Source organism: Urocitellus parryii, chromosome 7 (assembly GCF_045843805.1).
Source record: "Urocitellus parryii isolate mUroPar1 chromosome 7, mUroPar1.hap1, whole genome shotgun sequence".
Taxonomy (NCBI): domain Eukaryota; kingdom Metazoa; phylum Chordata; class Mammalia; order Rodentia; family Sciuridae; genus Urocitellus; species Urocitellus parryii.
In genome coordinates, this window is record NC_135537.1 from 129,379,547 (window position 1) to 129,501,727 (window position 122,181).

General features: G+C 43.5%; 5 protein-coding genes, 1 long non-coding RNA gene and 2 other non-coding genes across 17 annotated transcripts; 5 read left to right on the forward strand and 3 right to left on the reverse strand.

The window, feature by feature from the left end:
• Positions 1-43,691: 43,691 nt before the first annotated feature.
• On the reverse strand, positions 43,692-60,044 carry Cntrob (centrobin, centriole duplication and spindle assembly protein). 4 transcript variants are annotated; one of them, XM_026390509.2, is made up of 20 exons: positions 59,987-60,044; positions 58,970-59,108; positions 57,648-57,732; positions 57,310-57,391; positions 56,681-56,837; positions 56,013-56,129; positions 55,678-55,794; positions 55,248-55,346; positions 53,886-54,122; positions 53,393-53,539; positions 50,116-50,249; positions 49,292-49,417; positions 48,834-48,996; positions 47,470-47,728; positions 46,255-46,409; positions 45,925-45,988; positions 45,606-45,776; positions 45,365-45,497; positions 44,343-44,415; positions 43,692-44,081 (listed from the first exon to the last, which is right to left on the reverse strand). In XM_026390509.2, the coding sequence occupies exons 3-20, from the start codon at positions 57,706-57,708 to the stop codon at positions 43,977-43,979; spliced, it is 2,400 nt and encodes a 799-aa protein (XP_026246294.1). In that variant the 5' UTR covers positions 57,709-57,732; positions 58,970-59,108; positions 59,987-60,044; the 3' UTR covers positions 43,692-43,976. The 4 variants fall into 4 exon arrangements, with proteins under 4 accessions (XP_026246294.1, XP_026246292.1, XP_026246291.1 ...); XM_026390507.1 differs by having other exon boundaries at positions 57,310-57,373; positions 58,970-60,028; XM_026390506.2 differs by having other exon boundaries at positions 58,970-60,028.
• Positions 60,045-60,280: 236 nt separating this feature from the next.
• Positions 60,281-61,872, forward strand: Trappc1 (trafficking protein particle complex subunit 1). 2 transcript variants are annotated; one of them, XM_026390562.2, is made up of 4 exons: positions 60,281-60,519; positions 60,675-60,745; positions 61,066-61,204; positions 61,504-61,872. In XM_026390562.2, the coding sequence occupies exons 1-4, from the start codon at positions 60,421-60,423 to the stop codon at positions 61,630-61,632; spliced, it is 438 nt and encodes a 145-aa protein (XP_026246347.1). In that variant the 5' UTR covers positions 60,281-60,420; the 3' UTR covers positions 61,633-61,872. The 2 variants fall into 2 exon arrangements, with proteins under 2 accessions (XP_026246347.1, XP_077657055.1); XM_077800929.1 differs by lacking the exon at positions 60,675-60,745.
• An 882-nt stretch (positions 61,873-62,754) lies between these two features.
• On the forward strand, positions 62,755-69,412 carry Kcnab3 (potassium voltage-gated channel subfamily A regulatory beta subunit 3). Of its 4 annotated transcripts, none has more exons than XM_026390560.2 (15): positions 62,755-62,859; positions 62,911-62,996; positions 64,238-64,281; positions 64,368-64,405; positions 64,637-64,716; positions 66,934-66,978; positions 67,064-67,108; positions 67,291-67,334; positions 67,510-67,596; positions 67,867-67,952; positions 68,098-68,218; positions 68,307-68,401; positions 68,487-68,607; positions 68,780-68,868; positions 69,146-69,412. In XM_026390560.2, the coding sequence occupies exons 1-15, from the start codon at positions 62,755-62,757 to the stop codon at positions 69,221-69,223; spliced, it is 1,164 nt and encodes a 387-aa protein (XP_026246345.1). In that variant the 3' UTR covers positions 69,224-69,412. The 4 variants fall into 4 exon arrangements, with proteins under 4 accessions (XP_026246345.1, XP_026246344.1, XP_026246343.1 ...); XM_026390559.2 differs by having other exon boundaries at positions 62,755-62,818; positions 62,861-62,996; XM_026390558.2 differs by having other exon boundaries at positions 62,755-62,996.
• LOC113184078 (small nucleolar RNA SNORA54) lies at positions 66,053-66,171 on the forward strand. Its single transcript, XR_003300946.1, has one exon. It is a non-coding gene; the product is annotated as a small nucleolar RNA SNORA54 (small nucleolar RNA).
• A 6,732-nt stretch (positions 69,413-76,144) lies between the features above and the next one.
• On the forward strand, positions 76,145-78,839 carry Rnf227 (ring finger protein 227). The gene is made up of 2 exons (XM_026390670.2): positions 76,145-76,658; positions 76,730-78,839. Exons 1-2 carry the CDS (start codon positions 76,145-76,147, stop codon positions 76,783-76,785), a joined length of 570 nt encoding a protein of 189 aa, XP_026246455.1. The 3' UTR covers positions 76,786-78,839.
• Positions 78,840-79,523: 684 nt separating this feature from the next.
• On the reverse strand, positions 79,524-105,737 carry Chd3 (chromodomain helicase DNA binding protein 3). Of its 3 annotated transcripts, none has more exons than XM_077800455.1 (40): positions 105,467-105,737; positions 100,829-100,941; positions 100,195-100,365; positions 99,843-99,967; positions 98,305-98,588; positions 97,964-98,094; positions 97,668-97,818; positions 97,245-97,438; positions 96,708-96,941; positions 96,331-96,534; positions 95,549-95,760; positions 94,732-94,863; positions 94,276-94,375; positions 93,674-93,865; positions 93,321-93,521; positions 92,879-93,016; positions 92,475-92,596; positions 92,142-92,315; positions 91,873-92,014; positions 91,521-91,652; positions 90,484-90,601; positions 90,144-90,268; positions 89,723-89,954; positions 89,229-89,395; positions 88,053-88,230; positions 87,565-87,630; positions 86,861-86,946; positions 86,571-86,704; positions 85,884-86,028; positions 85,549-85,711; positions 84,938-85,059; positions 84,680-84,812; positions 84,468-84,569; positions 84,146-84,268; positions 83,676-83,784; positions 83,352-83,484; positions 82,794-83,035; positions 81,603-81,766; positions 81,231-81,357; positions 79,524-80,757 (listed from the first exon to the last, which is right to left on the reverse strand). In XM_077800455.1, the coding sequence occupies exons 1-40, from the start codon at positions 105,735-105,737 to the stop codon at positions 80,517-80,519; spliced, it is 6,333 nt and encodes a 2,110-aa protein (XP_077656581.1). In that variant the 3' UTR covers positions 79,524-80,516. The 3 variants fall into 3 exon arrangements, with proteins under 3 accessions (XP_077656581.1, XP_077656582.1, XP_026246277.1); XM_077800456.1 differs by having other exon boundaries at positions 80,546-80,757; positions 82,840-83,035; positions 97,668-97,806; XM_026390492.2 differs by having other exon boundaries at positions 80,546-80,757; positions 82,840-83,035.
• On the reverse strand, positions 86,300-86,438 carry LOC113184073 (small Cajal body-specific RNA 21). Its single transcript, XR_003300941.1, has one exon.
• Positions 105,278-120,160, forward strand: LOC113183960 (uncharacterized). Its single transcript, XR_003300934.2, has 5 exons — positions 105,278-105,381; positions 107,214-107,299; positions 114,222-114,257; positions 119,186-119,281; positions 119,362-120,160. It is a non-coding gene; the product is annotated as an uncharacterized LOC113183960 (long non-coding RNA).
• The last annotated feature ends 2,021 nt before the right edge of the window (positions 120,161-122,181 follow it).

The following is a 122,181-nucleotide window of genomic DNA, read 5'->3' on the forward strand; positions in this document are numbered from 1 at the left end:
GGCAAGGATATGAGTAGCAGATCAAAGAAAAATCCTAAGGAAAATGCTAGGCCTTGCTATTAAACAAGGAGATGCAAAATAAAACAACAAAACAATGAAATAACATTCACACCCATCAAATTGGCAAGAGCAAGGCAGTGTGATAATATCAAACTGTGGAAACACAAACTTAGATATTAGTGGTGATAATGTAAATTGGTGGGCAGTTTGGCAATACTTAGCAGAGGAGAAGCAACTCCACTTGTAGGAATCCACCCAGGAGAAACTAACATTTGCATATGAGAAGAATTGTTCAAGGAATCATTAATTCATTCATTCAAAAAATGTATTGAGAGCTGAGGTTGTAGTTCAGTTGTAGAGCATTTGCCTAGCACACATAGTACTGGGTTCAATCCTCAGTACCACTCAAAAATAAATAAATCAAATAAAGGTATTAAAAATGTATTAAATTTCTCATTTGTGACAGATGATATTCTAGGCTATAGGATACAGCAATGAAATAAAGAGTTAAAAATCTCTGTTCTAGTGAGGATCAATGATAATAAGCAAGATCTGGGCTGGGGTTGTGTCTCAGTGGCAGAGCCCTTGTCTCTCACATGTGAATCACTGGGTTTAATCCTCAGCACCACATAAAAATAAATAAACAAAATAAAGATATTGTGTCCATGTATATCTAAAAAATTTAAAAAGATATCTAAAGATAATAATCAAGATCAAAAGATAAAATATATAGTGTGTATGATAAAGCATGAAAACGTTAAGTTTTGATAGACAAATAATTGCTATAATTGGGGATTTTCTGTATATTCAAAATATTTTATCATTTAAATTTTTAATATTTATTTTGGTACCAGGGATTGAACCCAGGAGTGCTTAACCTCTGAGCTATATCCCCAACCCCTTTTTATTTTTTATTTTGAAACAGTGTATTACTAAGTTGCTTAGGGCCTTACTACAGTTACTGAGGCTGGCTTTGAACTTGAAATCCTCCTGCCTCAGCCCTCTGAGCTGCTGGGATTAGCCACCAAGCCTGTCTAAAAATTTTTAATTATTTAAAAATAAAAAGTAAATGTCTAAATTGTAATGGAGCCAATGTTCATTTATAGAGTTCTGTGATTTTTACCTTCCACAGGATTATTTCCCCACATCTGCCCTCTCCTACAATGCCTCTTGGAATCATGAAAACTCCACCATATCTTCCATTTCTCAGATGAGAATGAGGCTCAGAGGCTGATTTGGCTAAATCAGTAATCAACCAATTTTCCTCTAGAGTGTATGCACTGACAGATAACGTAGATAAGGATGAAGAGCAGATTTTTAGACATTTTTATAGTAAAATATATTTAACATGAAATGTGCCATCATTACTATTTTTAAGTGTCCAGTTCTGTGGCATTCAGTACATTCACTTTTTTGTGCCCCCAGAACCATCATCTGTCTCCAGAACTTTTTCATCTTCCCCATCTGCAATTCTGCAACCATGAAACATTAACTCCCTGCTTTCCCTTCTCCTCATACACTGGTGACCACCACTTTTATGTCTTTATGAATTTGACTATTTTAGATATATTATGTAAGTAAAATCAGACAATATTTTCCTTTGCTATCTGGCTTATTTCACTTGGCATAATGTTTTCAAGGTTCATACCACATTGTAATGTGTCAGAGTTTCATTGCTTTTCAAAGCTGAAGAATATTCCATTGTGTATGTATATCACATTTTATTCATCCATTCATCCACCACTGGGGTTACTTCCACCTTTGGCTATTGTGACTAATAGTGCTATGAACCAACAGATCTCTGAGTCTCTCCTTTTTTGTTCTTTGGCGCATAAATACCCAGAAGCAGAATTGCCAAATCATATGATTTTTTTTTTTCTTGCAGTGCTGAGGATCAAACTATGATTCAAACCATGGTCATGCTGGACAAGCACCCTACCACTTGAACTACATCCATAGCCAAATAATTCTATATTTGATTGTTTGAAGAGCTGACCTATGGCTTTCTACAATGGCTGCAAAGTACAATCTGTCAAATCCTGGTCCTCAGGCCAAGGTTACACTGACAGCTTCCACATACTATGCGGCCCCTCCCTTCCAGGGTTGCTTATCAGAGTTTGCATACTTCTTGTCCGGTTGCCTGCTAATTTGTATTCCATCTGTAATGTACTGAAACAAAACAAGCCCTCTTACATAAAGGGCGGCACCAAATCTTAAAGTAGCAGTCACTAGAGTTATCAGAGGGCAGAATTATATTTAAATCCAACTTCTATAAATAACCTTAGCTCCAGCAGAGTTTCCTACTCAGGAAGCTCCTGTTTTCTCTCTTTCTTTAGATGCAAAAAGAAAATGTCTGTCTCTCTGGGATTCTCAGTCTCTCCCCTGGCTCAAGAAAAATCATGAAATTTGGAGGCGTTGACAGAAGGGGTAAGAAGTTTCGGTTTGTAAAATCAGTGCAGCAACATATAAGGAAAAGTTATTTTTTAAGTTTCATGAGGTGAAACAACGTTTGGAAGAAACCAGTTTGTCCTGAATCTCAAGAGTAGCAGACAATTCCTGAAGAGTGGGGACAGGGAGGGTCTGATTCTAAAATAAACAAATAAATAAATATGGTTCAAGTTAAATTAGAAAGGGGTACTGAAGCAAAAATATTGGGTGAAAGCCAGGATTCTACTAAAGTGCCGTTGGTAATTATTGAATGATGAGGAAGGAAGCTGTGGTTGTAGCTCAGTGGTAATGCGCTCGCCTAGCACGTTTGAGGCACTGGGTTTGATCCTTAGCACCACATTAAAATAAAGAAATAAAAATAAAGGTATTGTGTCTATCTACAACTAAAAATATGTTTTAAAGAAAGAATATTGAGGAGGAAAGATATGTCATTTCTCCATTAAATTAAAAATGCCCAGCATGTCCAAGGCCCTGTAAATAAATAAATAAAGTTGTTTTCATTTATGATTATAGAAACAACTATATCTTGTACTAAAACATATAAAATTTGTAAGTGAAAAAAAAAAGAAGAAAGACCCTTCAAGGTCACCAGCATTAGCAGCTTTTTTGAAGGCACATATGAAGCCTGGACTGGTGGCAGGCTCTGTAGTCCCAGCTACTTGGGAGGCTAAGGCAGGAGGATCACTTGAACCCAGAAGCCTGAGGGTAGCCTGGATAACAATGGGGAGATCTTGTATCAAAAATCAAATAAAACACACACATGAGAAAATACCTCACTATATGTACTGCTTTACAAATTTTTTCCTTCCTTAAAAATGTTTTATATTTGTTTTACGAAAATAAAAAATATAGTGAAAAGTTCCTCCCTCCCTGTCATCTCAGTTTCCCTGTGAGGAAACCACCTAAATTTGCTTCTGTGTATCTTTTGGAGGCTCTTCTGGATGCACAAGAAAATGAGGGTGCATTTTTTTATAGTTTCCTTTTTACATTAAAGGTAACATCATTCTGTACCTTGCTATTTTATTTTACCAATACCTTGAAAGTTTTGCTTCTTGTTTCATAGAGAGCTGATCATATGTGCATAGTATTCCATTGAATAGAAACATTATAATGTGGTTAGCCAATTAATCTTTGTTATTAGCAATAGTGCTCCAGTAAATAAACTTATACAGACTTCATTTTGCATGCATGCCATTCATTTGTAAGGCAAAGTGCCAGGGTAAATACACTGAAATTTGCAGAGATAAAGTTAAGTTGTCCCCAGTAGGGATTATAACAATATATACCCCAAAAGCAATAACTAAATTATTACTTTGGCCACAGACTGGTTACACAATGCATTTTATAATTTTTTTCAATCTGATATCTAGGGGGTGGGGAAAGACATATCCAAAACACTAGTTATCATTATCATACTCTTGAGTTTTTTACTCTTGCATTTTTTTTTGCATGAATGAGTCTGAACATGTTTTCATGTTTGCAGTCTATTCACATATCATGTTCTGAGAACAGCCTATTTGTACCTTTTGCTCACTTTTTCTTTGGGTTTTTGGTCTTAACGTTTAAAAGTTTTTTGGGGGGAGGACTGAGAATTGAATTCATGGCTTTGCACAGGCTATGTGAGTGCTCTGCCAACTGAGCTATATCCCTAGTTCTCTTTTAGAGCTCTTTGTATGATCAGAGAATACACACTTGCTGGTATGATCCACATTTTTTTTTTTTTTTTTTGGATGGTGCTTGGGATCGAACCCAGGGCCTTGTGCATGCAAGGCAAGCATTCTACCAACTGAGCTATATCCCTAGCCATGATCAACAATTTTTTTCTAGTTTGTATATATTGTTTGTTTAAAATGTGGGTATGTTTTTCCAAGCTTGTTTTTAAATGCAGTCTTTTAAAATTCTTAATTGCTTTTTTGTATTTTAAGACATTAAAAATTTGAGGTTATAAACCAATTCATCCTGAATGTTTCCTTCAAGGGCTTCTAGTTTCTTTGGCCTTTACTTAAATCATGAGCCCTTTGGAATTTATCCTGAAGTGAGACCTCAGGTATGAACTCAACTTTGTTTACTTCTGGCTGGCTTCCAGTTATCCTACAATTGTTCATTGAATTAACTATTTTTAGTTAACAAAGAGAATTAGCCCCTGCCCACCTCATTGTCTCCTTGCTCCTCCTTCCCAGATCTTTCTTGCTATTCTTTTTTTAAAACTAAAAAAAAAAATTGTTTTTAGTTGTTGATGGACCTTTATTTTATTTTATATGTGGTGCTGAGAATCAAACCCAGTGCCTCACACATGCTAGGCAAGTGCTCTACCACTGAACCACAACCCCAGCCCCTTTCTTGTTATTCTTGTGTGTTAACTTTTTCCTTTTCTGGTGGTACTGGGGATTGAATGTAAGACCTCAGACATGCTAGGAAATTTCTCTACCACTGAGCTACATCACTAGTCCCTTGTGTGTTAATTTTTATTTTGCATCATCTTTATGATCAATTTCCCTAGTTTTTTAAAAAAATATCACTAGTAATTTGTTATTATGTTAAATTTAAATTTAAAAATTCTTATAGTTGTAGATAAACAACATACCTTTATTTTATGTGCTTATTTTTGTATGCAGTGCTAAGGATCAAACCCAGTGCCTCACACATGCTAGGCAAGTGTTCTGCCACTGAGCCACGGCCACAGCCCCTAAATTTAAAATTAATGGAAAATTTTTTATGATAATAAATCTTTCTATGCAGGTATATAGCATACGCTTTTCATTTATTTACCTATTTTTCTATCCTTCTGCAATGTTTCAAGTGTTTCTTTAAATTGGTTTAAGTTTCTTGTTATTAGAAGGTATTTTATCTTTTATAGTACTCTCATAGGTTCTTTTTTCTGTTATATTTTCTAAATATCTATTAATTGTTAATTTGTATTTTTCATTTTACAGTATGTTTTGGATATTGCCTATGTTCTTAGCTATAGATTTACTATATTTCTTTTTTTTATTTATGTATTTTTGAGTTGTAGGTGGACACAATATCTTTATTCATTTTCATGTGGGGCTGAGGTTTGAACCCAGTGCCTCATGTGTGCTAGGCGAGCACTCTACCACTGAGCCACAATCCCAGCCCCTGACTTCATTTCTTAAATAGCATTTCCCCACTTGAATGCATATAAAGCATGGAATATAGCTATGTGATGAGAAAGTTGAAGGATCTTGAGATGGGGAGATTATCCCAGATTACCTGAGTGGGTCCTAAATGTAATCACAAGTGTCCTTATAAGAAGGAGGCAAAGGGAGGGCTGACACAGGAGAAGAAGGCCATGTGACACGGAAACAAAATGCTCGGCTGCTAGAGAAAGAACTGCAAGCTAAGGAATACGAGGAACACAGCTCTAGGAGCTGGAAAGGGCCAGCCAATGCATTCCCCGTAGAGCTTCCAGAAAGGGCACCTTTTGGACCTTTGGCTTCCAGAACTGTAAGAGAATAAGCTGTGTTGTTTTAAGCCACCAAATTTATAGCAATTTGTTATAAAAGTCATAGAAAATTAAATGCAGGTCTTTTTTTAGTTTGTGCTGCATGTCACACCTGAAAATATGAACTAAAATCTAAAGTGACAAAGTTGGACTTACAGGCCATCAGGAAGGTTCTCATCCTAAAAAATGTCAATATACCAAATAATCTGACATCAAGTCCCCAATAATGGGGCACATAATTTTGTTTGGTACTGGGGATTGAACCTGGGGCCTTGTGTGTGCAAAGCAAGCATCTTATCAACTAAGCTATATCCCCAGCCCTAATGTAGCACATTTGAGACTCAGTCTTCAATGTTGCATTTCCAGAATTTTGTATATTTTGTTCGCTTCCTTGACAACTGAACACACAGTCTACAGGATCCCTCAGCTTAATCTAGCAAACACCCTGCTATTGGGAAACATTTTTACCTTTGACTCAATTATATAACGTTTAGGAGAATTTTGCTCTCAGTATTCCCATTTCCCATAAGATAACTATTTTTGAATAACAGCAAAACAGGCACTGCTACATACTTTCCAAAATGGAAAATGAGGTTGATTGACAGAACCACTGTGGGAACCTTCCAAATATTTATCAGCTAGTGTCCAAAACCCTGAATTCAGCATGAATTGGATGCTCTAAAGTTAATGAACCTGAAGGAAGTTCCACAATTAGAGATGGCATCCAAGTAGAGGAACCAGCTCATACAGTGGCAGCCATGGAGGGAAAATCTCCATCAAAAGCTTGTGTTGGCAGATTCTGGGTCTTTCTTATTGGTCCAGATTTTCCATAGCCAGGTATGCAGAAGGTGTTCAGAAAGTGCTGGCAGAATGTTACCAGGCTACCTTGCAGGGGGAGCTTTTGTCCAGACCACAGGGCTGGGGTGACCTCATACTTAACTCAGGACGAACCACATCTATGAAGCCTCATCTGTATCTGGACCTGAATTGGTTGCTGAAATCCTAGACTTTGAGTTGATGCCATAATAGGCTGAGACTTGTATTTTCTTGTGGGAGGAATGTGGATCGTTGTGACCAGAGGGCAGGCTGTGGCAGATTATATTTTCTAAAGCTGGCCACAACACTATCCCTCATGTCACACATATGTCCCACAATGTGACCTTGGCCCTCTTCCTTGGGAAGCAATATCTATGTCCCATTCCTTTGAATCTAGGCGGGCCTTGTGGTAATGGCAAATGTGATGTCATGTGAATTTTAAGGCTAAGTCATAAATGCCACCATGCAAAGCAGTCTGAAGACCCTGAGGTTGCTGTGCTGCAAGGGAGCTCAAATTAGACAGAAGAAAGAGGGAGGGAAAGAGAGAAGAGGGGCACTCTGCAAGTTATTATTTTGTTTTGTTAGTTTTGGGGTACTGGGGATTGAACCCAGGGTCTTTACCACTGAACTACATCCCCAGCCCTTTTTATTTTTTATTTGATACAGGGTCTCTCTAAGTTGCTTAGGGCCTTGCCTCAGTTGCTGAGGCTGGCTTTGAACTTGCAATCCTCCTGCCTGGGCCTCCCAAGCCACTGGAAAGTTGCATTAAGTTTTTCAAACATTTAGCTACAAAAAAAAAAAAAAAAAAAAAAAAAAAAAAGATTTAACCAGCACACTCAGATGGACAGACAATGAAGACTCCTTATCCCTACAACTAATCTTTTCTTCCTTACTTTCTCATAGTGACAAGCAGAAGAAAATATATTAACTTGATAATCTGCCTCCTCCAGATTAGATGCTCTCTTTGATGCTCTTCTGGTTTGAAACTTCCATGAGCTCCCACAATACCCACTTGATGGTTTCACCATATCAGGAGTTCCCAATTCTAAACCAAGAAGGGAACATAACATAGGGGCCTGATCTCTCTGACCTGCTTCTTTCTTTTCCCCTGTGTTTATCAGCTTTCTCTTGCTATGATAAAAATATTTGAGAAAATCAACTTAAAGAAGGAAAGATTTCCTTTGACCTATGGTTGAGGTTTCAGGACATGGTTAGCCCTGTGGTAAGGCAGCACATCATGACCCAGGAGCGTGTGGCAGGGAAGGCTGCAATGAGAAAGCAAACAAAGAGAGACAAGAAGGAGCTGGGTAAGGGCCTGTCCCCAATGACCTAACTTCCTCCTACTAGGCTCCACCTTCTAAAGTTGCCACCACCTCCCAATGGCACAATAGGCTGCTGACTAAGCCTTCAACCCATGGCCATTGGGTTGAAAAATCTAAACCGTAACACCCCTTCCTATGGCCTCCAGGACCTGAGGGGTTGGGCTTTGCTCCCTGAAGAAGCAGACTTCAACTCTTCCTCTCAGCTGGCATTCCCCCCCCCCATCTTACCCTTCTCTTAGGGGCTCCATCATTGCCCTTCAGCCCTGAGAAAAACTGGAAGGGATATTTTCTTTACATTTTGCAATAAACACTGTGCTTTGGAGTTGATGCCTGATTTATCACACTGGGGCCGTAGACGGTTTGGAAATAAGACTTACTAAAGATGGAAATAATTATAAATCAAAATAGGGTTCTCAAAATTTTTCTAAGAGAGTTCTTGGCTGGTTGGTTGGTTTGTTTGGTACTGAGGATTGAACCCCCCGGGCCTTTAGCACTGAACCAAATCCTTTTATTTTTTATTCTGAGGCAAGGTCTTGCTAAGGTGCCAAGGATCTCCTTAAGTTGCCCAGGCTGGCCTCAAACTTGGGATCCTGGGTGCTGACTCCTAGGCTGGTATTCTAAATCATGATGTATTTAGAGTAGATTCCATTTCATTATTCTCTGCTTCTATTTAGTTTTTCTCTATAGTCTTTCTCTTTCTTTCTTTCTTTCTTTTCTTTTCTTTTTTTTTCCTTTTTATCATTAGGTTCTGAATTCCCAAGAATTCTTTCTTGTTCTTTGCTCCTTTTTGGGGGGGGGAGAGGGCTGTGGTAAAATACACATAAAATTTACCATTTAACCATTTAAAATGTTTTTTAGTTGCAGATGGACACAATACCTTTATTTTATTTATTTATTTTTATGTGGTGCTGAGAATCAAACCCAGCACTTTGCATGTGCTAGGTGAGTGCTCTACCACTGAGCCACAACCCCAGCCCCCATTTAACCATTTTTCAGTGTACAATTCAATGGCATTAAGTCACAATTTTGTGTAATCATCCCCACTATCTATACCTGAAACTTTTTCATTATCCCCAAGAAAATCTCCATATCATTAAACAACAACTTCAGCATCCCCCCAACTCTCCAGCCTGGTAACTTTTATGCCACTTTCCTCACTATATGTTTGCCTCCTCTAAGTTCCTCATATAACTAGAATCGTGCACTATTTGTTCTGTGTCTGGCTTATTTCACTTAGCATAAGGTTATCAGGGTTCATCAGTGTTGTAACATGTTAGACTCTCATTCATTTTCATGCTAAATAGTACTCTGTTACATGGATGTACCACATTTTGTGCCCTAAGTTGTTTTTTTATTAATGTAAGGTGCTCCATTAATATTAATGAGAATATGAATTTGCATATCTTGCATAAATTTCCCTGGAGATTGTTTTTGAGCGATCGTTCTTCCTTTTCCATTTTTCCAGAATGTTTGATGGTCCTTACTTCTGGCGTGGTTCTCCACTGACTGTTCCCAGTTGGCGGTGGAGGTGGAGGCTAATGGTGTTAGAAACTTTGTATAGATTTATTTGCTTTCTCCATCCGGCCCTCTCCTCCCATGGGGTACCACAGCGAAGGGCTTGGTATCTGGGCTGTCAGTCCTCTGGATTCTGGGAGAGCACTGATAAACTCAGTTTTTCTGCAGAGACCAGATCAGCCATCAGGGGGCGCCCCGAGGACAAGGCGAGGATCGGCCTGGGCTCCAGTTGCATTTAGACTTAAGGGCATCTGGGACTAATCTGCCTACTGCTTTGTGGAGGACAGGGTGGTATAGGGTCACTCTCGCCCACCTCCCCTCCTCTGACCACAGTGGGTGGGCTTCAGACTGGTCTGGTACCGCAGGTTCCGGAAGTAGGGGTTGGGATGGATGACTGGAATTTACAAGGTGCTGTGCCCTTTCTTCTCTGGCTTCTGCACCAGCCTCCGCAACCTTCTTCCCATGACTTGGTGAAGGAATGCCAGTGCGATGGCTCCATCACTAAGCAAGCACCAGTGCAGCTCAGAAACCCTGCTGCCTGGGGTACTTGGACCCCACTCCCAGACCCGCTTCTCTGCTAGGGAGACATTTCCACCTTCTTCCCGGGAGTCCCTCGGGTGAGCGCTCAGCCTACAATTGCTTGACTTTGCTGTCAACGAAAACCAATAAATTTCTAGTTATGAAAATTATTTCTTAATATTCTAGTGCATTCAAAACCCACTGTATGATTCTGGTATATATTTCATTTGGGATTATACTTCTGAACTACAAAATATCTAAGAATGGGCTGTGTTCAGGATTATAAATAAAAGCAATTACGGTTTTTTAACTAGGAAAGATGTTCTAAATTGACCTAGATCTACTACATAATAGACTACAGGGACCACACGCTGGATTAAAATTAAGGCCTGTTATCTAGATTCTTTAGAAAAAAAATCCACTAGGGGGAGCTGTAGACTATGTCTGGAGCTTTTTCCTTCCCTACCCACCCATTTCTTTGTGGTGTGAGTGTGTGTGTGTGTGTGTGTGTGTGTGTGTGTGTGTGTGTGTGTGTGTGTATACCTGAGCAAATTGAACCCAGGGAACTCAACCACTGAGCTATATCCCCAGCCCTTTTTATTTTTTATTTTGAGACAGGGTCATGCTAAATTGCTCTGGGTGACCTTGAACTTGTCTTCCTGCCTCAGCCTCCCAAATTGCTGAGATTAATAGGTGTAAACCATCAGGCCCAGCTGTTTCTTTTCTTTTCTTTTCTTTTCTTTTCTTTTCTTTTCTTTTCTTTTCTTTCTTTCCACTTTAAAATGATCTGATAAATTCACTGAGAGCCACAAGACCAACTAGACTTAAGGTAGAAAGCTTGAATGGGTAATGGTAACTGAAAACTTAAGTTAACCAGATTCAGGCATTGACAACCGCAGGTCTGTTAGGGTTTTACCCTCCTCTGTTATCAGATTTAAAAGGCCCTCCTCTCAGTGGCAAATTGGCTGCTGCAGCTTTGGCCTCCCAGCCTTTCAGACTTAAATCCAAGAGGCTCCAGTTATCTAATGGCTTTAACAAAAATATAAGAATTGAGTGTCTTGATTCTGTTTGGCCTGACTTTGGTTAAGCCCATCTGTCAATGGGCAAGGGATGGATTGACAATGTCTGGGTCTCATGGGGCTGAGGGTGGATCCAGTTTAATCCAGATGACAAGGGATGAGACAAAACTTACAGACAAAACCAGGCTCTTCTACTAGAAGCTGGAGGAATAGTGCTAGGCAGTCCTTTGGAAACAGGTGAAAGAGAAGAAAAAGACCCAAAGTAGACGGGGATTGTGGGGTGGGGGGAGAACGAGGGGGACGAACCGATTTCAGGATTAGTTTCAGATAGGAGAGACCTCTCACTAAGCCCTTGTGATGAGCAGCAGCCAGCCTGAACTAATAATAATAACTTCAGAGGTGGGGCAGTTCCAGGAGATGGCACAGTTGGGGGCTGGTCCTTAGACGGGGTGACTGATGGAAGTGGAGGAGAAGGCAACCTAAAGTGGCTGGTTGATCATGGGGATATTGAAGTCACAAGAATGAGAAGCTCTTTATGAAATCTAAATACAGATCAAGTATTCCTGATAAAAAGTTTTGCATTAGTGTTGACATATAAGTATAAAATTCACCCTGGGTTTCAAAGACTTGGTATGAAACAAATGTAAAATGTAAACAAAATATAGTTAAAATCAGTCTCAAAAAAAAAAAAAGAAGAAATAGAATGAGAAGCTCAGCGGGTGTGGTATCCCATGTCTATAATCCCAGCAGCTCAGGAGGCTGAGGGAGGAGTAATCATGAGTTCAAAGCCAGCCTTAGCAAAAGCGAGGTGCTAAGCAACTCAGTGAGACCCCATCTCTAAATAAAATATAAAATAAGGCTGGGGATGTGGCTCAGTGGTGGAGTGCCCCTGAATTCAATCTCCCATAACAACAGCAACAAGAAAAAGAATGAGAAGCTCAAAAGCTGATGAAGAGGATGTGCACAGCTGGGTGTGGTCGCACACACCAGTAGTCCCAGCCACTTGGGAGGTTAAAAAAGGAGTATCACTTGAACCCAGAAGCTGGAGGCCAAATCCTTAAAAAAAAAAAAAAAAGGCCTGATGGTTTAGCTAAATGGTAGAATGCTTGCTAAGCATGTGCAAGGCCTTGGGTTCCATCCCCAGCACAAAATTAAATAAAATAATAAAAAAAAGAGGAGGGAGGAGGGTGTGCTGTTCAGTCAGTGGGCAATGGATGGTCGTGGTCCCCAAGGATGGTTGACAGGGGGAAGAGATGAATGGCATGCCCCTCAAAGAAGTACTGGAGGATGAAGAGGACACTGAGCCCAAATCTCCCCAGTCTGGGGTTTGTGGAGTCTGAGAGTTGTCTCTGAACAGAGTCAGATCAGCAATAAAGAAGAAGTAGAGGGAATATGTTGTGAGTAAGAACACAGGAGAAACTTTTAATAGAACAGATTAAATAGACCTATTTATCTCCTGTCTCCCCAAACCCCACTAAAAGCACAACAGAGGGATAAAAATTAGGCATAAACCCACAAAGATAAGAAGAATGAGGGAGGAAATAAGAACAGACCAAAGGAGTGAGCATTCTGGAAAGTGGGGAGAGGGTGGATGGCAGAATCCCATGTTTTGTTTATTTATTTCTAGTAAATAAAATACCACAATATTGAGTGGCTTTAAGCATTTCATGATTCTGTAAATGTGCTTGTGGTCACCTGGGCAGTTCTGCTCCACATGGTGCTGACGGCGACTTCTAGGATGGCTCACGGACATGACAGTCAACTGGTGCTGCTGTTCCCTGACAGCTTAGCTGGGACAGTGATTTAAAGACTTCTCTACTTCTCTGTGTAGGTGTTTCCATGTGGCTTGGGCTTCTTGAAGCATAGTAGCATAGAAATTAGCCAATGGTTAGCCAAATCCATTTCTTTCTCCAGGCCAATCATTTTCCCAATACATTTGATTATCCATATCAGTATTATCACAAGATCTGTTCACATAAGATATTTGAATCTTAGCAACAAGGTTAACATTAACACAAAATGAAACTGACAGTAGATATAACCTGGAAAATCATTGCTGAGTAAGGGCTTGCTGCCCAAGCCATGAAGATCTTATTGTGGCATAATTTTTTGATCATATTGTGGTGTCACTTTTTGCAGAAAGAGTTTTGTTGTAAGTCGACTAAAAAGAAGATAGGAGGCATGCTCAGATCTACCTCCTGATCAGCTGTTTGGCCAGTGGTAAAAGGAATTTATTTCCAGACTTCCATATGGTTCCAACAGGTTCTAAAAGCAGCACCGATCTTGGCTTTACCCCTTCAGGCCTCTGTATAGTTAAGCTAAGAGACAATGACATCACACGCTCTGAGCCTTTTGCGAGGTGTTGTTGGAGCATTGGATGTCCCTAATTTCATGCCCATTTTTTTAAATTCTTTTACAACCATTCTTCTCTCCATTTATATCCTACCTTTTCCACTTTTGAAGGAGATGGTAAGTTTATCTGCTATGCAGGTCCAGAATGCTATTGGCTATATTATTCTAGCAAGTGTCCCTCTCAGTCCACTCCCATCCCTTCAGTATAATTAATGCAGGTACAGAAATAGATAATCACCTTGAATAGAGGATGTTAGCTATATTCACTGTTAACCCCCAATTTTTCCAGATGGATAAAGACACAATCCACCACTGGGCTCAGTGGAGAACACCTGTAATTCCAGCAATGTGGGAGGCTGAAGCAGGAGACCCTGTCTCAAAAAAAAAAAAAAAAAAAAAAAAAAAAAAAAAAAAGAAAGAAAGAAAAGAAAAGACAAGAAAAGGATTGGGATGTGGTTCAGTGATAAAGCATTTCTAGGTTCAATCCCCAGTATCTTTCCCCCACAAAAGACACAATTAACCTCATTTAGCCCTTGGAATTCTGAATTTTAAAACTTTATGGTTTAAAGAATAATTGCAAATCTCGCCTTGGAATCATCCCTGTTTCTGGTACCCACAGTTGCAGCCCCAGTCTAAAAACCACTTCATCTGGTTCAAAAAAAGAAAGTAAGGTGAGGTGGGAAAGCATTGGGTAATTGTGTGAGCACCCCACCACGCCCTTCCCCCAGGTCCCCCAGAGAAGTGGAGGGATCCATTCCTTGGCCTCATATTGAGGGTGAGCACATACTCACAAATATGTATCAGACTTCCATGCTCTTATCTCCTCTTATTTTAGACAACAAATGCTTCAATTTTTTATTCTAATTCCTATCAAGCAGAGCACAGTGATGGACACCTGTAATCCCAGCTGCTTGGGAGGCGGAGGCAGGAAGAGCATGAGTTCAAAGCCAGCTTCAGCAACTTAATGAGACCCTGTCTCAAAATAAAATATAGGGCTGGGGATATGGTTCAATCCTAGCATGCGCGTGCCTGGGTTCAATCCTAGCATGTGTGCGCGCGTGCGCACACACCCACATGCACACAATCCTATCAAAACCTTACTCTGAAGATGAAAGTGTTTTCCATGGTCTGAAGAAATATGACTTGGCAGTCTAAATTAGTGTGGTAGTCTCTATTCCAGTCCTTTAGTGGTATTTTAAGCATTTGCATTTACCACTAGGCATGCAAAGCCTGGTCCAGAGTGAGTGTCTATTCTGTTCAGGACCCGTTTATAACCTTCCTGAGCTACTGGAATCATCCAATTTGCCAGTTATATGCAGGCTTCCCCCAGAGTTCTCTACCGTCTCTGTCTCTTATTGGTAGACAGACTGTTTTTATTGACATTTTGTGCCTGAGAGAGTGCACAAGGCTGTTCAGATTCATCCCATCTCTGTGTTGCTCTAGCTCTCCCTTGGCCATTCATTTTGTGGACCCAGGTGGCCATCTCAAGCAAGTATAGCAGAAAATACACTGCATATTCCAATTACCTTCTAGTCCTGGATGGACTTTCTTCTGATGAACATTTACATGTCCTACTTTAGTATTGCTCTTAAATTTCCATAGTAATTTTCCTTGTGCCTTGCTTCTCATGAGGATCCCCTTTCATAGTCCACTTCCCATTGCCCTTCTGCCTGACCTTATGGCCAGACCATTAACTACTACCCAAGAGTTGGTAAAAGCTCAAATCCAAACATAGGGCCAGACAGTATGCAATTTGGCCCACAGAGCTGATTTGTTTTTACATTCTTTCTTTTTTTTAATATTTAGTTTTTAGTTTTAGGTGGACCCAATATCTATATTTTATTTTTACGAAGTGCTGAGGATCGAACCCCATGCCTCATGCATGCTAGATGAGCACTCTACCTCTGAGCCACAACCCCAGCCCCTGTTTTTGCATTCTTTAATCAAAGTGATGATCTTCCAAATAGAATGCTGTCTGTCCACCTTGGAACTCCCATCCATAAATCAAGTAGCTTTTTGATGGCCAACAAAGAGTTGTTCATAGGGCATCGCTTAAGTGGACTAAGTGGCTATTAGATCCAGCAGAATCTCAGATGGCTCTAAAGTTAGCCCTCAGGGGAAAGAGCATAACTGCTCTTGAGCAACTCCTTGCACTCCCATGGTGGTGTGTTCCTCTGTAAAACGTTTCCATTTTGTGGTGGAACTATTCTGGGCACTTTCCTTCCTGTTATAACATTTCCCTAACAGCACCCAAGACATGGGTATTTCAAGTTTTGAAATTATGTCCTTCAATTATACAGGCAGTTTCAATCCATGCCCAATAGCAAGCTTGTAACTGTCTCTCCAATGGAAAGTTTCTGGTTTAAAATCCCAGTGGTCAGGGCTGCAGATGTGGCTCAGTGGTGGAGCGCTTGCCTAGCATGTGTGGAGGCACTGGGTTCAATTCTCAGCACTGCATATAAATAAATAAGAAAAAAAAAGGCTCATTGACAACTAAAAATATTAAAACAAAACCAAAAAAATCCCAGTGGTCATTGCTGGTTGGTGCTTTTGCCATAGCCCAAGTCTGATACTGGTTCAGATTAACAATCTGTGTAGGCTTGGAAAATTTTTATAGGTCATGCCATTTAGTATGATCAATCAATATTGGCAAAAGGGCCTTCTGTTTTACAATGCTAGGTAGGGAAAGTATATCCCAGTCAGGCACTTCCAGCTCCATAATACCATCAAGTAAAGGAGACAAAACCACTTCATATAAAGTCTGTCTAAACATTTCAATTTTCATCAAACTTTCACCTTAATCCCATCAAATATTATATTTCCATATCCTCCAAATCTATCTACAGCCCCCATTAGGACTCCCCAACAGGTTGGAACCATAGTATGTGGATTTCCATGTTCAAGAGCCCCAGAAATCTCTCTTCTCCATTTTCTGACCATTTTACCTGTTTGTGTATATGGTCTTGGGTCCCCATCTAGGGTCAGGCTAAGGGACTGAGGCTCTTCAAAAGTCCTTTGCTTGATTAGAATGTGGGGTCATGTCTCAGGCAATTCAAGGTCAAGTTTCTCATAATCTTTATCTTCTGGCTTTCCAAAATGCTTGAGACTAGGATAAATTAGGCAGATTTGTTTAGGGCCCCTCAAAGTTGGGAGACCAGCAGGGACTCCCATTGGTCCACCAAACTTCCGAGAGTACTTCACTAAGACCTTTGTTGTGACCCCATCAAGATCTGCAAGCTTGCTTGCTTGCTTTATTTTTTTATTTTGATGGTATTAGGAATTGAACCATTGGCCTTTGTACATACTAGGCAAGTGTTCTCCCAGAGAGTTATACTCCTAGCCCTGCTTTCTTTCTTTATTTTGCTACTGGAAATTGAACCCAGGGGTGCTTATCTGCTGAGCCACATCCCCAGTCCTTTTTAATTTTTATTTTGAGACAGGTTGTCACTAAGTTGCTTAGGGCATTGCTAAGTTTCTGAGGCTGGCCTTGAACTTTAATGCTCCTGCCTCAGCCTCCCTACTGTCTGGGATTCAGGTGTGCACCACCATGCCCAGCAATGTCTTCTTTATTCATACCACTTCTTAAGAACCATTTAATGAGTCCATTGACTCTCCATTTTCTCTTTCCTCATCCTCTTACAAATCATTCTTTCTTTCCTACCTGTTATTTCAGCATAATTTCACTATCTGTAGCAACTCCAAGATTAGCAATTATAACTCAGACTAGCTAGAATCCAACCTTGGCTCAGTAAGATCTGCCCCAACACTCTCCCTTCATTTTAACTATTTACAGAAAACAATAACCAAAAGATTATATATTTGCTTGTTTCTTGTTACTTTTCATTTTCATATATACTCAGTATGCCAACTACTCAGTGTTTTAGATCCATCATTTCTAAATTCTATTACTTTTACCTCCAATTGCTGACCACAGTGAAGTTACATGCAGTTCTATAACATGGGCAGCTAACAATAAAAAAATTTAACAACCCTCACCCTCTCATCTTTTCTCTTTTTCCAAACCACATGTTATAGTGAGTTAGAATCAATCCCACTTCCGATGCCAACTGCAAACATTTAAGCCAACTGTACGGTTAGAGGAAATAGTCCCCACACAAAACTGCTCTCACCTCTGACACTGCTTGCAAGTTTGGGGACTTCTCAAAACCAGTGTGTGTGTGTGTGTGTGTGTGTGTGTGTGTGTGTGTGTGTGTTTGGAAAAAATAGTTTATGCTATTTGTATTAGAAAGTCAACAGATAATTTCTAAAATGGAAAAATGAGAAAAAAGAGAAGTATCTGCATATTATTTAAAATTAAGAAAATAAATACTAGTAGCAGCTACTAACAAAGACTTTCCTCTGTGTAGCAGGCCTAGGCAGGAGGAAAGGACAGGATGGACTACTCTTGCTTTCACCATGAACCTTTTTTTAAAAAAATTTTAAAGAATTTATTTTTATTTTAAAATATTTTTTAGATGTTGATGTTGTTATTTTATTTGTTTATTTATATGTGGTGCAGAGAATCGAACCCAGTGCCTCACACTTGCTAGGCAAGCACTCTACCACTGAGCCCCAGCCCCAACTCATGAACCTTTTGTTGTTGTTGTTCTCCTTAGTTATATATGACAGTAGAATGCATTTTGATACATCGTACATAAATGGAGTATAACTTCTCCTTTTTCCCATTGTACACCATGAGCCTGTTAATAGTTTGATGATTTGACTAAGTGAATGCCTGACCTAACCAAACCCAGAAGTAATTTTTTAAATCTATGTTGAGAAGTTTGTTTACCATGTTCAGTATTCTAAAGGCCATATCATGAAGATTTGGTGATGGGTGAGTGATGGGTAAGAGATGGATGCAGTGGAAGGCTGTACAGGGAGCAAGGAACAAAGACCAAAAAAGGAGAGGGAAGTTGGTGAGAGGAGCCACAGCTCAACTGGATTTCCATTTGCCCTGAGCAAGTCATGATGGCGGCCAAGCATGGGAGTCATGATTTTTGACCAGGGGGAATAGAAAGAATTTATGGAGGCTAGGACTCAGAAAGGCCCTAAAGAACAGCTTTTTCATAGATAAGGGGCTTCCAAAGATTTTCCAAATCTTTTCAGTTAGACTCAGGTGTTGCCAGGCTAGGGAGATGGCAGCTGAAACAAAGGACAGACAAGCTACAAAAATCAAACGCAAGAGCTTAAAAAGAAAAATCTATTAGCAATGAGGAGGAAAGACTCACTTGCATACTGTGGGAATCCCTGGTAACCATCCTTTGTCATAATCCAGCATAATTTTTTTTTTGAGGGGGTACAGGAGATTGGACCCAGGGACACTTTATCACTGAGCTATTTTTCATTCATTTTATTTATTTTTTGTTTTGTTTTGTTACAGAGTCTCATTAAGCTGCTGAGGCCGGCCTCGAACTTGCAATACTCATGCCTCAGTCTCCCAAGTTGCTGGAACTATAGGCATGCAATATCGCTCTTGGTTCAGGGTAATTTATTTTTATAATCATGGTATCGAGTCATTGGGAAAGTTGATCTATGTTCAGTGGGCTCTGCTTTTAGGACAGGAAGTGTTTTAGAACTATGTCCATTGAAAACGGCTTAAATTATTTACAATGTGTTATCCTCATTTGTCTGGACAATCTGCCTTTTTTTAATATTTATTTTTTAGTTTTCTGCGGACATAACATCCTTGTTTGTATGTGGTGCTGAGGATCGAACCCGGGCTGCACGCATGCCAAGCGCTACCGCTTGAGCCACATCCCCAGCCCCTGCCTTTTTTTTAATATTTATTTTTTTAGGTGTAGATGGACCCAACACAATGCCTTTATTTTTATGTGGTGCTGAGGATGGAACAAGGTCCCGCCCGTGCTAGGCAAGCACTCTACCGCTGAGCCTCAATCCCAGCCCCCAATCTGTCTTTTTTTCCTCCTAGTTCCCTTAGGAATTTCCCTTGCCCCTTTGCCCCTGAGTGCAAGAATTGCTCCTCCATCTCCATGGGTCTCCCTAGCCTTGCCAGGACTGAACAAATCAGTCCCATGTTCTGTCACCTTGATATAAAGCCATTCAGTAAGGGCCACTCTCTGGCCTTGCTGGTCCTAAATGACCAAGATGCTGGAGCTAAATACCATGCAGAACCTGTAACCCACTCAGCTATAGGGTGATCAACTTTCTGGATAGCACCAGGCCTCACCTGATGTATACTACCTGGTCAATGATAAAGACTTATTGCTGAAGAGCTACTTTCCTTAGAAATCAAATCCAGAGATTATTTCACACTATTCACTATGAATCATTAGACAAGTGAATTCATTCTCTGCTCAGGTATTAGGTGCCCTCATTTTTCTGAAAAATAAGAATCCAGAATTACAGGGCTAGCGATGTGGCTTACCAGAGCACTTGGCCAGCATGCATGAGGCCCTGGGTTTGGTCCCCAGAAACACAAAAACAAACAAACAAACAAAAAAAAAAAAAAACAAGACACAAAATGAGATGATTCTTAAGGTTGCTTTCTTCCCTAATATTGTCAGACTCAACTATTCCAGCCATAGACCCCTGAGTTCCTGTGCTCATCTGCCTTCCCCACGGATGAGGGATGAGATTCTTCTGCCCTTCTCTGTGGACCATCTCTAAATTTGAGAATCTTTTTTTTTTTTTTTTAAATTTTGACAGGGTTTTGCTCAGTTACCCAGGCTGGCCTTGAAGTTGCAATCCTCCCACTTCAGTACTCGAGTAGTTGGGATCACAGGTGTGTACCACTACTATGTGGCACACATATTTAGCCCACTATGTGAGTGGACTGTAATCTGTTCAACTGCTCCCTCATTATTGGACACTTGGATTGTTTCCTCCCTTTTACTATGACAGTGAATGAATGAATATCTCTGTACTTATGTCATTTTCTGCATGGATCTGTATCTTCTGCACAAAACTTAGAGATGCTGTCTTTCAGGCTGCACCAAAGGGAATAGGCAGAGAGCATTTCCCTAAAGCCTCACCAATGGAAAAAAGTTGTTAGGAAAAAAAATGTGTCTCACTAGAGCTTCAGTTTGCATTTCACTTCTACTCATGTACTAAAGTGTGTGTGTGTGTGTGTGTGGTGTGTGTGGGGGGTTTCATTGAATGATTGGCATTCTCCTTCTTGTGATTGGAAGAGGCTCTGTCTGTGACCTCCTCCATATTGCCCCATCCTCAGTAGCAGAATGTGTCTTCAGTTGTAGGCGTGCCTTCCTGCAGCCCCAGGGGTCCAATTACTCTCACCTGTCCTTGTAAACCTGCCCCTTCTGACCTTTTTTGGATGGAACTTTCTAAGAATGAGGGTCCCCCCAATAAAAGCTCACTTCCAAATGTGCTAGCTCTCTCGCCAGCCTCTCGTGACTTTCTTCGCTCTCCCATTTGGGGAGCTTGAGGCCGAGAGTGGAAGAGCCGTCCTGAAGCTTGATTTAAAGGTAAAGTGTGTGTCTGCGTTTTAATTGGCGTCCCAGGAAATTCACGCGAGCAACCTTAAGTTCAGCTGCCTGCGCTGGTCAGGGGCGGCACTTAAGATGTATATTGAGGTTGTGGTTGTGGCTCAGTAGTAGAGCACTTGCCTAGCACGTATGAGGCACTGGGTTCAGTCTTCAGCACCGCGTAAAAATAAATAAAGGTATTGCATTCATCTACATCTAAAATGCAGATAGATAGAGAGATATTGTATTATCTCATCATGACCTTTACTTGTTTTATTTGAGCTAATATTTTTTCTTAATTTCTTGAAGCTCTTTGTATTTTATAAAGTAAGCCCTTGGTCTTTGTTATGAGTTGTAGATGTTTACCCTCAGATTATTGTATGTCTTTTGACCTTAAGTGTAGATCCACATTAACAATTGTTCAGAAATATGGCACATCTTATGTCTCCTTTGCCCAAATCCCCCAATGGTAACATGCTACAAAATGATAATACAGTATATTTTTGCCACACAGAAAAAAAATTGTTGCTGTTAATTTAGTGGAATTAATCAGTCCTTTCAATTGTAGCTTCTGGATTGACAGTTACTGACTCCCTTGCAATACTGACTCCCTTGTCACCAGTAGAGGGAGCCATCACTTCTGTCACTCAGTTTAGTAGGGAAATACCTAGAGATGTCCTTTTCCCTGAGAGGGATCTCTCCCTCCAGCTTGACTTTTGCTCTCCCCCACTCTTTGTAGCTCCATGCCCTGGACTTGGCCCTGGCCTGGGTGGTGCAGTTTCTGGTGACACAGACAGCTCAACTCAGCTGAAGATGGCAGTGCTGAGAGCTCTTGGGAAGGCCTCATGTGCCTGCCTCTAAGTCCCTCTGGCCCATCAACTACCCAGTCAGGGCCAGTTAACTGGGTAGGCAGGTGTGGGCAGCAGTGACATTGCAGTGCCCTGTCTGTCCAGAATCTCCTGGGCTTGGGGCAAACCTCTCATGGATGGTTCTTCAACTCCACAAACCTTGTTTTCCTTCTCGGTCTTGCTTTTTCTTCTCACTCTAGAGTCAGGGGCTGTGAAGTCAAACTCATCCCCAGGCTTCTATTGACCACCTGTCATTTCTGCTGCTTAAGCCACAATTACCGGGCTTCCTACACTTGACCTGTAATTGAATTTCCTTGGGAACTCAATGACAAGATTGATTCAGCCTAATTGAGTCAAAGATCAACTCTCCAAGCCATTCATCTAGTCCTTGTTTCTGCCTGGGGCTCTCTGGGCCAGGGCTGTGAATTTCACAGTGTTTGTTTAAATAGTGAAGAACCCAACTGACACCTTTTAAACACCTTCAAAGGATCCTATGAACACTGACCTTGTTTTTCCCCCCTTTCCCTCTTCCTGGCAGCTGAGGGCAAAGGAAACTTCTGCTGTTAAATTTGTATTCTCTTCACATGAACGTTCAAATGCAATTCTAAGAAGAAGAAAAAAAAATCTAGACTTCAAAAACAAGTTTGGAAATGAGTAAAAACATCAGCTTCTAGGAAGTTAGCAGCTTGTTCTTTTTAAAATGTTTCTCTATATGACTCAATAATTAAAAGACAAATGGGAGAGGGAGGGATGGGGAAATGTTGATCAATGGGTACTAAATTACAATTAGTGGAAGTAAGACGCTCTGGTGTGACTTTAGATAACGACAGTGAGTACCGTATATTTCAAAAAGAGAGATGAAAGGACGTTTAATGTTTCCACCATAAATGATAAGTGTTTGAGAAAATAGATATGTTTAACCTTATTTAAATATTATGCAGCATATGTAGGTATTAAAACATCACAGGGTATCCCATATATATGTGCATATATATATGATTTTTATGTTTTTATGTATCACTTAAAAATAAATTTGAGGGCTGGGGTTGTGGCTCAGGGGTACAGAGCTTGCCTAGCATGTGTGAGGACCTGGGTTTGATCCTCAGCAGCACATAAAAATAAAATAAATATATTTTTAAAAAATAAATAAATAAATTTGAAGTCAGGCATGGTGGTACACTCCTATAATCCCAGCTACTTGTGAAGCTAAGGCAAGAAAATTGCAAGAATAAGGCCAGCCTCAGCATAGTAAGACCCTCAGCAACTTAGCAAGATCATATCTCAAAATAACAAGAATTAGGATGTAGCTCAGTGGTAGAACAAGCCTGGCTAGTCTGTGTGAGGCCCTGTATTCAATCCCTAATACCTAACAAATATATACATTCAATTAAAAATTAAAAATATAAATGACCCAATTTTAAAATGAGCAAAGAAGCCTGATGGATTGTTGCATGCCTGTAGTCTCAGATACTCTGGAGGCAGAGATGAGAGGATCACCCGAGTCCAGGAGCTGGAGACCCATCTGGGTAATATAGTGAGACACTGTCTCAAAAATAAACAAATAATAATAAAATGAGCAAAGAATCTGAATAGTCTTCTAAAGAAGGTATTTTTAAAAATGGCCAAAAATCACAGGAAAAGATGCTCAACATTATTAGCAACCAGGAAATAAGAACAGGTTAGAGCAAAGTTATTGAGAAATTGTGACCCTTATATGCTGCTGGTAGAAATGCAGAATGGCATAAGCCCTTTGGAAACAGTACAGCAGTTCTTTAAAAGGCCAAATGCAGTTACCATATGACCCAGGTATTGTATGCAAGGTATGTGTATATACACAAGAGAAATGAAAACATACTCCACATAAAATACATACTTATATTTAAAGTAGCCTTATTTATAATAATAGCCCCAAAGTGGAAACAACCCCAAAGTCCATCAACTGATGAATGATAAACCAAGTTTGAATTTCATTCATCATAAAAGATAATGAAGATACAGGCTACAAGATGACCTTGAAAATATAATGTTATGTGAAAGAAACCAGACATAGAAGACACACATTGTATGATTCCATTTACATGAAGCATCCAGAATAGAGAGACAAAGTAGATTCTAGGAAAGCCTGAGGAAGTCATGGGGATGATGGATAAAGGGTATGGGGTTTCTTTTAGAAAGTGTGAAAGTGTTCTAAAACACATTCTAGTGATGGTTGTGCAACTCTTTGAGTATATTAAGAAACTTTGAAGATGGATGTGGTGGCGCACGCCTGTAATCCCAGCAACTCAAAAGTCTGGGACAGGAGAATTGCAAGTTCAAGGCCAGCTTCAGCAATTTAGCAAGATACTGTCTCAAAAAATAATAAAAATAAAAAGGGCTGGGGATGGGTCTCAGTGGTTAAGTGCTCCTGGGCTCAATCCCTACTATGCCCCCCACTAAAAAAAAAATTAATTGTACACCTTAAATAGATAAATTATATGGTGTATGAATCACGTTGCAAGATGGCTGTTAGGGGGAAAATAGTTAATGCCAAGGGAGGACCTTTCCCAGGAAAAATCTCAAAACAGAAAAACAAAACAAAAAATGATGAATAACAGGTACTGAAGACTCAGGCCCCTCCCAGACCAAGGATTCAGAGTCTGCTTTTGAACAAGAGCCACAGGCAATGTATTCACAGTGAAGTTTGAGAAGCACTGGATTAGACAACATTCTACTGTGGAAATTTTAAAACTACCCCTTGTTCTGTCTTGAGTATTTTTGCAACTTATATGAGTGCAGTAGACAGTCTCCAAAAATAAGGCAGTTTGGGGGGCTGGGGATGTGGCTCAAGCGGTAGCTCGCTCGCCTGAGGCCCAGGTTCGATCCTCAGCACCACATACAAACAAAGATGTTGTGTCTGCCGAGAACTAAAAAATAAACATTAAAAAAGAAATTCTCTCTCTCTCTCTCTCTCTCTCTCTCTCTCTCTCTCTCTCTCTCTCTCTTGGATGGTGGTAAGTTCAAGGCCAGCCTATGCCCTAATCAATTTGGTGAGACCCTGTCTCAAAACAACAACAACAACAAAAACCAGGGCTGTAGCTCAGTGGTAAAGCACCTCTGGGTTCAGTCACCAGTAATAAACCAACAAAACAGAAATAATATATAACCAGAATGACTGTACTATTCTGAGGCTGGACATCTGAATTTGGAGGCCATGCTTAGTAAGTTCTGTAACCAAGTAGTAATTGTGTTGTATGCCAAGAACCAGCGACTTGTTTTACTGCCTAAATTTAAAACCCCGGGTCTGGGGATGTGGCTCAAGCGGTAGCGCGCTCGCCTGGCATGCGTGCGGCCCGGGTTCGATCCTCAGCTCCACATTTGTTGTGACCACCAAATACTAAAAAATAAATATTAAAAATTCTCTTAAAAAATAAAATAAATAAAACCCCTTACTGTGTCTTTTCAGCAATTATCCAGTTCAAGATATCACCAAAGAGGCTGGGAGTGTAGCTCAGGAGTAGAGCCCTTGCCTTGCATGTGTGAGGCCCTGGCCTCAATCTCCAGCTCCTTCATAAATAAAATGAGAATAGTATAAAAGATAAAAGAGAAAAGGGACAGCAGAGGAATGGGAACAGCATAACAACCTAAGTTCCAGAAAAATAAGTGTTCAAACCATATATATATATTTGGTACCAGGGATTGAAACCAGGGGCACTTACGCACTAAGCCACATTCTCAGCCTTTTTTTCTATGTTATTTACAGTCAGAGTCTCGCTGACTTGCTTAGGGCCTCCCTGAGTTGCTGAGGCTAGCCTTAAACTCATGATCCTCCTGCCTCAGCCTCCTGAGCGGCTGGAATTACAGGCATGTGCCATGATGCCCAGCCGTTTTCAAACTTTCTTAAACAAGATGTTAATACTATCCACATTTGATGAACCTCTATCAGCAGTGCTTGTAAATAACTGATGAGTAGAAAATAGAAATGAAAGACAATTATGAATGGAAAATATAAATGAAAGACAATTCCAAATAAGTTCCAAATAACCAGGGAGGTCTGGTTTTTCTGCCACCAGATGAAGCCAAGACTCAGGAGACAGAAAGATGAGACTTAGAAGGAGTTTTAATGGCAACAAACCAGCAGATAGAAGATGGAGGGCCTTGATAGGAGTGCATTAGCCAGGGTCACAGGTGCACAAGCTTATGTGGGAAGCCCAATTTTAGCCATAGCCTGGTGGGTGCAGAAAGCAATGGTCCTTAATTCCTGCAGTGATCATTTCTCTTGACTGTAGGTTTTCACGTTGGTCCTAGGTCACTAGGTGTCCTTATAAACCTAAAGAAAGATGACTGATAGGGAAATCATATGATGGTGGTGTTCTCTGATGTTTTCCTTTATTCTTCTTTCCAGGCAAAGCATCAGGCTTAATTGGTTAATTATTTGGGGGAGTGAAGTAAAACAGAAACCATGGAAAAGCAGTCTTACTAGACCTAGAAGCTACTTAAGTCATTCACTGGCTTCAAAATCAAAACACTAATCAGTGCCTTATTTTATTTTTTAAAATATTTTTTTACTTGTCAATGGACCTTTATTTATTTATTTACTTGCAGTGCTGACGATGGTACCCAGGACCTCACACATGCCAGGCAAGCACTCTACTACTGAGCCACAACCCCAGTCCTTAAGGCCTTATTTTAAATATTTGAGAACCAAAAAGGTCAATGAACTGTCAAAAAATATTCCATTTCTGATCACAATAAAAACCTTTAAATACGTGTAGAAAAAATAATTAGAAGTGTCCAGGACCCATAGCAGTAAAATTATGAAGCTTTACTAAAGAAAAAGAATTTTAAAAGTGGGGTGAAATAACAAAGATGAGAGAAGCATCATTGTGAAAATAAAAATTCTCCCAAATTAATTGGTATTACATCTTATTTTTTCCTGATGCTTTCAGTTGTTATCTCTAGTAATTGCAAAGTGATTTTCACTTCATTTACAAAATATGATAGTTTTACTTCTTCCCTTTCTTTGTGTATCTCTTTCTCGGATAACTTTGTCAGAATTTCTAGAGCTGAGATAAATACGGAAGACAATATGGCCTTGTTTTATTCCTGTTTTACAGAGGAATAATTCACACTTCTCCATTAAGTGTAATTTTGACTTTTGGTTTTCAATAGAGTCCTTTTGTCATGTTAAAGAGGCAATCTTTTATTGCTTTTAGGAAGAATTTCAATGAAGAATCCCCTTTGGGCATTTATGGAAAAATCAGAGGCATTTTTATAATTTTTCCAATAATATTATTGGAAATATCATTATGCTGACACTTGAGCTTTGGTGGTGAAGAAACTAAAAATGGTTAAAGCATATGTTCCTTTTAAAATCACATTCTATTCTGATTGCTCAAATCTTATCTCAATTTTTTACATGTAAGGTAATTCATGACATTACCACTTAAAACTACTTTTATAATGTAGATATTCTTACTAGATATGATAATCAAAATCTGCTTCATCTGGGCTGAGGGGTTGTGGCTCAGCGGTAGAGTGCTCACCTGGCATGTGCGAGGCCCTGGGTTTGATCCTCAGCAACACATATAAATAAAATAAAGGTATTGTGTCAACTACAACTAAAAAGTATTTTTTAAAAAACTCTGCTTCATCAAAGAAACTGAAACAATTTAGAAAGAAAGGTAATATCAATAGCAACAAAAAATTTAGACAGACCCACCTTGCTAGGAAAAAAGAAAAGAAATGCTAAATAAAACCATAATGAGATACCCAAATTGACAGCAAGTTTTAAAATAATTCCAGTTCAGAAAAAAAGGATACTTTCCTTGCACAGAAGTATAAATCAGTACAACCTTAATATTTTATGTACATAGCCCAAATCCAATAAACTCAGGAAGGGGAAAAAAGATGGTCAGATATGAATACTTCTTGATTTCTTCTTTCTTATACTTTCCAGATTTTCTACATATATAAAATATTTTCCTTTCATAATTAAAATGATGCATAGTCAGATTACAAACACAGCGAGGCACTTTTGCACATCCACCAGAATGGATAAAACCAAAAGAAATGATATTAATGTTGGTAATGATGGGGGACCCCTGAACTTATTTGTTTTTGGTAATGGGGATTTAATCCAGGGGTCTTTCACCACTGGGCTATATCCCCAGTCCCCCTTTTTTTTACTTTACTTATTTTTTTAAATTTTGAGACAGAGTCTCACTAATTTATTTAGGGCCTTGTTATATTGCTATATTGCTGAGTTTGGCCTTGAACTTGTTGTTGTCCTGTCTCAGTCTCCCGAGTCACTAGGATTATAGGCATGTGCCACTATGCCAACCGCCCCTAGAATTCTTTTTTTTTTTTTAATATTTACTTTTTACTTATAGGTGGACACACGTCTTTATTTTCATGTGGTGCTGAGGATCAAACCCAGGGCCTCACACACGGTAGGCGAGCAATCTACCTCTGAGCCAGAACCCCAGCCCTTAGAATTCTTGACCATTAGTTATAGGTGTATAAATTGGTTCAACTACTTTGGAAACCCCTCTGATAGTTATTTACTAAACTAAACCTAGACCTACCAGCAATTTCATTTCTAAGTCTATACTCAGCAGAAATAAGTGCACACATCCACCAAAAGACTTGTGCAAGAATGCTCACCACATGCTCACACAGGTTTATTTGTGATAAAAACTTTAAACAATTCAAATGTCTGATGAAAAGAATAGATAAGTCTGGTACATTCAGTCAAACACAATCCTGCAAAACAGAAGAAGGAATTCTGAATATGTGTAACAAAAGGAATGAGTTTCACAAATATGTTACAACAAAGAAGCCAAAGGCAAGAGTGCATATCGGGGGGACTGGGGTTGTGGCTCAGTGGTAGAGCCTTACCTAGCATGTGTGAGGCACTGGGCTCGATTCTCAGCACCACATAAAAATATATAAAATAAAGGTCCATTGACAACAACAACAACAAAAAAATTAAAACAACAACAACAACAAAAAAGAGTACATACTAGTGGTTCTTATAAATTAAGTTCAAGAACAGACAAAAGGGAGCTGGGGTTGTGGCTCAGTGGTAGAGCACTTACCTGGTGTGTCAAAGCACTGGGTTTGATCCTCAGCATCACGTAAAAATAAATAAACAAAATAAAGGTATTGTGTCCATCTACAACTAAAAACATTAAAAAAAAAATACCAACAGAAGTATTCATTAGGGAAGGTGATGGTGGTCATCGCTGAGGGGTGCGTGAGCCTTAAGTGAGAGGAGAGAGCAGGGGACTCTGGTTGCAGTGTTAGAAATGTTCTGTTTTGGTTCAGACTGGCTACTTGGGCGTTCACATTTGCCAAAGTTTATTAACTTTATTTTAAATGTATGCACTTCATGAAAGTTATTCCTCAGCAGAAAGAGGAATTAGGAGACGTATTTACTCCCCCCACACATCCTGGAGATTGAGTCCTGCCCGTGTGCATGTGATAGGCAAGAGCTCTATCACTGAACTACACCTTCAGCCATTTTTAAATTCATTCATTCTTCTAAGAATTCTGTATTCGATGCTTCAGGGAAAAGGGGGCACATCTGAACACACACAAAAAAAGATAAAAATCTTGCTGGCTTAGATACTTTCAAAGTCTAGGCCCTGTGGAAAACAGGAAGGAGTTTGGCAATCAGTGGGCCAGGGCAGGGCTCTCCATTCCCCACACGGAGGACAGAGGGGAGGGGAATGTGTGCAGAGTGCCCTTCACCCTCACACCAACATCTGGCTGCTCAGGGACAGAATCAGAAATCCCAGATACGTTTGGGGGAATTGTTGGGGTGAAGGGCAAGAATTGCAGAGAAAAATTGGTTGGTGATGTGTTCAGACCAGGAGCCCAGTACAGAGGCCCCAGGGGGTCTAGCCTGTGAGAAATCCAAAAGGGCTTAAGGAGCCCCATAGAGTTTCCTCAGCACAGAGGGCAGCTCAGAGGGCCACAGGAGCAACAGACGGTTTTCCCAGAGGATGTGGAGGTTTGGAGAAGAGTCACCAGCCTTGAAGAAGGCTCTGGGATGGGAACACAGCACAAGCTGTAGCAGCACCTGGGGCTCCAGCGGGGATGGTGACTGGAGTGTGATATGACAGCAGGCACACTGGGACAAGCTGGGAGTGTTACCAGAATAAGGTCTGTGCTGCTGGCTGTTCAAACAAGAGTTGGTAGGAAAGAATCAGGTTTATGGAAGGGCCAGCCCTGAAGAAGATGGTGGAGCTATTGTTCTCAAAGCTTCATCTTCCAGAACTCAAGGGCACAGAGGGTTTTTCTTTAGAGGGAGAGGAGGTACATGGAGACAAGGGGCAGGATGGTACATGTTGAGCATGGTCTTCATCATCCAGAGCATGTCTCTCCTTTGTTTTTTTGTGTGTTTTTCTCTGACCTGAGCACCACATCACAGTGGACCTTGACCTCCTGCGGACTAGTTCCTGCATTTTCTTAAAATAGACATGATTTTTCTACAAGGTAAAGCTCACAGCAATGTACTTACTTTGGTGTGTGTGGTGCTGGGGATGGACTCAGGGGCCCATGGATGCTGGGCAAGCGCTCTGCCACTAAGCACATCCTCAGCCCCGTGGCGTTCCTGCTTTGTGTTAGTTGATGCGTGAAGACTGAGAAGGGGTGGTACAAAGGTCGCCAGATGTCTGGGATCTATGAAAACTAAAGAAAGTTTATATAGCACTTATCTTAACCATTGGGATGCAGCTTCTCTTTTGAATGTAGAATCCTGGCCAAAGGGTTGGGGTATAAACCTGTGAAAAGATTAGAGAAGCCTGGCCTGGTAACGGTCACACACCTGTAATCCCAGCTACTCCAGAGGCTGAGGCAGGAGGATCGAAAGTTCAAGGCCAGCCTGGGTATTAATAAAACCCTGTCTCAAAATAAAAAAGATGAAGGGGTGAGGGTGTAGCTCAGTGGTAAAACATCCCCGGTTCAATCCCCAGTACCAAATAACAAAAACAAAACAAAAACCCTGTCTTAAAAAGCACTGGAGGTGTTACTCTGTGGTAGGGTGCCTATGTAGCATGCTAGAGGCCCTGGGTTCAATTCCCAGTACTGTGGTGGGGGGAAGTAATGAGATACAATTATAGGGAAAATGTATGATGAGAACTACATACACAGAATAATTACATGTGTGCATGCATTAAAAACTGGAAGATTGTCATTCTGACTGGAGAGAGATGGAATCTCAATGTAGTTTTGATTAAAAGCAACAATAAATGTTGGCAAGGATGTGGGGGAAAAAGTACACTTATACATTGCTGGTGGGACTACAGATTGGTACAACCACTATGGAAAACAGTATGGAGATTCCTAATAAAACTTGTAATAAAATCACCATTTGACCCAGTTACCCCACTCCTCATCATATACCCAAAGGACTTAAAATCAGCATACTAGAGTGATGCAGCCACATCAATGCTTATAGCAGCTCAATTTGTAAACTATGGAACCAACCTAGATGCCCTTCAGTAGATGAATGGATAAACTTTAGTATATATAAACAATGGAATATTACTCAGCCTTAAAGAAGAATGAAATTATGGCATTTGCTGGTAAATAAATGGAACTGGAGAATATTAAGCTAAAAAAAGTAAAATAAGCCAATCCCAAAGAACCAAAGGCTGGATGTTTTCTCTGATATGCAGATGCTAATTCACAATGGGGGTGGGTAAGAATAGAGGAATTTTGGACTAGACAGAGGGGAATAAAGGTTGGGGTATGGGGGTAGGAATGATAGTGGAATGAATTGGACATTATTACCCTTTGTGCATATATGAGTATGTGACCTGTGTAACTCTACATCATGTAAAACCAGACAAATGAGAAGTTATATTCCATTTATGTATGATGTGTCAAAATTCATTCTACTGCCAGGTGCAGTGGTGCACACCTGTAATCCCAGTGGCTTAGTGAGGCTAAGTGAGGCAGGAGGATCTTGAGTTCAAAGCCAGCCTCAGCAATGGCGAGGCATTAAGCAACTCGGTGAGACCCTGACTCTAAATAAAATACAAAATAGGGCTGGGTATGTGGCTCAGTGGTTGGGTGTCCCTGAGTTCAATCCCAGTACCCCCCCCCAAAAAAAATGCATTCTACTGACATGTATAACTAATTAGAACAAATAAATATATTTTAAGGGGCTGGGGTTGTGGCTTAGTGGTAAAGCACTTGACTAGCACATGCAAGGCCCTGGGTTCGATCCTCAGCACCACATGAAAATAAAAAAATAGAATAAAGGTATTGTGTCCAACTACAACTAAGAAAATATTTTATTTATTCACTTTTTTTAATGTGGTGCTGAGGATCAAACCCAGGGTCTCCCACATCGGGGGGGCGAGCACTCTACCGCTGAGCCACATCCCCAGCCCTAAAAAAATATTTAAAAAAATATATATATATATATTTAAAACTGGAAGAAAATATGAATCATCTATAATAAATAAGCTTTGTAGGAGAAAAATCAAGTTTTAAAAAATCCAGTTAATAATGATCAATTGAGCTGCTAGGCTGCATACTTAAAGCCTGTAACACAAAGCTAAAGAATACAGCCCTGTTGTAATCCTAGCGGCTCATCCAGAACATACATGATACTTAATTTTACATCAACTTGTGTGGGCCAAGGTACCTATTTGATCAAACATTATTCTAGATGTTTCTGTAAGCATCTATGAATTTCTTGCTTAGACTTGGGTCCCATATCCAAGATATCTCATTATTTGTGTGCAAATATTCCAAAATCTGAAAAACATTCTGAAATCTGAAACACTTCTCAAGCATTTTGGATAAAAAATTCTCAACTTATATGCATGTATGTATGTACATATTTACATGCACATTTGAGATTAACATTGAAATCAGCAGACTCTGAGTAAAGCAGATGATGCTCCATAGTGTAGGGGGGCTTTGTCCAATTGGTTGAAGGTCTTCCTATGTAAAATATGGACTTTTCCAAGCAAGAAAGAATTCTGCCAGCAGACAGCTTTTGGTCAAACTGCAACTCTCTGTTCATATACAGATACACACAAACATACACAAGACACACATACATAATATGTATACACATAGAAGATAAGAATTCCTTATCCAGAAGTGTTTCCAATTTCAGATCTTTTTTTTTTCAGATTTTGGGATATTTGCATACATGTAACACAATCTTGGGTATGGGACCCAAGTCTAAACCTGAAATTCATTTATGTTTCATATGCATTTCTTTTTTTTTTTTTTAATTCATATGTGGTGCTGAGGATCGAACACAGCGCCTCACATGCACTAGGTGGGTGTTTTACTGCTGAGCCACAACCCCAGTCCCTCATATGCATCTTATACACATAGGCTGAAGGTAATTTTGTGCAAAATTTTATGCATGAAACAAAATTTCACGATGTAGAATTTTCCGCTTATGGAGTTATGTCAGAGCTCAAAAACTTTCAGATTTTGGAGCATTTTGGATTTCAAATTTTAAGAGTAAGGGTATGCACACATGTGCACACGTGTGCATGCACACACACACACAAACACACTCACACCTGTTGGTTCTGCTTCTCTGGACAACTCTGATTAATACACCCTACAAATACTCATCTCCCCTATTTATCCTCACTGAAGACCCTCCAGGTTAAAAGAAACCTTAACAAATTGCTGCACACACTTAGTTTGTAGCTGTTGTGAGTTCTTCCAAGAGAGCACAGACAGCCTACTCTGAAGAGGTAACAGTATAGCTACCGGTGCTGAGGCCTAACCAGCTTGTTGGAAATCCTGGCATTAGAGCCTAGAACCTGCCTTAAATCATTTCCAAAAGGAGACAGTAAGATATATTCACTAAATCTTCCCTATCCAACATGATTATTGATTTGTTGTTGCTGCTGCTGCTGGACATGGAACCCAGGGCCTCTCAAATGCCACCCAAGTGCTCTGTCGTGGAGCTATATCCCCAGCCCTTACATTGTAATTTTTAAAGAAAATCCCAGTGCATGGTAAGAGTCAAATTTAAACAGTGAAAAGCAATATCAAATGAAAAAAGAAAAAATCCTAGTGAAAACTGATCAGAAGACAAAGGAGGCCCAAGACAATGCCTTTTTTTTTGACTCCTGAAATGTCAAAAATAAATTTAAATAAATAAATACAAAGAGAATAATAAAAATCAAACTTTAGATGAATTTAAAAAAATTTTTTGTAGTTATAAATGAACGGATGCCTTTATTTGTTTCATTTTTATGTGGTGCTAAAGATCAAACCCAGTGCCTCACACATGCTAAGCAAGTGCTCTGCCACTGAGCTATAAAAGACCCAGCCCTAGATGAATTTTTTGATAAAAATTTTTGATGAAAATTTCAAACTTTTACATTAAGAAACAAACAAACAAGGATTGAACTCAGAGGCACTTGACCACTGAGCCACATCCCCAGCCCTATTTTGTATTTTATTTAGAGACAGGGTCTTACTGAGTTGTTTAGTGTCTCACTTTTGCTGAGGCTGGCTTTGAACTCTCAATCCTCCTGCCTCAGCCTCCTGAGTCACTAGGATTATAGGCTTATGCCACCGCTTCTGGCTTCACCCTGACTTTTAAAAACACACCCACAACTTAAGGTGCTACTTGTGAGAGAATTTGAAGACTTATAGGAGATGCAAAGTATCAGATATTGCAGGTGTTTTTTTGACTGTCAGACATCCTCGTCTTCCATCTCTGCACTTTTGGCCTGGCCTTCCTATTCCGTCCTAGGTTCTCTAAGCTGCTGCCCAACCCCACTCTGGCTATTTCCCATAGTCCCACAGTTCCCAGTTTCCACAGAGTGGCCCTACTAGTTTCCTTCTCATCTTTCCTAGTCAGTAATCCATAAAATGTGACCTTTGAACAATACACATTTGCATAAGATGGTCTGTTCATGTTAGTGGGTATCTTCCTGGTCCTTCTCCTTGCAGTTTATTAGTAGGCATATATATAGTTTTACATCATTATATGTACACATATAATTCATTTTTCTAGCAGAATTGCAATAACGTGTATTTTTCTTCCTTACTATGAAATATTTGATATACAAGAAGAAGTAGACTAGGGGCTGGGGATATAGCTCAGTTGGTAGAGTGTCTGCCTCACATGCACAAGGCCCTGGGTTCAATCCCCAGCACCACATGCAAGAAAATTAGCCTTAATAGATAGATATAAAGTATAAAATTCACTAACAACTTTGTAATCAGCTAGTGGAAGGAATGAAACCTTATCAGCTCTCCAAAGTCCCCAGTGAGTTCTCATCATATCACTTTTTCCTGCCCAGGAGTGACCGTGATCCTGAATTTGGTGTATATTGCTTCTGCACTTTCTTCTTATTAGTTGTATCAGGCAACCCATATATTCCTAAACCAAATAACATTTATTCCTGTCTAGATTTGTATTTTCCTCCAAAGAAGTACTGCTTATATTTTATTGTATGTTTCCTTGCATATTGGATGCAGTATAAATAGTATTTTGAAATTTTAACTTGCTGGGTATGAACATGTTGGTTTTGAAAAAATCGATTTTGGGTGTTGGGGACATTGCTCAGTGATAGAGCTCAGGAGGCCCTGGGTTCTAGTTCCAATACCACCAAAAACAACAACAAATTAACTTTTGAGTCAGAAGCACCGAAAAGCAAATCAAAATCAGAAAACTGGCATTATTCCCTCATCCCTGTCTCTAATCCTCAGATTTGTTCATTTTACCGGTTGTCCCTGTGGAGTTAGTTCTCCATAGCAAAATGGTTCTGTTCAGGATCATGGACCACATTTACTTTTCACACTTCTTTTGTCAGTTTTGGTCTGGAACATTTCCTTTGTCTTTTCTTGACTTTCACCACCTTGACAATTTAGAAAATTAAAGGCCAATAGTTTTGAAGACTGTCCCACAATTTTTGTGTGTCTCATGTTTCTTCATCACTGAATTCATATTATGGGCCTTAGACAGGAATATTGAAGAGATTCTGTCCATTGCCTCAGCACCCTATCATAGCCCATAATTTAGATTTGACCCATTAATGATGAGGTTCACTTAGATCACTTGACCAAGCTGGTTCAGACAGAGTTCTCCACTGTAAGGTTACTCTCTCCCCATCATAATTAGTAAGTACTTTGTGTACATGGTAGGGGGCTTTATTTTTATTTGATTGTGTACATGGTAGGGGGCTTTATTTTTTATTTGTTTGTTGATTGATTACAGCACAAGGAAGGGGACCCAGGTCTTTGCACACGTTAGGCAAATGCTCTTTCACTGAGCTACATCCCTACTGTTCACCCCAAGGGTACTGTAAAACCACGAAAATACCCTGTACTTTATCAAACCATGAATTTATTAACATTTATATTCATAGGAACTCCTGATTTCTTATTTTTTTCAATGGAGTAATGCCTCGCTATCACGATTTATTTTGAAATTCAAGTTGTAGAGCTGGCTTCTGTGATATTTTGCCAAGTCCCTATCTTTCCTTGAGCATATCTTTATTTTCCACCTTGACATGATTTTCCAGGCTTATCTTATATTTTCCCTAATGGGAAGTAAGTCAGCCATTTTCCCAAGGAGGCCTGCTTATTATTATTATTTTTTTTTTGTAGAGAATGATATTTAGTTCTGGATGCTAGGAGTCTTCATTATTAATGGTGTTATTATGAGTTGAATTATGTCCCCCTGAAACATGTTGAGATTCTAACTCCCATTCCCCCTCATGTGACATTATGGTAGTCCCCCCGTTGTCCACAGGGGATGTCTGAAACTACAGTCATAAACCCTGTACAGACTATGTCTTTCTTTCCCTATGCATATCTAACAAAGTTTAATTCCTAAGTTAGGCACAGTAAGAGATTAATAACAATAATAATAACAAAACACTTATAATAATATATGATATTATAATAAAAACTGTGCAAAGTTTCTTTCTTTCTCTCAAAATACCTTTGTGTGTGTGTGTGTGTGTGTGTGTGTGTGTGTGTGTGTGTGTGTAACTGGAGATTGAACCCAGGGCCTCACAAACACTCCACCACCGAGTTACATCCCCAACCCCTCAAAATATCTTACTATACTATACTCAGCCCTTTTTTTCTTGTGATGATGTGAGACGACGATCTTATGCCTTTTCGAGGAGATGAAATGAGGCAGTGTTACCCTACTACCTGAGTCACTTGAAGCTAGGTGTGGTGGGGGTGCACCTGTAGTCCCAGCTACTTGGGAGGCTGAGGCAGAAGGGTCACTTGAGCCCAGAGGTTTGGGGCCCGCCTGGGGAAACTTAGTGAGATCCTGTCTCTAAACAACAATAACAAAGAGTTACTTATATTATTTATTTCTAGAATTTCCCTTTTAATATTTTGGACTGTGGTTAGCCAAGGATAACAGAATGCAGAAAGTCACACTGCTGCCAGGTGTGGTGGCATATGTCTGTAATCCCAGCAGCTCAGGGGGCTGAGTCAGAACAATTGTGAGTTCAAAGCCACTTAGTGAGGCCCTAAGCAATTTGGTGAGACTCTGTCTCTAAAGAAAGTATTAAAAAGGGCTGTGGATGTGGCTCAGTGGTTAGGCACACCTGTATTCAATCCCCTATGCCAGAAAGGAAGAAAGCAAGCCAGCCAGCCACACTGCTTATAGGAGGGTTTACTGTATTTGGAAATAGTGTTTTGTAATCAAGTAAAGATGAGGTCATACTGGATTAGGGTCAGCTGTAAATCCAGTGGATGGATCTCCTTATGAGAAGGTCATGGGAGGATACAGCGACATGAAACATCCGGTGATGGAGGCAGAGATAGGAGTGATGCTGCTACAAGCCAAGAAACATCAAGGATTCTGGCAACACCAAAAGAAGCCAAGAAGACACAAGGAACATCATTCCCTAGAGCCTTCAGAGAGGGCATAGCCCCTGCCAGCACCTCAATTTCAGACTTAAGTCCTCCAGGACAATAAGAAAATAAATTTACTCAGGTTTTAAGCCACCCATGATACAGTGGCCGGGCGGCGGGGGAACATGGAGGGATATTACTAAAGATTATGTGAATGTATGCACACCAACTCATTTTACCAGTATTTCTATCTCTATATACATTACCTCTATCTCTATACATTGAAGACCCTAAGTCTACATAGATGTGTTCACTTCTAATGCAACACCAGAGTTCATTATAGTTTTTACCTTTCCATATCTGTAAATTCTATATCCCATAATGAGAAACCTGGCTCCCATCATTTGCCATCCATGTGTCCATGTATTTGATCCATCTTTCATGGGTGACAATCTCCATCACATCCTCCTTCACACAGCTGCTCTGTCTCACTCTGCCCATGCTCGGACCCTGGCCAGGTCATTCTGCCAGAGGGACATTCTCCTCAGAGCCTGGCCATCCCCATGTAGGTTCCCCTCTTTACACTGCTCTGGTTCTCACACCCCAGGCCACACTGGACTGCTACATCCTGGTTTTTTAAAAATATTATCTAAATAATACACTGTGGAATTTTCTTCTGCAATCTGCATTTTCCACTCAAAATTATTCTTTTTTTTAATTGGTTCTTTTTAGTTTCACTCAACACTGTTTTAGCAAACTTCATACATGTTGATGAAAAGAAGTTTAATTCATCTACGAGTTCAGTCGTGGGATACTTCATTATGGACATTCCATTGTTTGCAGGTTTTTGCTATGACATCTCTATCTGAATAATTGTCCCTTGGTGCACACACAGGCAGGAATTTTTCTAGGGCACATCCCTGGGGATGAATTCACTGCATTATAGGGTGTGTGCTTCATCACATATACTAGGTAATGCCAAAATGTTTCCCAAAATGGTCTGATTCTCTCACCAGCTGAGCTCAAGTAGAACTTCTATTGCTCAGCATCCTCAGCAAGACTTGATACACTTAGATTCTAAAAATGTTGCATGGTGTGAAGTGACAGTTCCCTTTGATTTCCATTGCCCTTGTTCTCCTTCCTGAGCATCTTTCCCCGTGTTTCTAGGACATGAAATACCTGTTGATGTCTCTCCCTTTTAAATCTTTTGTTAAGCCAATACCTTTTTATTGAGATTAATTATACTAAAAGTGACCTATTTTCCATGAATTTTAATATACCATTTAAATTTCAATGTGTCGCTTATCCTAACAGTTAACATAGCATTATGTTAATTTATCGTTTGAAAATACCCATAAATTCAGTGTCACTTAAATATATTTTAAATATATCATTTAATAATCATTTGCATTAATATACTGCCATGAAAATGATTATGTTATCTGTGAATATTGGTACTATCATTTCATGTTTTCCAAGTTTGCATTATATTGCACAAGCAAGGATCTTACCATATATTAATAAATGCAATAGTGAAGAGTATCTTTACCCTAGAAACGTTACAGAGAATGCTTCCAACATTCCCCATTAAGAATGATGTTTGAAGCCCAGCATGATGGTGCACTCCTGTAATCCCAGCGACTCAGGAGGCTGAGGCAGGAGAATCACATGTTCAGGGTCAGCCTTAGCAACTTAGTGAGGACCTAAATAACTTAGTGAGACCCTGTTCTCAAGAAAAACGTGGGGGGGGGGCACTGGGGAGGTAGCTTAGTGATAGAGTGTGCTGGGTTCAATCCCCAGTACCAAAAAAAAAAAATAAATAAATAAATTAAAAAAATATTCTTTCTATTTCTCCTGGCTAGAAGTTTTTGTTTGTTTTGAGATACTGTGGAGTTAGGCCAGGGCCTCATGCATGCTAAGCAAATGCTCTACCACTAAGCTACATCCCCAGCTCTTTTTAATTTTTACTTTGAGATAAGTCCTCACTAAGGAGTCTGGTCTCAAACTTGTAATCCTCCTGCCTCAGGCTCCTGAGCAGCTGGGATTCCAGGTGTGCACCACCACTCCCAGTGTGAGAAGGGTCTGGGGTTTGCTTTTGTTTTATAGTCATAAGTAGTCGCTGAGTTGTATCAAAGGGTCTTTCTGCAGCTCAGATGATCATATATTTTTCTCCTTTAATCTGTTAGTGAGGTAAATGTGGTAAATAATTATAACTGTAGGCTTTCCAAAATTAAACTACCTCATATTTCTGGGATAAATACAATTCACTCACACATGCTCACAGGCACACACACCACTGAGGGACCAAGTTCTACAAATACCCTTTATCTGAAAAGGAAGTGTCCCGTTTAAATTCTCATGTTCCTGCATTTATTTGAGGCATCAATTTTGCTGATTTATCAACATATTTAAGATTTTAAAAAAGTAATTTTTAATCTTTTATTTTTTTTACATTATTTCAGCAGGAAGGTCAGTTGGATTTTGTAGATTCAACTTATTGTGAGAAAAGTGCAAATTCAATTTCCCTTATTTTCTAGAAGCACAGCCATGCATTAAAAAGTCTGTCTTAATAATGATAGGATATAGGCCTAGTATGTGAGGCACTGGGTTCAATCCTCAGCATCACATAAAAATAAAAAACGTATAGTGCCCATCTACAACTAAAACTTAAAAAAAAAATAACAATGAGATATAGATATAATTTAGGAGGGGACTTTGAATTATCCATTCAACCATATTTTCAGAATCAAAATTTTCTAATATTTATCATTTCTAGATATTTATTGTCTAGTAATTTTATTTATCATTACTAGATATATATTTATTGAAAACTATTCTTTTTAACTTTTTTTATTAACATATTTTTTTAGTTGTAGGTGGACACAATGCCTTTATTTTTTTTAAAGAGAGAGAGAGAATTTTTTTTTAATATTTATTTTTTTTTAGTTTTCGGCGGACACAACATCTTTGTTTGTATGTGGTGCTGAGGATGGAACCCGGGCCGCACGCATGCCAGGCGAGCGCGCTACTGCTTGAGCCAAATCCCCAGCTCCTTTATTTTTATTTATTTTTATGTAGTTCTGAGGACTGAACCCAGTGCCTCACACATACCAGGCAAGCTTTTTTACCACTAAGCCACAACCCCAGCCCCTAAAACTTTCTTTTTTATTGTTTCTCTAATAATTTATATACTTTTCCCTTCTAAACCCCAAATCTTTGTGCTACAATTTCTTCTTTTTCATACCAATTTTCTCTTCTCCTTGAGAATACTGGTTAAAATTGAAGTTTTTTGCTTTTTCCTGCACTAATCCTGTTGTGTAGGGGCTAGTTAGTTCAATCCTACATCTTGTGCTAATTTGTCTGTCTATAATGAATTTTTTCATTAGTCACTCCCAACAACTGGCATGGATTATCTCAGCAATTATTAATTTTCAATTTCTCTAAAGGAGGTCCCCACCTTCAATAGGACAGACTCCTATTGTCCACCAAGGTCTAGATTCTGAGGAAGGCAAGGCCCCTTTAATTTGACCCTGAATTATTTAATTAGATTCATAACAGGCATAATAGGATATGGACTCATAGTGTTTCATATCGATAAACGTTCAGGTTTTATTTCCTTCCACCTAAACCCGAGGGAAGGGGAAAAGGAAGAAAAGATGAAGGACCTAAATAACTTAGTGAGACCCTGTCTTTGTTCTCATATAGTAATAGCTATAGGTGCATACAAAAAGACACATTTGTGAGTCTTTTGCAATCAGATGTGACCAGGTGACCAAGGTTTTGCCAATGAAATACAAGAAAAATGGATGTGTGGCATTTCCAATGGTGGGCTTTAAGACATTGGACATAGCTCCTTTTCCCTGCTTATCAGATGAGAGTTCCACATGATAGCTTTGCTTCAACTAAACAAATGACAGTGATCTAGGCAGAGAAACAACATGGAAGGAAACAGGTCTGACCTGACCATGTGGAGAGTGGCTTCCCCACTATTCTGAACCGTAATCAGGGAAATATACCTTTTCCAAAAGCCGATGTGCCTCTGGGTTTGTTATAGAGATCAGGCTTCACTCTAATAGATTACACTCTTTTGTATGCCTTCAACTCCAGCCCAGACATGCCAGTGAGAGTTTTCAGGTGACAAAAATCCTGTATCAACACCATATCTACTCTGAGAGAAACCTGAGCATTGAGACTACACCCATTTCCTCTGCATGTTGAGTTTTTTCTCTTGAAAAACATTATTCATTTTCTTATTTATGTTTGCCCTTCTCAGAATATTCCTAAAATGATTATGGAGCTAAAACCTGGTGGACTTCTTGGCTATGGGTTTTCTCTTCTTACCCAGACTCCAGGAAGTTATTCAGTGAATAAAACAAACAGTTAATACGAGTGCAATATATACATTAAAAAATCAGTTGGATGCAGTGGTGCACACCTGTAATCCCAGTAGCTTGGGATGCTGAAGCAGGAGGATCACAAGTTAAAAGCCAGCCTCAGCAACTTAGGAAGGCCCTAAGCAACTTAGCGAGACCTTGTCTCAAAATAAAATATAAAAGGGGATGGGAATGTGGCTCAGTGGTTAAGCATCCTTGGGCTCAAATCCCTGGTACCAATAAAATAAAATAAAATAGAAGTTGTCTGGTTATAATGACCTCACAAAATAGCCAAGTCAGCACTGTGCTCTTTTCCAATTTTTTTTTTTTAAGAGTTGTTTTAGGAAATATTCTCCAGATTGTGCTTCACATCAAGAAAAATGTAGGGCATGTTGACAATGGTGGCAGGCTAGAATCCAGGACATAATAAAAATGAACTGGATGCTCATTTTACCAATTTAAAAAAAATGGTAGAAAGCCATCTTTTACCAATGACAGGGTGCCACAAACCAGCACACTAGTATGTACGAAATACCATTAAGTTGATCAAACCAATTGAATGCACTTGTGGCAAAGAAATGGAAATGCAAAAATTGTCATAGACGGGTATGCAGTCAAGCTCAAAAAGCCCCCCAAGCCTGTGCCACTCCTGTTCCCATTTGCATTTTATTTCATTGCTTGTATGTGTCAGAGAACACAGTCCAGAGTAAGGCTGAGGACCCAGCTGTCCTGGACACGGGTGAGCAGAAGCCATGTGATGGCAGATCTTCTATCTTGATCTTTTCTTCCTTTTTCTCTTCCCTCGGGTTTAGGTGGAAGGAAATAAAACCTGAATGTTTGTTGATACGAAACACTATGTGAGTCTATATCTTATTATGTCTGTTCTGAATCTAATAAAATAATTCAGGGTCAAAATGAAGGGCCTTGCCTTCTCAGAATCTGTGCCTTCTCAGAATCTGTGTCAACCCTATACTTCAAATACCCTTTGGATTTGCACACTTCTCATCACCACCACCCACACCATGATCCAGAGCAGAAATGCTGCCATGTCCTGAGGCTTCATCTTTCAGTTTAATTGAAACTGGACTACGTGCTTTTCAGTGTTTGTTCCTTGAAGTTGGGGCTCTTAGTTTCATGTAGATGTTATCTTCTTCTGTAATGTTATTTTACTTTGTTCATTTTGGTAAGTGTTAGAATGGTTTTAGAAACATGGCTTTTTTTTTTTTTTTCCTTCATGCCAGCATTCTAGTCTTTTAGACATGTTTTAAAGCAATTGAGTGAAAACTTGCCTGATGGCTGGAGCAGAATCTGCCAAACTGAATCCAACTATTGTCACCTGGAAGACTTACCTGCTGTTAAGACACCTCCCCTGGCTGAGCGCAGAGGCCCATGCTTATAATCCCAGTGGCTTGGGAGGCTGAGGCAGGAGGTTATGAGTTCAAGGCCAGAGTCAGCAAAAGTGAGGCACTAAGCAACTCAGTGGGACCCTGTCTCTAAATAAAATACAAAATTGGGCTGGGGGTGTGGCTCAGAGGTCAAGTGCCCCTGAGTTCAATCCCCTATACCAAAAAAAAAAAGAAAAAAGACAGCTCCCCTATCCCCTGCAACAACCACATTTTTACTCAAACTTTTTATACCATAATTTACTCTTTTATTAAAAATTAGGGTTTTTTATGATATTAAAATAACACATAGTTGTTTTAGAAAACTTGGAAAATACAAATATATATAAAAAAGAATAATCCATAATTCCACTACCAACCAGAATTAATCATGCCATAAATTTTAAACACTGAAATTTATAGTTCACTCAAACTTCTAAAATCTAGTCATGGACTGTCTTCTTCCAAAGCATAAATATCTTTTCCCATAGGAAATAAAATATAAATATATGACATAAAAAAAAACATACTCAGAATAAGGTCTCTTTACAAAAGTAGTTTCCTACAAAATCTCCATTTTCCAAATTCCTCTGAGTTAGACTCTAATACAGACTACTGCACATTTATTAAAATAACGAGAACAAAACAGAGGAAGAAAGGCAGGAGCTCATCTCCAGACTCCCCCCCGACTCCTCATGCTACCACTTTTCTTCCGTGCAGGTTTTTCAGTCTTAGGGACTGTAAGGCGGCGAGGGACAGCCTGGGAAGGAATCTGAGAGTTGGGGAAAAGAGAAGGAAAAGTCAGTGTGATATACTCCCAATCCCCCCACCCCACAGAGGAAAGGCATGGTGCACAGAGAGGACCAGAAGCAATCACCAAAGGGAAAAGAAAATCTATGCTCTAGCAAGTGGGAACTGGGATTGGAGGGGCCAGGCAAGGGGGAACTGGAGCCAGCCAGGGAGTATCAAGAGCTGAAGAAACTGGGCAGTGAGATATCTGCTCTCCCCTGGTCCCTGCTGGACTTGCCCTCACCTCTTTCCGGGGGATCTCACCCAAGCGGGAGTCTGTGTTTCTTCTGGGGATATTCTCCCCTCGGCCATCAGTCCTGCCACACACATCAACAATATGAAGATGCAGGAGTTATCCCCCCAACTCTACCCAACAATGGATGGAAGAAATACTCCCCAGTCTGTCTCTCAAGAAGAAATATCAGGCCAGGTATGGTGGTACACACCTATAATCCCAGTGATTCAGGAGGCTGAGACAGGAGGATTACAAGTTTGGGGCCAGACTCAGCAATTTGGTGAGGATCTAAGCAACTTAGTGAGATCCTGTCTCAAAATTTTAAAAAAAGGGGGTGGGGTGGGGTCGGGGGAGGGATGTGGCTCAGTGGTTAAGTACCACTGGGTTCAAAGAAGAAATGCCAGATGTGGTAATGCACACCTGTATTCCCAGTGACTTGGCAGGCTGAGGCAGGAGGATCACAAGTTCAAGGCCAGCCTCAGTATCTTACTTAGTGAGACCCTAAGCAACTTAGCAAGACAAATGTCTCAAAATTATATGTGTGTGTGTGTGTGTGTGTGTGTGTGTATTTATGAGACTGGGGATGTATCTCAGTGGTAGAGTATCCCTGGATTCAATCCCCAGTACCAAAAAATGAAATAAAATGAGAACAAATGCAATGAAGCTGGGAATCAAATTGGAGGAGATATTAGTGGAATCAAATAATAAATTATATTAGATAAGTAAAAAATCCTAGGATTCTGAGATTTGAGCTGCAGGGGAAAGAACAGAAAAAAACTAAAGTGCAGAGACATGGGGAACAGGGTTTTGTTTTTGTCCTGTTTTCAGTAAAGAAAAATGTAGTAGAAAGGAAGAGGTAAAATAGAGGTGGGAATAGTGAGAGAAGATTTGTGTGCCTTTGTCTCATCCCTCACTTTCCTCCCCAGAAAGGAACGGAAGACTCTACTCAATAAACAATATCCCCCTGCCTGATCCATCTTCCTAGTGCATATTCCACCCCCAAATCCCTCCTCCTCCCTCCCAGGCTGTACCCGCTGTTTTCCAGCCTCTTCAGATAGAGCAGCAGGTCCTCAGCAGGCAGAGCCCCCCAGCCCCGAGCCTGATACAGTCGTAATAGCTGAGACACCTCCATCAGCTGGCCTGACGAGCTGAGACCATCCATACCTGTGAGACATGTCAGTGATTGTCATAACCCTAGGATACTTCTTCTAGGATCTCCCTAAGAATCCAAATCTGGGACTTTCTTTCTCTGACAAAACATGAACAGCTTACCTCTCTCTGGGGAACCAGTGCTGGGACCATTGCCTTGTGAATGGGATGAGGGAAGCTCCTGGACCCGGAAAAGACTAGATGCTGTGGCTAAGGGGACTTTAGTTTTATGGACAGGGGGTGGAAGGCGTGGCCCTTGAGGAGCTTCCTCCCAAGATTGGACAGTCGGAGGACCTAGCAACAGAAAAGAGATCCATAAATAGAGAATGGAGCCAAGAGCCAAAGGAGTTCTACCACCTAGTAGCTCCTCAACATCCATCCTAAATCACTAACACCCACCTGTCCAGGTCTAGCCCCAACCTCCTTGAGGGCTGGAACTTACCAGACTTAGGGAGCAACGGGTCAACAGAGGGGTTCTCACTGCTCTGGGGTACTGTCTCCAGCAGCTGGAGGGATAAGACAGTAAGGTTCCCTAGGGGACTGATAAAAGAGGGAGATACCTAGGTATTGAGAGGAGGGGAAGCTGCTGAAGTAAGGGTTAAGGCTTAAATTCTAGAAGAGAATTATGCACTGGGGATGAGAAAGACTGAGAGAATATAAAGATGGGACAAAGAATTAGCCGTAAAAACTGAAGGAAGCCAGAGTACTGGATTCCCAGAGTGGGAAAGGAAAGGGAACAAATAAATAAGGTGGTCTGGGTGGAATCTTTTACCTGCTGCAAAAAATTCTTGAGGCCCTCCAGCTGAGGAGGAGGTGGTAGCCCTTGCTTTGCGAAGCCATCCCCATTGGATCCAGGATCTTCCTCAGGAAATGGCCGTTCTGCTGTGTGATCGGGATGGAAGGCCCCAAGGGCAGAGAAGGTCCCAGCTGTAAAATGAAATAGGCATGCATGGGTGCATGTGTGTGGTAAGGGGAAGGGGCCGCTCCACAAATCAACTCACCAAATGCTCAGAAGAAAAGGGCTTATTAAACATAAGAAGTACATCACAGCAAGGAGATAGACAATAGAAATTTAAAAGAGCTGGAGTAAAAAGGGTCAGAGGGACCTGGGAGATAGTACAACTGTATTCTAAGACACAAGTGTAGACAGAAGAAGAAAGCAGTGTGGCTCAACTTTAGATAAAAACACCATAAACTCCTTAAAGAACAGAAAGACTTAATTCTGTTGCTTCACCAGAACATGTCCCTAATCTTTTGTTACTATTATTATTATTGATACATAATTTAAAAATTATAAATTCATACCTCATTCTTCTGTTTCTTATATTTTTAGTTGTAGATGGACACAATACTTTTATTTTATGTGGTGCTGAGTATCGAATCCAGTGCCTCGCATGTGTTAGGCAAACATTCTACCACTGAGCTATAACCCTAGTTGTCCTGTTTATATAACCCAGGACACCTCTAACCACAGATAACCAAACCTGGGGTGGACACCCACATCCAAGGTCAGCCAATACAATGGAGGGCTACCAACCCATCCCATGGCCTCTGTAAATAGGACTTAGGAAGCTGATGCTAGTGTCTCTGTAAATGTCTAGAGCCTGGCTAGAGTCAGTGTCAAGGCTGGCCAACCCATGTGGAGGCCAAGGGTAAGAGGAATGAGAACCTTGAGTAATTTACAAGACATTGTTGGTCTAGCAGGAGAAGGAGCAAGTGTGCAGGATGAAGCAGAGTCAAGAGACTATAATAGGGAGAGCACCCCTATTCCCAATACTAGTTCTCTTTCAGTCTAGCTACATCAAATTCCCATGAGATTGCCCTCTCTTTATCTAATCAATGTGAATGGGTTTCTGCTCCTTATACTTAATGATTATTAGGTTGTCTGGGAAACCAAATGTTCAAGTCCCAGCCAGAAAGAAAGCTAGGTAAAGAAGGCCATTCTGTGCATGAAAGGGGAACCCCAGTGACTTCTGTCCTCAGTTACCTGTGGGTGGAGTGAGATCTGGTTTGGGCTCCAGGGGCTGGAAGGAATGCTGGCTCTGGAAAGGGGGGCCCAGCAGGAGGCTAAGATCCGGGGAGGGGGTGCAGAGAACAGGAGGCACTCCAGACAGTTCATCCCTCGTTTCCCTGCTCTGCTGCAACACTGGCTTCAGGGCCACAGCTACAGAAGGCATGGTCCACATCCTCCTCTCTCTCTTCTCTGACTCGGGAAGGCCAGGACTACAGGGTCTGGCAGAAGGAACCTGGCCAGGAGAGAGGCAGAAACAAGAATCAAAGCCCAGTGGGTTCAGGGATGAGACATGGTACAGACACTTGAACAAAATTATAAACTACTTCCTTAAAAGAAGATTGAGTAACATCTATTCACTTTCTATCAGAGTTTAAACTGTTTATTTTGGATCTTATAATTATTTCTACAGATCTTATGTAGTTAACAAAGACATTTACTGTATTTTAATGATATTTACTATATACAGTTTATAGATGTAAAATATAGAAAACAACTTTATGGTCATCAATAAGCATTTGGTTGAATAAAAAGTTATGTCTACAGCTGTAGACATAAGGCAACCATTTGGGATGTGGGGCAAGCACAGTGGGTACAAGGAAGGATGGGAGATGCTCAAAACACCAGTTCAGTGGTTGCTTCTTTGGAGGGGACTTGAGAACCTGAGGCACAAGGTTAGGATGGAGATTACTTTTCATCATCATATATCATTTTTTTTTTAAAGATAGAGAGAGAGAATTTTTTTTTAATATTTATTTTTTAGTTTTTGGTGGACACAACATCTTTGTATGTGGTGCTGAGGATCGAACCCGGGCTGCACGCATGCCAGGCGAGCGCACTACCGCTTGAGCCACATCCCCAGCCCTCATATACCATTTTATTGGGTTTTTATTTTTATCATGTGCATATGATTACCTATTCCAAAAAACATTTTAGCTAATAACAAAAATTTCATAATTAAGAAAAGGAAGTAGGTGCCCACATAAGAAGGGCTAAGGGGAAGACTCCCTACTCTACTGTAGGGTAGGACTTAGCAACAATTTTTAGTCCTTACTCCCATAATTCATTCAGCTATCATTCCATCATATGAGTATTGCATATTATTCATCACCTCTTGGTACTAGGAGAAGACAGTTACGTTCAATGGAATGGGTTTAGTTCTGGGTGAGCTATGGCCATAGCAAAAAGGTTTGTTTTGATAAGACTTTTGGAAAAGTTCACAGATTTTTTCCCCTCTGATGTAGACCTTTCTTATGATTTCCCTTGGGGGGAAGCTAGACTTCCATAAATGGAATCTAGAACACAACCCTGAGAAGCTTAGCTCACAGGGCAATGCCTACCGGAGGGTTAGGAGGTGGGAGGGTAGTGCCGAGCAGTTGGTTGGCCTCCTCCCAGTGGGCCTGCAGCATGGCATGGAGCCGTTCCACCAACTCCACCCTTTGCTCCTCCAGCTGTTGGTTCCCACTCTGCAAGTCCCGCACTCGTGCTTGCTCCCGTGCGAGTCTGAAGAAAAGAAGAGAGGGTGACTCAGGGCTTCAAGGATGCACACACCTCATAACCCAGGTCTACCTTCCATTCTACAAAAATGTTTCCCTCTGTTTCCAAATGCCACCCTCTCCTTATTCTATCTGAATGAAGAGCTGGAATAAAATGTCAGACATATGAAATTCTGAAAGGTGTTATGCCAATTTAGAAGACAGCAAATCTACTGAGGGACAGCTCTTTATCAATTCCCAGCCTGGGCTTTACTAACTAGGAAGGGGCTCAGGCCTAAAAGGGACATTCCAGGGACCAGTACCTGAGTTCATAGTCCTGAGCCACCTGCTGCTGCCGTTCTTCTCGTTCTGCCATTTCCACCTTGAACTGAGCCAATTGAGTAGCCAGTTCCTGCTGGTGCTGTCCATTAAGGTCCTGCAGCTGCTTCCTAGGAGAGCCAGGGTGAGAAAAGGAGGGATGAAACTGGAGACAGAATAAATGATCATGGGCTGGGGACGTGGCTCAAGCAGCAGCGCGCTCGCCTGGCATGCGTGCGGCCTGGGTTTGATCCTCAGCACCACATACAAAGATGTTATGTCTGCCGAAAAACTAAAAAATAAATATTAAAAATTCTCTCTCTTTAAAAAAAAAAAGAAGAAATGATCCATGAGAAAAAGACAAAATATGTGCAAGAGAGGGAGAGGTGAACAGCCACAGTCAGCCAGCCTGGCCACAGCACAGAAGAGATATAGAAAAGCTGGAGATCTGAAGATGGGCTCCCCAGAAACAGACACTGCAGTGAGGATTTATGGAGAATGATTTATTTAAGAAGTGTTCCCAGAAAAAACTGGTAGGAGAATGAGGTGCAATCCCATGGAACAGCTCTAGATATAGCACAGGTCATATCTCAGCATTGTCCCAACAAGGGAGCTGAACACTTTCTAGTCTGGCACCCTGGATGAAAGTCCCAGAACTTCTGATTCTCCCTGAACATCTGATGCAGTACTCCAAAGAGTACTGAGGTCCTGATTGAAGGGAGCAAAAGTACACTGGGGCCAATGTTTGGAAAATGGCAAAGACCTCTGAGAGAACATATGGGCACAGCACTAACAACACCTGCTGTAGCATACAGTAAGTCCCAAGTACCTGTGATGCTCCCTGAGGGAGGCTGCTTGCCGTAGGTTGCTCTCCTGAGCCTGAGCCAGCCGCTCAGTCACCCGCTGCTCCAGCTGCACAGCCAGATCTGACTCCATCTGGATCCGCTGGCTCTCATACCGGGCCTGTGATTCAGTAAAATAAGGTGGGATAATAACTCAATTCTGTTGAGCTTAGAAGAGAATCTAGATATTATGTAGACAAAATCTAAGACCAACTCTCCCCTCACCTGCATAAGGGATGAAGAACAAGAATTTTGCATTAGGAGTAAGAGGCTTTCTTAATAAACTATGCATAGCAAAAAAAAAAAAAGCAAAAATGACTTTGGACAAAAGAAACATATTTTATTAACCCAAGGCAATGTTTGACAGAACAAATAAATCTATGATATACATCTGAGATAACGTATACAGTACCCCTAGTACAGTACCTGAAACTCAGTAGGCACTCAAAGTCAGCATCTCTTTCTCCATAAGCAGTCAGTTTATAATTGCTATCTCCATTTTCTCATAACACATTCCTTCTTCAACTCACTGAAATCTGATTTCTGTTTCAGTAGAGTTTAATTCTAAATCCTATAGTGTTCATTTCTCAGTCTTTGACATATATAATCTTACTGCAACTCCTGGCACCACAGGTCTATGCTCCCTTCTGCAAACTTTCTGCCTCAGCTCTCCTTATACCACTCTCTCCTAGTTTTCATTCTCTCTAGAGTCTTAAATGACTGTTGTGCCTCCCACTGCCTGGAAAGGTATCCTTCATCCTCTTCTGCCATATGCTAACATTACAGTTGCTGATGATTTTACTTACACATACATGATAAACTTTAGCATTTAGGCCAGATTTTTGCTACAATTTTATCTTAACACTTCCTAAATCTCCCCCTTTTATTTTATTTTTTGGTGCTAGGGATGGAACCCAGAGCTTTGTGCATGTTAGGTGAACACTCTACCACTGAGCCACATATCCCCATCCCCATAAATCTCCTTTTAAAAAATATATATATTTTTGTTGTAGTTGGACATGATACCTTTATTTTTTTTTTATTTTTATGTGGTGCTGAGGATAGAACCCAGTGCCTCACACATGTTGGACAAGTGCTCTACCAGTAAGCTACAGCCCCAGCCCATTAATCTCCCCCACCTTTTTTTAAAAAAATATTTATTATTTTAGTTTTTGGAGGAAACAATATCTTTATTTGTGTGTGGTGCTGAGGATCGAACCTGGGCCAGACGCATGCCAGGAGAGCGCGCTGCCGCTTGAGCCACATCTCCAGCCCCTCCCCACCTTTTTTTAATATTTATTTTTCAGTTGTAGGTGGACACACAATATCTTTATTTCATTTTTTTTAAGTGGTGCTGAGGATCAAACCCAGTGCCTCATGCATGCTAGGCAAGCACCCTATCACTGAGCCACAACCCCAACCCCTGTAAATCTCCCCTTTTAACATAGACATTTTATTTAAGATTTAAGCCCATATACCAGTAACCAAATAATGAGTTAGACACACCTCAAATACAGCGCATTTAGGTGTTTTTCTTTCCTTTTTTTTTTTTTTGGTACTGGGGATTGAACCCAGGGATGCTTAACCACTGAGCTACATCCCCCCAGCCCTTCTTTCTTTCTTTAACTAGAGATTGAACCCAGGGGTACTTTAACACTGAGATACATCCCCAATCCCTTTCATTTTTGATTTTGAGATAGGATCTCACTAAATTGCTGAGGCTGGCCTTGAACTTGTAATCCTCCTGCTTTAGCCTCTCAAGTTGGGATTATAGGCATACACCATGGTACACAGCTCTACTCTCTTACCTTCTCTTCCTATTATATTTCTTGCCTTAGTTAATGGCACCTCTGCCTACCAATATATACCTGAGCTATGTGAAACCTGGAGTTGTCCTTGGCCCTTCTTACTTCTTTACTCCCTACTGGTCATTCAATTTGACTTCTTGACTTGCTCTCTAAAACCCATCAATTTGCTCTTACCACACAGTTTACACATAAAAAGAGGTCCATAAAGGCCAAAATTCTAATTAAATGTAGAACTGAATATCCTGACTTCCAATTCAGTGCTCTTTGCCCTTCAATATCGTGTCTTCACTAGACTGTACTTTTTCCTCCTTTCAAGGGATAAGAAAACTACAGCCCAGCCCTCCACTGCCTGCTTTGTAAATAAGTTTTACTGGGACACAGTCATGCTACTTACTTCTGGTTGAGAGAAGTAGGTCTGAACTATCTACAGCTACTGGTGTAACAGTATAGTCAAGTGGTTGCAACTGAGACAAAGCCAAAAATATTTACTGTCTGGCCCTTTACAGAAAGTTTGCCAAGTCTTGCTCTATTACATGACAAGGGTCTGTCTATTTTGACTTTAAAATTCAAAATAACACTACGTGGAAATTACTTTTCCAAGTTTAATTATATCTGACAATTTGTGGTACTATTCTGTGCCAGGCCATGAGCTGTTCTGGGACTTTCATAAGTAAATAAAGGAATCATTGTCCTTCTGGGTCCCTAGCCTACTCAAGAGGAATTAATACAAGTTATTCAAGTAATCAGAGTTACACAGCAGACTGTTAAGATTGGAATCAGGTCTCTGACAAAAGCTTTCACCTGCTCTTATGGCTGGCCATTAGGTGAAGTGTCATCTCTTTTAAAATAACATGAAGTTTTGTTTTGTTGTTTTGGTACTGGAGAATGAATCCAGGGATGTTTTACCACTGAGCTAAACCCTTTTATTACCTCCAGACCCTTTTATTTTTAAATTTTGAGACAGGGTCTTGCTAAGTTGCTGAGACTAGCCTTGAATTTGCAATCCTCTTGCCTCAGCCTCCTGAGTTGCTGGGATTATGTATCTGGCATTCCGAGGTATCTTAAATAGATTTCACTCTATTTAAGTCAGTTTTCTACTAAAAATAACACTAGGTCAGTCCGATATTGTGGGAAACCATCACTCAGAGGAAAATGGCCCTATACTTTATTTTTTAAATTTTTAGTTGTAAATAGGCATAATAGCTTTATTTTTATGTGGTGCTGAGGATTGAACCCAGTGCCTCACACATGCTAGGCAAGCACTTTACCACTGAGCTACAACCCCAGCCTGGCCCTGTGTTTAAGATAGAACACTATTCACACTATCTAGAGACCACTGATGGAATGAATCCAAAATACCTGCAAAAAGATTTTCTGGCATGACTACTGAGAGGTACTCTGCCTCAGACCTACTTCTCTCAACCAGAAAAATCCTCAAGAGCCCTGGGCTGCTGACCTGCACCAAGCTCATTTCCAGCTGCAGTGCGTCTCTCTCTCTCCGTGCTGTGTCTAGCTCCCCTTCCAACCGCCGCACCTCAGACTGTACCAATGCCAATTGCTGCTGGGCCTCTCGGGCTGCCTGGGCCTCCCTCTGGCTATTCCCCTAAGAAAGAAAAATCAAATGTAAGAACATACCTCACATCCTATCTCCTGGTTACCTCTACTCCCCAATTCATCATCCCAGGCCCTAAATAAAACCCAATTTTTCTCTCTCCTCCCATTTGTCTTATTTCCCATCCTTGTTTAATGTTGCTCTTCAGTCTTCCACATATTTGATATTCCCAGCCCTTCTTGCTAGCCCTATACTCTCAAGCCTGATTTCCATGTATAGATCTTCACTTTCCACCCCTGTCCCCATTTATACCTCATATTCTGGCATCCCAATCCATCCTATAAATTTTCCCTTCATCTGTTCCCATTCCCCAATTCTTCTAACTGCTACTTTTTACCTTCTCCCTTTCCAGCTGTGCCTGGCCTTCCCCCTGCAGTGCCTGGTAGCGTTCCTTAAGCTGGTGTTCCTGCTGGGCCCAGGCCTGCCGCTCTTTTTCTAGGGCAACCTGAAGTGCATCCAGTTTTAGATGCTCATTGAGTTGCCCAGCCCGAGCCTCGTCCAGTTCTTCCTGTAGGGCGCGGCACCGCTGCTGTTCGACCTCTAAGCTCAGGGTCAGTCCTTGCCTCTCTTCTTCCTAAAGCCCCAGGAGAAAACCAAGATCCCTAGTAAGCCCTTAAGAGATCATCAGCTTGCCACTGCCACCTCCATAAAAGGTGCCCACTAAGAATTATGCCCATTAAAAATATGACAGTTGACAAGTTCACAGGATTATAATATAGTAGATAAGAACTCCTGTCCTAGAGTTCAGTAGACCTGGATTCAAACCTCAGTCTGAATCATAGTTCTAGCATTCATTTATACTATGTGTTCTAAATCACATTATTATAATCCTGTTAGCTTGTCAACTATTATATTTCTAATGGATATAATTCTGAGCAGGCACCTTATCTACAAAATGTAGAAAATAAAAGGGTCTGCCTTGTAAGGATTAAAAGAAAAAGAGTATATATGTAAAGGATTAGCACAGTGTCTGGCACATGGTAAGTACTAACACTTAACAATTACCACTACCATCATCAAAAGGAATTCCACAAAGATTAGAAAAATCCAACCTCTAGTCAGGAACCAACCAAACAGCAGCCACCATCAGCAATGTCAGAAGTGGCCTAAGTTGGCAAGTGCCAGCCTATTGGTAGCAAGTATTTATGTGTCACAAAGCACCAAGTTCCAAACATGACCATTAACTCACATGGGCAATCACCTGATGACTTTAGTGCTAAGAAACTTGAGTCTCATCCCAGACCCTTTTTGGCTATGCAGAGATTTACCAAACTAGTTCAACAAAATCATCTAGAAAACTTCTGAAAATGTTCCAATTCACCAACGCACAATATAACTACTGAATCAAAATCTTTGGGGATGGGTTCCTGAAATCTGTATTTTAAAACAATTCCCCAGATGTGGCTTAGTGGTTGAGTGCCCCTGAATTCAATTCCTAGTACCCGCCCCACTCAAAAAACAATTCCCCAGATGATTCTAATGTTCTAATAAGGATACCATTTGCAGCATCTCTCAACCTTACTTGGTGGCAAAGACTTTTTTGGTAGAATACCTAGCAGAACTAGTGTTCTAAGGAACACAGCTTGGGCAACACTACCCTGGTGCAACTCAAGTTATAAACTCCCATAATCCACCAATAGCCCATAGTGCTCTAGAAGTGACAGTCTCCATTGGAATTACCCTAGCCCAGTCTTCTCACCAGTGCCTCTCTTTCCCGTTGCTGCAATCTGGCACCTTCCTGCTCACGATTCAGGGCCTCCAAGGCCTCGGAAAGACTTTGTTCCAGGCGGGTTACTGTCTTCCAGGGAGAGAGAAATACAGGACAGAGGAAATGAGGAAAATCTCTCTATACTGTGCTTCAAAAATCATTAACAATATAAACTTGAAACTTCAGCATTAACTAAGTGACATGAGGGTCAAAGAGGAAACTATACGGTGTGGGGAAAACTGAGAGGCCAACTGGGATAGCAGAAACAAAGAAGGTAGAAGAAAGAGAGGGCAAGAAAAACTGTCAGAGCAGCACTCCAAGACAGGGGTCCATCTGTTGGGAACTCTTAACTCCAAAGCTATTTATTTCCATCTAGAATCTGTGACTTAAGTTATAAAGCCATATGACCCAGGTCATCCACCTCCTGCTGTTTGCCTCTAGTGACTTCTGCTGCTTGGCGTTCCTCTTGAAGTCCTCGAAGCACTTCTGTCCGTTCTGCCTCATGCCGGTTCCAGCCCTCCACCACACGGGCCAGGGTCTTGAGAAAGGCAAGTAAGATAGAATTTCAAAATAACTTTTTTGTCCTCTTTCTACCCACAGGGGCAGGGTCAACAGTCATCTTATTCCAATGGTCAGTAAACCCACCCCTCATCCTAACTCTCGGCATGCACAAAAAAACAAACCCTAACCTCCCTTAATTACTATTCCTTAATGATCTCCATGGACATACCCACCCGCCTTTTGCTACCCTGGCACCTTGTCCAGTTGCTCAATCATGATATCTTTCTTGCGGTCAGCAGCCACAGCCACAGCTAACTGCTGCTGTAGCTCTAGCACTCGGGTCTGCAGGCTCTGAATGTGGCGCTCACAATGCTGGGAAGGAGAGTGAAGAGTCTGGGTATTGCTTATCCTTAGCACCAAACTTTCTAGCTCCTCTATAGAGAAATGGGCTAGAGAGAGGGAGCCTGGGTCCCAAGAACAAAATACGTTTGGAGAGGGAGAATCATAATTCTAAAGCAGGAACCTTGAGGCCTAAGACTTCTAGTACCTTCTAGGTTTTTCCCTTTCCTGATCTCCTGAGAAAAATTTCCATAAACCTTTTGGCAGAGGTATAGTAGCCCACACTACAAAGCACAGTAAGCTCCTTAAGGAGCTCATCAGACATAGTGATTAAACATAGTAAGGATAGTGGGCATGGTGGCACATGCCTGTAATCCCAGCAACTCAGAAAGCTGAGGCAGGAGGATTTCAGGTTTAAGGCTAGCCCCAGTAATTTAGTGAGGCCCTATCTCAAAATTTATTTTTAAAAAAAATTTTAAAAGGGCTGGAATGAAGTTCAGTAGTAAAGCGCTACTGAGTTAAATCCCTATTACCAAAAAAAAAAAAAAACAAAAACAAAAAACAAGGAAGCCTTTATATCTCACCTTGCGACGGGTATGCTCTGAGTCCAGTGCATCTTTCAGCCCCTGAAAATCTGGGGGATTGAGTGGGGGCCCTGGCCGAAGGCTAGTATATCGAGGAAACAACTCCTCCAGTGCCTGGGCTGAGCTGGATGGAGATAAGTCCTGCAGGGGCCGGGTGCTGAGCAAATCAGATAAAGAATGTTAGGGTTGGAAATGCCTTTGAGATCCACTAGTCCTACAATGACAACTTATAAATAAGAAAACTGAGACCCAGAAAGGACAAGAGGCTTCCCCAAAGTCATAAAGCTACATAGTGCTAGAGCCATAAATAGCAAGCACATTAGCCTATGATTCACTCTATAATGCTCCTTCCTCTATCCACACTCTCTGCAGTAACCATCCCAGCAGAAACAAACTAACTGTTCTGGAAGAAGAAGGGCTGATGTTAAGAGACAGCCAGGTAGTAGGCGGCGGCTGCCTAGGTGCCAGAGGGGAATAAAGGAGAGGTCAAAGGTAGGAAAGAAAATATGAAAACTGAAAGCTAAGTGACTTCTTTCCTAAGAAGTCCAAAAGCAGTCAGGGGAGAACTAAGAAAGAGAACACATGGATTCCTAGTAAACACATACAACAGGAGGACCCCAAGAACTCACTTGAGTAAGGTAGCTGTGCTGTCACTGTCAAAGGAGTCTTCATCTCGTCTCTCTGAGGCAACACCTGAAATGAGGGAATCCCCTGCACACAGCCCAAGGGGACCACATAGCCAAGGTCAGATAAGGATCAGAATAGTGACTATTTGAAGAAGAAGAGAGGAGAGGGACTTCCTTTCTACTTCTGCCACTCTTCACCCTCTCCCCCAAAGAACAGGTGCCTTTAATCCTGAAATCTCTTGTCTCGGAGGTCTCGGTTTGCACCCAGTCTTTCTCCTCTAGTTTCTCCTACCCTTACGTCTAGGCTGTCCTTCAGACCTGTATGGAAGGGGTTTACTCACGATAGACTGCATCACGTGAGGTTTGGAGCATGGTCTGAAGCTGACCTCGAACACTTTCCATCTCAAAGATATGCTTAGAACCATCCTAGAAAAAAAAGCCCCATGGAAATATAACCTTATAATCTACATTCTACCTACTGTCAGGGTAAAATTTTTACTCTAGCACCAGGAAAAGCTAGAAAAGTGAAACCAACCCATAAGGTCTTAACCTTTCTTTTTCTTTCTTTCTTTCTTTTTTTTTTTTTTTTATTTTTTGGTTCAGGGATTGAACTCAGGGCACTCAACCACTGAGCCATATCCCTGGCCCTATTTTGTATTTTACTTAGCGACAGGGTTTCACCGAGTTGCTAAGCACCTCGCCATTGCTGAGGCTGGCTTTGAACTCACGATCCTCCTGCCTCAGCCTCCCAATATAAACGTGCGCCACCATACCGGGCATGGACTTCTTAAATCTTGAGTCAGAAACCCAAAGGCCTATAGAAACCACAAAAATAATGCAAATGAATAAAGTGGGTACATGTAAGAAAAAGGTAGTAGAAATTCTTGCTAACTGAAGAGCAAATGCCCTAAAAGTCATGTAGCTCATGGTTATCAGAGTTCAAATTCTGGAAGTCCTAACCAGTCTGTATATTGATTATGACATCTTTTCTATCCAACACAAATACCTATTTTCTTTATAACAGATATAATTGATTAAACCATGATTCAGGGGATTTATATGCCAAATTTTGATCCATACAATCAAAACAGTACTGAGCTGGAAGGATCTTAGCATATTTTGCTGCTATTCTTAAGTCCCCAGTTCCCTCTTTGGACCAAGAAACCTTATCCCCATTCCCATGTCCAGATCCTAGTTATAGGACACCAACCTACCCCACAGTGTGCATGTCTTTGATTTAAAAAATAAACAAAAAATAGGGAGCCAGGAGTGGTGGCATATGCCTGTAATCCCAGCAGCTGGGGAGGCTGAGGCAGGAGGATCTCGAATTCAAAGCCAGCTTCAGCAAAAGCGAGGTGCTAAGCAACTCAGTGAGACCCTGGCTCTAAACAAAATACAAAATAGGTCAGGGGATGTGGCTCAGTGGTCGGGTACCCATGAGTTCAATCCCCAGTACCAAAAAAAAAAAAAAAAGGGAATTTTTCATAATATCCCAAATTATGTGTTCCATATCATTGCCTGCCTCATAAACATTTATTCCCAGGAACAAGCATGACTAAATATGTAGTGTAAAGAAAATTGAAATTCAATCAACAGAGCTAACTTGCAATCCCAAGGCTCTTGTGTCTAGTACCTTTGGGGTTCCTAAGACACACCTCCTCACCTTTTTCTTCAAGTTGTTCTCCAATCCCAGGGACAAGCTGTGACTCAGCTCTTGGGCCAAACCTTCTAAGGCCTCATGAGGAGGTGAGGAGGCAGAGGCTAAATACAGCTGGGCTCGGGCTGTGGCCTCCGCTTGACGGCTGAGTTGCAAAGAAGCATAGAGCTGGGAGGTCACCTCAGAGGACACTTGGTTCAGCCCAGTGGGTTCTGACGAATCACTCAGGAGATCCTCTGGCCGGAGAGGTGAACTGGGTCTGGTAGCTGAGGTTGCCATAAGTACACATAAAAAATAACCGGTGACAATAGAAAGCTGAGAGCTCCTGGTTCAGCTTTGAGAGAGTCCAATGGGAAAACTTCCTTGGAGAAGGAAGATTTGGGAGAAGGAAGGAAGACTCCTTGGTGGATCCCGGCTGAACAAGGGTTTCAAGGCTTTCTGGTCGGATGAAAGGTTTCCACCGTTTCTAGAGGCCATGGAGAGGGTAAAGGCATTCCTTTTCCCAGCTCCTGGGAATGGTGGAAAAGGAGGGTGCAGCACAGGGGAGGTAAGGACATAAGACCTACAGCGAGGAAACAGCACCACTGCAGCTCCTCTTCGCAGCTAGAGTGCTGGAAGCTGCAGACCAGTTTCGGCACAAGTTATCTCTAGTCAACTGGGCTCTTAATTCTCACACCCAGAACGTGCAAATTGAAAGGGACTCCAAACCAGTAAGGTCCAATGTCTATACCACAAGAGCTCCAGTCTCGCCCTTTGTCCGTCCCCGCCCACTTCACCTGTTCTCCCCTTGTATATCTCCTCCAATCCCTCCTAGAAAGTCAAAGAGAGGATCCCTAGAATCACTCACAATTGCCCCAAAAGAAACCTTGTGAACTTTCAGTCACACTCTGAAACATCCCTAAAAAGCATTTCGCACTTAAGTTTGAGTTCCTTTACCGTGACCACCCGATTCCGACCACTCTCCGCGACTCCAGTCCTCAGCCCCCAACTTGCCAAGGTGGAGAAAGGGACTGTGGCCCTAACCTGAGCCTGGGTTGGAAAAGACCAAGGTCCCCCGATTTAGCGCGGTCCTCCACGATCAAAACCGTTGGCAGCCGCCTGCCGCCGCCCCGCCCCTTGCCTTGATAACGTCACCACGCTCGCAGAGGCTCACACCGCATTTGAAGTCTGGGAACCTGATCGCGCGTGCGCAATCCTGGCGACCACGGATTGGTTGATGGAGGGAGGCGGGGTCTGATGAAAGGTGTTGAGGCGGAGTTAATGCCCCGGTTTTGCAGTTAGAGCGCCCAATGGGGCGGGGCTGCTAGGAAACCGGAAGTAACTGCACCACGACTCAGAGCAATTCCGGTGAATCCGGGGTTGGAGTCCCCACCTAGTTGGAGGGATCTGCGGCGGAGAATCCGAGCCTACTGAGTGAGAGCGGTCCTGGAACGAGGTTTACAGTCCCTGTCCTGTCGATGACTGTCCACAACCTATACCTATTTGACCGGAATGGAGTGTGTCTGTACTACAGCGAATGGCACCGCAAGAAGCAAGCGGGGATCCCCAAGGAGGAGGTGATGAGATGGCCCCGGCTGCAGACCGGGTGACCTCGCACCTCCAAACGTACATAGTCCCAGCCCAACCCCTCTTCTCCAAATCCCGGCTGATTCTCAACCTCCACCTGGTCTCTTCCGACAACCAATACCTAACTCTGTCCCTCTCCCTCTAGGAGTACAAGCTGATGTACGGGATGCTATTCTCTATCCGTTCGTTTGTCAGCAAGATGTCCCCGCTAGACATGTACGCCGTGAGAAGGAGGGCTAGTATTGGGAATTTGGGGGCAGAGGGGCTTACTTTGTAGAATGAAAGGGAGATTGGTTCCCAAAACGGGGAGGAGAAATTAGAGAAGCTTAGAACAAGAATGTTGAAGTTTGCAGGAAGGGGAGTAGGGAAGTGGTGAGGTGGTGAAGAGGTTGGAGGTGGGGGCTAAACTGAGGGGTGGAGATGGGAGGTGTCTACTCAACTAGATTCCTACAAACTGTATGCTTAAACAAGAGGGAGTCGACTTTGAAGGATCAGAAGTATTTCTGCCATCTTTAACACCCTCCTCATCTCTGCAGGAAGGACGGCTTCCTGGCCTTCCAAACTAGCCGTTACAAACTCCATTACTACGAGACGCCCACTGGGATCAAGGTTGTCATGAATACTGACTTAGGCGTGGGATCCATTCGAGATGTGCTGCACCACATCTACAGCGCGGTCAGTGTCCCCTTGAGGGATCCTTTCATCAGAACCCCTTAATATCCACAGACAGAAACCCCCCAAAATCCCTCAAGTTTCCAGCCCTAATCCTACTGTGTTGTACATCTGTTGAATTTAAGAGTTTTCTCAGAGGTCTTTAGATCCTTAGACATCCTTAGACAGTTTCTCTTAAGGGAGGGCTTGCCTCCCAGTCTTGGTTCCTTGTGAGTTCATACACCCTTGAGGTTATACTACATTTGGGGTTGAAAATTAGAAATGTCCAGAAAGCCAGGATTTTACACCGTCTTTCTCCACAGCTGTACGTGGAGCTGGTGGTGAAGAATCCCCTATGCCCATTGGGCCAAACTGTGCAAAGTGAACTTTTCCGCTCCCGGCTGGACTCTTACGTCCGCTCTCTGCCGTTCTTCTCTGCCCGAGCGGGTTGAAGCGAGCTACTTAATTCCTCAGGAGAATCTGAACTGCCTGGGGCCCTTCCTAACTTGTGGCCCCCCGCTGTAAGCCCCTCCGTCTACCCTCCTCGAAAGCAAAAGCCCGTCCTCCATCCCGTCCCCTCCTCTTCACAATGAAGCCCACAGGAGTCCCTGTATCTCCAACCCGTCCTCTTTCCAGTTTTTAACCCTTATATGACTCCACGAAAAGCCCAGAATAAACTTTTTGTCACCTTCTGCAGCCTGAGCATGTCTGTTTGAGTGGGCCGCCTGGTCCTGCCCCAGATAAAAGCAGAAACTAGGGCGGCTGAGGTTTTGCCCAAGGAATTTTCAATAGCCGCACCGTTGACACTTTGAGCTGGAAATTCTTTTTTGTGTTTTGTAGGATTTTAGCAGCAACCCTTTTTGCTAAAGGGTACTAGTAGTGGACATCCTTCCCCACCCCCAGTCTTGACAATCAGAGTGTCCCCAAACATGTTTCTTGGGGGACATATTCCTCCCGACAAAGAACCACTGAGTAGAGGGAAGGCTGACATGTGTCGGGTCCAGAAAGTGTGGCAACTACGCGCCTAGGATGGATCTCTCTTCTGAGCACACTGAATAATCAAGTCACTGAGCCTTCAGCAGGCGGGGCTCATGCAGATGTGCCCCTGGTCTGGCTGGGAGGCGGGCGGTTCTATGCAGACGAGGGGGGCGGTGCCTGCATGTTGATAAGCGGGGCCGGCTGCCGACGCGGCTGGGAGCCCCAGTAGGTCCCGCTGCGGTTCCGGCTAAAGTGGCATCCCTCTCCCGCCACCCTTTGTCCCTGGGTCCCTACCTTCTGTGGATCGCCCTTGATCTTACCCTCATCCATTCCCTACTCCCTGAACAGCTCCCCCCGTATCTGAATATCTCCACTCCTGGAGCCCCCAGCGTTTCTCCCTTCCCGCCGCAAACCCCACGACCTCCAGCAGCCCGCCCCCGCGGGCCCGATCTGCCAGGCGGCTCCCGCTGCAGCCTCCTCAGCCTTCCCGCTCTCCCAGGGATCGCCTTATTACAATCCCAGGTGTCCGCGCTGGGGTGTCCCTGCTTCTTCCTCCTGTCCCCTCAGAGCCCCCTCCCTCGCCCTGGCCAGCCGGCATGCAGGTGTCTATCGCGTGTACCGAACAGAACCTTCGCAGCCGAAGCAGTGAGGACCGTCTGTGTGGACCCCGGCCGGGCCCCGGGGGCGGTAATGGAGGGCCAGTCGGCGGGGGGCATGGGAATCCTCCGGGGGGTGGCGGGTCCGGCCTTAAGGCCCGAGCCGCTCTGGTTCCCCGACCTCCAGCGCCCGCTGGGGCCCTGCGCGAAAGCACCGGCCGAAGCACTGGCATGAAATACAGGTATGGGGTGGCCGGGCAGCCTGCCCATTTGCTCCCGGTTCGGGACCCCTGAGGCGTCCTTGGGATGGCCGCCAAAACCCTTTCAAACTTTGGTAAAAATGTTCCTTCCGGTCACTGGCACTCTCTTACTTGGTCCTTCTCTTGTTCTCCATCAATACTCCTAACAGGATCAAGTTTAGCAAGGTTGAGTCCTGTCAAACCCAGGGGATGCTCCTGAGTTTCCCTCCTTACCCCTAGGAAGGTTGTGGATGCACGGACCTCCAGGCTCGCCCCCCTCCAATAGTGTCCTTGGGTCGGTGTCCTGGGGAGAGGAGGGAGGGAAACGACTTCTCACTCTGGCCTGCTCTGAGTGTCTGACCCAGATATTGCCCCCACCAGCCCGGAGAGCTGGGTTTCTTTTGACCTCTCAGGGGTCAGGAAGGGGAGGGGACTGGGGCCTGTGGGAATTAAGGTCTACTGTCTTAAATCCTCAGGAATAAAGGACTGGTCTGGATGGAGGGTGGGCTTAAATTTGACATTATCTTAGAGAACTGAGAGACAGGGGCTCCTGATTGGTAGTGAGTAGAGGTCACTGATCTGACCTGGCTTTGTTACCTGAGTAATCTCATACCCTCCATGTGTCTGTCCCAATTGGGAAATTGAGCTGACTACCTGGATGGGACCCCTTGGGAGGAGAAGTGGGCTCACTGGTTAGGAGATAGTCTCCACAAGATAATGGGAGCTGAGAGATGGAGAGGGGAAGAGGCTTTCATGTCACATTTCCCGCCAGGTCTCCTGTTATGTCTTTGTGGGTATAGCCAGAGACCCTGGACTGAGTACCTGAACTTGACTTGGTTTACCTCTGCCATCCTGGAGTCAACCTAAGCATGCCACTCTCTGAAGGGTCTGTACTCACCACAACTATCCACATTCCCTGAAACCCCCTACTCCACACATCCCACAGATGATTCAAATACAGGCAAGAACTCACCCAGAAGAAAGACAAACCAGACAGCACATCTTCAATGCGATAAGAGGAAATAGAGGCATCCAGCCATTTATTGTTCAGTTGTTCTTTTAATAATATTCTTAGGTAATCTGCTATGGTAAGTACTGCCCAATCCCACAGGCCTACTGGGTCTAGTTTCTTTGGACTGAGACACCTTGAGGGCTTCTCAGTCTGGAAGGAAAGGAGCTGGGGGCTGATGACCTAGGTTCATAATGGAAGAGCCAGTCTTTCCCTCTGCTTCTGTATCCTACAGGAATCTAGGAAAGTCTGGTCTTCGAGTGTCCTGTCTTGGCCTGGGTGAGTCAGAACAGGAATTAGGGAAGGGGGCATTCTTTCATGGCCCACTTCCCACAGTTCTCATGTATCTGGCTTCTCTCCTGCAGGTACCTGGGTCACATTTGGTTCTCAGATCTCAGATGAGGTATAAGTGATGGAACCTAGAAGCAGGGTGGGGTGGTGGTAAGGAAATCAGAAAAAGGGACCTGGAAAGGGTTTGAACAGTAAGCATGGGGAAGGAGGGATCTGAGGCTGGAGACTGCAGAAAAGGGAAAGAATATAGAAATAAGGGATGAGGTGCCATGGGTTGGAGTACAGCAAGGGAGGTTACTGAGGGGCAATGGGTGATCTTCAACTCTTTCTCTCACCTTCCTAGACAGCAGAAGATGTGCTGACAATTGCCTATGAGCATGGTATAAACCTGTTTGACACCGCTGAAGTATATGCAGCAGGAAAGTAAGGACTGGGGAGAAAGAACTAAGTTACACTTGGAAGGCTGAGGGAACATCAGGGTTTCTTATTTCCCACTAAAGAACTCTAGGATTTCTGGGAAAACTAAGGTCCAGCCTTTCAGGACATGGGCCCCCAAAGCATTATAGGAGTTATAGTCCTAGCATCCATCCCTCTCTAGCTTACAGGCCAGTAGGCATACTGTGTAAGTCACATTAAATAAAACTAACAAATAAAATTTTTATCTTGAAGGAAAAAAAAAAAAACTAACAGCTGGGTGCAGTGGCACAACCCTGTAATCCCAGCAATTCAGGAGGCTGAGGCAAGAGGATCCCAAGTTTGAGGCCAGCCTCAGCAACTTAGCAAGACCCTGTCTCAAAATAAAAAAATGAATGAGAATGTAGCTCAGTGGTAAAGTGTCCCCGGGTTTTACCAGTAACAAACAAAGAAATAAACAAAACCCCAACAAACATATCTTGAGTATCATTATGTACAACTACATATGAACTACAAAGTTGTATTTTCATCAGGCCAAATAATATACCTGTGGCTTCTCACTAGGAATAGCTAAAACCTAGAATGCCTATTCTGCCTCTTCTCCATCTTGCAGACCCTTCTGCTCATCTTTAAGACTTAGCCTAAATGTCAGTTTCTCTAAGAAGCTTTTATCCAACTCCCCAAAATTGGTCACCATCCCCTATAAGCTTACTGCCTTCTGACACAATTAATTACTGGTTTAACTAGCTATATTTTCTGCTTATATCAGAGGCTTTTCCCTCCATGGAACTTGTCTTGCTCTTCCCCAACTCCCTTCACAGAGCCTAGCACAGAGCAGGCATTATTCTGCTATAAGATCAACATGCTCTCAAAAAGTGCAGTGTAATCCCAGCAGTTTGAAGGCCATGGCAGGAGGATCGAAAGTTCAAAGCTAGCCTCAGCAACTTAGTGAGGCCCTAAGCAACTCAGTGAGACCCTGTCTCTAAATAAAATACACACATAAAAAAAGGGCTGGAGATGTTGCTCAGTGGTTAGGGGCCCTTGGATTCAATTCCCATTTAAAAAAAAAAAAAAAGTACACAGTGGGCCAGATATATAGCTCAGTGGTAAAGTATTTGCTAGCATACATGAAGCTCTGGGTTCCATCCCCAAGGCCAGCCTCAGCAACTTAGCAAGACCCTGTCTCAAAATTAAAAAATGAATGAGAATGTAACTCAGTGGTAAAGTGTCCCTGGGTTTTACCAGTAACAAACAACATTGACATAATGTGTATGGTCTAAGTGGTTACAACAAAAAACACAGGAAATCAAACAATAGTAAAACATTTCAGTAAGAGTTCACTCTATTGCACTATTCGTAACCTGTCGGCCTGGTTGTAGCTGGCAGATTCCATTCCCGTGCCACAGCATCTCCAGCAATACATAACTGACCAGTGGCTTTCAGTTTCAGGTCTTGGAGTCAGTGTTTTATGAGGTGCTGTGGGTTAAAAAAAAAAAAAAAGAAAAGAAAGAAAAAGAGTTCACCATAACAATTTAAGACTTGGGCTAGGGTTGTGGCTCAGTGGTAGAGCGCTCACCTCGCATGTGCAAGGCCCTGTGTTTGATCCTCAGCACCACATAAAAATAAATAAATAAAATAAAGGTATTATGTACAACTACAACTAAAACATATTTTTTTTTAAAAAAAGCAACTTAAGAGTTGACACAAGTTAGCTCATAATTATGTGCTAAAGAATTGTGTAACCAATTCAAATGAAGTTAACAAGAAGGACTGATCCATAGACTGTGGCCATCAGAGCACATTCTATGAATGAGGCAGAATCTGAACTGAGCTTAGAATGAATGAAGCAGAATCTGAACTGAGCTTAGAATGGTGGGAAGTTCTGAGAAGGGGGAAGGCAACCCAGATGGTTGAAACCAGACAAGGCAGTGTTCTCCCTAATTCTACCAGTCTGTTCCTGTTCCCTCATCCTATTCTTTCCCTTTAGCAACCCACAATAGGGCTTGATACATAGTTGAAACACAAGAGGTATTTGTTGAATTAATAAATTAATATTGTATGACTATATCCCTAGCTCCTGAAGCCACTCTTATTTAGTTCAAAATGAAGTTGAGAATCCAAATGGGCTTCTGTTTTTTGCTTTACAAAAGAGCAAAAGGTGGGGAGGAGGGGAAAGAATTGATCCACCTTGGAGAGATCAGTGTCTTTGCATTGTTTTTCTTCCAGGGCTGAAAGAACCCTAGGTAACATCCTCAAGCACAAAGGATGGAGGTGAGACCATGTTTTGGAGGGTTTCTGGGAACATGATCATCCAAACATCCTTTACTTTTTGCTTCTCCCATTTCTATTTTGCCAGGAGATCAAGCTATGTCATCACCACCAAGATTTTTTGGGGAGGACAGTAAGTGACTATTCCACTGTGACTGGGGAGAAGTGTATGGGGGGGTGAGGACTGCTGTCCCATACTTGCTATTATAGGTCCCCATCCTGCCTGTGAGGACTCATGCAATCCTCATGGCTCCAGGCCAACCCTGGTCCCCTATCTTTGTTACACCTCTTCTTTGACTTACCTTTTTCCTATAGGGCAGAAACTGAACGAGGCTTAAGTCGCAAACACATCATTGAAGGTGAGAATTAGAGACTGGGGAAACTCAAGTGGATGGGCATAGAAATCAGAGGAGTTGGGAACATTTTCAAAAGCTTTGAATTGGAGGCTTTAGGTGGCCATGGCAATGGAGTAGTCAGAATTCATAGGAAACAGAAACTGAGGAACTTACCGTTTTCTCCTCACCCCTACCTAAGGCTTGCGAGGATCCCTGGAACGCCTCCAGCTGGAATATGTGGATATCGTCTTCGCCAATCGCTCAGACCCTAACAGTCCTATGGAGGGTAAAAGTAGCATTCCCAAACCTGATAGCCCTTCAAAACTGGGCACTTCCTTAAACCCTCAAGAAGCTAGCCCCAGCTCAGAAGGCCTCCCACACTCCACAGCAGAAGCTTAGACTCCAGGACTTGGACAGGGAGGGAGGTGGAGAATATATATACCTTTTTGGCTGCATGGAGATACCTGGGGGGATCTTGGTAGGGCAGGCAGAGGTCTGCAGATCTGGTAGATTCTAGGGGTCTAGCAGTGAAGCTCTTCCTTTCCTGTGTGCCTAGAGATTGTGCGAGCTATGACCTACGTCATCAACCAAGGGCTGGCCCTATATTGGGGGACATCCCGATGGGGGGCTGCAGAAATCATGGTGAGTCTGTAACCCCACCTCCCCCATCCCAAAACTGGTTCCCACTTTTCACATGGCTACTCCAGACTCCACTGCACTGGAGGAGGAAGTGAGGAAGAAAATGGAAAGAGTGTTCTGACTCCCATGTCCTCTCTACCTCACCCAGGAAGCCTACTCCATGGCCAGACAGTTTAATCTGATTCCTCCGGTGTGTGAACAAGTGGAGCACCACCTATTTCAGAGGGAGAAAGTGGAGATGCAGCTGCCTGAGCTCTATCACAAGATTGGTGGGTGTGCAGCCCCATATCCCTGCCTTTCACTCAGCCTCACTTGTGGCCTAGGTACCTTTCTCACACCCAATCCTCTTGCTCTTAGGTGTTGGTTCAGTCACTTGGTCTCCTCTGGCCTGTGGTCTCATTACTAGCAAATATGATGGGCGACTCCCAGATACCTGCAGGGCCAGCATCAAGGTGAGATCTGAGATGGTGGAACCGGGGCCATCTGGCATGCTATGGGTGGTGGTAAAGTCTTTTGCTGATACTCCTCGTCTTCCAGGGCTACCAGTGGCTCAAGGACAAAGTACAGAGTGAGGATGGCAAGAAACAACAAGCCAAAGCCATGGACCTTCTGCCCATTGCTCACCAGCTGGGCTGCACTGTGGCCCAGCTTGCTATTGGTGAGACACTGCCAGTCCTGGACCCCTGTCTTCTCTTGAAACCTCACAAACCTACCCTAAGACTGGTTTGTCCCTGGGAATTACCCTCTTCTTCAGAAATACCACTGAAACCAGTATGCTCACTCATCCCCATCAGTTCTTTTGTTTTTGTTTTTTCCTCCTCTGGCTCCAGCCTGGTGTCTCCGCAGTGAGGGTGTCAGCTCGGTTTTGCTGGGGGTGTCCAGTGAAGAGCAGCTGATGGAACACCTGGGCTCACTACAGGTGAGTTTGGAGACTAAGTGGCAAGGTTCATCTCTGTCCCCTTCCCCAGGAGTCAAAGCTACACTGTCCAACCCAGAATAGCCCGATGAGGGTAGCCACTAGAAAGTCCTCACTTTGCAGGTGAGAGGTCCAAGATGACAAAGTGCAGCAGGGTCACAGCTGTGACTTGCTTTTTGCTAATGGTCCCTACTGTGGTGCTTCCTCGGGTCTCTGAACCTCTTGACTTTCCTCAATACCCGGGATGTACGGCCTCGTCCACCACCCCATTCTCCTCCAGGTGCTGAGCCAGCTTACACCGCAGATGGTGATGGAGATAGACGGGCTCCTGGGGAACAAATCACATTCCAAGAAATAGTCCCTGGGGAGCGCAGAGACTCAACCTGATGCCGCTGCACCCGCCCAAGAATCGCATCTCCGCAGCCGCCCCTTTACTCCACCCCCGTATCCCTCCACCCAGCGGCCAGAACCAGGGTAGCCCCGCCCACTGCAAATTCTGGCTTGAGTAGCGATGCGCATGAACCAAGCCATATCCTTCCGCAGTGGGGCTTGAGAGAAAAAGTAATCCGCCCACCCCGTGCTGCGTCCTTTTTAGGCCTTCTTCCTAATCCTGGGCATGAGCTATGGGCGTACACTCTCTGCCGTTTGGTCTCGCTCCTTTCTCTCTTCTCCCTTGTGCCGGGGCCCAGAAAAAACACGGCAGATGCAAGAACATGCAGAGTACCTCAAAAGTGACCCTTGAAATGTCATCAAGGGGTAAGGACCTAATAAGTGAGTTATAATGTTATCTGGGACATAGGAAATGTGGTTTTACGATATTCCACACAAAGGCAGCCAGGCTGGTCCTGGCTGGAAGAAAATGAAAATCTCTGGGAAACCAGAACTCTACCTCCCAGCTCGGAGGTGCAAGACTTCAATCTAGAACTACTGTAATACCTTGTTCTTGCAGCGAGGGGCCAGAGTGGGGAAAACAGTGACAGCACCAGCAAAAGCAGAGGGAAATTTGATAGCAGATGTACAGTGTGATCTGGCCAAAATTGCCCAGGTGGCTCTTGGAAAACAAAGTTGGGTGGTGCTCTTGCATTAATGATAGTCTTTGGGCAGAGAGATGGGGCTGACAAACACCTGGGAACAAAGTTTTGAGCCTTGAGCTGGACTTCCTGTCTGCCAGTAGAGGACTGTAGTCTTCCTCCTGCAATAACCCTAAAGCAATAATGATGGCCCGTCTTCTGTAAGATTTCCCAGGGAACTGTAAATAAAATTTCAGCTTGATCCTCACAGCGTCTGAAATTGCAGGGGATGGAGGGTAAGGTTTTAGCCTCACATACATGGTCCTCTTGCCCCCTGTCATTAGAAAACTCTCAGCACCAGTTTTCTCTTCATTCAGCTCAATGACGCAGGAACGGGGCTCCTGGTCACTGCTAATGAAGGACTTAGGCTCTAGGTACCCCACGCATGGGTCTTATTCCTTCCTTTTTTAGCGCCTAGTGATCTGGCTTCCTAGTTTTGTTGCTCCTCTGGTTGGCCATTCATCCAGAATGAAAGTCAGTTGCCTGACCCTCTTGCCCTTTTTGTGTTTTTAAAGTTTTATTAGTTATACTTCTTACTTGACTTCTTTCTCTCTCACCCTGTACCCACACATCTAAAGAACTATAAGAATAGTTTTCTCATTGCTAAATAAAAGACTGTTCTGAAGTAGAGGCTTCAAGATTTAGAAGAAGAGCGGCACAGAGGAGGTGCACATCTGTAATCCCAGCAGCTCAGGGAGCTAAGACAGAAGGATCTTGAGTTCAAAGCCAGCCTCAGCAATGAGGAGGGGCTAAGCAACCCAGTGAGACCCTGTCTCTAATAAAATACAAAATTGGGCTGGGGATGTGGCAACCCTAAATTAAATCCCTGGTACCCCCCACCCCTCAAAAAAAAAAAAGATTTAGTGGAAGAGAGGTCAAGTACAGAGAGAGGGAAAGAAGTGTGTGTGTGGGGGGTGTATTTGTGTGTCTTTGTACTGTGTATTGATCTCAGGAGTGCTTTACCAGTGAATTACATCTCCAGTCATTTTTATTTTTTATTTTGAGACAGAGTCTTTCTAAATTGCTAAGGTTGACCTTGAACTTGAGACCTTTCTGCCTCAGTCTCCTGAGTTGCTGGGATAATGGAAGAGTTATCATTTTAAAAGGAAAAAAAAAAAAAAGAAAACCAGTGATGTGAGGGTAAAAGAAAAGCAGAATCAAATGGTGTGATGTCAGATATTGCTCCTATTTTCTTCCCCAAAGGACTCTGATTTCCTGGAGACAGAAAGTGGGTGGAAAGTTACAACCCTCAAAGATCACAAGGCAGAGGAGGATGAGATCTGCCTTCCTTAAATACAACCTCACCATCTCCCTTCTATCCCTCTTCATCCTGCCTTGATCCTGAAGCTGGGAGCACAGAGTAAAACCTATTTCCAAAAGAGAGAACCCAGGAGCATGCCATTTACTGGATTAGCAACCAACAAGATCAACTAATTAATACTTACATCCACCCCTATCATCTCCCACTCATTTTGGAAGACTGTGGAGGAAACAAAGAAGTAAAATGTATGACTAAACTATGATTAGTTCTTCTGTAACAAACACACAAGAATTTATCAATTCAAAATAGTATTCTCCTTAAATAGTTCTCTTGGAGAGTTATGCATTTCTTGTAATGTTGCCTACCCCATTGCTGAATACATTTTAAAATTCCTCTTAGAATTGCTTTCAGAGGCAGTTTAGAAGCCCCTTGGTGGGGGGGGGATGCCAAAAATAAAAACCTTCCTTTACTGTCATACCTCCTATGTATATAAACATTAGCCATATTTCTCACCCACCTTATTCATGAATTTAACAAGTATTTGTTTATTGAGTTCTGCTATAGTATGGCACAGGGACACAGTGGTGAACAAAACCAGACTCAGAACAACTGTTGTGCAGTTTACTGATGGGAGAGAGAAACAATCAAATGACCACCAACCAAATACAAACTTCAATTGTCCAAAGTCCAGAGGGGGAAAAGAGGGGAGGGATGAAGGGAATAGCATACACAAAGGCCTTTTGAAGAAGGGAACTTGCAAGCTGTGTTAGCTTTTCATTGCTTTGACAAAATGCCTGATTAAACAAATTAAAGGGAGGAAAGATATTTTGGCTCACGGTTTCAGACTTTTCAGTCCATGGTCACTTGGCCCCTTGCTTTTGGACCTATGGTGAGGCAAAATATCATGATGGAAGCATACTGGAGAGGAAACTCTCATCTCATGGTGGTCAGGAAGCAAAGGAAAAGGAAGGGTCCAGGTCTCAATATCCCCTTCAATGTCCCTAACTTCCTGTTATAAGGCCCCACCTCTAAAGGTTGTACCCTGATAGCACCTCCAGCTGAGGACCAAGCCCTTCAACACATGAGCCTTTCTTTGGGTGACATTTAAGATTGAAACCATAACATAAGTCAAAGGTTTCCAGAGCCAAGGTTTCCAAGGCAGGAACAGAAGAAAAATGTGAGGCATGGGTGGAGTTGGAACACACAGAGCATTACAGAGCGCTTTAGAATATCTTTATCCTAAGGACAGCAGGAAAATCTTTATATAAGTTATCTTTTGACACACAACAAATCACTCCAAAATTTAGTGGCTTAAAAAGTTATTTTTTCCATGATTCTGTGGGTTAGCTGGGAATTCCTTTCTGTTTTCACCTGAGTTTGTTCATGAGGCTGTGTTCAACTGGCTGGTTAACAGCAGAATTCCAAGATGGACTCATTAGCATGTCTCATAGTTAGCACTGACTCTTGGTTGGGGCACCTCTGTTCTCCTCCACGTGGCCTCATCCACCAGTGGTCTAGCCTTACTTCCTTGCATGGTCTCAGGGCAGCCTCCAAGGAGACAAAGACATAAGCTGCAAGACCTCCGAAAGACCCAGAATGTACACATCACTTCTGCCACATTCTATTAGTTAAGGCTGATCACAAAGCCAGCCCAGATTCAAGGTATAAGGAAACAGACCCCAATTTTTGAAAGAGAAGCGGCAAAGCTGTGTTGCAAAGGAAATGGGGGCATTAAACTATCACATTAAAAGATTTTAAACAGGAATGGAAGGACTATGTGGTAGGACATGATTGAGTCTGACATTTGTAAATATCTAAAAGCCTACAGAGGCCGGAGTGCTTGTGGATAGACTGATTAGGTGGTTTTTGCTAAGGTCTAAGCAAGAGATGATGGTATGGGATGGGAATGGGAAAGATGGTAGAATGAATCAGACATAATTTTCCCATGTTCATAGATGAACAGTGTAACTCTACACCATGTACAACCACAAGAATGGGAAATTATACTCCATGTATATATGATATGTTAAATTACATGATGGGCAGGAGGTGGCAATTAATAAGTAAATGGATTAGAGAGATGAATTTAAGCAGCAAAATGACCCAAGCTTGGCAATGGGTCAATAAAAGAAGGTAAGGGAAAAGGAGGTGTCAAGGGTAACACCTTGGTTTTTGGAGTTGGGTCAAGGAAGGGTTGGGAAACACTAGAAGTACTAGCTTGATTAGGGAGATAATTACTTTGTTTTTTGTATGTTGTTTGATTTTTTTGGTATGGGGATTGAACCCAGAGGCACTCTACCATTGAGCTAAATCCTCAGTCCTTTTAATTTTTTTTTTTTTTTGGTACCGGGGATTGAGCCACATCACCAGCCCTATTTTGTATTTTATTTAGAATGCCTCACTTTTGCTGAGGCTGGCTTTGAACTTGCAATTCTCCTGCCTCAGCTTCCCCAGCCACTAGGATTATAGGTGTGCACCACCGTGCCCTCCAAGTCCTTTTAATTTTGAGACAAGGTCTCATTAAGTTGATGAAACTGACCTTAGACTTGTGACCTCTCATCCCAGTCTCCCAGGTCGCTAGGTTTACAGGCCACCACACCTAGCTATCAGTCTGAATTAAAGATAAACAAGAAAGGCTGTGGAGCTAGCAATGGGATACATAAATCTGGAGCTTGGTCTGTTGACTGTCAAAAAAATTGGGAACATTTATATAATAAAATCTACCATAAAAGACTAAGATCTGGGGGGAGGGAGGAGTGGAGGTTCACCAGATTGGACAGGGGAAATGGGGGGAAGGGAGAGGGGATGAGAATGGGAAAGACAGTAGAATGAGATATAATTTTCCCATGTTCATAGATCAATACATGAACAGTGTAACTCCACACCATGTACAACCACAAGAATGGGAAGTTATACTCCATTTATGTATGAAATGTTAAAATACATTCTGTCATGTATAACTAAAAGAACAAATAAAAAATACAAGAAACTAAAATGAAAAAAAGACTAAGATTTATCACCAGTTGAAGATATTTAAAAACGTGAGGCACACCTTTTCTTTCTTTTTTTTTTTTTTAAGAGAGAGTGAGAGAGGAGGGAGGGGGAGAGAGGAGAGAGAGAGAGAGAGAGAGAGAGAGAGAGAGAGAGAGAGAGAGAGAGAGAGAGAGAATTTTTAATATTTATTTATTTATTTTTAGTTCTCGGCGGACACAACATCTTTGTTGGTATGTGGTGCTGAGGATCGAACCCGGGCCGCACGCATGCCAGGTGAGCGCGCTACCGCTTGAGCCACATCCCCAGCCCGAGGCACACCTTTTCAAAGGGTAGTTCCAAAACGTTTTGAATTATGATAGCATAAGTAGATGGAATAAGTAGACAGGTTCCAAGTGACCATGAAGACAAAAAAACTCCAAAGTTCTGAAATGTTTGCTTAAAAATAATGGTATACCTCCTCACAAGACTGTCTTCTAGGTTTAAACAACTTAATGAAAAAATAAAACCAGCTCTACATTGTAATAAGACCATAAATACCCTGGGTGGAAAGAAGCCTATCTTGTATTAACCAAATGTAAGATGCATGTTGAAAATATCTGGTACTGAGAAGTGAAATTAGGTAGGGAGCACAGGATGACAATAATAATAGCTAATGTCAGGTGCAGTAGCATAGCCTGTAATCCCAGCAACTTGGGAGGTTGAAGCAGGAGGATCACAAGTTCAAGGCCAGCCTCAGCAACTTAGTGAGGACCTAATCAACTGAGCAAGACCCTATCTCAAAATAAAAATATAAAAAGGGCTGGGGATGGGGCTCCGTGGTAAAGTGTCCCTGGATTCAATCCTCAAGGCAAAAAATAAATAAATAGCTAATACTTAGTATTTACTATGCAATAAGCACCATTTTAAGCCCCTATTTACACAAACTTTTCAGTCCTCACTATTGTTATCCACATTTTGTAGAAGAGAAAATCAAGACCCAGAGAGATTACTTGCTCAAAGTGCTGCAAATGCTGGTGGAGGTTAGGGTTTGTACTCAAGCCAGTTGTTTAGAGGCTGAGTTATTACTCTCTCCAAGAGAACCTGGGAGGTAGGTCCAAGAGAGCAGTGTGAGGAGGCAGCTGAGTGTGGGTGCCACACAATGAAGGAATGTAGGTTGTGAGTACCATGTCCTGTTTATCTGGGAGGAAGTCAGACTCCTGAGTCAGAAGTCATGTTGGATTGTTTTGCTAGAGCCATCACACTGTGTGGGTGTCCAAGCCTGGATACTCTGGAGGGTACAGATTCCCAGCATTCCTAAGTCTTAAGGTCCTGGAATCTAGATCCCTCTCTTAGGCTGAGAAGTGGGTTGAACAGTTTGGGGAGGATGAAATTTGAGAAATCAGTCTTAACAAGAACATAGGGAGGTCCTTTGAGGGCTGAGGGCTGAGACCCTGGGTAGCATCCATGCAGATATCCAGGAGCCCACTACAGATTGGCAGAACAGGCACTATAACTGGCTTAGTAAATTTGTTTGAGGAGACTCTTGAAAGAGTGAGTAACTTAAAAATAAGGCTGAGGGACCTTTGGTGCCAGTGACTGAAGGCAGGAGTGCAAGAAGGGGCCTGGGGATTTGCAAACAGTATAGTTAAAGAGTGCTGGCATTGTGCTGGAGGTGAAGAAGTTCGTGTAGGGGACAATGCAAGGTGTGCCCCCCAGGATAATCCGGACACCTCCTGGCCCTCCTCCCGCATTCCGCCAACGCTGGCATTCCGGGCCTCGCGCCTCCACCGCCCCCCACGCGTGCCGCGGAAGGGAGTGGCCACACAGCCACCTGACGCCTCGGGGGCAGAACCTCACTATTAAAAGAGACGAGAGGCCGCGGCGCGGGCCCCAGGACAGGACCCGGGCCACAAGAAGGTTCGCTTGCTCTGTCCACGGCTGAGTGAGCGGCACCCTAAAATCTGTGGCGGGTACGATGCAGCTCCTAGTGAGGGTGCCCTCTCTTCCCGAGCGAAGCGAGCTGGACTGCAATATCTGCTACCGGCCCTTCAACCTCGAGAGCCGGGCGCCCCGTCGCCTACCTGGCACGGTGCGCGCCCGCTGCGGCCACACGCTCTGCACCGCCTGCCTGCGCGAGCTGGCGGCGCGAGGCGAGGGCAGCGGTGCGGCCGCTCGCGTGGTGCGCCTGCGCCGCGTCATCACGTGTCCTTTCTGCCGCGCGCCCTCCCCGCTTCCGCGTGGCGGCGTCACAGAGGTCGCTGTGGACCCAGGCCTGTGGTCACGACTGGAGGAAAAAGCGCGGGCTGCGCGCGAGCGAGATGAGGCGGGGAGCCTGGCCAAGGAAAGCGGCGAAGGAGAGGCAGACGACGAGGAAGAGGAGTGCGAGGAGGGGGCGGGCCCTAGAAGCGCGGGGTGGCGCGCTCTCCTGCGGCTCTGGGATAGGGTCCTGGCGCCCGCGCGCCGCTGGCGGCGTCCGCTGCCTAGCAACGGTGAGAGCAGATCCTGGGGGAACGCTAGGGTTCGGTTGCTTCCTTCTGCTACTAAATCTTCTTTCTCATAGTGCTCTACTGTCCAGAGATCAAGGACATTGCCCACGTGACCTGCTGCACGATGTAACCGAGTAACGGAAGCTATGGCAGAAGAAAAGTGGGAGCTGCAGCCTCAGGCGTGCTTTAGTACAGGGGACTGATGTCAAGACTACCCCCTCCGATCCCGGTATTGGCACGTGATGGAGTTGAGCCAGGGCAGAAGGAAACGCCCTGGGAGATGTTGATGCTGAGCTGGGAGCCTCCTAGACAAACTCGCCCCCATCTACTGATTGCCAGCATTACATTTTCAGGCCCAGGGATGATATAAACAAAGCCTACATTACTGTGGGAAGAAAACAGACTGTTTTCTTAGCTGTGGCTTTGGCTTTTGTCCAGGGCCGCTGTGGTGTGTGGGAGCAACAGGTCCCATTTTAGCAGTTGTCAATGGTTTGAATATTTTAAAAAGATGGAATGAGAAAGAGGCTAATTTTCATGGCATGTTAATTTCACTTCTCTGGCATGTAAGGATGTTGGTATGCCTGTTGTCTCCCTACTCCTAGTTCTGTTCCAGAAATTACTGAGATGCCTCCCCGCCTATGATTAAGTCCTTGCTTCATTTCACAACCTCTCTTCAGTCTGCTAGGGCAGGTATTCGACGGGCCAGAGCACATCATATGAGACAATTAGGGTTTATCAAGGGTAGCTCAGTAGTAGAGCGCTTGGCTCGCACGCGTGAGGCCCTGGGTTCGATCCTTAGGACCATATAAAAATAAAGATATTGTGTCCATCTACAACTAAAAACCTTTTATTTTTAAGAAGACGAAAGGAGAGTCATTTGGTAACATCATCAAAATATAAACTTTTTATATTATCTGTATTTTTTAGTCACAGGGACACCCTGGCACTACTGAAAAAGGTGCTTTTATAATTTTAAACTTGTGTCCTGTAATGAAAACCTTGCCTATTGCATGCTGTGAATGCTATTTTATTACATACCTATAAATATCTTAAGAGTAGAGTCATGGTCAAGGATCGACAGTGTTGGTGTCAGTGTGGAGCTTGTTGGAAGTGTAGAATCTCAAGATCCCAAATTTACTGAATTAGATTCTGATTCTGTGTGATCTGTGTGCATGAAAAGTTTAAGAAGTATTGGTCAAGATCCTAGACACTCTAAGATATCTTCTGTGGACAGATGATTTAAAACACAATCCATATACTATCTTATTGAAAGGTCTAAATATCATTCTATTGCTGAAGAAGTTATTGTATTACATTTTTTCTGAGTTAAAAATGTGAATTTAAGCTGGGTGTGGTGGTTCGTACCTGTAATCCCAGCTACTCAGAGGCTGAGACTGAAAGAGGTTGAGACTGAAGGATGGCAAACGCCATCTACTCCACCTCAAAAAAGTGACAAGTATGGATCCTGGTTTAGCTTTGTCTCTAAGCTTTATTATTATTGACAAGTTGTGAAAGTATGCATTTATTTTTAGACTAGAAACTTTTTGTGTGCTACTAGGGATTGAACCAGGCACTCTACCTTTGAGGTACATCTCCAGCCACCCCCCCCCTTTTTAATATGTTGAGGCAGGGTCTCACTAAATTGCTGAGGCTGGCCTCCTCAGCCTCCCGAGTCACTGGAATTACAGGAATGCTCTACACCTGGATAAGTCTCCATGTTCCTGGATTTATTTTGCTTGTTTTGCAGAATTGGGGATTGAACCCAAGGTACTTTACCTCTGAGTTACATCCCCAGCCCTTTATATTCTGACAGGATCTTGCTAAGTTGTTTAGGGCCTCAACTTAGGAATCCTCCTGCCTCAGCCTCTCCAGCAGCTGAGATTACAGGTTTGTGCCACTGTGCTTGGCTTTTAAAAATTTTTTGATTTTGAGACTGTCTTGCCAAGTTGCCAAGGGTGGCCTTGAACTTGTGATACTCTTGTTTCAGCCTCCTGAACTGCAGGGATTAAAGGCATGCACACTACACCCAACTAAACATGTATTTGGCATTTTCCTTTTCTTAACTCTGTTTAAATGTTCCTTTTTTGAGCGCTGTTTTTCCCCATCCTTTGTAACATAATGGCTTTTTCCTTTTATTTTCTGAGTGTACTCTACTAAGTAGAAGCTACATGGGAGCCTTGACTAACTTGTGACTTTTATCTCCAGGGCCAAACACAGTGTTCATGTACAGTAGATATTCAATAAATGTTTGTTGCATATCTCTTATTTTTTGAAATAGCCTTAGGAATAAAGGGTTTGGCCTTGCTCAGCTTCTGAAAGCTTCTGTTAGTGAACAATACATGCCAAGGTAGTGTCTTAGCAGTTCACATCTCTGGCACTATTGCAGGTCTGACCCCTAACCCTTAAAAACAACAACAATAACAAAAGTACCTGTACTTCATATGAAATTGAACCTATGGAGCTGTAGTGACCTCTACTGACTCTTACGGGAACTAAGCATTAAAGGACTTGAAGGCAATTTTGACTCCTTGTCAGGCACTCCTCCCACTGTACCTCTGTCAAGGAAGCCTGCTCCCTCTCTATACTCCATTGAAGCCACAAAGCCACACAGGGATCCTGCTCACCCTCCTCTACACTGAGCTCATCACACAGCTGACGTTGGAAAAAGGGTCCAGTTTTAGTGAATGATTCAGAGACAAAAATGAGGTAAAGGAAAGTCACAAGTTAAAAAAGGTGGGGGCGGGGGAGAAAAAGACAGATGATACGAAATGGCAGAAAGCAATAATTTTTTATCCCTTTCCCACCCAAGAACTCCCTCAGCCAAAATAACAGAGCACACAGAAAGGAAAGTATAATTTATATGTACAACCAATAAACCTGATACAGAAGAGGGGACTGGGACAGACCAGGAGTGGGTGTGAAGAGACTGGGAAAGGGGCAGCAAGAAAGTGAAGGGGCAGCAATGAGGAAGTGGGAGGTTCGCCATGCAAACTGCCACTCCCCAACCCCTCCTAGAAAGGGGGAATGCCCACATCTCCCTAGCCTGCCCTCCACTATGTTGCTCTGGTCCCACAGGCAAGGTAGTCCCCTAACTAGGTCCCCCTGCCTGGCTCACTCACATTTAGTCTGTAACCAGGCTTTGAAAAGGAAAGGTAAGTCCCTCAGGAACCTGAGTGGCAGAGTTGGGGGCTGCCCCCATGTCTGGCCGGCATATTCTCTCCCCGCCTTTCTAGGTTACCTGGGTTCCTAGATCAGATTGGGGAGCTCCTCTTTGGCTTGAGGGAGTATCGCCCAACCATTACTTTCTTTGTGGGGGTGGTCCTTGGTACCTAGGGAGTGGGGTAAGTTTCCCAACACAAGATGGCGGTACACAGGAGGTAACTGAGCCAGTGAATGGCGCCTTTATTCTGAGGCTGAACAGCAATAGACTCCCTCCCTCATAGCTGCTCCACCCTTCATTTGGGGAGAGGTAGGGGAAGGTAACATGCAGCCACCCTTCCTCTTCCCTTCTCCCTCCCAGGGTTCATTTTCATTCCTCTCTAAAAGTACCCCTCCTCTCTTTGAAGCTCTTCTTCCCACAAAAGTTCCTAAAGGCCAGGCAAGGCTAATCCCCCACTTCTGCAAGAGGTGAAGCTGATATGGCAGAGGCTCCATCTCTTTCCTCCTGACAACCATTTACTGGGAAGCTGTGTATATTTGGCAGTGGGGGGATAAAGGTACTTGGAAGACCCAGCTAACCATCTCCCACCCAGACCACTTCACACCAGCACAGCCTTCAAAGCTTGGTGGGAAAGGTGTATAGGGATGGAAAGACAAGGGTCCCTTCTTGAAGAGAGGAGTTATAGAGGGGCAAAGGGGCTTTTAGCCCAATGGCGGCCCAAGGGGTGGAGAAGACGGAGAACTGGCAGCAGGCCCCAGGGCCTGAGCAGGGGGTCGGCCTCTGGGACGGGGCCTGGGTGAAGGGCAGGCCTGGGATCCAGTCAGTCGTCTATACAGATCACCTCCCCGGCTCTGGGCTCCTTCCGATCCAGCCCGTCTGACACCAGTGCCCCCACCATTTCCTTCTCCTTCTTCACCAGCACTGGAGGGCCGTTGGTGGCGGCTGTTTGGAAAGGAGTAAGGAAAGATCAATCCCCACATTGCTCCCAAATGTTACTTCTGAACATTAATATACTCTTACCACTACCACTTCCCAATTTTCTTGGGTAAGGGTGGGAAGACCAGGGCGAAGCTCCCTCCCTAAGATTCTCCATATGACTGAATGCATGTTCCAACTCTCACTCTACCCCTCTGAATTCATGTTCACTTTCCCTTGAGGTAACCCAGATGGAGGAGGCTGGTATGGGAGATACCAAGCCACAGAACCACTAAAATACTGGGTGAGTTTTTTTGACAATGGGGACAGAAAAAGAGTTAAGAAAGGGATGGGTAGAATGAAGCCCAGGACAACTCCATTCCCTAGTACTGGACACATGCAAGGAAATGAGATAGCTACAGCAGGACAAGGAAGCTGAGCAGCGATGAGGCTTGGCAAAGAAGAAGTGGGAAAAGCGGGAATTAGAAGCACCAGCTGACCTGTGATGAAGGACCCTGCAGGCATCTGGCTGTAATTGGCGCCTGCGGCGGCCAGGGCCCCTACGGGTGCGGCGTTGAAGGCCGCCCCGTACCCCGGAGGTGTGGCGTAGGGACCCGGGGGGAAGGCCTGAAATAGAAAGCAAGCTGAGGTTAGTTAATCCATAGTCTTTAAGAGGAAAGATGGATGTATGGGAACAAAAGCCACATTCCAGAACTACTGAGGGGTGTAACAGGCAGGGAGACTCACTCAAGGGTGAAGACTGAGGTCTAGCAGGTGATTTTTCCATATGGTATAGGATTCTGATGGAAGTGTTTGTGTGTGTGAAGGAGGTGCACCGAGAGGGAAAATGAGTTAGGGGGAAAGAGGGTTACCGGTGTGGGGTGAGGCTCCGTGCCCTTGCTGGCCAGCCGGCTGAGGATGCTGCGCTCGGACATCTGAAGGCGGGCTGCGATGGGGGGTATTCGGGACAGCGTGGCTGGCAGGCGGGTCACGTCCGCCTTCATGTCGCTCAGCAACTCCTCCAGCTGGTTCAGAACTGGGGCCCGGGCCACGGAGAAAGAAGGGCAAGAGAAAGACAGGGAAAGAGAGAGATGGAGCCAGGAAAAGCGATAAGGAGTCAGATGGACAGATACAGTCAGAAAAATAAAGAGGAAGACACAGACGTCAAAGAACCAGAGACAAGTGACAGAAGCAATAGAAGAGAGCAACAAAAAAGTAGACAGAAAAAGAATGACTCAGGAAAGTGTCAGGAAAAAGAGAGAGACCAGATCATCACAGAGGACAGATGGAGAGAAACAAGAAAAAGGAGAAATGGGAGAAAAGAGAGGTAGGGGAGGATATTGGAAGACATGGGGGCGGGGAGTTGTCAGAACATCCCATACTGGAAGAGTGAGGTTGGGGGATTGGGGATGATGGGGAGGAAATAGTCAGGAGGTGTGGGAGGTGGTCAGTGGTATCCAAGGTTTAAGGAATCCAGGTTTTAATATGTAAGGCGAGAGGAGGTTAGAGGGTCAGCATTATAGATTCAATGAATTAGAACAGGGATCAAAGGGGCCAGGAATCAGTCACTATACCAGGCAGGATTAGATGGGTAAAGGGCTTTGGTATTTAATCTATAATCATCAAGGTAAGAGGGTATGGGAAAAGGGTTGAAGGTCAAAGGGAAGTTTCACAGGGTCAGAGGGTGGATGGGTGGTAATTTCTGCCTCACAGGGTGAATATGTGAGGGAACATGATCTGTGAGACAAGAACTAAGGACCTTTGTGGTGTATACATAGGCCAAGACCTCAAGTTGGATGGCATTAGCAGTATGACAGGTGTGTGAAATTCTACCACACAGGAAAAGGCTCTACTGTGTAGACAAGACACGCATCCGGAGGAGTACCTCTGGTGGGCACTGACATGACCACTATCAGGCATGGAAGAGGGCTGACTTGCACAAGTGCTAAAAGCTAAAAACTAAGGGGTCATGGATAGGGTTAGAGGTCAGAGGGGGATGGTTCAGAGGGTAAAGGGGGTCAGAGGGGTGGGAAGATTTTGAGGGGTGCGGGGTGAAGACTTACGCAGCGTTGTGGGCCCTCCCCCGCGCGGGGCCGCCGCGGCCCTTACCCTTGTGCAGGACGGCGTTGGCCGGCTTGTTCCCCGCCAGCGACTCCTTGGAGAGGTGCTGGTGGCTCTCAGCTAGGCACTCGGCCTCGGCAAAGCGGGCGTGGAGGGCCATGGCGGGGTGCGCCGGCTCCTGTGACAGGTTCAGGTAGGCCGCCCGCCGCAGCTGCTCCTCGATCACCAGCGCCTGCTCCAGGAGCTGAGGGCACAGGGTTGGGGTGAAAGCAGGGCTCTACTATTCAGAGGTGAGCAAGATGATGGACCAGACACAGCACTGGAGACACATCCTCCCTCACTGCTGGACCAGGGTACCTGCTGCTCCATACTAACTGCAACCCCAGTGTCAACCCTGATTCAGACCTCAGTCCCCAACACAAAGTTACACTTTGGTCTTGGCCTCAAACTTTGCCACAACCCTCAAAGTATTAATTTTCCTTCCCTGGGTTCCAATCAGATCTGGTCCCAATTTTGACCTGTTTCTCTTCAACCCTATTCCTTTCTTCCCTTGTTCCCACCTTGAACCTCCGGGCCAGGAACTTATTTTTCATCTCCAGAAAGTTCCCCTTATTGGCTTCAGTTTTAAATGGTTCATTGATAATGGCAAATTGAGCATCATTCTGGATGTCCTGCCACCGTGCATAGCCGTGGCTGTTGATTAAGGAAAGGGGACCATCAAGGAATTTAACAGGGATGTTTTTGGCTATAAATGTTATTTCCTTTTGGTCTGATCTCCCCGAAGTGTGGTACAAGCCTCCCTTCCCTGTGTGTGGACTCATCTCCTCCTGTAGTTACCCTCTCTCCTGGTTAAGAGAACCTTTGGTACTTGTATCAAAGGATACAGGACAATCCCAGCCAGAAGCCAGTAGTCATGTCTTCGGTGCCAGATCTCATTGAGTTTCCCAGAGGAAATAGCTGCCCGTTCTTCATTCTGCCACAGGGTATGAAGCTCTGGAGGGGACAGCAGACAGAGGCATCAGGGGTTTGCAAACCACATCCTTCCTGACAGACAGGTATAGATGAGAAAATGAAAAATTATAGAGTACTAAAAGTCTACTTAGGGGGAATGAATAAAGCTGGCTTAGAAGTGAGGAATAAAAATGATTATGAACAAAGTCATATTCTAAGATTGAGAATAAAGGTGAGATTAGAGACGTGTGGAGTTTGGCAGTACACTTAGGAAGACTTAAAGCAAGGATCAGATTCAGCATTCACCATTTTAGAATTAAAAGTAGCTTCAGGCAAAATGAGAAACCCTAGGAGGTTGGGCAGATCCCAGTGAGAAGCAGATACCAGGAAGAACCTCTCCCACCTGTGAAACCACCGTCAGCAATATTGAACATGAACCGTGGCTTCTCCACCTTCTCCTCACGGCGCCCGTTGGACCTTGGCTCATGAGGCCCAGGTCGAAGCTCCCGGTCCCCTTTTATATCTTCTGCTAGGGCAGACAGGGCAAAGCTCACACCTCAGGACACCTCCTTCCAGTTCCCAAAACTACTTACTACCTGTACTGTACTGGCCTTTCCAATAGCTACCCACCCAGGACCCAGGCCATTTGGTCTCCCAGACTCCACCTCCCCTGATCCCCTCTCAAGGACCCAAGCGTCCAAGTGTCCAGTCCTTCCACCCATTACCTCTCTTGCCCAAATCCCCCGTTTCCCCCTCCGGCCTCTCCCTGTGTTCCTGTCCATCCAACGGCTTCTCCTCCCCCCTTTCTCCTGGCGTCGACTCTGTGGCTGTGGGAGGGGGCAGGGGATAGGAAGGATGTCACCTTCATTCCCCTGACACCAGAAAAGGGAACTCCCAAATTCTAATCCTCCCATCACCCTTAGGGCCAAGCACTCACCTGACTTATCTCTGTCCCCTCTGTACCCAGGTTCAGGCTCCATCTCTCCAGGCACTGGCACTTCATCCTCTAGAGGAATCTTCCTTGGCTCCAGCCGCTCCCCAAGTGATGGGGCTGGGCTTGGGGCATCAGTCTGGAGGAGGATAAGAGAGTCAAGATCAGCCAGAGGACTGACTCCCAGGTACTTGGCTACTGAGATACATCTCCCAAGACCCTTCCTCCCCTCTCCTCAGAGGAGAGGACAAAGAGAAGGCATACCTCTGTCTCCATCTTCTCCCCAATTTTGCTATTCTTCTCTGGCTTCTCCTCCTGGTTGCCAGCTTCTTCCTTATCAAGAGGTGTCCTTATGCCATCTCCTTTCTCACTTGGAGCAGGAGTAGCTATAGGAGGAAGGCAGAACAGTACTATGGTTTGGATGTGATTGAAGTATCCTCCAAGGGTTCACATGTTAAAATTTAATCCCCATTGTGAGGTACTAGGAGGGGGGACACTTAATCCAACCATGGTGTGTAGAGGAGGGTCTTTGGGAAGTGATCAGGATTAGGTGAGGTTATCAAGGTGGAGCCCCATGATGAATCCTAGTAGTTTTTAAGAAGTGGGCTAGAAATCAGAACAAACATGCACTCTCTGTCCCCTCCTCTGTGATGTTTTACCCTACCTTGAGACTGTGCCAGCAAGAAGGCCATCACCAAGTGTGGCCCTTTGACCTTGGACTACCATAATCATGAACTCAAACTCTTTTAAAAAGTTAGCCATAGGTTTCCTGTTATAATAATGCAAGATTGACTAATACAATGAGGAAAGCATGGGTTCCATCTCTGACTCTTGACCCCATCTCTCTCTCTCCTGCCACCTGGAATCCTGATTACCAGGTTTAGAGGTGCAAGGACTATTGGTAGCAGAAGCCTCAGGAGTGGTGGGAGATGTTTTGGTAGGAGAGGAAGCTCTAGAAGAGCGCTTGGAGTCAGCGCTGGGATCAGGCATCAGCTCCGGCATTGACCAGCGCCCATTGATGTGCTCAAATTCCTGTACCTGGGGAAAGGTTATTGTAGAGACAGGGGTTAGCTCCAGGCACTAGACAAACAGGATGCTCTGGTCCCTTCTGTCTAAAACCAGCCTGAGCCCATAATTTGAGGACAGAAGGCAGAGGAAAAACAGAGCCTAAGTGGTTGCCCTGATTCTTAGGGTGAGGGAAGATTGATACCTTCTTCTTGACAAGAGACATGACTCCAATGCGGGTCAACACCTGCTGGCGACTCAGTCCCTCCCGAGGGACTCCATCAGCAAAGGTTTCAGAGCCATCTGCACCAGGCTCACACAAATGGCGCATGAACAAAGACACATAGGCCCTGAGGAGCATGGGGGTGGGAGGAAGGTTAGGGAGACTTAGAAAGGATTTAAGGCACAGATTATTGAACCTCTAAACCCCAACTCCCCAGGTACCTCTAGGGCTCTCATCCCCATGGGGCCTCTCAGCTCTCAGCCCTCCAAATCCTAACTCTCCTATTGACTTCTCTCTCTGTATATGTATCCTGGGCTTTGATACTTTGTTCCTGGGCCCCATCAGTCAGTTATTCATCCTTTCCACCAGCTCTTCCTGCCAGGTTATCATGGCCAAGTAAATGTGAGGCTAGGTCAGCCCAGGCGAGGCGCCTTCCTTAAATACCTCTCCCATGAAGGAGGGTGCCTGGCCCCTCTACTCTAGGCTCAGCTGAGGGGAGGTGGTGTAGGCTGAGCCCACCCCCAGGAAATTGAGCCAGGAGACACAGCATGGCAGGGTAAGTGGTGATCAGGTGAGTAAGATAACATCATATGGTGGCCAAGAAAATCAAAGTAACACCCAAAGTTCTTAACCCCTCAACTGAATCACCCCTGAATCACCCATACTCACTTGAACTCCTTCTCAGTCTTGCCCCTCAGGTCTCGTACCAGCCACTGTGTGGTGAAGGCATCCTGTGGCGGCATCCCCCAGCGCATCACAGCATTGAGGAAAGCCTTCCGCTGACGGGTGTTGAATCCCAACACCTGAGGATAGGGCAAGAAGGCAGGGGTTAGAAATGACCAGGTTTAGGTCTTGGTCCTTTTTACTTCAGTGATCCAGACCTCAATTTTCAATTCTCTCTCCCTGCAGCCCTCATTCTCTCCTTAGAGAATACACAGGAGCCTGGGCCCAATTCTCACCTCAATGTTGCCCCCAACTCGAGCCAGCAGTGGAGGCAGGGGCTTGTCCTTCTCATTTCGGAGCTGCCTTTTTGACTGTCGACGCCCTGAGGATGGGGGTGACCCTGATTAATAGATCTACCTCCTCTAAGACTCCTCTCAGACCTCTTCCACACCCCTTCCCACAGATCGAAACATAGGAATAGTTGTGTCACATTCATTTCTAATTTTCTTCCAACTACTTGCAGAACTATCAACCCAGTAAATCTAAAAGAATCAAGTCATGTCAAATATTTACTTGACACAGGCAAGATTCCTTGTGGAAAGGTAAAATGATGTAACCACTTCGGGTTATTTATTTATTTATTTACTGACAGACTGACTTATTTATTTATTTATTTTTTTTTTGCAGGGGGACAAGGTGTTGCTATGTTGCCCGGGCTGGCCTTGAACTCCTGGGCTCAAGTGATCCCCCTCCTGACTCAGCCTCCCAAGTCACTAGGATTACAAGCATGCACCACCATGCCTGGCTGTAAACTCCAAATTTTAACAGTGGGGAGATTATCAGCATTTTTTCCTTTTTGCTCATCTGCAATCTAGTTTTTCTACCCAAACCCCCCAAAAAAATTTTTTTAAAAAAGCACTTTTATTTGTTCAAAAACAGTAGGCCTAAAAAGAAAGTTGGGAAGTGAAATGGGAAGAGCTGAGAAAGGAAAATGTGCCACCTTCAGGACGCTCGTCAAAGTCTTCATCTTCCTCCTCTGACCCTACTGAGTATTCTGATTGGTTATCTGTGAGGGTAGAAAAGACTCAGTGGTGACTCCTGGATTAGCCATGCTGGGACCCTTTTTGCTTGGATTTCTCCCCTCCACCCTGGCTTTAGCCCTCATGAGACACTGGGGTCACTGCCCACAGCCTGACTCTGGGTCATGTATCTTGAACTATTTGTATTCACTATTTGGTCCCAAGGCATCTTCTGCTTCACCACCCTGCCTCCTGCCAAAGCTACTATAAGCAACCCACTGGTAGTTAAATTGCATGCCAACCCACCTGGCCTTTGGGTAGTTTCTACTGATCCTTCCTAACCACTTTCTCTTTCTGCAGGAAAAGACTCTGACTTCTTGACTTCTCTTTCCCTCTAAGCAGACCCAGCCTCCAAGTTCCTACTCATCATCTCTTTCCTTCTCATCACCTGCATTGGTGCAGTCCTTACCTTGGTCCTCCTGAGCAGCATCGTTATAGTTGACTTGCTTGCGAACCCTTTTGCCCTTGCCTAGGTTCCGGGCGAGGTCTTCCTGCTGCTGCTCATAGTGATGCCTCAGCAGCTTTTCCCAGTAGTCAGGGTCTACATTCTCCTCCTGCTTGATGATCTCTCGCTCGATCTCCTCAATCTGAAGGGCAGCAGAGTAAAGGCTGGCAGTCTCCTTCCTCACCAGTCATTTGGCAACATCAAAAGCCCTCTCTCCTGCCTCAATCAAATCCTGCTTGCTGCTCCTAGATCCCTTTCTCAGCTCTGCTTCAAGTTTTTGGACATCAATCATTTCCTGTATCATTTATTCTATGCAAGGTACTTCTCCTATCTTTTTGTTTTTTGGAGATACTGGGAATGGAACCCAAGATGCTTTCCCACTCAGATACATCCCCAGCCCTTTTGATTTTTTTATTTTGGGTCAGTCTTGCTAAGTTGCTCAGGCTCTCATTGAACTTGCCATCCTCCTGAATCAGCCTCCTGAGTAGCTGTGATTTTAGGTGTCTGCCACTGTACCTGGTTCTCTGCCTCTTTTAGCCCTCTTTTCTAACTTCTTCTATACTTCCATCTTCCTCCTACACTGACTCAGGAGATACTCTCCTAGGTTTACCAGAACTTTCTATGTCCAAGTTTCTCTCCAAAGTCTGGTTTAGCCTATTAGATTAATAATCTGTTTGACAAAAGGCCAAACATTCTGTCTGAAATGTGGAAGCTCACACACAATGGGTGGAGGGAATAGAAGTTCATTGGATTAGATAAAGGAAAATGAAGGGAAATAAGGGAGGTTGGGAATAGAAAAGACAGTAGAATGAATCAGACATAATTATCCTACGCTCATATATGAATACACAACCAGTGTAATTCCACATCATGTACAGCCACAAGAAGGGGAAGTTATACTCCATGTACGTATAACACGCAAAATACATTATAATGTCATGCGCAACTATAAAGAACAAGTAAAAAAATATTTTAAAAAAAGAAGTTCTTTGAGGTTCACTATTGCTCTTTGCTAGAGGCTAACATGAGAGAATAAATAAAAAAAAGCAAAGGAGAATCCTACTTCAAAGGTTTGGTGAAAGGACACTGCCCTTAAAAGACGACCTGTGATAGACAATGCCTGGCCCCCAAACCTCTCACCTTGTCTTCTTCCCGAACAACATACTGTGCCACCTTGAAGGAACTGAGATACTCATTCATGTTCTGTACATCAGTATCCTCAGTTGCATCCTGGTTCCGGTCCAACAGCCGAGCAATGGCCTCATTGTCATAGTGGATCACACTGCTGTCCTCCTCTTTGTTCTCCCCTGGTGGGGATGGGGAACAAAAGAGAACTTGGGGTTCCAATCAGAAGCTCAGGCATCACCTTTTCAAAAATGGAGAAAAGGATATACTATGGGGGCCCAGGAAGGAAGGCTTTTTTTCCTGGAAGCAATGTCAAGGGGTTTTTCTTTTGTTTGTTTAGGAGGCTAACCCTCCTCCAAGGACCACTAGAAAGAAGACTCTTCTTCCTTCACAGGCTACAGAGGAGTGTGTGCTTTTCTCCCAGGGTGGGCTGAAGTAGAGAAGTGCTCAAAGGACCTGGCTTCACGGAGCAGGGGCTGGCTTCAAGGAGCTGCAGAAAAGGCTCTCACCCTCATTTTCATCTTTGAATAGCTCCTCAGTGCCAAATTTGAGGATGTCATCAAGCTCCTGCTTGGACATAGACCCTGCCTTGGAGCCCAGCCCGGGCCGCACCACCAGGTGTGTCAGCATCATCTTTCTCTTGGCCACCTGTGTGATTCGCTCTTCCACGGATGCGCGAGTCACAAACCGGTAAATCATCACTTTGTTGGCCTGGCCGATCCGGTGAGCCCGGCTGAAAGCCTACAAGGATGAGAGAAAGCAGGGGTGGGCCAGGGGAATGGCAGGGAGAAGCTGCCACATGCTCAGGAAAGGCCCTCTCCACTCCCCAAAGAGGTTTATTTCTAAGCCAGCCCACAGCATGATACATTTTTCTGTGAACCCACATCTCCTTGTTGAATGGCACAGGGGCTCCAGGATGCAAGTTCCCACCTGGATGTCATTGTGGGGGTTCCAGTCAGAATCGAAGATGATAACAGTGTCAGCAGTCGCCAGATTGATGCCTAGGCCCCCAGCTCGGGTAGACAGGAGGAAGCAGAACTGTTGGGCCCCAGGAGCTAGGAGGTGAGAATTAGGAGGCTAGGTTTTTCCTGTACCCAGTAGTTCTGTCCACCTGCTGCTAGATGTTCCTTGACTACAAATGACTATGACTCCAACTCAAAACCTAGGTGTCCAATATCCCCCTGTACCAGCTCCCCTTCTGTCCCAGGGACCTGGCACAGGTTTCTCAGGCCTTACACACCCACCAGCAACTAAGGGATCTCCCTCTTACCATTGAACCGATCAATGGCTTCCTGCCTCAGGGCACCAGTGATGCCACCATCAATGCGCTCATATTTGTAGCCTTCGTAGTCTAAGAAGTCTTCTAGCAAGTCTAACATTTTGGTCATCTACAGTAAGGGAAAAGGAAGGAGTCTGAAATGCCAAGGCGGTGGAATGGTCCTGTCTCTTCAAACTATCCCTTTACTCAAATTTGACCCCAAGCTTTACACCTGAACCCCTGCCCTGTCTTAAGCATACTGAATGTATTCCCTCCTCCCATTCTTAAGCATACTGAATGTATTCCCTCCTCCCATTCCCAGCTGCTCACTATTCTGCATTCTTGCCATATTCTCTTGATTAAAGACCATTTCTACTAAGACAGGTTCCCTGAGACCTAAGAAAAGGGTACATAAAGCTGGATGTGGTGGCACACACCTATAATCCCAGCAACTCAGGAGGCTGAGACAGGAGGATTGTGAGTTAAAAGCCAGCCTCAGCAATACTGAGGTGCTAAGCAACTCAGTGAGACCCTGTCTCTAAATAAAATACAAAATAGGGCTGGGGTGTGGCTCAGTGGTAGAATGTCCCTGGGTTCAATCTCTGGTACCAAAAAAAAAAAAAAAAAGAAAAAGAAAAAAAAAACAGGGTTCATAAGATTTCTGAAAATCTGTAAAAAATGATGTAACTGTATGTGCAGTTTTCTGGATAGCAGAAGTGTAGCTTTCATAGGACTTCTAAAAGGTCTTTGTTCCTTGACCCCACCTACCAAGAAGGTTAGGAAATGGCACTAGTTCCAGGGGCCTCCTGGAGGCAGATGGCTCCACCGCACCCTGCCCCTAACCAACTAAACAGGAGCTGGACTCTAACTTCCAAAAGCCTTAGGAACATGGACCAGAAGCCAGGAATGAAGTAGCTGTGCTAGGCACTCTTATGGGTAGAATCTCCTAATCCATCACACCATAGTAGTCATAGAAAAGACATCCAGAATTAAGGTCTGGCTAGGAGGGAGGAACAGAAAGCAGAAACAGAACAGAGGGGATGGGTCACCTGCGAGAAGATGAGCACTCTGTGTCCTTGCTCTTTCAGCTTCCGCAGCATCTTCTGCAGTAACATGAGCTTCCCTGATGATTTAATAAGTGCTCCACCCTCATAAGCCCCACTGGGGAGTTTTGGGGACTCCTGAATAGGAAGCAAAAGGAAGAAAGGGTCAGGTTACATGCCTCCTTATCCTTACTGTGCCTGGAAAGCCAGAAACCCAAATCTACCCCACCTTTCAAATTCCTACTCCTCAAGGATCAATTCTTTGGCCTTCTGGTCTAGTTCCACCCTCATGCAATATGGTCCTCCCAGGTTTTCAGAGTATTAGCCATTTTATCAGTTCCCTGCTCTTTGTATCTACCATAGCAGCCACAGGAAAAAGGTATGGGTGATTGCAGCACTTCTTAAGATCCATCATGATGTTAAGCAGCGACACTTGGTTCCCACCGCCTCGTGAATTCAAGGCCTCAAAATTTCGAGTCAGGATGTATTTGTAGTATTTCCTAAAGACCAGGTCAGGGGCATAGAGGAGATATATAGAGGAAGCAATTATGATATTGTATTTGGTCATTAACTCCTGGAAAGCTACCACCAAATCCCCAACCCCCAGTAGCCTGCTTTAAGTCTCACTTCTGCATGGGGCTCAGCTCCACTCGAACGATGAGTTCTGTCTTGGCTGGCATATTCTTAAAGACATCCGCTTTGAGCCTCCGCAACATGTGCGGTCCCAGCAAATCATGCAGTTTCTTAATCTGGTCCTCTTTGGATATGTCAGCGAACTCCTCCAGGAAGCCTTCCAAGTTGCTAATAGACAGGAGGAAATAAGGAAATGAACAACTGTCAAATTCTTTGACCCCAATCTCAGGCTTTATTCTCCAATCTCCATGTAAGATTCATTCTCTACCAGCTCCTGAGCCTCTGTGGCTTTCTCTATGCAGACTACCCCCTTAGTGAGCAACTTACTTAAACCTCTCTGGGGTGAGGAAGTTTAGCAGATGAAAGAGTTCCTCCAGATTATTCTGCAGTGGGGTTCCTGTCAGTAGCAACTTGTGATCTATCTTATAGCCATTGAGGACCCTGAAAAACTAGAAAATGGGGCAAAAACAGGCAGGAGAAAAGGCTAATCAGTGACAAATGTTTGATCCACCACACTGACTGTTCCCTTCCCCCAACTCCTTTTTCCCTCAAAAATCAGAGAGGACAAATCCTTGGTCTTCTCCCTCCTCTAGGCAAGACTTTCCCTGAGAAGTTCCCAGGAACTCTACCTCCCAGAACTTGTTTTTTTATTTGTTTCATTTTGTTTTCAAAGACCAAGGCAAGTTGGAATCCACAGTCTCAAATTTCTCAGGTCTGGGACTCTCACTCACCTTGGACTGGTTGTTCTTGAGTCGATGGGCTTCATCCACCACAAGACAGGCCCAGCGGATGGAGCCAAGAGCTGCCTGATCAATGGTGATCAGCTCATATGATGTCAGGAGAACGTGGAATTTCACCTGTGCCTCCCTCTGCCAACACAACCACTGCATGTTCAGCTGCCACTTGATATCCATGCACCTATACCTTCAGCCCTCATTCTTTACTCAGATATTCTGTGCTCCAACTTGGGACCCCAAGCAGAGGTCACTGAATATGATCCCTAAACTTTCACCCACCGGTCCAGCACACAGATCCATGGGGGTCAGAGGCATGAAAATAGGTGGAAGAAAGGACAGAGAAATGCAAATGGAGAATACAGGAACTGAATTACTGCTTGAGGTATAGAAATGACAGATCTGAGGGTCATAAGAGATGTGAGGTAAAGGGGCTTACCTTCATCTTAAAAGCTTTCTTGCCGCCTTTGATGGCATTGTCCTCAAAAGAGAACTCATTCTCACGAATGATAGCCCGGCTGTCCTTGTCTCCCGTGTATGTCACCACGTAGAACTTGGGTGCCCACATCTGGAACTCCCGCTCCCAGTTAATGATGGTAGAAAGTGGGGCACTGACCAGGAAGGGACCTTTTGTGTGGCCCTAGGAGTCAAGGGTGGGAAACACATTAGTCTAGGCTCCAGGGTATATAACCCAACCTGCTATCTGCTATGTAGGTCCATCCTCCACCCCACTTCCCTATTCTAAACTAGGTCTTAGCCCAGTTGCCCACTTAGAGGCCTAGAATGTAGCACCTCCTTATAGAGTGAGTAGAGGAAGACGATGGTTTGAATGGTCTTGCCCAGCCCCATCTCATCAGCCAGAATTGTGTCGGTGCCCTGGGCCCATGAAAAACGTAGCCAATTCAGCCCTTCCAGCTGGTACATGTGCAGTGTTCCTCCAGTAGCTGTGATAAACCGTGGCTGAGTCTCATATTTCACTGTAGGCTGTAGAGTCAAGAAGTCAGAAAGCTCAAGGGAATAGTCAGGGCTCCTCTGGTCTTGGTCTTCTCCTCCCTCTCTGGCACCAGTATCAAGTTGGATTATAATTCTCTCTGCTATGTCCTGAACTTATCAAAGTTCTAGTCTTTAATTCCTCTCTTCACTCCTTAAAACAACATGCAGCAGCACCATGAGGAAAGGCTAGATGGTACAAGAGCCCTACTGGGCTGCTATCTATAGTAGCTCTCACTCTTATGCCAAAATTCCTAGCCTCTCTCAAGACAATGGTGAACACTGAGAGAAGAGTTACTATTCAAAGAAGTTGCTGAAACCCTGGGAAGCTGTATCAAGAGTCCCATGAAAAACTTCAATCACCATGGCTCCAGAAAAGAGAAAGGCCAGCTAAGAGAACTTACATCATTAGTAGGAGAATTGGGAGGCCCGTCACCCTGCAGTTCCTTCTTCTTCTTCTTATATTTGCGGGGTTGGGCAGGGTCCTCCCCCATAATAAGTTCTCTGGGAAAAGAATATGTCTGAGTGAGGCCTAGTCCTTGAAACCCCTCCCATTTTCCTGAACCCACTGTCCGTAACCTAGATTTTCTTGTATTTTTTTCTCCCAGTCTCTATACCATCACTTTTTATACTTCACCCTGAAAGCTAACCTTCTCCACTCCCAAGCATCCTCTTGCCTATTGCTCAGGACAGATCTTATTTCTGTTACTTGTACTGGCTGTTTCCTGACCCCACCCAAACAACCCAGCCCAGGTTGCCACTTCCCTAAACTCTAGCTTGGCTGTGTCCCTACTTCATCCTCATTTAGCTTTCAGGTGCCATCCTTACTCTCCCTCTAATCCATGACCTGGTTCCCTCACCGATGTCTCCAGTAACTTTGCTTATGGTCTTCATATTCAGGAATGTTCATTTCATCTTCTTCCCAAGTGGACTGGTCATAGGGCAAGTCCCTCCATTTCACAAGATAGTGGTAATTCCCTTTTTTATCCACACTGTGTAACAGGAGGAGGAAAATAATCACAAAGAGCAAGAAGTCCTAATAAACACAAGTATCAGCAGACATGAAGCATTTGTCACCTCACCCTCAATGGCAGGCCAAAGGAAGGGAATTCAGAATGATTTAAGTACTATGCTAATCTTTTAGGATGGCAGGTAAATATCAACTTTCACAAAATATTCCTGAAGAATCCTCCATCCTTCATTCTTCCAGTTAGTATTTACTGAGCATCTACTATGTGCCAGGCACTATTCCAGGTACTAGATCCAGCAGTGAACAAAACAGACAAATGATCCTATCAGAGAGCTCACATTCTACTGGGAAGGCAGCAATGAATATATAACATAACATTAGGCAGTAATAAATACTATGAAGAAAAAAAGAATCTGGATGAACTGTGCTTCTCATGTTTTATTTTCTTGCCCCCATTCCCAGACCCATGTGGGAATCTCTTATGCTATTGGGAAATTAGTGACAGCAAAGACAAATGCTGGGCTGGACTTTCCTCCTGGGTTCTCCTACCCCATACAGGAAGCTAGGCCAGAAGACTAGAGCTTTAGCAGGAGTAATCAAGTTTCATTTAGTCATTTAGTCTATTAACAGTTATTAACACAAGATCATCTCCACAGTAAGAACAGTATCATATCCCAGATTGGCCTTCCCACAGACCAAGGACTCACCTATGGTTGATGATACGATGGACAGTCATCCATTCTGGCTTGATGCCGAAACGATAGTACTTCTCCTCCATCTCTGCATAGTGTGGATCTTTCACCTTGCGCTTGTCACTCTTCCCATCATCCTCACCAGAGCCATAATCCAGGGGCGGAGGCTCATCCATGTCATTCTTCCGTTGGTAGTTTCGGTACATTACCAAGTGGAAGATTTCCAACTAATACACAGAGAAAAAGAGAAGAGATAGTCCCAACATCCAGAGAGGATGAAGGGTGACAGAGAAAAGGCCTGCTGGGAGAAGAGAATGACTTTAAAAGAGAATAGATGAGCAAAAAAAAAGCCAATGCCAAAGCAGGAGAACAAATAAAATGAACAGATGGAATAGTCAGAAGACAGGGCCTGGGTGGGGCCAGGAAGAGCAAAACACAGGCAGAGAATATGGTTATTAAGAGTGTGGATGGGCTAGTATAGCTCAGGGGTAGAGAGCTTGCCTAGCCTTTGCCAGGCCCTGGGTTTGAATCCAAACACACACACACACACACACACAAAATTGTGGAGATTGATAAAACATGAAATTAAATAAAGTGAAGAAAGGTTATTTTATCTCTAAGGAAAGAAAGCTAATGAAAATGAAGAGAAAGAAGACTGGAAACCTATGAAAACCATGGAAGTTGCAAGGATATGAGAACAGAAGCCTAAAATGAAAGAAAACAAAGGAAATGGAAGACCAGAGTAGAATGGCAGTAATCAAGGTCCCAGAAGAGAGGCAAAAGAAAGGCTCTTGTACCTGAAGCTCCTTGGCCCAGGAACAGTGCCAGTAGGACAGTCCTACCCACTTGACAAAAAATTCTCGCTCAGATCTGCCTTGAAGAGGGCGGGGGGGTGGTACATCTGGATTCCCATCTGCCTGTTGAGGGGCTGGCATTGCCACAGGTGGCTCCCCCCATCGCCAATGCAGGATCTTCTGCACACGACCCTTCAGCACTGGACACTTCAAGTTGGACACACATGAGAAAGAAGAAAGGCAGAAAGAACCCCTTGTTAGGAGAAGAAAGGTGCCAGAAGGGGAGGGGGCAGAGAAAGGAAGACCTAAACATCTGGGCCCCAGAGATGGACAAAGGGGTCAGGCCTCATGGTAAATGCCAAGAAGGTGGTTCTACTCACTGTGCATCGGGGACACAGCCATTCACCATTGGGGATGTCAGGCAGGGGAGGGTTCAGGCAGTGGATGTGGTAGGAGGATATGCAAGCATCACAGCACAGGAGCTCCCCGCCATCCTTGCACACACGGCAGTACTCCATGTGATCATCCTCTTCCTCCTTCTCCCCTTCCTCCTCTCCCTCCTCTTCATATTCTTCATCTTCCTCCTTGGCCTCCCACTGTACCCCCTCCTTCTCCTAGAAGGTCAAGTACAGACATAAAGGAAAGGATTAAGGAGTGAGACTGGAGAATAGAGGCAAAAACAGGATGCCTGAATCCTAGAAGTGCAGAGAAGACTGGTGGAAACTAAGGAATAGAACACCCCAATTTCCAAAAATGTTGACTATGGGGGCAAAGAGATGGGGGAAAGCACCTAATTAGGATCCTGGATGCTGAGACATCCATTACTGAGGAGCCCAGGCATTTGGGGGTGAAAAAGAATAACTGAAAACAAGGAGGAAAAAGAGGTGGGTGGGTTCCTAGGGGCATGAGGTACTCACACAGTGGGGGCAACTCCATTTGCCCTCAGGAGCCCGGTCAAGCTCAGGATCAAGGCAGACGAGGTGGTAGGCACGAGGGCAGGTGTCGCACAGAATAATTTCCCCACCCTGCTGGCACACCTCACAGTAATCCTGGTGATCCGTCTCGTAGCCATCAACCTCCTCCTCCCCGGCCACTGCAGGACAGCCCAGGACTGTCATATACCCCAGTGAAGGCAAGGGGAGAGAGAGAGAAAGCACAAGCAAGAGAGAGAAAAAAGGGTATCCAGGGAGGAGGGAGGGAGGGAGAGAGAGACAGACACACACACACACACACACACACACAGAAGAGTTGAGTAAGAAGTTAAAATTGGAAAGAAGAAAAACGGCAAAGGGAGGGAAAAAGGCAGAAGGACAGACTCACACAGAATAAGCACCCCTTACCTTTCTTCTTTTTCCTTCCTGGCCGGCCTCTCTTTAGTTTCTTGGTGCGGACAGGGCCATCAGGCCGACCTGAAGCACTGTGGACACTGCCACTGTCCAGGTCTGACTCCTCAGCCTCTGGTTCAGGGCCCTCATCACTCTGAAAAACATACTGCCGGTGGTTGTCAGTGAGGCAGACTTGATTCCACTCCCCTCCCCAGGCCTTGGGGTCCCAAGTCCAGCTTCCCTTGTAGACCTGTCTCTGGACCCTGGCCCTTGATGCCCAGGTATTTAGCAGAAACGAAGGGGTCACTCACCGAGCCTCCCTTTTTCCTCTTGCCACCAAGCAGCCCTAGTTTGATTTTAAGTGGTGCCATCTTCTTTCCCCGAAGCTTCTTACGTCCATCAGGCACTCGGGGGCTCTTACTCCGCCTCTTATGGCCTGGACCTGAATGAGGGTAGAAACGAGGAGAGAGAAACCAGAAGTCATGGCACATCCTGGTAAACAAAGGTCATGGGGATTACTCTGTGGGCTATGGTTTCACTAAGACCCTCTTTCTGGAAAATGTTTCTCTTCTAGCAACTGGGGCTGGGAAGGCAAGAGTTCTAGGCAGTTTGGAAGGTGGAGTGACAGTGGTTGAATAAGTGCGTTTCCTACCTTTGCCCTCTTTGGTTTTGGCTCTTCGGATGGGTGGGGGCTGGATATCAGCAGCAGGGGGTGGTGGAAGGGCAGGGGGTCCAGAAGGTGCTATGGGGGTGGCTGAGGAGACAGCAGCTGACACCTGCTCAGCCACAGCTGCTGCTGCTGCTGCTGCTGCTGCAGCCACAGCAGCTGCTGACCCCTTAAAGGGGTTGTTGGCGCTGAACTCTCTCCACTTGGCCCCAAGGATGGTCATCATCTTAGACATTGGGATCTTAGGATTCTTCTTAGCAATTAGGGGCCTGTAAGTATAGAAGCAGAACTCAAACCCTTCACAGATGGTCTAGGAATACTGCCATCTTCCCTCATTAATAGTCTATAGGATTCCTGGGTGATAAAAATATACTCTATTAAGAAAAAATCAATTTAAATAATAAATAGGTGAAAGGAAGTTTTAAAAAAAAAAATAAGAAAAAAGCAAAATAAAATTTCAAAGCCAAAAAAAAGCTAAAAAGAATAAAGTAAAAAAGAATAACATAAACTCAAATGATTTACTTCTGTATACTATTTCACAGTTTAAAACAATTTATATAATATCTCATTTCATTTTCACAATAATTCTTGCTATAATTCACTGCATTTTACTAGTTAAACTCATGGAACCTGAAAAAAGGTTCCAGTAGGCAGAAGTCTGATAAATGAAGATTTAATAAATAAGCAAAGCAAAATCTGGAACACTGATGGCCACATTGTTCTGCTCTGCTATAGGGTGGTTAAGCTCTTGTGAAGACATATGTGGCCTTGAGTGATAACAAAAGCACCATCTTTAGCAGTAAGGTAAGTGAAACTTTACTAAAGACAGCTATCAGTTAACACATCCTGGGGCTAGATACCAAATATACTGGGCTTTGTACTCATTATCCCATCAAATCCACAGATTCCTGTCAGTAAAACCATTATTATTCCTATTTTACAGGTGAGGAAACTGAGGATCAAAGAAATTAAGTAACTTGCCCAAAATGAGACCAGGGCCTGAACCTCACAACAGTTGCTCCCAGGATAATAATTTCTGTTAAAATGCCTCCTTCCCCAAAAGACTATTCTATACTTTGAAGGCCATTGTAGCTTAGGCCCACTGGCAGCAAAGCATTCTCCATTGTTACTGGGACTTAAGGAAGGGGCAGAGACTCCATAAATGAGCAAGGGAAATTCTGAAACAATGACGGTATCTCCCAGAATGAGTTTAAAGAAGTCATGGAGGGGAAAATGGGAATGCTGGGCTAGGAAAGGACTCATTGTATTCTGTTGCTAGACAGTTCCCTAACCTAGGACTGGAATCATGATCTCTGTCCCTCACGCCCCTCAGTGAAGTATTCTTAACTGGAATCCTGGGATACTTAGGAGTCCAAGAATGCCTTGAAATTATGGTGTGAAATTTTGTGAGCATGGGCTGAGAATTTCTCTGGAGAGTAATTTCTTTGCAATGATCGGATTCCAGAGGGATTCAGGACCTCCCTAAAATTGTCTGTTCAAGAGGACTCCCAGTTCCATCCCACCTCATGAACTGGCTGAAGGCTTTGTAGTTGGTGAGTGTGTGGTAATCCTCCTCAGAGAACACATGTTCCACGTCCTCCAGGCCCCAGGTCAGAAGTAGAGTTGCTGATGACTTCTGTTCCACCTGCTGGGTAGGGGGAACTTCAGTGAGGTGGGCATTCCCCGGGCTCTCTCCTGGGCCCCCACACATGCCTCAATACTTACCTACCAGCTTCTTGCTCCCTTCTCTAGTCCAACCCTATCCCTCACAGACTACGCCTCAGGGAATTCCCTTCCTGTTCATGCCTGTTTCTCAGATGTTAGATATGCCTCTCTAATGCTGACTACTCACCCTTGCTCTCTAATCCTACTCACCTTTTGGCCCCCATCACCCTCCCCCTTTTTCCTCCGCTTTGTCTTCTTTTCCTTTTTTTCTCGGTGCTTCCGTCTTCTTTTCCGACCTGGTCCAGTTCCATATTCACTACCCCCACTCTCTGACTTCTCCCGGTACTCATCTCGCTCTGAGCCAAATTCTTCCTCACTGTCCTAAAGAGAGAGAAATAAAAATAACATTTATTCATCCTTACAATGTGTCAAGAACTGTTCTTAGCACATTACATTTTATTTCCATCTTCACAACAATTGTATAATAACTGATTCATTTATCCACTTTACAGATGAAGAAACTGAGGCACAGAGAGCTAAATAAATTGCCCAGGAAGACAGAGGGGTCTGAACTCATACAGTTTTCCTCCAAGACTGCTTCTGTTGGATGTTAGGGCAAGTCACAAACAATGACCGGGCTCTTCACCAGGTTGTAGAGAGTGAGGTTAGGGTCCTAGATCCAAGAGATATAAAGTAATGGGGTGTGGGGGAGTGTGAGGGGGGGGGTCAAGCCTCCTTGACTTCAGGACACCTCCCTACCTGGATAATCAGGAAAAAAGAAAATGTGATTCTCTGGGAAAGGTCCCTGAGGCTTGCCACAAAATTAGGAATCCCTGTCACTTACAAGTTTCTTGCGTTTGCGGGGTTTGCCTGGCTTGTTTTCCTTCTGTTTCTTGGGTCCTCGCTTTCTCTTCTTCACACTCAATGCTGAAGGCAGCAGCCGAATGTCATCCTTATCTTTGGAGCAGAGAACATCAGAAAACATAAGCCTCTAGGTTCCTAATCTCTAAGGCCCTTCCACACCCCCTTGCCCACTGCCTCAGTCCCACTCTCTAGGAACTGGGCATTAACTCCTCCAAACCTTGCTGCCTTTCACTGGATGCAAACAGAATGTGTTGAGTACTCTGGGATGCTCTGGTTCTGAATGGGAGGTCAGGGGTCAGAAAGGAAGAACGCCAAACCACTCCTTTCTCTCCCCTCCTACTAACAAGGGACCAGGCTCCAGGCCACGGGCTCTGACTGTGGCAGGTCCTTTCAGTCGCCGCCAGGACTCCTCCTGCCTTCCCCTCACTTCGCCAGCTGGCACCCTGCCCAGGAACTGGGGGAAGCCATGCCCAGCTGCTGGCCTGGCCTGACCCCAGCACTTGGAGTGGGGAGACACAAGCTGGCAGCTCCCTAAGCCAGATGCTGAGAAGGGAGAGCCAAAGGTGGACACCTGGGTTCTCACACTAACACCCTGGGGGCTGACATGCTTTTTGCCAAGAGGGAGGCCTCTATTTACATTTCCTGGGATAATCACCGGCATCTTGTCACCCCAACATAGTCCTAGAGGAAAAGAAATCCTCAGCCAGTCATTTTCATTTCTTGCCCACAGGATCATAGTGTCTGCCTGCATTCTAACCAGAGAGGAGGAAATCTCCAGAATTCCCTTAATGATATACCTCCTCCCTACTAACTTGAAATCTGCTTCCAAATCTATTCCCATACTCTTGCTCCCTTTGAGAACCCAGGGGCTGCACCCTTTATCCCCTGATTTTACTCTTCCCCTCTATTCTTTGTTCCAGACATCCTGATCCATCACTATACAGACAACCTAGGAGTCCAAATGAAACAAAGATATAGGTAGACAGAGATGCCCAGCATTTGTGTTCTCCAATGTACACACACTCACGGGCACAAATCCAGGAGTCACCATGTACCTGCTTCTGCAGGGCAAGATCCCTGACTCTCTCACCAGAAGCCTCTGTCAAGTGGCCCTGGGCAGGTTCTTCTCTGATGCCTCCTCCACCCCATACTCCATGACCCCTGCCAGTCTGCTGAGGCTTGGGAGCCAGTGTTGCTCCTAAACAGGAAGACCATGTGCCATACAAACTGATGCCACACAGACTGGGCCCCTGTTAGCCTCTGGCACCTAAGCACTAGACTAACCAGCCAGACCTGTCTTGTCCAGGCAGAGGCAGCTGCTGCAGGAGGGGAAAGCCTGGGTTTGGCCCAGACCCTTGCTCTAGGACACACAATCCTCTTTCCCTCAACAGCAAGGAAAATTAGCCACAATTAACAACCAGAGGCCTGGGTTTCCATTCCCTCAAATTCCTGGCACCTCCCTCCTTTCACACTACTTTTTCTCCTAACTCTGGCAACCTGTGTCCTCTTGCGCTGAACCAGGACACTCTAGCACTGGCTATGGATGTGAAAGGGGGCTGCCTGCCTAGGACCAGGGTGTGAAAACCGAGGTGGGGGATGGGGAGGGAACTGTAGTAGGAAGTCAGGAGGACGCCAGGCTCCCCTGAACCCCAGGGACTTGGGTTAACACGAACATGGAAACGGAGGCTGCCGGGGCAGTGGCAAGGGCAGGCCAACTGGCGAAGGATCAGGAAAGTGGCCTGGGTCACTCCCGGCTGGGGGTGGGGGCCCCCCCGCACTGCCTGTGAACTCCACTACACCCCCCCCCCGCGCGCAGCAGGAGGTTCCCGAACTTGGACGGACGTCCGCGGCGGGGAAGGCAAAGGAGAACGGGCGAGGGGAGGCAAGGGAGGGTAATAAAGCAAATCTAAGTCCTAACCTCTGTCTCAGCAGCCACTCAAAGCTGGCCTGGAGCCCAGACTCTCCCACATCCCAGCTCAGATCTCGGGAAGGCGGGGAGGGAGGGTGGAGCCTGGCTGCTCAAGCCCGGGGGAGGAGCCTGCGCGAAAGCCTCGCCTCCCACCCGCCCCTCTCTCCTAATCTCACCATCAATCTCTCACACATATATTTATTTTTTCTCAAATTCCCCTCCCTCCCCCACAACGAACCTCCATAATAGGTCTGCTGCACATGCGTACTGCACGCAGGGGGTGGGTTTGTATTTTCAGACCTTTTGCAAAGAAACTACCAGAATTTTCCGCACCACCCACAATCATTCCCCACCCCCACCTCAAGGAATCACATCTATATATTATGTTATATTATTTCTCTAGACTTGCCAGAAGGGGGAGGGAGAAGAAATGAGTTTTTTTGGCTTCCTGCTCCCTTCCCCCACCAACACGAGTGCTATTATTTTAAACGTTTAACAATGTAAGGAGACTGGAGCGAGGGGGAAGGGATAAAATTGGTCTTGAGTAAGAATGTAAAACAAAATGGTGAGAATCAAAGCAGTCGGACTGAAAAACAATGGAAAGCTCTCAGATGTACAAATTCATGTTCCAGAAAAGGATGAGGGAGGGCAGCCTGAGCAGATCTCCTCTGAGGAGGCTTATTCTCCCCACACTTAGGTAGACAGAGATAATGAACAGGCTAAAAATATTTTCCCAAAGTTTTACCTCAGAAAGTCATCTGAGGGGGTGTATCTGGGTCACTCATTTGACTCGGAGGGCTGAAAGGGAGATAGCATTGCCCAGGGAGAGAGGAGAGGTGGAATTTCACTTTAGATGTAACACTTTAAAAGCGTCTGACGTTTCTTCACGATTCAGAAAGCAAAGAGGGAAAAGGGGAGGGAGTAGGACACAAAGACCCATCTCAACCTTAGATTCTTTCATGCGCCCCTCTCTCTCAAACCCAGATCCGGGATCAAAAACACCCAAATACCAGATTCCAAGTTCAGAATACAAAATAGGTGAGGGCTGCTATTCCCCTAACTCACCTGACATCCTTTCTTTCCCTCTTTCGGCACCTTGCTGGAGGCAACCCTACAGGCAACCCTTTCCCCACGACTCTTTTATTTCTTTTTCCTCCTGTGAATTCTGCCGGCTGGCTCTCTGGGATAACTTTTTAAAAACTTTTCCCTTTATAATATAGACAAGCCTGGGGGCACAGGGAGACTTTAACCAGTCTCCATTAAACACACACCCCCACCCACCCACACAAGAAAGCACTCCCTCATTGCCTCCTCAAAGGTTGCCTCAACTAGATAAGAACATGTGCCACATAAGCCACACGGATCAATATGACAGTTTTACAAAGAGCATGATGGTAGACGTTTTGAAGTCTGGAGCATCTGTACTGCTCTGCAGTCCCCAAGCAGCGGGTGCAGACACCATAAGGCTCACCTATCCCAAGGAAGCCCCAAAATCCCTCCACGAGGAGGGTGGTCTGAAGGGAGCCACTGCTGGGCTCCTGATGCCAGGCAGCAGTCTATCTCCATCACTCCCGGAGAGTGCCGCCCAGAGCGCCGGGTGACTTGTCATTCAGGGAGAGGGGTGCTGAGTGATGGTCAAGCTGCAGACCAGCTGGGTGGGCAGGTTACGCCCCCCCAGCATGGTCAGGGTGTGGGTAGTTTCGGCCAAAGAGTGAGTGACAGTGAATGGCAGCCACGTGAGAGTCACAGCTGGGCAGTTCGGCCAGCCCAGACTGACAGGAGAGGGGGAGAGGGGGCCGCACTTGACACAAAAGAGCCCGAAGCAAAAGAGAGATGAAGGGGGTGGGGCCGGGGACATCTGGCTCCCCACTTTCCCCTTGTCCCCCAATCTTAAATGACTCTCACGATCCCCCAGCTGGGGAAGTGGGGGGTAGCTCAAGTCTAACTCCAGGAAGTGGTCTGAGTGGAGTGTTGCCGCTACCTGCCTCGAGTCATCAGCCGCCCACATGTACGCGACCCCTTCCCCGCGTGCCACCACACGCCCCAGAGCTGGAGGGCACCGAAGTCCCCGCAGGTGGAAAGGGGTCCGATGGACACTGTCATCTTTCTGCCGGCCCAAGTACCGAGTGGAGTGGGGTGGGGGGTTTGCTCCACACCACACATAGAAACCTCACCCTGCCTCGGTGCAACCCCACCGGGGTCGCAGCCCGAGGGGCGCTCGTTCGGCCGCCCCTCCCCCACGCGCCCCTCCCCCCACGCAGCCGTCCGGCCGCCAGGGTCTCCGCGGTCCCTCGCTCGGCCAGGGAGGGGGCCCTGGCTTCGCCTCGGCCGTTTCCTGCCTACCCCCTCCCCGCCGAGGGTAAAAAAAAAAATCTCCTCCTCCTCCTCCCCCGAAAGCCGCGACCGAGTGGCCCGGTCCGCGCGCGCAGCTCGCGCCCAGCGCTCTCCAGCCCGGGCGGCAGCAGCGGCGGCGGCGGCGGCGGGGGAGGGTTGCGGCGGGGGAGGGGAGGAGGCCCGGCCCCGCGGCCGCCGCCGCCCGGACCGCCGGGACCGCCAGGACCGCTGCAGAGCGCCGGCCCTAGACGGTGGCCCGCGCCCCAGATTCTCCTCGGCTCGGCCGCGCGGTGGGTGCCCGGCCCCCCGCCCGGCTTCGCGCGCCCGCGGCTCCCACTCGGGCTGGGGGGGGGGGGAGTCGGGGCAGCCGCTTACCTGGCGGCGGGGGCGGCGGCGGCGGAGGCAGCGGTGGCGGCGGCGGCGGCGGCGGGAAGAGGTGGCAACCGGGGGGGCTGTGGCGGTCGCGGCCCCGGTCGTGGCCCGGCCCGCGCCCGAGTACTCCCTCGTCGTCCTCCTCCTCATCGTCCTCGTCGGCCGCCTCCACCTCCTCCTCCTCTTCGTCGCCCTCTTCTTCCTCCTCTTCTTCCTCCTCCGACACCACCATCTCCTCCTCCTCCTCCTCCTCGTCCCTCAGAGGGGAAGCCATCCTGTGGCTCTGGCCCCCCCACCACCCCCCCACCCACCGCCCGCCCGCCTCCCCCACCGCTACCACCTCCTCCTCCTCCTCCTCCTCCTCCTCCTCCTCGGCGGCGGCGTCCTCCTCTTCACCGCCTCCCCCAGCCCCCCAAACCCCCGGGCCACCCCCCTCCAAAACCCCCACCCTCGGGGCCGCCGTCTGAGGAGGGGGGCCGAACCACCCCAAAAAATGTTCTTGGAAAATTTTGAGGAGAGACTTTTTTCCCCCTTCTCTTTCCTCCCAAGAGAACAAGAAAGGGGATTTTTAAAAAGAAAAAAAATTATATATATATATATATATATATATATATAAAAGTTTTCGACTTCTCTCTACCCCCCTCTCCGTTGCTTTAAATATATTTAAATTCTGAGGGGGGCGCTCAGAAATATTTCTCAGAGCTGAGGCACTAAGATGGCCGCCTTGAAATTATTTTTAAAACAACCCCCCCTCCAGCACCGCCACCCCCTCCATAAAGAAAGAGAGAGGGGGAAAAATCCCCTTTTAAAACAAAATGGCTGGCTTAATATTTCATTTTTCACCCCCCCATTCTCCTCCCTGTTACACCCCCATCTCCAACCCTCTACCCAGAAACCCACAAATTTCTTCCTTTTTTCATAACTGATTAGTGCACAGATTAATAGAGATATTTTCCTTGTGTACTGAAGTGTGTGTGTGTGTGTGTGTGTGTGTGTGTGTGTGTGTGTGTTGGGGGGGCATGAAGGATTTCTGCATAAAACAAAAATGGCTGCTGTGACTAACTCCCCCCCTTATAAAAAATATTTGGGGGGGGCATTAATCAGTACTCATGCTCAGTCTGACATCAGCATAAATTGTTAAAGGTTAACTAGTTAGATACTAGTCCAACTAGATTGAATTTTTTTTCTTTTCTTTACTAGTCTCTTTCTCCCCACCTCCCTTCTCTAAAGAAAAGCTTTTTTTTTTTTTTGAATACTTCAGAAGGGAGTGGTTTGACGTGAAGGTTTTTTTTTTCCCCTTCAGGCATTGAAAAGGAAAAAGATGAAATATATGTTTATATATAACTCTGTTTCTACATACCTCATTGAAGTCAAAATGCATTTAATTGTGTACGTATCTTTTAAATGAGAAGCGGTACTGAATATTTTTCTTATTTCTTTAAAAAAAGTGACAGAAATCCTAGTGACTTTTGGGGGAGAGATATGAATAGATACGATGATTGAGTTTTTTTTTTTTCAAAGGAGTCCATGTTTGATTCTCCCCTTTGCCCAGCCTTTTCAGTGATTTATAATTGTTGTAAATTTTATCTTCACTTTTTTTCCCTTTCCCTCAGCCTCCCCTCCCCAAGTTGCTAGCATATAAAATTAATTGAGGAATTAATTTGGGGTTAAATAGAACAGATTTTTAGAATAAAGGGGAGAGATAAAGTCTGAAGATTGTGAAATTATTTTCTCTTTTCTCCTGTTTCAGTATATTTCCCTTCCTCCATGATCTCCAGCACTGATAAAGTAGAAGAAACTGAGGTACCAGGAAAGAGAAAAGTAACTGGGACTGAGGTAGGGGTTATACTCAGGCATTTTTGTCTAACTTGCTAACCCTTGGTTTCCTCTACCCTAGTGTTTATTTTAAATGTGGTATTAGGAATCAGATGGACAGTTGAAAAGGAGTCCCAAAAGTAGCTTTCTCAAACAGATTTGATCAGAGAGGTCTAGACATAAAATACAGCTTGCCAATGAATGGAGCAAAGGAAGGAGGTGAATTAGCTTTAATTCTACCCTTTTTGTACCTCACCTTTTTCTTACTCTAGTTTTCTCCCATTCTTTTGATCTCACTTTGCCCCTCCCTTGCTTCCCATCCCAGGCCAGTAGAATAGTCTCTTTCCCGGGCCATTTCTCACCTCTGAAGTATAATTGCTGGCCCCCAGCCCTGCTCAAGAGCACAGCAGTCAGAAAGCATTAGTGACAAAAAAAAAAAAAAAAAAAAAAAAAAAGCATTAGTGACAAGGGAATACAATATAAATTTTTGTTTATAAGGCTAAACTAAAATGTTAATTGTTGATATCCTACCCCCCTCCTACTACTGTACCTTATTGAACATTGGTTCCCCCTTTTTTCCCTAATAATTTGAATTGTGAAACTCTCTTTCCTATGCTCCCAAATCATTCCTCTTCCATTCAATTTAGCTCTCTTGTCCACTCTCTGAGTCTCTGTACTAGTTCATCTGGGTATCTCCTTTTTTCTGAGTATGGCTTTTCTATGTGTGCATCTTTATTGTTTGCTAATACTGTCTGTCTTGCCTTTGACTCTCAGTCTCCATCACCTGCAAGTGACTTTCCATCTCTGTCCTCTGTTTTCTTCTGTCTTCCTGGGTCATCTCTGTGTATGGCTCTTCTTGTTTGTGCCTGTCTCCCCCTTTCTGGTCCCCTCTGTATGTCTGTGGATCAAACCAAGGTCTAGAAAAAGTGTCTCCATGTGTGTGTGTGTGTGTGTTGGTGGGGGTACACTATGCATCATGTGGTGCTCCACAAGTCTCTCTGCCTTGGGTCCTCTCACTCTATGCTGAATCTCTTTGCCCGCCTGCCACATGTGGCATGATCTGCAGGTGTGGGTGGCTAAAGGTGGCCATGTGCATCCCTATGCAGGCCTTCATCATTTTTTCTCTTGAGTGTGCTTTATATACAGATTTTTTAATCTTCCTGATTCTCTCCTTGTCCATCTGCCCCTCTGCCTGTCTGCATCTCTTTCCTGATCTTTTTTTCCTCCTTGCTGACCTCTTGATTTGTCGTCTTCTATCCTTGTTTCTGCCTGCCTCTTTACCTGCTTGCTCTTGTTATGGTGTCTGCCTGCCTGCCTGTCTGCTCCTTCCTGACTGGCTGGCAGCCTTTTTCTCTCTCTGGTTGTCTGTCTGCTTCTCTGGCTGTTTGCCCACCACTCTCTCTCTAGCCATCTGTCTCCCCGCCTGCCTGTCTCTATCACTTTTTTTAGCCTGCATCTCTTGGTTTGTCTACTTCCAGGTCCTGCTATGGCCATCCCCATCTTGGTTTGCCTCTTATCTTGCCCTTCTCCTTGTTCCTATTTATCTCTTTTCATCATTTTTCCTTGCTTCCCATTAGTTCTGTCTTCTTGCCTGTCTTCCCTACTTGCTCTCTGTTCTCTTACTGCTTATAAAGCCTGTATCTTTTCCCTTTTTCTGTTTATCATCTCTTTCTCCCTTGACTTGCTTTCTGCCAACATCCCATGAAGGGGGATGGTCTCTCTCTCCAGACTTTTCAGTAACCCCTTCCTCCAAAGTCTTACCTGCTTTTGTATCATATCCCCTACCCTGTCTTCTCTCACACTTGCTTCCATTTCAGTCATGTCTTTTTCTTTCTGCTTCCTAGACAGGCTGCCTACCTCAGTCTTTTTGCCATTCCCCTAGTCTCTATTTTCCTGCCTTTTTACTGTCTGTTTGATAGGCTCTTTCTTTATGTCCACATCCCTGCTTGCTTTTCTTTCTTTTTTTGTTTTAGTCCCCTCTTCCCCAATCAGCTTGTGTGTGTATGTGTGTGTGGTGTTCGGGATTGAATGAAGGGCATGCATGTGCTAGGCAAGCACTCTATCACTGGACTATATCCGCAATACATTTTATTTTTTGAAACAGGGTCTCATTAAGTGGCCCAGCCTGGCCTCGAACTTGAAATATTCTGGTCTCAGTCTCCTGAATTGCTGGGATTACTGATTTATGCTATTGTGCCGAGCCTCAATTAACTTTTGAATAGACATAACTGTGGTATAAAAATGTAAAAGTATATAACTAGCAGTGTGCAAAGTAAGCCTTCCATTTATTCTCTCCCTGGCCATGATTTCCTCTCCCAAGAGGCAGCCACTATGTCACATTTCTTGGATAATGCCTGAGAGAAGAATCTATACATACACAAGTCTACTTGGTTTTGCTGTACTCTTTATGTTTTTTTTTTCCAGTTTTGCTGGATACTGCTTCCTAACTTTACGTGACTTGCCACCTCTTGCCTCTTGTCTTTCTGATTCTACTTTATGGAACTTCTGTTTTTGATTGACTGTTGCTAATTACCTGCTTTTACTACCAGTACCAAAGGAATTCTTAGAAAGGTCTTGTTCTCTCCTGATCTCCTATTCTACTCTACATAATTGTCTGGAAACACACTCTTGGTCTCTTCATTGCTGAAGTATGTATTAATTGAGAAAAGAAAGACATGAATGCATTAAATGAATATACTAAAAACTACCAGATAAATAATAGTACAATTAATAAGTACAGATAGTTTGTAAGCTGTGCTTACACACAAATAGACAAGTGGCCTGCTCTATCTTTCCTTTTTATCTATATGAATTCTATGAAGTCATACGAATCTAGATCCTTTGAGAGTTTTGTACTGTTTTGCTTTGGTACTGGGGATTGAACCCAGGGGATCTTTACCACTGAGCCACATCTCCAGGCCTTTTTACTTCTATTTTGATAAAGGGTCTCATCAAGTTGTCCAGGCTAGCCTCAAACTTGTGATCCTCCTGCCTCAGCCTCCAGAGTATCTCAGATTACAGGCATGTGCCAGCTCCTTTTAGGTGGTTGACTTGGGCCTATTCCAGAAGTTTCTTTCTCCTCATCTCAACAGCTTTGCTCCTTATTAAAATTTCTCCTTTTTCATCCTTCCTTCTGGATCTTCTTCCATGCTGCCTTAGAAACATTATAACTCTTTAGCAGGGAGACAAAGACTCAGCTTCTAACTAGGTCTCTTTGAGAAAGATGATAAGACTTTACAGGATATACTGTTCTTTCATTTCTGCTTATTTACTGAATATTCCTGAATTCAACTGTTTTAGCCTCTTATCTCTGTGTTGCTCTTCTTTCTCCCCCCCCACCCCTTCTCTTTTATTTGTTTGTTTGTTTATTCTTTCCTTGTATCTGTCTTGGTCTTCATTCTAGCTTTTCCTTCTGATTGGCTACCTCTCCTCTCTTCTGTGTGATTGACATATATCTCTCCATCACCCCATCTGTCTGCTGGATTCTCCCTGTCTGCCTGAAATAATTATAAGGCACTCTGTTGTATAAAACACTATTATCACTTTGTCTTCCTTCTTACCTTATAGTTTTCTTCATCGGTGTGTCTTTCTTCTCTCTCTCTTCTCCTTTCTGTTCACTTGTCCTTTGGGACAAGTGTTTCCCTTGGTGATCTTGCCTTCCTCACTGTGGTCATTTTTTTCTGTCAACCTGTTTTTCTGCTATCCTTCTTCTATACCTGGTCAGTTATTCTGTCTTTCCTTCTGTGTTTCCAAGTTTCTCTATACTTCTTTCACATGTCTATGCTTATTAGGCCTTTTATCTATGCCTGTATATCCTACTGACTCTAGCTGCTTGTCTCCCTGCCTGTCAGTTTCAATGTAGGCATCACTCTCTGCCTTTTTCTGTCTTTCTGTACTTTAAAAAAAAAAAAAAGACTGACTTTTTTTTAGCTGGGTATGTTGGCACACACCTGTAATACCAGTGGCTCAGAAGGCTGCGGCAGGAGGATTACAGGTTCAAAGCCATCCTCACCAACTTAGTGAGACCCTGTCTTAAAATAGAGAAGGCTGTGGATATGGCTTAATGGTTAAAAACCCTTGGGTTCAATGCCTGGTACCAAAAAAAGATTTTTTAAATTAAATCCAGGGCTGGGGATGTAGCTCAGTGGGTAAAGTGCTTGCCTTGCGTGTGTGAGGCACTGGGTTCGATCTTCAGCACCACATAAAAATAAATAGTTGTCCATGTACAACTAAAAAAAAATTAAGTAATCAAATCCCTATGATTAATGGATAGAGACTTTTTTAAAAAAATTAGACTTGTTAAGGTGAGAACAAGGAATTCAGATATGTAGCTATCAAATGCAAACCAGAAATTAGATGCTCCCCTGCACACATACAAAAGGGAAAAAAAGGAAAAACATTGAGGGGACTGCCCAACCAATAATATTATTATGTAAAGAAAACTCAAGAAATTTATTTGGATTAGAAATTATTTTTCCCCAGAAAAAAAAATATATATATATGTAACATCATATATATGTTCATGATGTTATGAATACCCTGAAGTCTGTGACCTCAGGTTAAAATTGATATAGGAAACTAATAAGTAAAAATGCACGGAATTGTGCTCATACAACATGTAGATTAAAGTATTAAAAACACTGTAATCTATGATTTTCCAAATATGTTACTGATAATAATGAAAGGCATGTAAATGCTCAGGATATTTTAGACTCAATCATGGAATTAAAGAAATGGGGAGTCATCTAAATCATTGGTTGCCACTTGTCCTTTCCCAAAAAGCCTATCCTTTATTCTGAAATTTTTTATTTCTTCTATATAATTTCATGTAGGATAAATATGTAACATACTACATTTAGCTTAAAATAAATACATGTACATATATTTTTATGTTACATATTCTGCATATCATATAGGTATTATATATATGTACACACATATTTATAAATTAACAATTACATATGCACCCAAACTTTTATAATGCTAAAAATGTCCTTTGTAAAAGTAAGATAGATCTATATGGAAGAAGGTCCATGAGTGGATTTTAGAGAGAGAGCAAGAGAATGGCTTTAAAATTTTTGTTTATTTACTTATTGCAATAGAGGGATTTGAACCCAGGGGCATTCTACCATTGAGGTACATCACCAGTTCTTTTATTTTGAGACAGGATCTGGCCTGCAACTTGTGATCCTCCTCCCTCAGTCTCTTGAGTAGCTGTGCCACCATACCTGGCTGAAAATGGCTTTTTAATATTTCCTATACAATTTGAAAAATTTTTCAGACTATATTTACATGTTTTATAATTATAAAACATTTAAAATATCTTTTTATGAAGTAATGATGATGAGTATGTGTGTCAGGGTTTTGTGGTTCTTAATATCCTTAACACAGTGAAAAGTCAAGAACCCCACATTGAGCACTCAACCACTGAGCCACATCCTCGGCCCTTTTTTATATTTTATTTAGAGATAAGGTCTCACTGAGTTGCTTCAGGCCTCACTAATTTGCTGAGGCCGGCTTTGAACTTGTGATCCTCCTGCCTCAGCCTCCCAAGGTGAAGATTACAAGCATGCATCACAATACTAACCCAGCTGATGAATTTTTCTTTAACTTAAATGAATTTTTTAAAAGTAAATATTAGGGCTGGGGCTGTAGCTCAGTGATAAAGCACTTGCCAGGTATGTGTGAGGCACTGGGTTTGATCCTCAGCACCACATAAAAATAAATAAATATTATGTATCTGGGGCTGGGGATGTGGCTCAAGCGGTAGCGCGTTTGCCTGGCATGCGTGCGGCCGGGGTTCGATCCTCAGCACCACATACCAACAAAGATGTTGTGTCTGCTGAGAACTAAAAAATAAATATTAAAAAAAAATTCTCTCTCTCTCTCTCTCCTCTCTCACTCTCTCTTTAAAAAAAAATATTATGTATCTATCTACAATTTTTTAAAAAGTAAATTTTATATTAATGGAAATAATATCCATAAATCTTTAATTAGATTTGGTAATTATAGCTTCCTGATTTATTTTAAATTACAACTAATCATTAAAATAAAATCAATAAAAATTAAAGTGGGGCTGGGGTGGTAGCTCTGTGGTAAAGCACTTGCCTTACATGTGTGAGGCGCTGGGTTTGATTCTCAGCACCACATATAAATAAATAAAATAAAGGTCCATGGACAACTAAAAAAAAAAAAAATTAAAGTATCTTCCATGCTACCCATACCACATTTTTAGGTTCAGAAACTGGGGCTTAGATATTGATAGGATTGCCTAAGATCAATTATTATTAGTTAAGGACAGAACCAGGACTTGAATCTATTAATTGCTATTCTAGTGTACTTTGTAGTGTACTTCTGAGTCAATAGGATGTCCTATGGTTTTAAAGGAAACCAAAATTAAAGGTCACATTGTGTTACTATTATTAACTTATAACAGTTATACCACAGAATTGGCAAAGGTCAATTTAATTGTATTTATTATACTTTTTTTTTTCAGTAGTGGGATTGAATACAGGAGTACTCTACCACTAAGCTACACCCACAAATCTTTTAAATTTTTTTTCATTTTGAGGCAGGGTCTGACTAAGGTGCTGAGGTTGTCCTCAAATTTGGGATCCTCCTGCCTTAGACTCCCACAGAGCTGGGATTAGAGGTATGCACCACCATGTACAGTTTATACTTACAAACTTTTTTTTGACACAGGATTCCACAACTACTACTACTACTACTACTACTACTACTACTACTACTTCTTCATCGTATTTTGTTGTGTTTTTTTTTTTGGTAGTTGTAGATGGACAGCCCTTTATTTTATTTATTTTTATGTGGTGCTGAGGATCAAACTCAATGCCTCACGCATGCCAGGCAAGCGCTCTGCCACTGAGCTACAGCTCCAGCCCACAATTCAACTTCTTACCATCTATTCTCTTTTGTCTTTTTGCAGTTATGGAGATTGCACCCAGGACCTAGCACGTGCCAGGTAAATGTTCTACCACTGAGTTATATCCCTAGCTCTTTTTAGAATTTTGAGACAGAGTCTCACTAAGTTGCCCAGGGTGGGCCTCCTGCCTCAGCTTCCCAAGTTGCTGGGATTACAGGTATATGCTACCACATCCTCCTTAGCACCTACTTTTGGGAAACAGTAGATGTTTCTCATCACACTTGTACATAAAATGACATGTGCAAAGATGTTCATTATAACAGTGTGTAGCAAAAACTTCTGAACACCCTAATAGTAAGAAATAGCTAAGCAAACTACACAACAATCATGAAAAATGAGTTACATCTGTGTATATAAATAGGGTCAGATTCTTCAGTATACAGTTGCATGGAAAAAAACAGGCTACAAAACAGTATTTACATTATGATACTTGTTAATTTATTTGTGTTTTAAAAAAATTAAAAACAATTCTAAATATTTCTAGAGATATGTTTTTATTTATAAAATTGCTTTTTAAAATTCTGAAGGTACACATATCAAAGATTTTTAATTTGTTAATTCTGAATTTTTACAATGAGAAAGTTTAATTTGTGTAAACACATTTAATTGATCACATTAGCAAATGGAGCTAAATGAGATAAAAAGTAGTCTGATTTCTCTAAAGAAATCACTCCTTATTAATCTCTGGTCCTTTGAAGAGAAAAACATGTAAGCAAAGTATAATCAGTGGATATACTGATATGCTTTTGAAAACATTAGAGAAGTTCCACTTTAAAGACTAATTAAAGTATGAGGAGGAAAAGGAAAAATATACATATATTTATAAACATGATGCCATTTGTGAAAGAAAAAATATGTGAATATCCATAGGGTGTACTTAGAAGAATATACAAGAAACTATAGTAGTTGCTATTGGGAAGGTAAATTTATTTTTTTTTTTATCTTTTCAAGCAACTTGAAAATGTTGTCAAGCAACTTTTTAAGTGACCAAGAGATTGGCTGGGTAGAGGGAGGAGATCAGACATAAACACAAAAAAAGCTAAATATGAATATGTGATTTTGATTATTGCTATGGGCTGTAAAATCTAAGTGTTTGGAGAAGAAATCTTGCATGGGGGTGGTGGGGTGGAGAGTAGAGGGAGTCAGTGAAGAACTTTCATATGTAATTGTGTTTGTGTTTGAAGTTGGCCCCAAAAGATAACTAGGATCTATATAGCAGACAGGAAAAGCAAGGGCAGTCTAGGTTAAATAAGAAAGCATTTAGCAGGTGGCATTGGAAGTCATCTGACTGGAGTGGTAATTTCATAATAGAAAATTATAGTAGAGTAAGAATGTTGGAATATAAAGTGAAGAGTAGAGGCCAGAACCTTGGGGGAATTTTGAAAGATGGAGGCAAGGAGGAGAAGAGAAACAAACCAAAGAAAAACAAATTGTTAGGATAAAAGATGTACCAGATATTGTTACTATGGAAGAATAGAAACATAGCTTCCAAAAGAAAGACAGGATACTTGCTGCCAGATGCTTCGTGGAAGTCAAGAACAATACAAACTGACTGTTCCTCAAAAATTTAAATATTGGCCAAGTATGGTGACACATGCCCATAATCCCAGCTACTTGGGAGACTGAGGCAGGAAAATCTTAAGTTCCAGGACTCAGTGGTCCAGCAACTTAGTGAGATACTATCTCAAAATAAAAAAATAAAAAGGACTGGGGTTGTAGCTCAATGGTAAAGCACCTCTGGATTCAATCCCAAGTACCACAGGGAGAAAAACAAAGTTACCAAATATAGTCTGGCACAGTGGTACACACCTGTAATCCTAGCAACTGGAGTGGCTCAGGCATGAGGATCCCAAATTTGCATCAGCATGGGCAATTTAGCAAAACCCTGACTCAAAATTTAAAAACAAAAAGGGGTTGGGGTTTTTTTTAGCTCAGTGGTAGAGCACTTACCTAGCATGCACAAGGCCCTGACTTCAATCCCCAATACTGGCTGGCTGGATAAATAAATAATCCAAATATATATATATTTTATCACACACACACCAGAAGAAGGAAGAGAGTATGAATAGGAGACAGTCGTCACGAAGTTTGGTAATCCCAAATAGATATTTTAAAGTAATATATAAAATAGACCTGGAATCATCACATCACATACCTGAGTGAATCTAATTCTTTATCTCCAGGGTTACTTCCACATTCCCCCATCTTGTATAAAAAGCTTGTATTCCTTGAAGGCTCCTGCAGTCTAGCTGTATATTCCTTAATCTCTCTCCTATACTGTCAACCACTTAACCTCCTGACCATTCCTCTCATTCACGGAAGATACTGGCTTAGTTCTGCCGTCATCATGGGTCACCTTAGGATCCATATGAAAGATCCTTTTATCGCCCTCTCAGTTCCTCGAATCCCTGATTTCCAGAGACCTTATTCTCCCTCCTACTTTTGCATCCCCAGCCTTTGTACCTACCTATTTTGTAATATTAAATTCAAGCCTCCACTTTGGCTACAACTTTGTATTTTTCTAGCTCTCTCGTTTACTTATATCTCACTATTCCTGGACCCCCATGAGACATTCTATCTGCTTAACTCTTAATTTTCTCCTAATTATTTCTCCTCCATTCTGTCTTCACCTCCTTTCCTGTCCAGTTTATTTTTTTAAAGTATTTATTTTTTAGTTGGACACAATACCTTTATTTTACTTATTTATTTTTATATGGTACTGAGGATCAAACCCAGGGCCTCACACGTGCTAGGCGAGCGCTCTACCACTGAGCCACAACCCCAGCCCCTCCTGTCCAGTTTAAATTCCACGGTCTTTCATTTCAACAACTCTCCTGCCAGTGCTGGTGCCCATTTCTCATTTTCTTTCTTGGAAACCCCTTGCCTTGGTGCACTTCAAAGTGCTGTGGAAGAAAATACCATAACCATTCGGACCAGTATCCCTGCTCAGAAAACCTTATTCCAAATCAGTTTCCTTTTTGAGTCAGTTCTCCACAGTGACTTATTCAAATTCCTCAGGCTTCTTCCTTATACTCATTTGATCTCAGTCAAAAGGCTATGTTTTAGTCAGCTTTTTCTCACTGTTGTGACCAAAAGACTTGAAGAAAAGTTTATTTAGGGGGCTCACAGTTTCAGAGTCTCACTCCATGATAGCCAACTCCATTGCTCTGGGCCCAAGATAACTTAGAACATCAAGGTGGAAGATTGTAACAGAGGAAAGCATGTCTGAACAAGACCCCCAAGAAGCACAGAGAGAGTTCCACTCTCCAGGGACAAATATATATTCAAAGGAATCCTCCCAAAGACCCATCTCCTCCACCCTGCCTATAGTTACCACCCAATTAATCCCTATCAGGGGATCAATATACTGATTAGATAATGTTCTCATAACCCAATAATTTCACCTCTGAACTTTCTTGCATTGTTTCACACATGAGCTTTTGGGGGATACCTAATATCCAAACTGTAACAGGCTGAGAAATGATCTCTTCCTTACACTCACTCAAATTAGGAAGTCTTATCTATTTCCAGGAAATAGGAGGAAAGAATGAGAGCAAGAGCACAAGTGAAGGGATTAACTTCAGACAGGTCAGAAGGGAAGAAGGAAAGGACAAACATGCATATTGTTAAATATGTAGGTTTAACATCAGTATTTTGAAGGAGTTCTCTTCTGATTAAACAGCTATATTAAAAACAAAAATTTAAAAGAACTAGAATGTGACATAAGAAAATATTTTCCTGGAGGTAAAAATGTCTTAAACTTGGGGCTGGAGTTGTAGCTCTGGGGTAGAGTGCTTGCCTTGTATGTGTGGGGCACGAGTTCGATTCCCAGCACCACATCTAAATAAGCAAATAAAATAAAGGTCCATCAACAACTAAAAAAAATTTTTTTAAAGTCTTAAGCTACATGAGTAACAGCCATAAAGGAAAATACTTACAGATTTACTCAATAAAATTAGCTGGGCATGGTGGTAAATACCTGTAATATCATCGGCTCGGGAGGCTGAGGCAGGAGGATCATGAGTTCAAAGCCAGCCTCAGCAATGGTGAGGCGCTAAGCAACTCAGTGAGATCCTGTTTCTAAATAGAATATAAAATAGGGCTGTGGATGTGGCTTAGTGGTTGAATGCCCTGAGTTCAATCCCCAGTACAAATAAATAAATAAACAAATAAATTTACTCTATATAAAACATCACAAACAAGGTTAAAAGAAAAACCAGGAAAATATTTATACCATTTATGACAAACTGCTCATTCAGTAAGTAGTGTGTGCTTTAGAGAACTTGGAGGTAACAGAAGCAATTTTAGTTCCTTTAAGCAAAAAGGGATTTTATGCAGGAAGTTAACTTACAAAATTGTTGGATAGGCCAGAGAAGCACTGTAGTCTGGGCTTCCAGAGTGAACAGAACATTGCAAAACTGACCCACCAGAAATCTACTTCCTGTCTGTGCCACCACACTAGCTTTAGTGTTTGTTTTCTTGTTGAAATAAAGACTTCAGATAAATCAAAATATAAAGTAAATAAATTATGTGTAAAAAATGGATGATGATTGCTATTTGGGGGATAGGTACTGGAGATTGAACCCAGGGGCACTCAACCATGGAGCCACATCCCCAGCCCTTTTTTGTATTTTAATTAGAAACAGGGTCTCCCTGAGTTGCTTAGGGCCTTGCTAGATTGCTGAGGCTGCCTTTGAACTTGTGATCCTCCTGCCTTGGCCTCCTGAGCTGATGGGATTATAGGCATGTGCCACCACACCCAGGTATGATTGCTGATTTTTATGAAGTTTTACTTTGTAAGTGAAATACCCTAAGTAAGTACTTTTTTAAAAATTTTTTTAATAGAAGGATACATTTTATTTTTTTATTTTTATTTTTTTAAAGAGAGAGAGAAAGAGAGAGAGAGTGAGAGAGAGAGAGAGAGAGAGAGAGAGAGAGAGAGAGAGAGAATTTTATTTATTTTTTAGTTTTTTCGGCGGACACAACATCTTTGTTTGTATGTGGTGCTGAGGATCCAACCCGGGCGAGCGTGTTACCGCTTGAGCCATATCTCCAGCCCCTAAGTAAGTACTTAATATGTACTAACTCACTTATTCCTTCCAATAACCTTATAAAATAGAAATTATAAATCTCCATTTTGCAGATGAGGAAGCAGAGGTAAAAGAAGATTAAATAAACTGGATTCGGTGATACACATCTGTAATCCCAGCTACTCAGGATGTGAAGGCAGGATTATCACAAATTCTAGACCAGCTTGGGCAATTTAGAGAGACTCTGTCTCAAAACTAAAGAGGGCTGGGGATGTAGCTCATTGTAAAGTGGTAAAGTGCCCCTGGGTTTGATTCCCAATGGCCTCTTCCCCATCCTCAGAAAAAAAAAAAGGAAATTAAACATCTAAGACCAGAGCTACTAAGAGGTAAAACAGGCATTTATATACCCAAACTCATGGACCAGGGTAAACCTGAAGAAAAGGTGAAAATTCAGATGATATGATAACTCAAGGATTAAAATGCTATTGTTAAAATCACAGGAATTGTGATAGAAGTTGGCTTTAAGGGGGTATAATGTATTTGTTTCTCGATGTCCTTAGCTTGATATGTGATGGGTTTTTTGTTTGTTTGTTTGTTTTTGGTAGCAGGGATTAAACCCAGGATGCTCTACCACTGAGCTACACACCCAACCTTTTTATTTTTTATTCTGAGATGGGATCTGTCTAAGTTCTGGTCCTCCTGCTGCAGCCTCACAAATCACTGTAATTATAAGCATGCTGTTTAACATTGCCTTTTAACAACTTCTTGATGTAGGTTGAGCTCACATCCCTAATCCAAAATCTGAAATGCTTCAAGATCCAAGAGCACCAACATAATGTCCACAGTGAAAGGTTCTTCTTGTGATGGGTCACAGTCAAAATGCAGGCACATTAAAAATATTTTATCAAATTACCTTCTGGCTATGTGTATAATGTATATATGAAACATAAATGAATTTCATATTTAGAATTGGATCCCATACCCACAATGTTTCACTAGTATATTCAAGTATTCCAAAACCTGAAAAAATTCAATATCTCAAATGTTTGTTTCAAGCATTTGGGATAAGGATAGCCTAGGTTTCCCAATAGATGGCCAGTTTGAAATGTCTTGCCCTTTCCACCTATTGTCAAGCCATAGTAGTCCCAGTAATATTGCCCTGACACTTTTCCCACTGATTACTCTTCAGATTATAGATGTGTTATAGTGCTAACCTCAGCTGTCATCCTCTTGCTCCTCCATTTGCTCTTGGCCCTTTGTTACTATCTAACTTTCTGTGTAAGGAATTATATTAATTTCAGACTAAATTTGATATTATTCCTAAGTTAAAACCAACTAATTTTTAAAAAAGATTCTATGTCCCCAATTTTAATATTTATTTTTTAGTTTTTTCGGCGGACACATCTTTGTTTGTATGTGGTGCTGAGGATCGAACCTGGGCCGCACGCATGCCAGGCGAGCATGCTACCGCTTGAGCCACATCCCCAGCCCATACTGCATTCTTGAGATGACCTCGTCCTGTCTTTGGCTATTATAACTATCTGCTAACAATTCCCATACCTATAACTCTGACCCAGAGCTTTCCAGTCCCAGGGTTTGGACATGTGTACTTTCATGTCCCAGAATACAAGGATATAGCCAACTAAAATTTCATTTTTTCATCTTCCAGCATTCTCCTTTTCTATCACTGGACTCACCATCCTCTCAGCTGCCCATACACCTGGTGTCGTTCTTGGGTCTTCCCTCTCTCTCAGATTTCTACCCAATAAATTACCCAGTAACTTTGGTCCATCTTCTCTGACCACTACCACTAACCTAGTTCCAGCTGCCTTCATTTGCCCCCGGATCTGAAAGGGCATCAGGCCACCCTGTCTCTACTTTTTCCTCTCCATTCCATCCCTTCTTGGCAATGTAGTTAAGTCACTTTTTTTTTTTTTTTTTTTTTTGGTGGGGGGAGGTGGTACTGGCAGTTCAACCCATGGGCACTGATCCACTGAGCTAAAACCCAAACCCTTTTTAAATTTTATTTATTTATTTTCGAGACAGGATCTCACTAAATTTCTAAGGCTAGCTTCAAACCTGTGATCCTCCTGCCTCTGCCTCCTGAGCTACTAGAATTCCAGGTGTATGCCACCATGCCTGGCTTCAAGCCACCTTTTTAAAAGGCAAATCTGATTATGTCCTCCCTACAAAATCCTTAAGCCTGATTGAATATTTTTAAGTATTTATTTATGTATTTATTTTGTGGTGCTGGAAATGGAACTCAAGTTCTCATGCAAGCTAGGGAAGTACTTCAGTTGTATCCTTTAAAAGGGTGAATTTTATGGTTTGTGAATTATGTATCAATTTAAAAAAAAATGACCTGGTTTGGCTTTTATATTCCTCATTACCCCCACAACCAGCCACATCCCCCTCCTCTCAGCTTTACCATTCTGCACTTTTGTTCTTTTGAGCTTACATTATCACCTCTAATGTTTCCACATGCTATTTATTCTCTGCAGGAAGCCCTCTCTCCCCACCTCTCTCCCTTACCCTCCTCTTCATTATTTGGCTAACTCCATGCCCTTTAGCTCTCAGTTTGAGAAACCTCCCCAGAAAGCCTTCCCTTATCCCCCTGAAGGGATTAGGTGCTCCTGCTGTGTACCCTGAGGCATTTCATACTTGGCTCTTCTATAGTATTTATTACATATTTGCTCATTCTATGGAGAGCTACTGAATAGCTGCTCTGGGATGGGCAGTGGGCAAGGTGCTAGGTTTTGGTGGCAAGTAAGAGCCGTCCTCATGGAGCTTACAGTCCTAACAAGGGAGGAAGATGGACATTAAACAATTTTTTTTTTTTTAAAGAGAGAGTGAGAGAGAGAGGGGGACAGAGAGAGAGAGAGAGAATTTTATTTATTTTTTCTTAGTTCTCGGCGGACACAACATCTTGGTTT

Coding starts and splice junctions, on each gene's coding strand:
- Trappc1 (XM_026390562.2), top strand. CDS start 60,421: ATGACTGTCCACAACCTATACCTATTTGACCGGAATGGAGTGTGTCTG. Junction 60,746..61,065: donor AAGATGTCCCCGCTAGACAT/GTACGCCGTGAG, acceptor TCATCTCTGCAG/GAAGGACGGCTTCCTGGCCT. Junction 61,205..61,503: donor TGCACCACATCTACAGCGCG/GTCAGTGTCCCC, acceptor CTTTCTCCACAG/CTGTACGTGGAGCTGGTGGT.
- Cntrob (XM_026390506.2), bottom strand. CDS start 59,242: ATGGCAACCTCAGCTACCAGACCCAGTTCACCTCTCCGGCCAGAGGAT. Junction 56,130..56,680: donor CAGAGCATACCCGTCGCAAG/GTGAGATATAAA, acceptor TCTCCTTCCCAG/CATTGTGAGCGCCACATTCA. Junction 46,410..47,469: donor AGATCTCACTCCACCCACAG/GTAACTGAGGAC, acceptor TTCATTTTACAG/CTGGGACCTTCTCTGCCCTT.
- Rnf227 (XM_026390670.2), top strand. CDS start 76,145: ATGCAGCTCCTAGTGAGGGTGCCCTCTCTTCCCGAGCGAAGCGAGCTG. Junction 76,659..76,729: donor GCGTCCGCTGCCTAGCAACG/GTGAGAGCAGAT, acceptor TCTTTCTCATAG/TGCTCTACTGTCCAGAGATC.
- Kcnab3 (XM_026390558.2), top strand. CDS start 62,755: ATGCAGGTGTCTATCGCGTGTACCGAACAGAACCTTCGCAGCCGAAGC. Junction 67,109..67,290: donor AAGATTTTTTGGGGAGGACA/GTAAGTGACTAT, acceptor TTTTTCCTATAG/GGCAGAAACTGAACGAGGCT. Junction 67,597..67,866: donor CCCTAACAGTCCTATGGAGG/GTAAAAGTAGCA, acceptor CTGTGTGCCTAG/AGATTGTGCGAGCTATGACC.
- Chd3 (XM_077800455.1), bottom strand. CDS start 105,737: ATGGCTTCCCCTCTGAGGGACGAGGAGGAGGAGGAGGAGGAGATGGTG. Junction 97,819..97,963: donor AGAGGAAAAAGGGAGGCTCG/GTGAGTGACCCC, acceptor AACCACCGGCAG/TATGTTTTTCAGAGTGATGA. Junction 84,813..84,937: donor GGGAGAAGATGGAGACAGAG/GTATGCCTTCTC, acceptor ATCCTCCTCCAG/ACTGATGCCCCAAGCCCAGC.